The 144179-nt window shown below is 45.1% G+C and overlaps 1 protein-coding gene and 5 pseudogenes across 1 annotated transcript; 1 reads left to right on the top strand and 5 right to left on the bottom strand.

Annotated features, from left to right (window-relative positions):
• Positions 1–27097: 27097 nt before the first annotated feature.
• On the bottom strand, positions 27098–27212 carry LOC136657690 (5S ribosomal RNA; annotated as a pseudogene).
• Positions 27213–39726: 12514 nt separating this feature from the next.
• POT1 (protection of telomeres 1) lies at positions 39727–107724 on the bottom strand. Its single transcript, XM_066633548.1, has 19 exons — positions 107480–107724; positions 103123–103195; positions 102857–102948; positions 91262–91366; positions 89072–89122; positions 86879–86993; positions 76305–76435; positions 71186–71476; positions 66946–67101; positions 61514–61677; positions 60295–60371; positions 58207–58248; positions 55920–56076; positions 54969–55171; positions 51895–52030; positions 49943–50037; positions 46539–46630; positions 42751–42856; positions 39727–39979 (listed from the first exon to the last, which is right to left on the bottom strand). The coding sequence occupies exons 1-19, from the start codon at positions 107603–107605 to the stop codon at positions 39870–39872; spliced, it is 2322 nt and encodes a 773-aa protein (XP_066489645.1). The 5' UTR covers positions 107606–107724; the 3' UTR covers positions 39727–39869.
• Positions 48077–48195, bottom strand: LOC136657689 (5S ribosomal RNA; annotated as a pseudogene).
• Positions 48205–48321, bottom strand: LOC136658101 (5S ribosomal RNA; annotated as a pseudogene).
• On the top strand, positions 83049–83167 carry LOC136658245 (5S ribosomal RNA; annotated as a pseudogene).
• On the bottom strand, positions 84997–85113 carry LOC136657748 (5S ribosomal RNA; annotated as a pseudogene).
• Positions 107725–144179: the final 36455 nt, after the last annotated feature.

Raw genomic sequence — 144179 nt, 5'->3', positions numbered from 1 at the left:
GAACTCCACGGTGGGCGATCCAAGAGGCAGTCCAACTCCCCTGATCATCAGAATCTGATGGAACCCCATCACCCAGGGCTCTAGCTGAGGACTCTGAGCTGTCTAAATGACCTTTCTGCAAAGGAGTCCTTGCAGCCAGGAACCACCTGGTAGTCCAGACAACTTCTTGCCTGGGTGCCGCTGGGGGAGCCACCGGGCACCATGATCCACACGCCCTACTCTTTCCCCCCACGCTGGATGGCCACTCCAACCCATCTCCTTTCAGCAGTGCCTGGGGGAATACTGCTGGGGCAAAGGCGGACAGGATGCCCAGAAGCCAAGGCAAGGCAAGGGGTGTCTTGAGAGGCTGCATGGTTAGAAGGGGGTGCTGGGTGCCTTTCAGGGCTCTTTTAGAGGCAGCTGCTGCCCAGGCTGGAGGGACTGTCCGATCCACACATGTCACCCAGAAACAGACCCACACCAAGCTGGAGAATGCTAGGGAAAGATCCAGGGAAACGATGCTGGTTTATTTTCTCCCCTTTAAGTTGGAGTCATGTCCCTGTCAAATGTATCCCAAGATCTGAAAGAAATGCTTTCCAGAGAGAGAGAAAATCAAAGGAGAAACCTCCAGGCCAGAGATGCCACTCCAGCCTCCCGGGACAGACCTTGCAAAGTTGCATCAACTAGGTCTCCGATGATGAATGTAGCAAGTGCAACCAGAACAAAACACCCACCCAGCCACCCCCTTAGCCCAGCTGGTGCTCCGCCTTCAGGATGCCTGCTGGGCAGCCTCCGGAGATGCCCACTAGCCTGTTGCCGGCGTGCAAGCCACGATCGCCGGGCGAGGGGGAGGAAGAAGGTGGCAGCGCCCCATTCACCCTCCTTGGGCAAGCTGCAAATGGAGCAATGCAAACGTTGTCACTCCTCTGCTCAAGCTACCTCGCAGGGTCGTTGTTGCACAAAAGGAGCTTTGCAAACGCACGCATGGAAAGCTTGCACTGTCAGCAAAGAAAAGAACCTGGAGGAAAAAAAATACCAGATGCACCAATGAGATGGAGCAATACGAACGCCGCTCCTCTGCTCAGACTACCTTGCAGGGTTGTTGTTGTGGCATACCAGGAGCTTTGCAATTGCACGCATGAAAGACTCCCACTGTCAGCAAAGAAGAGAACCTGGAGGAAACAAAAATCCCAGATGTAAAAATGAGATGGAGCAATGCAAATGTCGCTCCTCTGTTCAGGCTACCTCGCAGGGTTGTTGTTGCATGCCAGGAGCTTTGCTAATGCACGCACGGAAGGCTCCCACTATCAGCAAAGAGAACCCGGAGGGGGGAGAACCCAAATGCAAAAAGGAGATGAAGCGATGCAAACGTCACTCCTTTGTTCAGGCTACCTCGCAGGGTTGTTGTTGCATGCACAAGCTTTGCAAATGCACGCACAGAAGGCTCCCACTGTCAGCAAAGAGAACCCGGAGGGGGGAATCCAAATGCAAAAATGAGAAGAAGCCACGCAAACGTGGTCGGTCCTCTGCTCGGGCTACCTCGCAGGGTTGTTGTTGCTGCTGCATGCAAAAGCTGGGCAAAGGCATGCACGGAAGGCTCCCGAGCTGCCAAGGAGCACCCGGCGAGTTGCAAAGTTGCTCCCCGTTGCAACTACGTGTTGCTCCCCTTGCAATCCAGACAGGCATGGAGGAGGAGGAAGAGGAGGAGAGCAGCCTCGGTGGGGGGAGGCAGCCAGACCAGCCGGGCGCTGCAAGAGGGGCGAGCGCGTGCAGAGAGAGCGATGCCAGAGCCCGGGCAGGGCTGCAGCCTCGCGGGCGGCGCGGGGAAGGTCCTGCTGCTGCTGCTCCAGCCGGGCTGCGAGGTGCACGCAGCTTGCAAAAGCGCTCCTCGCGCTTTGTGCCTGCTGCTGCTAGGGAGGGAGCTCTCCAGTGCGCACGCGCCGCTCCCTCCCGGGGCTCGCGGAGGAGGCAGCGCCCCGGCTCGCGCCGTGCAATGCTTTGCAACGCGCCTTGGGTGCCCCGGGCTGCTGCGCGAGCGGGGAGTCTCCTACTGCTCACAGTCGGGGGGAGGCCGCAAGCAGCCGGGGGCAGAAAACCCCGGGGTGGTGCGACTGATTTGCACGCAGCCTTTGCAAGGGAGCTGGAGGACGCAGCCCTGGGGTGCAGGAGGAGCCTTGCGCAGAGCAATGGTTGCACCCAAAGCCCTGCTGCAGAGCTTCAGGACAAAGGATGGGAGGGACCTGAAAGGTCATCTAGTCCAACCCTTCTGCCAGTGCCAGGCAGTCCTCCTTGAATCCTCCTCCCAGCAATCCTAGAGCATGTTTCTCAGCCAGTGGTACGGCTGCCCCCAGAGCTGGAAGGGACCTAAAAGGTCATCTAGTCCAACGCCTGTAGCAGGAAATCCTTCTAGAACAGAGTTTCTCAGCCAGTGGTATGGCTGCCCTCAGAGCTGGAAGGGACCTGAAAGGTCATCTAGTCCAACCCCTTGCCTGCAGCAGGAAATCCTTCTAGAGCAGAGTTTCTCAGCCAGTGCTACGGCTGTCCCCAGAGCTGGAAGGGACCTAAAAGGTCATCTAGTCCAACGCCTGTAGCAGGAAATCCTTCTAGAACAGAGTTTCTCAGCCAGTGGTATGGCTGCCCTCAGAGCTGGAAGGGACCTGAAAGGTCATCTAGTCCAACCCCTTGCCTGCAGCAGGAAATCCTTCTAGAGCAGAGTTTCTCAGCCAGTGCTACGGCTGTCCCCAGAGCTGGAAGGGACCTAAAAGGTCATCTAGTCCAACGCCTGTAGCAGGATATCCTTCTAGAACAGAGTTTCTCAGCCAGTGGTATGGCTGCCCTCAGAGCTGGAAGGGACCTAAAAGGTCATCTAGTCCAACCCCTTGCCTGCAGCAGGAAATCCTCCTACAGCAGTGTTTCTCAACCAATGGTTTACGGGTACCATCAGTGGTACTTGAGGTAGAGTCTGGTGGTACTCACTGGCCCCTGGACCCCTTCCACCCGGCAGCAAGACCAGGAGCATGATACCAATAGGAGATTCAGCAGGCAAAGCTCCAAAGCATGCTTTTATGCCCTTCCTCCAAGGAACACAGGATGGTGTACATAGTTCCTTCCCTCCTTTTGGTCTTCACAACCACCCTGTGAGGTAGGCAAGGCTGTAGTGACTGGCCCAAGGCCACCTAGGAAGATTCATGAGCAGAGATTTGGACCTGCATCTTCCAGATCTAAGGGCCCAGTCCTAACCAGTTCCCAGCACCAATGCAGCCTCATGGTATGGGAACAAATGTTCTCTTACCTTGATGAGTTCTCTGTGACTGCCCCCTCCCCACCTCAGGACACAGCACATGCCCCACTGGCACAACAGTATCTGTTCTGGAAAACTGGATACATTTGGACCCTAAGCCCTGTTCCAGAAGCATTACGCCATCCTGGCTTAGAAGTAGATCCTCCTGCATTCTATGGGAGTTCTTTCCAAGTAACTGAAAGACTGTCATCCTGGGCACATTGACAGTTAGTCTCATTTAACTGAGTGGTACTCAATGTCACAGTAGAACCACAAAGGATGAGGCACACATGCTAACAGCGCAATCCTATGCATCTTTCCTCAAAAGCAAATCCCACTGTGTTCAGTGAGGCTCCTTGCTAGTAACTGTGTTTAGGGTTACATTTTCAATGTCCTAACCATATTCAATTCAAGGATCTTTCAAACTCTTCCATTAGCAGCTGTCCCTTTTTGAAAATACACTGAAAAGGCTTGCTCTGCAAATCATCGAACCCACTTTTCTTTCCTCTTGTTAGAGCCAAATTATGTTGTCGTCGTCGTCCCGTCCCCCGTCCCCCCGCAAACTACTGGACGTGAAATGCCCCTAGGCGTGACATTCATCCGGCCAATTCCCTGAGCGATGCCAATGCCGTGTCAAATGCTCTGCTAGCAGAGCATGACTCATAGACCATCACATCACCCCTGGTGCCACATGGCCCAGAAGTGCTATTTCCAGTTCCTGTCAGGCCCATGTTTTGTCTGTTCGAGCAGCGCATGGCTAGGCTGTGGCAGAGGACCTTGTAAAACAGCTTTGGTCACCTTTCTATCAGAGGCAGATCGCCACCAGATGGCAAGGCGACCAGTGATTAAAATTAATTACATTTTGCCAGCACTCCTGTGACGATGTGATGCCAACTTGACTCTCTGGCTGCCATCTTTTATGTAGAAGGAACTTGCATTGAAATTGATGAGATTTCCTTGGATCACAAAATGCATCTGGATGAATTTGGCTTTCATCTTTGCAGATGAATGTCCTAATCTGAAGGTGCCCACATGATTCTGGTTTTTGTTAGTATAAGCCGGGGGGTAGCCAAACCATGGTTCACGAGCCACGTGCAGCTCTTTGACATATAATGTGTGGCTCTCTGAAATATGTTGGCTGAGCTCCTTTTAGCATCACATTTGATATCAAAGGTAGATAAGAAATAATCAAGCTTTATAATTATTTACCAGGTATAAACTGAGAGTCCACTGGATTAAAATGCAAGTTAATGTTCATGGTGAGTAAATGTATTTAAGACTTTAAATGCTTCTTAAATATTGCGGCTCTCAAACATCTATTGTATGTGGCTCTTACACTAAGCAGGTGTGACCACCCCTGGTTTAAGCTAACATCTGTTACCATATTCTCAGCTCAGTGATCGAGGTGGGTAAAATATTTTGTTGGCAGTCCATTGTGTTACTGATACTCTGCTGTCAGCTTCTGTCCACTTCTGTATGCTTGCTAACTGGGAAAAGAGGCACCATTTAAAGTGACGCTTCTCTTATGTTTAACAAGGGAGAGAGCAACTTTGGGCCCAATCCCATCCTACTTTTCTGATGCCTACATGGCATCTTTTCTGGTGGCTGTTGCGGGTGACTCTTCAGCACTTCTGTTTAGACTATGAGCCAGAAATTTTCAATCTTTTTCATCTCAAGGCACACCGACAAGGCACTAAAATTGTCAAGGCACACCATCAGGTTTTTGACAATTGACAAGGCACACCATGCTGCCAGTGGGGTGCTCACATCCCCCATTGGCCCTACTAATAAATGACCTTCTCCCAAATTCCTGTGGCACACCTGTGAACCACTCACGGCACACCAATGTGCCACAGCACAGTGGTTGAAAATGGCTGATATAAGCCTTTGGGGGCAGGGAACCATTTCTGCATTTATTTTACTATGTCAACCGCTTTGTGAACTACTCAAGTTGAAAAGCAATATATAAATATTCATCATCATCATCATCATCATCTCTGGAAATGGCAATCCTTTTTGTGTCTGTGTACCCACCCACACCTTGGGATTTGCTTTCTCCCATTGCTAGCTTTCATGTGTACCTCTGCTATGTTCTGATGCAGAGTGCCAGTTGACGTGTGACACAAATAGGGGATTTGGCAGTGAGTTAACAGGCAGTAGCTCCAAGCCTACAAATATTTCTTGCCCTGCAGCCATGTCTGTGTATCTTGCACAATTTTTTCCCCCCCTGGTTTAAATCTGTTTGCAGGAAAAGGGAGAGGGAAATGTATAATGATGTGTGTTACCCCTGATTTCTCGGTGCTCAGCTGGTATGAAAGGAGGTAATGATTATAATGAGCTTACACATGATGTGGCGTTTTCTCCCATCTCCCAGGGGGCCCTTCTAAACAGGCATGATGGATGTATGGTTCTTTCCTAAAGGATGCTTGCCTAACCCAGCAAGAGACATTTTGCACACACTGCGGCCTTCCACATATCTGGAGAGATTTTGCACATATGAGCAGTCTCTCAGGTGTGTGACCGATATGGGTACACACCTGGACACACAATCCCATCTGCACTGTAATGCTTGCCATAGCCCCATTATATTGTTTGCATGCACTGTTTTGATGCAGACGGATGCACGTCTGTGGGGTAACTGTTTTTTATGTGTGAGACTACAGTGAGGGGAAGGCCATCAATGTGAAATTTATTTATTTTTCACCTTTTTATACTGCCCTTCCTCCAAGGAACTCAGAGTGGTTTACATAGTTCCTTCTCTCCTTTTTTGTCCTCACAACGACCCTGTGGGGTAGGTTAGGCTGAGAAATAGGCTGAGAGAGTTGTAGCACTAGCCCAGTTATGGCCTAATCCTGTTCTTGGCTAGCACCAGTGCAGTAGCCTAGGGTGTCGCAAATGTACCATAAAGCATGTTTGCTGCACTCTGGGAGTAAAGCAGTGCCAGTGGGAAGAGCTGTGCTGTCCCACTGGTGCTGGATCTGGAACTGTGCCTGAGCAGGTAGGAGCTGCTCCAAGAGGTGCAGGGGTGGAGGAGGACAAGCAGGGCAAGCAGGGGCAAGCAGGGGGAGGAGGGAGGACAGGGGAGAGGAAATGGAGAATCAGGTCTGAGAGGTGGGGAGATCTCCACCATATCTTCTTCCCCCTCCCAAGTCCTTTCCCCCAAAACTGAGCTTCTTGAACTCGTACCAGTGATTTAGCAGGTACAGATCCAAATAGCCCCATTGGGCAGGCTGGGGCTTGACATGGTGTAAGGGAACAAATGATCCTGTATCCCGAGGAGACATCCAACCTGCTCCATCCCAACAATGAAATGTGCCCTTCTTGGCCTGTAGACCTGCAACCTCTTGCCAGCAGACCTTCTGATATTTGCCTTATTGGTCTGGCCTTAACTCTTCTTGCAGGTGCTCAGAACTAAGTTCAGTATATGTGTTTAAATTCACATCTCCTGCATGCCTTGAATGAAGCAGAAGTTTCTTTCTTTCTTTCTTTCTTCCTTTCGAGAAGCAATGGACTTGAGTTAAAGTCATCCGGTATCTTCTCTGTACTTTGGTTACAAAATCAGACAAGCTGAACTCACAGACTCTGTTTACTGGATCCTTTCTTGTTATTGTCTCTCTTTTACCTGGGCATCATCTTCTCCTGTGTGAGATAAATCAGACTGTCCTAGAGATTCTTTTCATCTCTCTCCAGACCTGACATATGAAGCCCGCAGTCAAGCTGCTTGGAGAAATTTCACTGGTTTCTATAAGGTTGTTTCAAACAATATGGATTGACAATAGCAGTTAATGTCATCTACAGTGTGATTAGATCATTGACATTGATCAAACTCATTAGTTTAACCACAGCTGCAAGTCTGCTTTAACAAAATAGTTAGTCATTGGCAGTAGAATTTTAGGCACTTCTACTCAGAAGTCCCCTTGAGTGACTTCCACTGTCCTGGCTTCAGGACAGAGATAGCCTTGGTGAATGACTTGTTGGTCCCGCTGGACCTTTCAGCAGATTTGGGTACAATCAAACATGGAATTCTTCTGGGGCAGTTGGCCAAACAGGCTGAGATGCACCATATTGCTGTGGTTCCACTCCTTTGGCTAACAAATCTCAGATGGTGGTGCTGGGGGACTTCTGTTATGGCACCATTGAAGATGACATGCTTGGTGTGTCACAGTTCCACTCTGTCGCCCCATGCTTCTTTACATCTTCATGCAGTGGTGGTTCTGGCCATTGTGCTGCCCCAGTGCCAGCCTGGCAGTGCCCCCCCCATAACTGGCAAGGCACACCATGCTGCCAGTGTGGAGGTCACATCTCCCATTGGCTCTACTAATAAATGATCTTACCCTAACTATCTGTGGCACACCTGTGGTCCACTCACAGCACATCAATGTGCCATGGCACAGTGGTTGAAAATGACTGCCATAGAAGGTCCTCTGAGGCCTGGGGAGACCATGCGCAGCCTCTCCAGCCCTCAGAAGGCCTCCAGACAGGGAAGCAGTGGGCTCAGGCAACCCTCAGGGTGGCACAGATGGGGTGGCACTGCCACCCAGCTGTGCAGCCCAGGAGTACTTGCACCTGCTGACCCCCCCTTAGGTACGCCAGTGTCTACATGAAACTGTTGGGGGAGATCATCCAGTTATTTGGCTTTGAGTGTTGTCAATATGCAGATGACACTGAGCTCTGTCTGTTTCATCAGGAGAGGTGGAAGAAAACAGTTTTATTTTTTCACGGATTTTGGTGTTTTCCAAAGGTTAGTTGGCAACCTTCAGTCTCGAAAGACTATGGTATCGCGCTCTGAAAGGTGGTTCTGGAACAGCGTCTAGTGTGGCTGAAAAGGCCGATTCGGGAGTGACAATCCCTTCCACACTGGGAGCAAGTGCAGTCTGTCCCTGGTCTGTCTCCCTGGCTATGGGCCTTCCTTCTTTGCCTCTTAGCCTCAGACTGTTGGCAAAGTGTCTCTTCAAACTGGGAAAGGCCATGTTGCACAGCCTGCCTCCAAGCGGGCCGCTCAGAGGCCAGGGTTTCCCACTTGTTGAGGTCCACTCCTAAGGCCTTCAGATCCCTCTTGCAGATGTCCTTGTATCGCAGCTGTGGTCTGTGTTTCCAAAAGTAGAAGTGCAGAAAGTGGTGTTATGTGTTTTTATTCAAAACTTTCATTATAACTATAAATTATAATAACTTTAAGTGTTGTAGGTAGGTGATGTTGGTGGTATAATGTCAAAAGATCCAGCCAGTCATTACCCATGCACCCCCATTAAATAATAAATGGTTGGCAACCTTCAGTCTCAAAAGACTATTATTATTAACAGTATTTATTATTAACAGTATTTATATACCGCTTTTCAACTAGAAGTTCACAAAGTGGTTTACAGAGAAAAATCAAATAACTAAATGGCTCCCTGTCCCAAAAGGGCTCACAATTTAAAAAGATGCAAATGAATACCAGCAGACAGCCACTAGAACAGACAGTGCTGGGGTGAGGTGGGCCAGTTACTCTCCCCCTGCTAAAAAAAGGAGCACCCACTTGAAAAAGTGCCTCTTACCCAATTAGCAGCGGTAGTGGTATGGTATAAGCCTATACTATGGTATAAGCCTACAGCACCCAGTATTCCCCCATCCAAGTACTAACCAGGCCTGACCCTGCTTAGCTTCTGAGATCAGATGAGATCGCGCATGTGCAGGGTAACAGTTGCTGCAGAAATAATAAATAAAAACCATAAAAACCTAAAAACAGTTGTATTTTTTGTAAAAAAAAAAATTTTTTTACACCAATGAGAAGTGCAGAAAGTGGTGTTAAGTGTTTTTATTTGGTTATCAACATTTTCTCCCATCTCTGTTCATCAGATTTTAGGGTCCTGGAGCTTTGCCTAGAGGCAATAAGGAGCTGAATGGGGGTGAACCAGCTGAAATTAAATCCAGACAAAATATCCTATGGACAAGAAACCCACAACACAGGTATTAGATCATTTACCTGTTCTGGATGGGGTTGCATTCCCTCTGTGTGAACAGGTTCTCAGCCTGGGTGTTCTTCTGGATTCATAGTTGTTCCTGAATCAGCACATGACCACTATAAGCCAGGGGAACTTTTGCTTAGCTTCGGCAGGCTGTGCCTGTGCATGACCTAGCCATACTTGTCATCCCTTAGTGACATCTAGATTAGATTACGGTAATGTGCTGTATGCAGGGCTGCCATTGATGATGGTTCAGAAACTGCAGTTGGGCTAGAATGCAGCAACACTGGCTGCCCATTCATTTCTGTGCCCACTTTGAAGTAGTAGCAAAGTAGCCTTTGAAACCTTTAATGGCTTGAGACCAGTTTATCTTAGGGTTTACCTGCTTCCATGCCATCGGGGCCGGCCTTTAAGATCATCTGAGGGGACCTTGCTTTGGGTTGCTACCTCTGAAGGAGGTGTCAGGGATGGCAGCCAGAGAGCTGAGGTTTGTCAGTGGTGGTGCCACTTTTCTAGAACTTTCTCCCTTATGCATTTAGAATCTGTTCCCTGTTGTTGGGATTTTGAGGGTATTAAAGATGTTTTTGTTTGAGTTAGCTTTTCAGTTTGTTGCCGCAAATGGTTAGACTAGCACGTCATTGTATGAAGTACTTTACGCTGTACCTCTCCCTTCCATGTTGTTTATTAATTTTTAAAAATAATTGTTTGGTTTTGATTTTATCTAGTCATCAGCTGCCTTGTTATTTTTGTAGAAAGGTGGGATACAACTTTTTAAAAATACAGGGTGGCCCTTGTTATCCATGAGGGTTCCGTTCCCAGGGGTCCCCATTCCCAGAACCCCCGTGGATACATCAAAAGGGCCTCTGGGGTTTGGAGGGCTACAGATGGCCCACCCGTGGGCTTGGAACCCACGGATACTCAAATCCGCAGGTACCAAACTTCTTCGTGCTACAGTGCAGTGATTTTCAACCAGCGTGCCACAAATGGTCCGCTGGTGTGCCATGGGAGTTTGAGGGAGAGTCATTTATTAGTTGGGCCGTTGGGGGAATGTGATCTCCCCACCAGCTACATGGTGTGCCTTGCCAAATATCCAAAAACTGATGGTGTGCCTTGACAATTTTAGCACCTTCTCAGCGGGCTGTGAGATGAAAAAGGTTGAAAATCGCTGCTGTAGCATTCATTCACGCATTCCATACTGCATTGTCTTTATATGTTAAAATATAAATCTGCTCTGGCCCTGTTCTCAGGTGTAGATTATTCATCCCCAACTGTCTTATGTTTTGTCAATCTAAAAGGAATTTGTCGTTGCTGGCCTACGTCAGTAATCTGTTGCTAGCTGATACTGGCGCATGGCTTAATTTTCTCTTCTGAGTTTTTACCTTTCAATTCCAATGGATTTTCCCACTGCCCTACTTTCTCCCCATTGTCCTCTTCCTTCCCTTACAGACTGAGGTCGGGGATATTGCAACAACAAGCCATCACGTTTTCCCAAAACGGCATTCAACGGCGCCCTCATTTATCAACACTTGCGATATTCTTATCCATCTCCATGATGCCTCTCCTGTGCAATTGGAATTCATTTTGTGCAACTCGGCAATAAATGCTTTATTAAAACCATACTGTGCTTCTCTCGTTGGTTGTTTCTGGGATTCTGTGAGGAAGAAGCCAAAAAGCAATCATGCTCGTCTAGCACGACGCATCCTTGATAAATCCCTGCCGTCTCCCACTCACTGTACCATTGTCTTTTAGATGCATAGAGGCAGTTGGACTCTATTCTAGCCTTCCACGATTAATTCCACAGAGTCTGAAATTAGGCCCGGTGATTGGTTCGAGAAGAAGCGCTGCTCTTCTGCCTCGGAAGCTACTCTGATTTCTTCAGGGTCATGATTGTTCATCGGCTTGTCATAAACAATTTGTCGCTCGTTTCTGTGTTTTCAGGGGACACCCTGCAATTTGTGCGATCAAGCCTTGCTGACAACGAGGTGTCCATTTTCTTACTGTTTCCTCAATATGTGCTTTTAAAAAGGTCACCAGTCCCATCCCATCCCATTCCCCCTTGAAAAGATCCTATTTCCCCAGTGTTCTCAGATCGGGAAAACAGTCGCAGTTAATCTCAAGTCATTTTTGGACCACATTAGGCTGATAACAGATCCCCCCCCCCTTTTCCAAGAGTTGGCAATCTTGTGACTTTCTCAGGCCCTGCTTTTTTCTCACCCCCCCCCCAGCAACACTACTGCCTTAGAGCAGTGTTTCTCAAACTTTTCTGCCCTGCGACCCACTTTCTGTGCAGAGTTCACACCTGGAAGCGGTGATGTCACAACACCGCTAACATGTCTCCTCGCCCACCCATGACCTAAGTACGGGTGCATCCCACACTCTGCCATACCTTTGGTCCCTTCAGGAACCTCTCCAGCTGGGATGCAACTAATCCTTTGCACCCTCTTGGAAGAACATAGTTAATGCAAGCCCAGGAAATCATTGACTACACACCCAAGAGATGCTCCAGTTACCATTATTCACTTAGGAATGTCTTTGTGGTCTTTGTCCAAATTTGTATAATTACCCTTGTTCTGAAAGCAGTATTTTGGCATTTTTATCCCCCATTGAAGGCATCCATGGTGTCCATTTTGGTAGTCTCTCCAATAGAGACTTCCACTCTGTCCATTTATGGTGAAGTTTTTCCAACATAGAGAGCCTCTTGCTTCAGAACCTGTCCACACCTCAGGAGAAACTGCACTGCTCACCAAGGGGCACCTTTTTGGCTACGTTTTCCCTTTTTCTCCAGAAACTGAAGCCATGTAGTCCAGTCTCACTTTGCAGAATGACATTATACCGCAGTCTACCCACCTGCGGAGCATGTTTTCAGCACTCTGCTCCGTGGCCTTCAGCCCACTCCAGGCCAAGTTGCATCATGTTCCCACTGATATGAGAACAGCAAGAATTCCGGAAGCAGCCTTTTCACCTAAAAAATATGCAAAAGATCAGCAACCCGAATGTGTCCTGGTTCTGGGTGGTGTTTGCAGCCCACCAGAAATTGGGTTGTGACCCACTTGTGGGTCATGATCCACAGTTTGAGAAACACTGCCTTAGAAGTCTCAGGTTTTTGATAGTATCCTGCCTGCCAACCCTATGCAAAGGGCAAGAAAGGAACAACACCCCCCCCCCTAATCTTTTTGGAAGAGGAAGTACAAAGGGAATGAATTGCTCCTTTAATGGTTTAGTAACTTTGTTTAGAGAGTCTGCAAAGCTCCCAGCTGTCTTCCATCCTCATGGTTGTTTTTTTTTTAAGAGGAGCAATGTATATGGCAAGCACAATGTGTACTTCTGCAGCAACAAATGACATTAACCAGAAGAACATTATTTCCTGTGGGACATCAGAGGGGGTTAACAAGGGAAAGAAAATTTAAAAAAAATTAGATGTATACGTTTAATTTGTTGGTAGAAAAGCCCTGACTTTGCTAAAGGTCTTCTGATTAATTAATAACTTCCGACAGGCATATGCTAAGTACCCAGACCATGTCTTGGGGAAAGGATTCCTTATCTGGAGGGCTGTGTCACTGAAGGACTGTTCTTCCTTGAAAAACAACAGGGTGTAGCCAGAGAAAATAAAAGTAAATACGCTTAACATTCCCAGTTAGCACTTTCCCATTCTATCCTATCAAATCGATTTTTTTAAAGTCACAATTGTTCCTAAATTAAAAATTCTGCATATTCACAAATGTCACCATTGCACAGTTGCTAATGGCAATGATCTCAGCATCCCATAAGCCATCGCTGCTGGAGAGCCGATTTCTTGGAGATAGGAAATTTTATACAATGTCTAATCTGTCAGAGCAAATCCATCAAGATTATCCCCTGCATACCAGCTATTCTTTCACCCTGATATTAAAAAAAAAAAATGTAAACATTTCCATCAGATGTTGGTAAATTATAAAATGCCTTCAGAAATTGTCTATGCAGGCACCCAAGGCATGTTGCCCACCCCCAACTCACAAAAATTGTGCCTTGGTAGGTTATGTAGTACAATGAATGTGAAATACAATATATGCATAGTTAAGCAGAATATGTTGCATGTAGTACAATGGCCATAGATTTTCCTTTGTTTCTCCCATGTGCTCATATGTTTATCACAATTACTTGGGTTGTGATTCCTTAGGGACCACGATGACTGATGAGATTGCTGTATACCATTCTGAACAACATGGGATAAGGATGCATTATCAGTGTGATAAATAAAATATAGCAGAAGCATCTCAGATGCTGAGGGGTAGTTGTGTGAGTCCATTGCAGCTAAAGAGTCCTTAAATACAGTGGGCCCACCATATCCGTGAGGGGTTTGGTTCTGGAACCCCATGTGAATGCCGAAATCCTCGGATGTTCCAGACCGCAGGTGAAAAAAATTGTGTAAATTGATACATTTGCATAAATTGTGTAAATTTGCACAAATTGCCTGAACTTGATTAATGGTCTATATGTTGGCAACCTTCAGTCTCGAAAGACTCTGGTATCGCGCTCTGAATGGTGGTTCTGGAACAGCGTCTAGTGTGGCTGAAAAGGCCGATTCGGGAGTGACAATCCCTTCCACGCCGGAAGCAAGTGCAGTCTGTCCCTGGTCTGTCTCCTTGGCTATGGGCCTTCCTTCTTTGCCTCTTAGCCTCAGTCTGTTGGCCAAGTGTCTCTTCAAACTGGGAAAGGCCATGCTGCACAGCCTGCCTCCAAGCGGGCCGCTCAGAGGCCAGGGTTTCCCACCTGTTTAGGTCCACTCCTAAGGCCTTCAGATCCCTCTTGCAGATGTCCTTGTATCACAGCTGTGGTCTACCTGTAGGGCGCTTTCCTTGTACGAGTTCTCCATAGAGGAGATCCTTTGCGATCCGGCCATCATCCATTCTCACAACATGACCGAGCCAACGCAGGCGTCTCTGTTTCAGCAGTGAATACATGCTAGGGATTCCAGCACGTTCCAGGACTGTGTTGTTTGGAACTCTGTCCTGCCAGGTGATGCTGAGGATGCGTTGGAGGCAGCGCATGTGAAAAGCGCTCAGTTTCCTCTCCTGTTGTGAGCGAAGAGTCCATGACTCGCTGCAGTACAGAAGTGTACTCAGGACACAAGCTCTGTAGACCTGGATCTTGGTATGTTCCGTCAGCTTCTTGTTGGACCAGACTCTCTTTGTGAGTCTGGAAAATGTGGTAGCTGCTTTACCGATGCACTTGTTTAGCTCGGTATCGAGAGAAAGAGTGTCGGAGATCATTGAGCCAAGGTACACAAATTGCCCCTCTGAAGTCTGCCACAGGCGAGGTCATCCAGGATCGGGCGCAGCAGATGGAACGCTGGGTGCAGCACTACTCTGAGCTATATTCCAGAGAAAATGTAGTCACCGAAGAAGCACTGAACAACATTGAGTGCCTGCCTGTGCTGGAAGAGCTTGACAGTGAACCAACCCTAGAAGAACTTCACGTGGCCCTGGACTCCCTTGCCTTTGGCAAGGCACCTGGAAAAGACAGCATCCCTGCTGAAGTCCTAAAATGCTGCAAAGTGCTCATCGTCACTGAGCTGCATGAAATCCTCTGTCTCTGCTGGAGAGAAGGTGGAGTACCTCAAGACATGAGGGATTAATGGTCTAAACTTGCATTAATTGCCTGCACCTACGTAAACTGCCTAAATAGGCCTGTGCTGCCTAAATAAGGTGAGTGCTGCAGCTAGAGAGCTGTGAAATGGCGGAAGGCTACAGCAGAATAGATGGGGGAAAAATTAAATACATTTTCAATCCACGGACTGTTAAATCTATGGATGCAGAGCCCATGGATACAGCAGTATCCACTTTACCACTCATGCTTTTGCCTGAGACTTGCAGGCTGTTGTTGTCGAAACTGATGCTGCAATGCCCCCCCCCCCAAACAATTAGCAGAAAAATTCATCCTGCACTGAAAACACCTTGGAGTCCTGTATGTTGGCATGTGTGTGAAAAGTCTTCTGCCTCAGAAACAGACCCCCAGACACTATTGTTGAAAAGTAGGCTGGGGGGCACAAAGCCCTGGGTATCATACCCTGATGGGGTGTCTAGCCAAGGGTACCTTAAGAAAAGTCGCACCCTCACTGGGCATCAGAAGGCCTTACAGAGGCCTCCAAAAGGCACTTCAAATTTTCAGTAAAAATTGGAAGTGCCTTTTGGAGACCTGTACAAGGACTTCTGGTGCCTGGTGGGAGTCATATACGGCAACAATGTTGTATACGTCAACTGGCATCCTTCAGTCTCGGAAGACTATGGTATTGCGCTCTGAACAGTGGTTCCGGAACAGTGTCCTCTCCAGTGCACGAAGCCTGGGTAAGGTATAGATGGAGGACAGACTGTTACCCATGCAGCAAATCCCCCCTCTCCACGTCGCTGAAATGGTCCAATGGAAAGGCAGAGGCCAATACGGTTGGTTCCAGCGGCGTCGCAGGAGTTGCCAGAACGTGACTGTGTTCAGCCATGAACTGCCTCAGGGACTCCGGCTCCTGATTTTGCCTCGAGGTTGACTCCTGAAGCCTTTTCCATAACTGGATGTAGCCACAAGGCAGTGGAGGTTTGGGATCAGAGTTTTCCTTCTCTCAGATGAGCTGCCTTCCCAGGCTGACGAGTCCCATCTACCCGGTGGCTGTTTAGTCGCCACTTACGACAAGTACAGCCAAACTGAGGGTCTATTCTTATCCCCAGCCCCTAGGGGAAATGTCATATAGGGGTGTTAAAATTTTGTGCTCCCAGATGCCATGGCTACACCATTGATATATTCTCATATATGTCCAGAAGCATTTTTTTTTAATTTGCCTGTCTAATAATACTGGGGGCATTTTCCGTACTTTCCAGTCAAGCTCTGCAGAACTGAGCTTGAATCAGTCTTCTCTTTGGGGGACGTGCCCCTAGAATCCTGTTTAGCGAAGAGCCATTGCAAATCTCACCCGCACCGACCTACTCACACTCTTCCAAACTGATTTCCTGTGAAAGGACCCTGGCTCTTCAACTGTGCTACACGGTTGCATTAAAGTGTGTGCTAACTGGAGCACGAGTTCATAATGAGGCTCAGAATGGCCATCATTTCATGCACCGCTGTTGCAAAATCATCAGTAGATAAAATCTTATCTGTCAATCAGGAATATTATCCATGCTTAGATTGGATTGTGGGTGGCTTTGCATTTTAAGTGCGTTTTGAAATTCTGTGACTGCATGATGAAGCAGGACAATAGATTTGGGTCGCTGCAGGCGAGACTGCTGGCGTGGGAAAGATAAACCATTATGCAAGTCCTGCTGAGTTCTAGTACGCTGAACCTGGAAATACATCCAGAGATTACGGGGAGGTTTGGGATGAATGAACTTATGGTTATATTCAGGGAATGGAAATCGTTGTTTAGGGTTAAGAGAGCCCATACGGTGTTGAGAAAACTCAAATTCTGCTGGTGGGCTCAGTTATGCAAATTACAGATCCAATCCAGTGGTCTAATCCAGTGGTCCTCAAATTTTTTTAGAATGACACTCTGTCAGGACCCATTAGAAGTGATGTCATTATCCTGGAAGTGATGTCATGGCTGTTAGTGGCATCATCAGTTTAGGTTTCAAACCTAAGCCACCATCAGTCAAAGGTCCCATTACACAGCATGCTCGTGCTGTTATTTTGCATAGCTCAGAATTCAAACATTCCAGCTCAGAAGCCAAAGCAGACTTGGATCCTTCTCCAACCACACAGCCCTCCCCCTTTCCAGTGTCCCATATTCCCACCTCTTTGGGGAAAGCACCTTGTCTCTTTCCCACTGGCAGTCCGTCCTGTCCAGTAGCTCTATACCCTGTATTTTCATCTCTCTGTTTTTAGCGGCAGCTGGAACTCCATGCTTTGCAGCCCACCTGAAATTGGTTGATGAGCCACCTGGTGGGTCCCAACCCACAGTTTGAGAAACACTGGTCTGATCTGTATACTTTAGTTTAGCTGCATAACTTCCTGTCTTTGAGTAGCTGCACAAGTGAGAAGTCAATGAGTAAACAAGGGACTAAGAAGGCGGCCACCGCTTTGAGAAGCTGGTCAACGTGGGCAGGAGGATCCTGGGAATCTTCAACCAAATGCCTTTGCAGGTCTCCTTGGTGGGGGAGGAGGGGGGCAGAGCAGGTGCACTGGCACCCACCACCTTAAAGGTATAATAATGGAATGCCTCTAGTGTCACTGCACCGGATGCAATGGTGGGTGTGTAGCATTATCAGTGAATGGAGGCTACCAGCATGGCTGCCAAAGAGTGCTTTGAGCCACTGTGATAAGCCCCCGTAAGCAGGCCTACCTTAGCAATAGCAGCAGCTTGGAGGAACTATGTTAGCACCTTTTATCCTTTTTCACCAGGGTGTCCGGGGTCAGCCATGAACATTCTGATGGCCCAACCCACAGCTAGTGCCCAAGTTGGCTGACTCCTGGCAAGCCAGGACAGGCAAGTGCTACCCAGAGCAGTGGGGGGGGGGGGTTTGCAACAGAAGAAGGGAGGAGGAGTTTCATGGTGGGGGAGGGTGGGGAGGGACATTTCAGGCTTGGGCAGAAACAGCAGAGAACATAAGAACAACCCCACTGGATCAGGCCACAGGCCCATCTAGTCCAGCTTCCTGTATCTCACAGCGGCCCACCAAATGCCCCAGGGAGCACACCAGACAACAAGAAGACCTGCAAGGCTTCCTGGGAATTGTAGTTAAGAACATAAGAACAGCCCCACTGGATCAGGCCATAGGCCCATCTAGTCCAGCTTCCTGTATCTCACAGCAGCCCACCAAATGCCCCAGGGAGCACACCAGATAACAAGAAGACCTGCAAGGCCTCCTGGGAATTGTAGTTAAGAACATAAGAACAGCCCCACTGGATCAGGCCATAGGCCCATCTAGTCCAGCTTCCTGTATCTCACAGCGGCCCACCAAATGCTCCACCACGTCCTAACCCCCATCCCAGGCCTGTCAGCCCTTCATGGGGCTACTTGGTTCATCGCCAACGATTTAACTGGCATAGAACCGAGTAGCCCCATTGAGCAGGCTGGGGCTCCACACAGGGTACGGAAATAAATGTTAACCCGAGGAGACTTCCCACCTGCTCAATTGCAGTGCTGGGTACAGACCAGCCCTTTTCCACCGTGTGGTACCAGCAGCCCTGGGTACCGCGTGGACCTGGCGGACTCGCTGCACAGTGTTGGATAGGATTGGGCTGTAGGTGAATAAATAGAAGAAAGTTCTCTCTACACCCTCCCCACCACAGCACAGACAGATGGGCTTCACAGTGCTTTCAGTCAGGTTTGGCACAGGTATTTTGTCATCTCCCCTCTAACTATCTTTCTTACTGCTTTCCGCACTGCATCAATCACCGAAGCCGCTCTGTCAAAACTCTCATTGATCTTAATAGATCTTGATTTCCCACTGTCAGCCCATTGATCATGTCAGCTGATAGCAGGAGCAGCATCCATGTTTGGTGCACATGACACGAGATCCCGTCATTGATTCCTTTTACCTATGCACACATCTACTAATAAGGACGATCGGATCCTGCACTTACAAGCGGTGGCTTGTTATAGGTGATCTAAACATTAGAGACAACTGGTTCATCTTGTTTATTGCATTTCTTTAACTCCATAGGGTGGTTGCTCAAGGTCTTTCTGCTGGGTACCTGGCTAGCAACTTGTTTCTATGGAGACCGGCACACCCTGCTATTCTTATTTCCATGGCTGAATAGTTCAACAATATGTAACCTTGGATATTTCATTACAACAGGAAAAAAGAAAAAACCCTACTCTCTCCAGGAAAGATATTCCTGTGCTGTCCTAACTGCTGTTGCTTAAAGCAGTGGTTCCCAACCTGGGGTACGTGTACCCCCGGGGTACTTCTTAGGATCTTTAGGGGTGCTTGAAAAAGAATTGAATAATGGTGGAAAAGGGCAGGTCTGTATTAGAATGCCTTGCAGAGCTGGCAAGGCAGGAAGAAAGGCAGCTAGCTGGCTACAAAAGCCCTACCAACCGCTAGTTTTTGGTCACCAAAATTGTGTACTATCAGGTATGGATCAGTAGTTGAAAATCTGAAATAAGAGCAGATAATAAATCTGAAATAAGAGCAGATGTTATTTATCTATGTTTATTATCTATGTTTATTAATTATCTATGTTGATTAAAAACCTCTTGCTAATATGAGGGGTACAATTTATGGAAATGAGCTGCCATAGGTATTGTACATAGGCATGCAAGTGCCTCACATTGTACATAGGCATGCAAGTGAAATAACAAGTGGCTTAGACCAGGGGTGCCCAAACCCCGGCCCTGGGGCCACTTGCAGCCCTCGAGGCCTCTCAATGCTGCCCTCAGGGAGCCCCCTGTCTCCAATGAGCCTCTGGCCCTCCGGAGATTTGTTGAAGCCCGCACTGGCCCAACGCAACTGCTCTCAGCGTGAGGGCGACTGTTTGACCTCTTGTGTGAGCTGTGGGACGAGAGCTCCCTCCGTTGCTTGCTCTTTCACATCTGTGATGCAGCAGCGACACCAAAGGAAAGGCCAGCCTTGCTTTGTGCAAGGCCTTTTATAGGCATTCAGCTATTGCAAGACCTTCATTCGTTCATATAAGTTCATCTTTAATATAGTCATTTATGTAAACTTATGTAAATTTATTCAAATTTTAAATGTAAATTAATTCTTTTTTCCCCCCGGCCCCCAACACATTGTCAGAGAGCTGATGTGGCCCTCCTGCCAAAAACTTTGGACACCCCTGGCTTAGACCATCACCCCACCCGCCCCAATGATGTCATCTTTTGGACTATTTTTAACATTTATGTAGCATCAACAAATTCCTAGGCTATACAGAATGAAAGCATGATCCAGTGCTGGTCTCTGTAGTCGGTAGCAAAAATGCGAGGGAGTCCTATTCTATGGAGAATATGTGAATTTACTTAAGCTGTATCCTACCTCTGGTGTCAGATTTGAATATCAAAATGCAGACGGGCATTGGCTTTTCTTGGCCAATGAAACCATCTTTCCTTTCAAGCTTGGCCAGGGAGGAGATGGGCTCAGCAAAGGTGTCCTCCACCGTATCCTAACCCACTTCCCGGGTCTGGCGGCCTTCTACGGACCTTCTTAGACTTGAGCTAGCTATATCGCTAATGCAGATTCAAGAAGCACCATGGGACAAGCTGGGACCGAACAGACGTCTGGCCTCCTCTTAACCAACACTGGATACAGCGTAGGCCATGAGGCCCTCTGTGCCAGCATTGGATAGGATTGGGGTGTGAATTTTGTAAGGAGGTGAATAAATAATAATCTATTATTAGATATTTGCACAGTCTGGTATTTTGGCTGGTTTGTTTTATCCAGACATCAGGACCTTCCCAAGGATGTGGGAGACCTGGTTTTCATCCTATAAATACTGTCACACAATGCAAGCTGCTCCTAGTAATTCTGCTTTTTGCAGTTAATTGATGGTAATTTCTGTGGCCCCTATGTTGTTCAGGTGCTCTTCAAGGTGTTTTGGAATTATTATTCATAATAATAATAATAATATTTATATACTGTGTTTCAACAACAACAAAAAAAGGTTCACAATGGTTTACATAGCAAAAATGTCTCCCTTTTTAAAAAGTGAGCTGAAGCATTGTGGGCTTACAATATAACAGCCCTTCAACTTGCTTTTCAAAATAGGTTAAATATTAGTGGCTGTTGCAATGGAGAAGGGAAGACTGACATTAGCAGGAGTCAACCACAGCCCTGGGCAAGGTAACAAGCTCAGGGGACCACAAGCAAAACAACAGAACAGTGAAACTTTGTGAATGATGGACAAGATGCTGTTGAAAGTATTCAACATTAAACAGCTGGCAGGAGGTCTAAGATGACTTGGGGGGGAAGCAGGAACAACACAGGTGAGAATCTGGGGTATGGAAAGAATTCAGAAATGTCTGTTAATATCTGCCGGGCCGTCATGCCAGAGCCTTCAGTTAGAACTTGGTCTTCACTATCTTGAAAACAAATTCTCGTGTTTAATGAATACTCAATGCATAGCATTTTCAGGCAAGACACAACAGGTGGGCTATAGATATAGCTGAGTCCCAAGGGAAGGGGGGGGGGAAGCCATAATAAGAAAAATTAAGAAATGATGTTTATCCCTCTTTTATTTCCTTCACAGAGAAAGGCTGTGTAAACCCGCGAAGACAAGGAAGGTTGTCATTCAGTTGTAAGTGGGTATATGATTTGCAATCACAGTTGGCTTTGCTATCCCCCACAGCATTTTTTGCCCTTGTTCTTTTTGCGGGGGAGTTTCTCCTTGAGCCTCCAAAGGAGAGGGACTGGGGAAGGCAGATCGAAGAGTAGGTAGAGAAGCACCTCCTACAGCCACCAGCACCTCGAGCTCAGAATAGGAACCCAGAAGTGATGTCATGACGTTGCGACCAGTGGAGTCACTAGGGTTGTGGGAGACCAGTGTGGGAGACTGGTGCATCACCCCATGATGGCCTCCTCCACGCAGTGGACTTGGCAACGTCCTGGGCGGTGGGCGTGGTGACGGACCACTGCCTGGCTCCCTCTGGTCTTTCGGCTATAACTTTTGATAGAGTCGAGACATTTCAATGTGGCTCTTTTCACTGCATTCTGCATGACATTAGACATTGATTGATATACAACATGATGGTATTAATCAAAAATACCAAGATTTTGCAAAAATTTTGGCCAGTATTGGTGTTAACCCTTCCCCTCCCCCCATGCGTGTCACCTGGTGTGGCCTGCACCCCTCAAGCGATACCACTGGTTGTGACATCATAGCTCTGGTTAAGATGACTGCCAGGCACAGGCTGACCTGGTGGTTAAAATAGTTCAATAAGTTCAGAGTATAAACGGAATATTGATGTGCTGGAAGGGAAATGGGCACAAATTGTTTTTAACATCAATTAGTGTTCACGCAGTACAAAAATTCTATGTATTTGAAAACAGAAAGCAAGCCATTCCTTTCTTCTTTGGTTCAGTCTTGTCTGCTATTGTTAAGCAATTCTGAATCCACTTCCCATTCAAGACTGTCAATCTTCCCTTTGGGTCACTCCCAAACTACTTGCTTCATCTGTGGGGCTCCCTGGGCTGGCTTTCCCAGATAAATCAACGTTCAGGTTGTCAATATAATCTTAAGATGGTTTTCGCTTCAGACTAGTTCCTATAAATATTACATCGGCATTATTTCCCTGATCTTGTCTGATCTTGGAAGCTAAGCAGGGTCAGGCCTGGTTAGTACTTGGATGGGAGACCGCCTGGGAATACCGGGTGCTGTAGGCTTCTACCATAGTCTTTCGAGACTGAAGGTTGCTAACCATTATTCTGGGTAGCCTATCCAAAACAGAAAGCCATAGATGCATGCAAAAATAATTGTGCGGTGTTTTTAAAATATTTTACTGGTCTATGATAGCTTTTTTCAGTTAATTGGAGGCTTGGAGAGGCATCCTCGGGGCTCCCCACACACCCCCTGGAGGCTGGTGCTGTTGCCACGTAAAGCAGAAAACCCCCCTTTGTCCTTGGCAGTGGCAGAATCCTCAGGATTGCTGCCATCCCTGCCCATAAGGGGGAATGTCTTGCTTCTCCACCACTTTAGGGAATCGCTGTTATAGCCCATAGGTCTGCAGCTTCACTTTGGATGGAGAACTGGCTGTTAGCAAGAGTGGTGGCAGCATACTGGAAGGGGTATTTGCCCTAAGGACTTGCACACCCATCTGTTAGCATGTGTCTTCGCTAATCCGGTGGATATGTGCTAGAAACTTGTATTCTATATTTGGTTTATTCATCTAAGAACGCCGCCCTGTGTGCTCATGATGTATTCAGGCCTTGAGACTGTCCTGGGTCTTGTGGATCGCTCTTACAAACTCCTGTCCACACTCTGAACGCTCACAGTTAAGTCAGGAACAGAGGCGCAACATATTGCCCCAGAGCCAGGGGTGGTGACACTGTCTTGTGAAGTCACTTCTAGGTTCTCCCCGGAGGAGAGGTGCTTGCTACATTGCTTTTGTGCCCTCCATTCCTTCTCCTGTGGAGGTTCCCCATGAACAAGGAGGAGAAGGAACGGGGGCATGAAGTTGCCAGTGTCTCCTCCATAACTAGAACAGATTCTGAGAGACAGTCATGTACCCCCTTTGACATAGCGCCCAGGGCAGGTGCACCTCAGGTTCCACCCTAGTTATGCCTCTGGTCAGGAATGCATGTTCCCAATTAGGTAACCTTCCCTCTCAACCATCAACTTGCGAGACTAGGGTACTGTTCTGAATTTGTCCTTATGTACCCATCAATCTCAATGGTCTTATTACTCAGTGAGAGTGCATGGCAGTTCTTAGCCCAATAAACCAAATGTTGAGTACGGGTTTCTAGCGCACGTGCGCCTGATTAGCTCAAACCCATGCTAACTAGATGAGCATACATTTCCTCACATTCCTGGAAGTAAATCCCCTTGAATTCAGCTGGGTTTACTTTTGAGTAGACAGGGACGTGAATGCTATCCAAAGATGGATAAACAAAATGAAATGTTTAAAGCCATTCTTATATGATAGTTATAAAACTTGAGTGGTTTTCCACATCTGAGAATGCTTGGCAGCAGATTTCATTCCAAGTGATTACCCAAAGGGAAATTAGGTGGCAAAGTTCCTGTGGGATGATTTTTTATACTCAGAACATGTGAATCTGTCCTTCACGGGTAGTGGTGTTCCCAGGTTATCGGTTTGGAATCCAAGTCAGAATCACCAGCATCTCAGCTTCTGTTCTGAACTCTTGTATGTGAAAGTGGGGAGAGAAACCAGAGTCTACACCTGTTCCCTTTCCTCAGAGAAGTTCCATCATAAGTCACTTTACTCAGAAAAGTACCAGGTGCAGCACGGCTGTAATTGCCTCATTCCTTAGACCTTTCCCAACATATCAGTTGCCTGTCACGCTTGGCCTAATTTAAAGAGATACAGAATTCTCCCCTTTCCTGTTCGCTGTTCGCCCGCCTACGCCAAAGCAAGAAACATCAGATTTTTTTTAACTCTCCATTTCCCCAGTGGCACTGTCAGAGGAAAGATTCACTGCTCCCCTACCCCACAATACTGCTATGGGTGTTGCTACTGGCTGAGATTTTGCAACCAGAACTCTCCTTTGCTCAGAATGTTATCCTCGGTTGCAGTGGTTTGCGTCACCCAGCATGGAAGGCCACCACTTCAACGCCATGATGGATCTCCTCCCAGGCAACGCCCTGGGCAGTGGGCATGGTTATATACCATTGCACCGCCCCCACACTGGTTTTTTGGCTATCACATTTGACAGACTAGAGATAGTTCAGTGTGGTTTGTTTCATTGCATTCTGCATGAAATTACGCATTGGATGATATATAACATGATGGTATTATTAAAAAATAACAAAGTTTTGACTTGTAGTGGTATCACCCCCCCATGCGTGTCAACCAATGTGACCTGCACCCCCCTAGTGACACCACTGCTTGGTTGGAACGGTAGCAGCAGGAAAAGTGAGAAGACCTGCCTTCTTTATGTCCCCACTCTCAAGATAACACCCAGCACGATACAAATATTGTATTACCTGTTGGCAAACTTCAGTCTCGAAAGACTCTGGTATCGCGCTCTGAATGGTGGTTCTGGAACAGTGTCTAGTGTGGCTGAAAAGGCCGATTCGGGGGTGACAATCCCTTCCACACTGGGAGCAAGTGCAGTCTGTCCCTGGTCTGTCTCCCTGGCTTTGGGCCTTCCTTCTTTGCCTCTTAGCCTCAGACTGTTGGCCAAGTGTCTCTTCAAACTGGGAAAGGCCATGCTGCACAGCCTGCCTCCAAGTGGGCCGCTCAGAGGCCAGGGTTTCCCACTTGTTGAGGTCCACTCCTAAGGCCTTCAGATCCCTCTTGCAGATGTCCTTGTATCGCAGCTGTGGTCTACCTATAGGGCGCTTTCCTTGCACGAGTTCTCCATAGAGGAGATCCTTTGGGATCCAGCCATCATCCATTCTCACAACATGACTGAGCCAACGCAGGCGTCTCTGTTTCAGCAGTGCATACATGCTAGGGATTCCAGCTCGTTCCAGGACTGTGTTGTTTGGAACTTTGTCCTGCCAGGTGATGCCGAGGATGCGTCAGAGGCAGTGCAGGTGGAAAGCATTCAGTTTCCTCTCCTGTTGTGAGCGAAGAGTCCATGACTCGCTGCAGTACAGAAATGTACTCAGGACAAATATCGTATAAACTAAACAAAACCACATCGAGTTATTGTTGCTATTAATATTAATGCTTCTATACCTCTTTCCAACAAGAGTGGTTCACAAAACGGTTTACACAGGAAAATAAACCAATCAGTGATTCCCTGTCCCCCAAGGGTGTGTAATCGAAAAAAAAAAAAAAAATACAGAAGAGTCACCAGCAACAACCATTGGAAAAGACACCATGCTGGGGTGAAAAGGGGCAGTTAGACCCAAATCCTAACTGGGCTACTGCCCCTCAGTACAGTGATGGTGAAACGGCCACTGCTGTATCCTGTGTGGTCACAGAAGCAGTTGGAAGTCTTCTCAGGGTAAGGGAACTATTTAGCTGGTATAGAACCAAGGAGACCTATGTCAAGCTCTGAAGCCCTGGGGGGGGGGGATAGGATACTACAGCAGTTGAAGCTGCTATCCCTGTCTCCCCCCCAGGCTTAAACTGTCCCATCTCACCCTGTTTTACTCCTGCCCACCTTCCCGCCACCAACCCCCTACCCTGGAATGCCTCCCTGCTAGTTGGCAGCGAACTTTCCACTGGTGGACCTCTGACCACCACCAGTGCCTCCCCACCAGTGCTTTTCCCCTCCTGGCTGCCATAATGTGCCTCATAGCACATTTGTGATAGCCATTGCTGGGGCTGTGCACCGATCATCAGCACTATCCAGCATTATGATTGGGCTGCCCAAGAGTTAAATCATTTGCCTCCATCTCCAAGCACAGGATTCTTTTGAATCAAACGATCAAGAAGACCACACTGAGTAGGAGTCAGTCAGGGCTTCCTTCTGAGCAGGCATACCTAGGAGTGTGCTGTAAGGCATGTGTAAATCCTAAAAGTAAACATAATAAAATATCATCTCTAAGTGAATATTGAGTTTGCTGGAGCTTCATCTCCCCCGGGAGTCTCTCCACATGCTTAAGTAATACAAACCATAATTCTAAAAAGTCGTCTGACTTTTGTCTACCTGTAGTTGCTCTCAATAAGTGATACAACTTCTCCATTAAGGCAGTCCTAACTTCACGGTACAGGCTGTGGGTGGACATTTCTGTTCCCGGATATCGGCAATGGTCATTCTAGTTCAGCATTTCCCAACCTGAAGGTTGCAACATGCGCTCCTCCCTGGACAGCTGGAAACAACTTTCCCCCTTAAGGGGAGTGGCAGCTCGGTAGTAATGGCAAGATGGTGGCGATGGAACTTCTGGGTTCGCACTGCTGTTGCCACCAACTAGGGAAAAAAAGGGGATTTTGGGATGTACCGGACTGAAGTGGCAGCTGGAGATGCTGCAAAACCCTGGTTCTTGCCACTGCTGAACATGGGTATATTCAAACCCCTATTTGTTACTTAGGCAGTGGTAGGGCAGACTAGAGCTGCTGTCACTGCTGAGCTGCCACCCCCCTTATTGGATCTTGTGACCACTTACAGCGGTGGTTCCCAAACTGTGAGCAGCGGCTCCCTGGGGAGCTGTGGAAACCAGCCAGGGGAGCCATGGAATCCTCTTGGAAAACCCATTGCCCTATACAATGTATAGGAGTGTAGCCCTAATGGGGAGCTGTGGCCAATGGCCCAGTAGGTCAAGGGGGCTGCCAGTCGAAAATGTTTGACTTATGGGTTCCTTTACCTTTAGGTAACACTTGGGAACACCTTGAATTGGTTGGCAACCTTCAGTCTCAAAAGACTATGGTATAAGCCTACAGCACCCGGTATTCCCAGGCGGTCTCCCATCCAAGTACTAACCAGGCCTGAACCTGCTTAGCTTCCAAGATCAGACGAGATCGGGCATGGAAAGACTATGGTATAAGCCTACAGCACCCGGTATTCCCAGGCGGTCTCCATCCAAGTACTAACCAGGCCTGACTCTGCTTAGCTTCCAAGATCAACTGTTCTCGTTGCAAGTGCCAAATATGTGACCAGTTTTTTTTATAGTGACAAGAGTGCCTTTGTGGCAGTCAAATTCAATAGGACATGTCTCCAGCCGATAACCTGTGATCAAGTGTATTTCTGAAACCATTGCTGCAGTAGCATCTAGCAGAAGAATCCTAAACTCTTGTATATTTGGCGTTGCAAATGGTCTTGCAACTCATTCAGGGTCAGTTTGGATAACAGCATCCACCAGCCTTACCCAGCAGACGAGGCTGGGCATGAGTGCAACCCTCCCAGCGTGCCATTTATGTAACCATAAGGGAAGCGTAGCAACCATATGAACTGCCCCGCCCATGCATTATTTCAATACTACTTTAAGTAGAATTTGATCATGTACGTGGGTGTGTTGCTCCATGGTGTGTTGACAGGGGGTGGCATGGGTGCATTCATGCCCTTCTTCGTGTAGTGGGTGGGGTTGGAGAAAATTATTGTCCAAGCTGGCCACAGATACACTCTATTCTCAAGCTTTTAAGAAAATGTGGCAACCCTGGGTGGCAGACTGAGGTCATCAGATCCTGGATCTTACCACTTCAGCCTCCAGGTGAGTGAGCGGGCTGCATTTTTGACTGTGCGCCTTACATTAAAACAACCATACATGTTGTAAACGAGTACATTGGGAAGATGGCTATATAATGACACAGCTTACTGCAGTGGTTCCCTAACTGTATTGCAGTACCTGAGGGCACCATGCAAACTCACAGGGGTGCCATGGGATGTCCTTGGTGGCCTCTTCTTCCCAACTCTCCTGGGCGCTACCATCTTGGACCTTGCATGATCCAAGAGGGTGGCACCCAGGATAGCCAGGAAGAAGAGGCAACCATGAAAGATGGGTGTTGTGACCATGGTAAACTGCTGGTTTACTGTGTAATGGGAAACCTCTTATGTAGGAGGAGAATTCAAACTCAGAACCCTGACCCAACAACCTGCAACTTGAAGTTGTCAAGTCCAGAATTGTGGTACCTCACTTCATCCTCTGCAGGGTGTAAATTAGTTTTCATATTTTAGCATCACCATGCCATTCAAGAGCTGATAGAAAATTCAATGTAAAACAGTTAGGGAAAAAAAACAAAACAGCAATTTTATCCATCCTGTTCTCCAACAGGACTATTTCAGAGACACATATTTTATCATTGAGACTGGACTGAAGGGCTACAAAGTCAATGCTATTGGCAGAAACATCCCCCTCCCCATTTTATGACTATCGCTGATTTCAACACAATAGGACAAAGTATATTGGTTTACATGCAGGCTTTTGAATAAAGGCCAGGTAGTCACTTATGGGGGGGGGGGAATCAAAACATAGTTAAAGTACATTTCATCAAACTCGGTGAATTACAGCAACACTTGCAAGAAAATAACCCATCAAGAGTAGTTCATAAATATTATTTTGCAATGGGGAATAGTGAGTGTGAATCAATTCCACAGGGCCCTAGCAGACTTTTCTCAGTCACAAATGCTTTACATTTGTAAAGCGATATCAAACTTATTTGTACATAGATAATAAATAGTATTTGCTGGCACAGAACATTTGTCACCCTGGGAAAAGCAGAGAGGGGGAAATCGAGTCTTGTTTCGAGCTCGAGTAACCTTTTCACACCAACACTTTGCTGATGTTTTTCCATGACATTCAGTGTGCTCAATAGAGAAGCAAATTGAGCTTTAAAGAGGTTTTTGAAGACAATTCAGACAGGTTCTCCAATGTCATTGCCAGAAAAACTAAATTGCCCTGAAATAAAACATCTATTTGCATCGCTCTGTGCAAGAAGCCAGTGGCAGGAAAATGTCTGCTAGATAGACTGAGTCGTCGCTTGTCAAAAAGATTGGCGGCAAGAACATCCCTGTTGCCCATAACAACCACCAAGCAACACGAATATGACCCATGAACTTGGTTCTGACGTTTTCTCCCATGCGTTCCAGCATGAGCACATTGAGAAGTCCTGCCGTTTCTTGGCTTCTAAAGACCTGCCCCTTGCCCTTCCTGTGATCAGCACTTGTCTACAACACTGGCTCCCAACCTGTGGACCATCCCAACAGATGGTCTGCTAGACCAGGGGTCTCCAAACTTTTCGGCCAGTGGGCCACATCAAATATCTGGCATAGTGTCGAGGGCCGGAAAAAAAAAATTAATATAAAGTTCAAATAAATACATTAGAGATGGAACTTAGATGAATGAATAAATGAATGAATGGGATTCAATTTCCAGGATTTCTTCAAGCACCAACACACACCACAGAAATAAAGCACACACTTAAATAGACCCCCCCCCCCCAACCCACAAGTACAGCTCTGGTTGTGTTTGGTCAACTGGGCCAGAGGCTCTCAGGGGACCAGAGGCTGGCTGTGGGCCAGATAGAGGCTTGACACGGGCCGCATCTGGCCCCTGGGCTGGGGTTTGGAGACCCCTGCACTAGACCCTGAGAAGTGGTCCACAAGGTTTCAGGGGGGAAAAAATGCCTTTGATCACTCCAATGTCTTGCTGAGCAAGCACTCCCCCGTGGACCACCAGAGAATGGAAAATGGTCCACCCGTAGCAGGCACTGAAGTGTCAGCTACAGCAGTGGGTGGTCTGTTCTCTACCCTCTCTGATAGTCCATGTGGGAGCACTAGTTCAGGAGATGCTTGCCCACGGACCACCAGAGAGGGTGGCACTGCATGTGGTCCACAGCGTTTCCAATTTTTGCTTCGGTGGTCTCCTAAAGGTTGGGAACCACTCTACAAATGCTGAACGCAGGGAGGAACCTTCCCCATAACTGACACCCTTGAACATTCCAAGGCGGTAATCATGGGGTGAATCCTTTCCTATATTCCATATTTGTCCCTGCAGAGAAACATGGATGACAGGGAAGCAGTGGTGGGTCAGAGCTTGCTGGTGCATTCTACCACCCCACCCCCCAACACACACAAATACAAGAATGCACATGGAGACACACAAGCTATACTTTTCTGTTGAAATTAACTTTCTCTGTTTCCCTTTGCTTTTTTTTTTTTTTTGGCATGTAATTGTGTGTGTGTGTGTGCTGGGTCATGGTCATTGATATCTGTTGGAAATGCAACAAAGAAAATCCCCAAACAGGCCATTTGTAAAACAAGAAAGGAACAGATGTGAGAAAAATAAGAAGCAGCTCCGGTTTTTGGATATCAACTACTTAGTGTTCATTTGCATGCCAAATGATGATTTGTGTCAATATTGTACATTTTCATTCATCCTGGATGCATCAGTACATACGCTGAATTTTAAATTCTAAGGATGGCTAATGGATGAATTCTTAGGAAATACCAGCACCCTTGACAAGGTACCCAGCTATTGCGTACTTCTCAAAGGTTTTGGACCACTGGGGTTTTCAACTCAGACTTGGTGGACTCAGTGGACAAAAGTTACAGTTACATAACCTCAGCTAGCCCCAGATTTGCCATTATTTATAATCTTGACCGAGATTACCACCTCCATCTTTGTGACCACCAGCCCCTTGGGAGTGTCTGCCACCTCTGCCTGGGAATACCCATAAAACCCTGCCTGTGCTGGGAACACCATGATAATTGAGCGACCCACTGTGACAAAGCCAGGCACTAACCCTACAGTGAGCACTGCAGCTAGAGGTGGGCCACAGAAGGTCCCTGCAACTACTTATGCCTCTCCCAGGCTTCCTGGTTGCTGGGATGACAGGGACACAAGGGAAGTAGTTTTTGGGCAGGGGCGCACATGCCAATAAAGATGGCCCCAGTCTAAAAGGGGTTAGTCAATGAGGCAGCGGTAACAGGATGCAAGGCTGAAGCCTCTGTCTTCACAGCCACTGGAGGAGGCAGTCCTGAGAAGAGGGAGGAGGAAGTCAACCTCCCAATCCTATTGAGTGCCTGTGCCAACTGAATGCTCATTCTATGAGTGTGCAGCGCACCACCCCCAAAATGGAACGCAGAAGCAAACTAGTGTCACGATTACTCATGATAGACTCGTTCCATGATTTTATCATGTTCCCTTTTAAAGTCTTAGAACATAAGAACAGCCCCACTGGATCAGGCCATAGGCCCATCTAGCCCAGCTTCCTGTATCTCACAACAGCCCACCAAATGCCCCAGGGAGCACACAAGACAACAAGAGACCTCATCCTGGTGCCCTCCCTTGCATCTGGCATTCTGACATAGCCCATTTCTAAACTCAGGAGGTTGCACATATGCATCATGGCTTGTAACCCATGATGGATTTTTCCTCCAGAAACTTGTCCAGTCCCCTTTTAAAGGAGTCCAGGCCAGACGCCATCACCACATCCTGTGGCAAGGAGTTCCACAGACCAACCACATGCTGAGTAAAGAAATATTTTCTTTTGTCTGTTCTAACTCTCCCAACACTCAATTTTAGTGGATGTCCACCACCCTAAGAACTCTCTCCTGATCTGTCACAGACAGCTCAGAACCCATCAGCCTATATGTAAAGTCTTCTAACTAGTGGCCATCACCACATCCAGTGACAGCAAATCCCACAGATTGATCATGCACTGTGTGAAGGAGTACTTTTTGTATGTCCAAAATAGCCTGCCAAACAGTTTGGGGGATAGATTTTATGAGGATAAAGAAGGATTAGTTATTTCGTTAAAAAAAACAAAACTATATACATTTGGTGCTGGGGAAGGGAGGTGCAAATCACACCATATTAAGTCTTGGTTCCTAATCTGCCTTCTCTCCTTGTCCTCTCGTAACCCTTAAGATCAACTTTGAATGCAACCCCTGCTTCTATTTTATTTACAGGTGAACTCTCCTTGGCTCGGTTCAGACCTGGCTCAGTTTTTTACATGCTTTCTCAGTAAGCATATCTTGTGATCTTGGGCAGACAATCTACCAACCACCATCCAGACTGAAGGAACTTTCAGTACTCATAAGCAGTTTTTAACTGATGGTATTTGCTTCACCACTTAGCTTCCGCAACTACTTTATATTCTAGTGCACTTATAACATCAAACCATCTATTTGGTATATTTTGGCATTAATCTAGCCAAGCGCTTAACAAAGAATGACCCTCCCAGCAAAGCAAACAAACCCCTTATTAAAAAAAAAATACAAATTAGAATTCTGAAGGACAACTGGTTTTCACCACAAAAATCGATCAATTGCCTAAAGTCATTTTCCTGTGGCTTTTGATCTTTCATTCATTTAGCTGAAATGTATCAAACGGATCAAAAGCCTAACCCATCAAGTAAACCTCAGAGGCTCAAATGTAGCAGCAAGCTGTCCAGAAAAAAATGGTTACCAAAAAGGATTAACTCAGTCACCATGCAGTTTTGATACACAGTACAGTACAGTTTTGATACACAGTACGAAAGATCATTGAGAAAGAGATTTACAGGAAGATCAGGCATTACTTTTATGCATACAAGATACATGGGTCCTCCATTTATTTACTGAATTTATGCCTTGCTTTTTCTCCCCAAAGTGCATTCAAAGCAACTCACAAGCATATCACATTAAAAATTAAAATTAAATTCTAAAAAATTAAAATTAAACATTAAAATTAAAATCTAAAAAAATAAGAAGTCAGACTTAAAAATGTCACATTAAAAACCAAAAAACGAAGAAAAATAAAGCTCCAGCAGCAATCAATACTTAAGAAAAGGGCAGTCCTGTAAGATCTAACCAGCATAGAAGCCCAAATATCTAATATTTTAAAAACCTGGACTCAGAAGGCAAATCTAAACAAAAACATCTTTAGGACCTGCTGGAAAGCCTCTAAGGAGGAAATGGGATTGTAAATGGAGAGGGAGGGCGGTCCATAAGGTTGGTGCCACTACTGAGAAGGTCCTTCTTACCACCACCACTCCCATCTCCATAAGTAATGGCACCTGTAAAAGGGCCTTCTTTACTTTATAATTAAGAACATAAGAACAAACCCACTGGATCAGCCATAGGCCCATCTAGTCCAGCTTCCTGTATCTCACAGCAGCCCACCAAATGCCCCAGGGAGCACACCTGATAACAAGGGACCTCATCCTGGTGCCCTCCCTTGCATCTGGCATTCTGACATAGCCCATTTCTAAAATCAGGAGGTTGCACATACACATCATGGCTTGTAACCCATAATGGATTTTTCCTCCAGAAACTTGTCCAATCCCCTTTTAAAGGCGTCCAGACCAGATGCCATCACCACATTCTGTGGTAAGGAGTTCCACCGACCAACCACACGCCGAGTAAAGAAATATTTTCTTTTGTCTGTTCTAACTCTCCCAACACTCAATTTTAGTGGATGTCCCCTGGTTCTGGTGTTACGTGAGAGTGTAAAGAGCATCTCTCTATCCACTCTGTCCATCCCCTGCATAATTTTGTGTGTCTCAATCATGTCCCCCCTCAGGCGCCTCTTTTCTACGCGGAAGAGGCCCAAACGCCATAGCCTTTCCTCATAAGGAAGGTGCCCAGCCCAGTAATCATCTTAGTCGCTCTCTTTTGCACCTTTTCCATTTCCACTATGTCTTTTTTGAGATGCAGCAACCAGAACTGGATGCAATACTCCATGTGTGGCCTTACCATCGATTTGTACAATGGCATTATAATATTACTCACTGGGTATAAACTGAGAGTCCTCTGGTTTAAAAAAGTTTAATATTCATGGTGAGTAAATATACTTAATACTTTAAATGCTTCTTAAATATTGTGGCTCTCAAACATCTCTCTTGTAACTTTCAAACATCTGAAATTTATTGTATGTGGTTCTAACCATGTTAAGCAAGTTTTGGCCATCCCCGGGTTGTAGGAGCCTGAGCAAACCTGAATGCTTATGCAGTAAAAATATTTCTTTCGGAGAACACGTGTCCATCCTGCCTCCATCAGAATTATAAGTGGGAGACTGAGTGACAAGACCAGGTGCGCTAGAAAATGGTGAACAGACATAGCAGTGGACCGGCAGCAAACTTATCCATTTTTTTTAAAAAGGTGAATGATTTGCAAAGCACCAGCAGAAAAGGGAATAAAGAATTGCAATAAATCCTGTTTTACAGTTGCAGTGAGATTAAAATAAGACAAACCATAATGAAACACAACTAAGAGAACTTGGCTCCAGCCTTCGTCTCACAAGCATCACTGCACAATAGTGGCAGTAGGTTTTTCCAATTTCTGGAAGCTTGATTTAGTATTCAAATTCTTTCCTTTGGCCTTGCGTGGGGATTATTTGTGGGATTAGGCCTAAATGGCAAATTTCTCTTCCTGATGAAAATGTCTAAATCCCATTAAAGCCAACTACTGCAGGTGGAATTATCTGTGGACTTTATTAAAAGTCTATGCTCTTTACGCTTGTAGTAATGCATCTTAAAGGGGTGTGTGAAAGCCCATCCCACGTAAAATGCTTTTGCATTTTTGCTAGTCCCTATTCACAATATTTATTATCATAATAGCCACAAATTCCCCCGAGTTCTTTGGATTGTTTTGTAGCATTCGGAGGGTCATTTTCATCCCCCTGATGTTTTCAGAGTGCTGCAACCTGAATCCCAAGGTGCCATCCTTTTGGTATTAACTATTTGGGTATCTTGAAACTGACCAATGCTTGTATATTTCTGCCACTGATTTGCAATGCCACCAAAGAATCGGAACCATGTCAGAGAGATTGCCACATGGACTCTGGGGTTATGCAGCTTCAACACATGTTCAGGTGGAAGTATCAAAGCTTCCCCAATATTGCTGGATGTCCATATTCCCTCCAGAACACATCCTGAAGCATATGGTCGATTGTCACAGCTACAATGCTCACCTTGGTTTAATCACTAGGGCCCAGCTGAAAGAGTTCCTGGCCTTTCAACCCAGAAGTCTGGCCTGGCTGGATCTGATGCCTGCTCTAAATCTGGATGCCCTAAGCTAGGCAGCTCCAAACCGTGGCCCAGATCTGGCATTAAAATGTCCCCACGTGGCACAGTGCTTACCAGTCCCTGCGGCAGCCTCTTATCTTTCCAGCTGAACATCATGGCACCTGCCAGAGAAGGTAAGGCAGCAGTGGGGTTGGGCAGGTAAGGGGCAAAACTGGGCAGGGAGGAAGGAGGAACAGAGGGCAGGGAGATTGCAGGAGGGGCTGGATCCAGCAGTGATGGTATCCTATCCCCTCTTCTAGCATCCTCCCCAGCACATTTTTTTCCTTAAGCTTGGATCAAAGTGCTGGTCCAAGAAGACATGTTGGTGAGCCTACGGAGGGGTTCTTGTTGGCATCCTTCAGTCTCTGCAGACTATGGTATCGTGCTCTGAATGGTGGCTCTGGAACAGAGTGTCCTCTCCAGTGTGCGAAGCCTGGGTAAAGTAGGTATGGAAGATAGGCTGATACCCATGCAGCAAATCCCCCCTCTCCACGTCGCTGAAATGGTCCAATGGAAAGGCAGAGGCCAATACGGTTGGTTCCAGCGGCATCGCAGGAGTTGCCAGAACGTGACTGTGTTCAGCCATGAACTGCCCCAGGGACTCCAGCTCCGGATTCTGCCTCGAGGGTGACTCCTGAAGCCTTTTCCATAACTGGATGTAGCCACAAGGCAGTGGAGGTTTGGGATCAGAGTTTTCCTTCTCTCAGATGAGCTGCCTTCCCAGGCTAACGAGTCCCATCTACCCGGTGGCTGTTCAGTCGCCTCTGAACCTCTGAAGCCCCCTGATCACCCCCTCCCCCCACTGGATACAGCATACTCCTTTTTGGGAAGGCTGCAGCCGTGGGGGGGGGGGGTGTGAGGATCGGATTGAGCTCACAGTGACGTAAAGATTAACTAAGTGCAAATTGCTTTTCCACCAAAGTGAAAACTGTCAGGAAGAACCAAATGCCTGTTTGAGCAGAAATGTTTTTGCCAAATGGTGACAAACAGTGAGACGGCCTCATGGGCCTCTGGGGAGATGCCACTAATAAAAAGACTGTGTTCTAGGTCCTGTCAAATACGCTTTGGAAGGAGGTGGAACATGAAGCCGATTCATTATTTGAGCAGGTTCATACTGGAACAAGCAAGTCTTGAGCAATGAAATGGATCTCACAAATGAGTCTAGAAATATTGCTAGCTAACCCACCTACACACACTTATGAATACTCAGGAGTATGCCACTGGCATGTAAAACACAAACAGCTTAAATTACACAGAGACATCCCCCCTACCCCAAAAGGCCATTCTAACACGCCATGAGCAACGAGATTACAAGCCTGAGATAAACATCCAAATGAACACCGAGAAGGGTCCAAGAATATATCGAGAGATTATACAATATTGAACATCCTAACATATCCAAGCCTTTCAAGGCACAATCACAATGTGAGCTGTTCCATCAGGCATCAAATAAATACTGTACGTAGGTTCGAGCTCACTGCCACGTGTACATTCTAAAGTGATACAGCATTATGATGCAGGCGTCCCCCCCTGGTATCCGAAGATCTGGTATCCACTTATCCACAGTTACCTTTGTCCAGGTGGATTACATTTATGTGAAGTGTTAAGGCATCTTGCTTGTATGAACACTATAAGCAAACAGTGTATGGTCAGACAAGTAGCCTGCAGCCTCGAAGGGAGGCTAAGAGCAATAGGAAGCAGGAAACAGGATGCTAACATTTGCTCTTAGTCTTCCTCCTAGGCTGCAGGCTGCTTGCCTGCTCGTCAGGCTATAAGCTTTTTGCTTATAGCGTTTGTACAAGATACCTTATTGCTTTGCGGTAATGTAACCCACCTAAACAAAGTCAAAGGGCTGCAGAGATACTGTTCCCCTGATCCACGGTTTCCAGTATCTGCAGGGGGTGGGGTGGCAGAAAAATATCCCATGCAGATAACAGGGGATGCCTATATTTCATCTTGATTTCTGAGAGATGCTCAAGTTGCATGCTCAAATAATACCATGTAAACACTCCTGAAGTCTTATAGTTGAGGGGTTTAGTCTGGATCTCATACAACAGAACAAATGTTTGGAAAGGAGGCTGAAGTTCAGCCCCACTATTTGTGTATTACAACTCTAGTCCTGATCTCATTGACAAGTTCCATGGAGCTGCAGGCAAACAGGGACTAGCCCATTTTCTTCAACTTTCAGCCAAGTTCCATGTTAGCTTGAGAAACATGTATGGAGATTTCTTACAAATGGGAAGGGCAATCTGTAAAGCTGGAACTTCAGAGAGTAGCCTTTCAGCAGTGTAGCTGGGCAGGCCGGTGCCCAGGGTGCGGGAGGATGCGATGATGCTGCCAAATCAGCCCCCACATCATCGCATCACTGCCCCCCCCCCCACGTTCAGAATGACTCTGATTTGGACCCAAAAGGACAAGCGTGGGTGGGAGGGCCCATCTGTTCCCCACTTGCTGCTCTGAGCACTTGGGTGGCAAGCACTACTCATCACCCTGGGGGACAGTGCAACAAACCCATGGAGTGCCATGTGGGGGGTGGTGGCCCCCCACACAAGGCTTACTATTCCACTGTAGCCCTTGGCAGCTTGATTAAGTTTCAGTGAAATCAGTGGGATTAAATGCTTGCAATAGGACCAAAATACCACCATACTTTGTTCCATTTTTAAATTTTAGTATTTTATCCATCAGTATAGCTCACCAAGCTGGAACTAGCTATCTTCAAAATGACTGCTGGAGTCCTATGTTTCTTGACAAACAACTAGGTTAGCTAAATTACAGAAAACCGTCTCTTAACTTTGCAGTTGAATGATCAGACTGTATTCGGCACGTGAAATGGTTAAGAATGCACTTTTAACCTGTAGGGTTTCCAGGTGAAAGCTCCTCTAGCTCAGTGTAATTGTTCAACTACAGAACAAAGAAATCCACATCAGAGTTGCAGGAGGCTATAATAAGAATAATTCATTCTTATTATCTTCCAGAAACTATATGTTTTGCATCAAGACAAATTTAGCTATGAGCACATTAAACATTTTGACATGGCTTGGAATACATTGTTGTTGCTGCAAGCATACAATGAATTTTAATGCGATACGGTCCCTGCCCATTGGATGAAGAATTCTGCATTTGTAGTCCAGCATGAAAATGTGGGTGACACAAAAATGCTATGGGATTATCTGGGACAAAAACAACACAAACCCTGAGTAATCTGTTTCACTCTGCAAGTCAATTAGTAATAGTGACTCACTGGCCTAAAAGTCCCCTACCTCTAAAACTGGCCACCAAATGAGATTAGACAATACAGAAAAGCAGATCAGTGAGAGCGTAATCTGGGACCAAATTTAGTTGCCTAGATCACGTGAAGCATGATCTGGTAAGCAGGCACCTAGAAGAAGCATTAGACACTCCATTTAGCCAAAGGTATTTGGTAGAAGTTCTTTTGTAAATTAACCACCGCATCATTCTATATGGCATGAATAGACAAGATTCCAAAAGCCCATTAGATGCAAATACCATTATTCTAGCATGTGTGTCTATGGGCATGATCAGGATTATTCTGACAAGCAGAAGGTCTCAGGCTTAACTCCTGAATCTTCTCCTATCTGTGTAAAAGAAAAAAGGAAGTGGTTTTTTTTCCTTTCCTTTTTTACAGGAGTTTGAAGCTGCAAAGAGGGCTGCACTAGGGATCACAGGCTCTCCAAACCTTCTGGAGAGCCACAGCGACCCCCAGGTAAGTTGCAAAAGTCTCCTCCCTCCCCGGCAGAAGTACGATTGTCCTGAATGTGTTGATGACCCCCTTCCCCTGCAAATACTTACAAGGTTCTCAAAGTCCGAGAAGGACTTTGGGAAACACTGAACTAAGCAATTATGTGTAACCCCTGGGGGCTGGGGGATAAGAATAGGCCCTCAGTTTGGCTGTACTTGTCATAAGAGGCGACTAAACAGCCACCGGGTAGATGGGACTCGTCAGCCTGGGAAGGCAGCTCATCTGAGAGAAGGAAAACTCTGATCCCAAACCTCCACTGCCTTGTGGCTACATCCAGTTATGGAAAAGGCTTCAGGAGTCACCCTGGAGGCAAAATCCAGAGCCGGAGTCCCTGAGGCAGTTCATGGCTGAACACAGTCACGTTCTGGCAACTCCTGCGACGCCGCTGGAACCAACTGTATTGGCCTCTGCCTTTCCATTGGACCATTTCAGCGACATGGAGAGGGGGGATTTGCTGCATGGGTAACAGCCTATCCTCCATACCTACTTTACCCAGGCTTCATGCACTGGAGAGGACACTCTGTTCCAGAACCACCATTCAGAGTGCAATACCATAGACTTCCAAGACTGAAGGATGCCAAAAACAGTTACATGTTCAATAGTAAGAAAGAAGGTTTTACTGCAGCTTCTTCAAAGGCTTTTGTTTTCCTTCGTGATCTGCACTAGGATGTATTAAATGTACTGGTGCTAGTTTGTAGGCTTAGGGGTTGGGATCTGGATACTGAACTAGTAGCTGACTGCATGCTGTTGAACTCTGAAACAATGAAGAATTTGCAGTGAAGACACGAGTTTGCCAGCAAAAAGCAATACGTATCAATTTAATGTTAATGTCTTATTAAACAGCTTTATTAAAGAACTTTAAATCCACATCCAATCTAAAAAATAGACTATAAAGCTTTCTGCATTCAAATGTAAACCACAGCCATTATAGGCTTTGAATCTTACAAGTTGACAGACACATCAGATGTCCTCTGCAATCGTTGTGTCAAAAATCTGATAGCAAAGTCGTTCTTCTGTTCCGTCCTTGATGTAATAAGATTTGATGAAGCATTCCAACCAGGGAAAGTCATCTACAAACCACAAGCAAATAAGCAGTTGTAATGTACACTTCTGCATATTGTACTGGGTATTTCTTTGCCCAGCCTGTAATTAATTTGTGGAACCCCTTCCCATTCTGCATCTCTCATATCTTTTCAGTTTTCAAATCCTCCTCCTCTCTTCGTGTGCCATGCTTTCCTTTACAGCTGGATCCAATCTAAGTCCCACTGACTTCAATGGAAAATAATTAACCTGTGGAACTCCTTGCCACAGGATGTGGCGATGGCTCCTGACCTAGAGGCTTTAAAAGGGGACTGGACAAATTTCTGGTGGAAAATTCCAACACAGTTTACAAGCCATGATGGGTAAATGCAACGTCCTGGTTCTAGAAGTAGGCTATATCTGAAAGCCCGATGTAAGGAAGTGGGAACAGGTATCTTGTTGTTTTGTGTGCTCCCTGAGGCTTCTGAGAGGCCCCTGTGAGACAGGGGAAGCTGGACTAGATGGGCCTTTGGCCTGACCTAGCAGGGTGGTTCTTATGGGTCAATGGACCAGTTTAAGGCAGCTTCTTACACTCTTATGCATATTCTCAGTGCTTATATTTATCCTCCTTTTACATGAGGAAGAGCAGCATTAAATGCATGCATACATACATCTTTGATGCGACAAAGGAAAGCACTCATCCTACTTAATGTCAAGTCAAAACTTGTGTTTAGGGGTTTTAAAAGAAAGTGGTTTCTGTCTGGAGCAATGTCTATCTAAGAAATGTCTAAAAACGCCACGGATACACAAACCACTGCCAACTGGAATCAATGATCCTATGTTTACCATAATACAAGATATGACTTCCCCTCTATTTTTGCAAACTCAGCCATTCATCTGAACGGATGCCGCTGATTCTATCAGACATTTACACAAAGTGCAGTTAACTTCTGAAGGGCAAAACCTATTAGGAGGCATCATCTCGACCATTCTCCTTATGTCTCACACAGCTAATCTGGGTCAGCAGCATTAGTTGAGAACATAGAAGTCGGCTTTTGCCAGCCCAGAAACATTCTCAATTAAGGGACACACAAATACAGACAAGTTCTCTTTTCATATTGCAAAGGCTCCTTTAAACTCTTTGGGCAACAAATTAGACCAACTGCAGCTGGTGAATTTGCAAGTATTTAAGCTTTATAGCAGTGGTTCTCAACCTGGTGGGTTGTGACCCACCAGTTCGTGTGGTGGGTTAGGGAGGTGCTGCCTGGGGGAGACAAGGGGGTGCTTTTACTCACACAGGGTTGCAGGACATTGCAGGAGGTGCGGGGAGCCCCACACAGCCCTCCGCAGGACTCCCCGATGCTTGGGACATTCAAAAAAAGCAAGAGCAAAGTACTTCCAGTTTCCAGGAGGTGCTTTAGATTGCTTGTTCTGAACGCTCCAAACATTGGGGAGACCTGCAGAGGGCTGCACAGGGCTCCCCACACCTCCTGCAACATCCTGAAGCCCTATGTGAGTAAAAGCGACTCTCTCGCCCCTCCCCCAGTGACACAATTCTGGGGATCATGTCGCTGCCCTGTCCCTTCCTCCGCTAAAACTTACTTAGGGAGTAAAAGTCTGAGAAACACTGCTTTATAGATACTTTTGTGAAGTCATGGGAAAGTTAGGGCTTTTAAGAAATTAAAGTCGCAGTCCTAGAATAGACTCGGGCCAATGCAAGTCCCCTGTGCCGTCCTAGGACTGTCACAAAAGTGCCATAAAGCACTTTTGTGCCACTCTTCTGGGAGGTAGTTTGTGCACTGGCCTCCACGCGCCATGGGGGGCCCTGAGCAGAGGGTGAGTTGGCCAACTTTAGGATGGGGAGAGGGAGAGCAGCGGGCGGGCGGGCAGGGAGCAGGAGGAAGGTCTGGGACCCAACCGTTATGCTGGATCCTGACCCCGTTCCTGGGTTGCTGGGATTTGTGCCACCTTCTCAGGTGGCGCCTATCGGAGTAGACCCACTGGAGCTGCTGCAGCGCGACACGGGGTAAGGGGAAATGTCTCCCTTTGCCCCGGGCTGGCCTGCAGTCAGCCCCAAACATGCGCTAGATACGACACAGGCACACTGGCCGGCCTGTTTCCAGCGCAAGTTAGGACTGCGCTCTAAAAGAGACAATAAACCAAACTACCTGCAACAATCCTTTTGTATTTCCAAAATGCTGGGTTCCTATCATAATACAGTGCAGCTCACTGACTGAACAGCAAAGTGCCAAATTTCAGTACATGGCTAACACAACAGTTGGAGGACAATTGCAACCCTGTTTCTAAACTTCTACTCTTGGACAAGATGCTGGTTGGAGCAGACAGCAGGGCAGAGAAGAGTTAGGTCTTGAGTGTTCAGGGTGGTAGAACAGGGGAAAGCAGCAAGGAGTTGGCAGGCACTTCTAGTTTTCACTAAACCAGTTCCTTTGTGGGCTCTCCCAACGTGGGTTCAGAACCCTCATTGGGTGAAATCCATGGGTTCTGAACCCGCAAATCAGGAGAGCCCAGGAGAAAAGAGAAACTTCTCCTGTGGGCTGCGATTAGCCAGTGGGAAAAAAACAGGCATAAAGAAGAGGTTCTCTGTACCAAATTTCTCTCATTTGACACTTAGGATGCTATTTTAGAGAGACTGATCTCAGTGTAGGGCTTTGTGGTACAGCAGGGGAATATGTAAATTAACCCATTTCTTATACCTGGATGCTTAGGACAGTTTAACATGTTAAAAAGACAAAACATATGAAAAATACTGATATAAGAACACTGGAGTCCTGACATATCCACCTCGATCAAAGCCTCTTACCAAGATTACTTCCTGGAGGACAAAGTCTATTCATGTTCTCCTCCATGCTTTCTTGAAACATACTGTTGGTCAAGACTTCAGAAGCTGGAATTTGGAAGAAATCTTTCTGAAGGAGGTGATAGGAAAAAGTAACATATAGATCACTAAAAAATTGCCCAGTAGACATTTTCTAGAAGTTTTCATCTTAAAACTAAGGACTTAAAAACAAAACAGAAATATGTTTACATAGCACTGATTTAAGACCATGCACATGAAGAAAAATGCAAAAATATTATTTGTTTAGAGAATAAACTTCTGCTGCTTTGAGGCATATATTTAAAAACACTTGTTTTATGCAAACTATGTAGCATGATACAAAAGAGGCTCATTTTTCAAAACCGTCTTCACTTTAATCCAATGCATCAGTGGACCTGAACTACATAAAGGCTGCAATCCGATACAAACTTCCCCGAGATTTACCTGGGATCTAGTCCCCTCAAACTCAGTAGGACTTACTTCTGAATAGACATGCATAGGAGGCAGACAAAACCTTGATAACACTTTTGATGAATGCTAACTTTGGCCCTCTGTATGAAATGGGTTGGGACAACCCTGCTCTAGTTCAGTGTTTTTCCACCAGTGGTACCACAGGTTGGTACTTGAAATGGTACTTGTGGAACCCCTAGAACACTTGCCACCCAGCAGCAAGGCCAGCAACACAATGCAACAAACAGTGGTCGAAGGCCCGGTTCGGCAGGCAGAGCTCCAAAGCATGCTTTTCACAGCCTTCCCTTCCACCCTGAGCCTCTTTACTGGTGTTTGTCGCTTCTCATCTGGCCTCCCAATCTGGAAGTAACTGGTGATGGCATCATCAACGTTTTCTTCGGGTGGAACTTTAAATAGGTGGACCAAGCAAAGTGGTTCGGCGGGGAAGAAATGCTGCTCTAGTCCAATATGACAGCACTGCAAGTCAGCATGCTAAGTCTTAAAATAACCAGTCACAGCTGCAATACAAGGACATCTGCAAGAGGGATCTGAAGGCCGTAGGAGTGGACCTCAACAGGTGGGAAACCCTGGCCTCTGAGCGGCCCGCTTGGAGGCAGGCTGTGCAGCATGGCCTTTCCCAGTTTGAAGAGATACTTGCCCAACAGACTGAGGCTAAGAGGCAAAGAAGGAAGGCCCATAGCCAGGGAGACAGACCAGGGACAGACTGCACTTGCTCCCAGTGTGGAAGGGATTGTCACTCCCAAATTGGCCTTTTCAGCCACACTAGACGCTGTTCCAGAACCACCATTCAGAGCGCGATACCATAGTCTTTCGAGACTGAAGGTTGCCAACTGATGATACTTGTGCTACTTAATCTGAGCAGAGAAAATCATTACTTGCGTTCTACAGGTTCTATGTAACAGAAGAGCTTTGATGCTTGATTTTAGATCTTCTTTGCAAGTGAGGTTGCAGTACAGCACTCTAGTATGTAAAGATCTAATTAAGGAGGGGATACTTTTCACTTCAATTTTCATATCCATCTATTTGTTATGACATGGCAAACAGATTACTTTTGTGTTCAGATCAGATTACTTGCAGATTAATGTTTTTTTTTCAGTGCGTGAGGTTTACTTTCATTCTGATGGCAAGCCAAGCTACATCAAGCACTTCAGTGGCCCTGGTGCACACCAGGGATAGTTTTTTTGGTTAAAAATAAGCTACAGGGGTGAGAAGACCTGATCTGGATTAGGGAGGGGGGCTATAACCCTTTATTCCCCCCATTGTAGTCCCAGTCTAAGTCATCCTACCCTGGAGCGATTACTTGCCCCAGAAGGGAAGCTGCCATTGGTTCCTTCATCCCTGCTTATAACTAGTACTGAAATACAGGGTTAAAGAAGAACAAATTTATGGTTCTTGTTCTTAGTTCCATATTTTTTAATACTAACATGTTAACTATAAATGCCAAGAATATACAAATAAGAGGGGAAGTATGTAAGTGAATTTTATATGGGGGTGGTGGTGGTCCCGTATCCGCTGATCCTGAATCCATAGATTTAGGCAGCAATCCTATCCACACTTTCCTGGGAGTAAGCCCCATTGATTGTAATGGTATTTACTTTCTGAACAGACATGCATAAGACTGCGCTCTCAGTTATTAACAGATTAGGTTCACAGCCTCCCTGCGCATGTACACCCCCCCCCCAAGAGGGAGACCTGGAAATTGCTACAACTAGCAGAAAACAGGTGAATGGATATTATGGAATACACTTTCCTTGGGAAAAACTGAAATTGGCTTACATTGCCCAATATTTATCAATTTGCTTTTCTATCCAAAAGTGTTCTTCCCGCCCCAGGGATTTTAAAAAGGATAAAACAAAGGTCAAACATTGTGGGGTGCATAATCTTTCTTTCAGCTGATTGGTTTCATTTTCTTTAAGCTACGAACTACTTTAATTTACTATACAATTCTAGGTATGTCTACTCAGAAGTAAGTCTTACTGAACTTAATGAGACCTGTGCCCAGGTAAGAACTGCAGCTTTATCAGCCGCTCCAGGAAAAATGAATGGAGATTTACCTTGGTTAAGTAAACTGGTTAAATTTGTACCAAGCTACAAAGAGATACAGGGGGGACCTTTTTCAGCATGTTCAGAATTAAACTCAACTGTGGGTCCTGAAACTGTGGTGGAGGGCCCCATCTGACCTCTAAGACGCAACCAGAAAAATGTTCTGGTTTTGTCCAGGAATCTTTCTGAGGTCCAGAGAAGCCGTGGGCTGCTTCTCCATGCCTCAGAACACCTCTGGACATGATCAGAAGGCACAGGTAAGTGCCAAAACCCACAGATTTGGTTATCTGTGAGTTTCGGCATCCGTGGGACTTCTGGTGATGGAATTAGCAGACGTAGAGGGCGGACTGCATAAAGCTTCTTTTGTGACTGCTTTCCAGTTCACACTTTTATTCTGTAGTTTTTTCCCCCCTCTTGCATTAAGCATAATTTCACAGTTACTGACATTCCATTTATTTAAAAGCAAGAACATGTGTTCACCATTTCTTCTTACTGCACCACCTATTATAATGAATGCACATAACAAATATTTATAATGAATAACCAACATTCATTTAAATTTCTATTATCACAAGGTAGTCAATTAAATTTTGAGCTTGGCGTGATTCTCATACCCAATCACATTGTATCTTACTTTAAAATATGATCATCGCCTCTTCTTGAGCACCTAGAAAAGAGTTTTGCAGCAATTTGTGGGCTTGGAATATTGATTGTAGCCTTGAACACAAAAAGCAAATGCAATCCGCAGTTGTTTCAGAAACAAAAAAAGGAGAATCTCGCTAAGCAGTACATACAACTAGCAAAAAATGGAAAATGAAGGAGAGAGGTTCATTACAATTATGATTACAGGTGTGCGGGTTCAGAACCTGCATATGCTTCCATGTTGCTCCCACCACCTGGAATGGCTCCAAAGGGGAGAAGAAGGGGCTCCCTGCAAGACTTAGTGCTTTACACCCCCTCTAGCTACACCCACCCCACGCAACCTCCATGGGCCTCAGATGGCCTCAGAAAGGCACGTACAGTTTTTGGTGAAAAACACCCCCTTGACACCACCTCAAGGCCCTGCCCAGCCCCTTTAGCTACACCAATGGGTTGGGGCTATTTTTATTCAGTTTTCTATGCAGCTAACCAATACATTTTAAAATAGCACACAATGTTTACTATTTCTGCATTGTGTTTGAGAGAAGAGTCACAAGCACAAGCACACACGTTTAAATTCAAGCTACATATCTTAAGAGTACAACAGCATCTTCCCTTACACTGTCCATGAGATACACATCCAGGGTTCCTGTTCCATCATCCAAGATAAACTTCATCACAAAGACATATCGGAGAGGTGCAATTCCTAAAGCTATGGAGAAAACAGTATTTTGAGGCGACTTAATATGAGAGCGATGGAAGTTAAAACTTCTTAAAAAACCTCACACAAAATAAACACATTTTAGTTTGAAACACATCCGGGATAGAGTACCCCAATATAGGGGATTTGTTGCAGTTGTAAGGGATTCCAATGTGCATATAGAACTCCAACTAAACAGTTGCAAGAGCTGGTATACTGTTACCCTGCACATCCCTGATCTTGCCTGATCTTGGAAGCTCAGCAGGGTCAGGCCTGGTTAGTACTTGGATGGGAGACCACTTGGGAATACCAGGTGCTGTAGGCTTATACCATAGTCTTTCGAGACTGAAGGTTGCCAACCATGTTTTATACTGTAGTGGCTCAGCTATAACTCAAGATTTCCCAGTGTTTGAATCTCACCCCAGCCACAAACACACAAGGTGACCTTAAGCTGTTCCCTCTCACCCTCAACTTCCAGGGTGCAACGTGGGAACAATAATACTTTACAGAAGCATATCCCAAACTGTGGGTTGCAACCCATTGGATGTGCGACGGGTTGTGACCCAATGCTCACGGTTGTGCCGCAAAGCATTACTGGGGGCCACCAGAAGGCACTTCTGGGTTGTGCTAGGCCCATGATCCACTCCACTGGCTTCTGCAGACCCAGAATACCTTGCAGGAGTGACTTCCTGTTTGTGCCCGAAACTTCTCGTTTGCTTCTGCAAGGCACTCTGGGGCCCAGGTAGGCCAGTGGAATTGGTTGCGGACCCGATGCAACTCGGAAACTGCCTCCGGTGGCTCAGTAATGCTTTGTGGAGTGACAGCAGGCACTGGATCACAATCCAGAGTGGAGGATGAGGTGGGTTGTGGTGGCACAAAGTTTGGGAACCACTGCCTTAAAGGATTACTGCAAGATAGTACATGTGAAGTGGTTTTGCAGATTCTAAAAGTACTATGCAAACACTGAAGTATTGTTATTGGGGAGCATCTTAAGTTTACGCTTGTGCAACTTGCTTGAGCACTTGATTGAGAGTCTACTCCCTCGAGTGACTCTCAGCAGCATCTTGGGATGTCAAGCATAGGGGTGAATAATGAGAGCATTAACATTCTGCGTGGCTCCCTCTAGCATGCAGACCGATTGCCTGCATGTCATTCTTCAGATGAGAAAGAGTTTCACTTGGTTTACGGAAGAAACACCAGGGATAGCAGCGCTATTTCACAAACATGAAGGTCATGGAACGGGCACGAGTGGGGGTCCCAATCCACAGATAGCTGAATCTGTGGATACAGGTCCATGGATTCAGGGGCCTGTCTGTACATGCAGAATGGCATCCGACATCATAATTTTAGTTTAATAGAGGATGTAGTAGATGTTCCCCAATAGCTAGTTATTAGCCAGTTGGAAATCTTTCCATCCTTAGTTGTTGTTGGTTGGCAGTCTCGAAAGACTATGGTGTAAGCCTACAGCACCCGGTATTCCCAGGTGGTCTCCCATCCAAGTACTAACCAGGCCTGACCCTGCTTAGCTTCCGGGATCAGACGAGATCAGGCATGTGCAGGGTAACAGTTGCTAAGACTATGGTATAAGCCTACAGCACCTGGTTTTCCTAAGCGGTCTCCCATCCAAGTACTAACCAGGCCTGACCCTGCTTAGCTTCCGAGATCAGACAAGATCGGGCATGTGCAGGGTAACAGTTGCATCCTTAGTGTGGATTGACTTTGCTACGTCCACCTCTATTCCTAATGAAGTCAGTGGGGGAAACAGCTATTGATTCATTGGTTAAAAAGAAAAGGTTTCCCTATAAAGGAGTTCCCTGTAGCATACATCCTTTTAAAAACACACCACTCAAATCATTTTGCACAAGTTAGTCCAATATGGTTATGAACATTGCCAAACTTTTTTTCCCCCTTAGTGTTAGACTCTGAATTGGTTTTGCTAGTGCCAGCTTAAGCCTTCACACACGTCTGCTTTCAATTTTTCTTGTTTGCAGAGGTTATGGGGCACGGAAAGCTCCAGGAGGGCCATCTCAGAAATCTCTGCTACGACAAGGCGCTTTCAACCCCATGCAAAGGTAAAGAAAGGTTTCTCTCGCTTGTTCAGCTGCAAATCCCCTTTGAAGGGTGAACACTGCGCAACAGAGGAAAGCTAGTATGTGAGCTCATTATCTTGAGCTCATCAAAATAATCTCAAAGGATAGAAGTAATTCTGAACAGAACGTATGAAGATTTTCAAACACACGAATCAACCATCTTGCATTAACTGTACAAAACTGACAAGGCTTTATTTCACTTCTGGAAACGAGAGCGTGACATTATCTAACACAAATCCAAGGGGGTGCACAGTAGATAGAGCACAAAAATCACAGCACCTACTGGAAAAGAATGCTCCCAGGAAGCCTTGTTCCAAAAAAGAAAAGGCTAGTGCTTACTCTTTATGATCCTCCAGCAAATGGGCCTGTAGAAGGACATTTTCCTGCTCTTCTCTGTGAATGTTTGGCGTGCTCAGCTCAAGCTACCTGTTGCACACGATGGGCTCTCCTAAGTACGGAGATCTCCAATCCGATCTCGGCATCCACTGGGGATCCATTCCCAGAACCCCTGTGGATGCTGAATCTGCAGATAATGGAATTAGTGGTGGGATTTAGAGGACCTCAGGAAGTGACCTGAGACAGAGGGAGGCCATGAGCTTCTTAGAGTGCCTTGGGCAGGCCCTCCAAATTGCTTAGAGGCCCAAGGGCTCTAAGACACACTTCTGGTTTTCAGAAAAACCAGAAATGCATCTCAGAAAGCCTTCCAGGAAAATGCTTCCCGTTTCATTTAGGAGGTCAGGATGGTCTTACACCACAGGTTCGTAACCCACAGTAAGTCAAATCCACAGGTTCCGAATCCATGGATAAAGGACTGACCTGGATAAATCCATGGATAAAGGAATCCTGAATCCATAATCCTGAATCCATAATGAATAAAGGATCCTGAATCCATGGATAAAGGATCGGATTCTGAAAGGAACAAACAGCTCCTGCACACAAGGTACAATTCCCAACATGCTACTGTGCATCCATTTTTGGGTGCGAAGCTAGTTTGTTTCTATACCCGGCTGGGTACGTGCCTAGTATGTTTTTCACAAGACAGAAAGCATGCTGAAAAACAGATTAGCAGCATGTATCTTATTAACAGTATTTAACATGTATGCCCAAAAACACATACTCCAAAACCATGTTCTTAGTACTCTCTGTGGTAGGAAACCTTTTTCATAAGGAGCGTATGCTATCACATAAAATGAGATCATTTACTAGGTATTTTTGCCCATAAAGATGGGATTACCTTGTGCCACTATGGTGGGTTCCCATGATGGCTCTTGTTCTGCAGCAAGGGAACTCAGACTTGCCAGGGTCTTTGGAGCTGAGCAGTGTTTACACCTAATGTTTAGAACAAAATAAGAGTATAAACTATTACACAAATTTAGCCGGCGGAAGAGGCCGTTGTTTGCAGCTGCCTTAAAGAAAGATGTTTTGTACGGCACGGAAAGCAGTAATGCCTTTCATTAATCACAGTCAATAAAAGCAAGTCACAGCCATATGTTATTTAGTAGGTATTTGCTCAACAATACTTTGGGTTGCTTAACAATGCATACAAGGACTGTTTTGTAACAGAAGTAATAAATTGGCACTGCAATGCATTACATTTGACAGAATAAATGCAGGCTTGCAGCTTCACCTGTGTGCAGCTTCACTCATTACGAGGGGGGAATGTTTCTGAAGGCAGGAAAACCATCAACGTAAAGTTGAATTTGCAGGTTCTAAAGGGGGAAAACTGCAAGGCAGCTCTTTTTCTTGTTAAAACATACGCAAATCCTTGCATGTCTTAGTTAAAGCACAAAAACAAATATCTACTGAGGTTTTTATGGCTGCAGAAAAAGTCAGTCAATGCTGCAGAAGGCGATTAGTACTGTCCAATACAGTTGGGTTGCAGAGCTGAGATCTGCTAAGACTTGATTTTGAAAGCGCTTTTTCATTCATTCCCTTGATCCCCATGATAGGCAGTTACACCTGGGATCTTGCGCTCAGCGACCAGATTTGTCAGTTGCTTTACTGAGAATTGCAAAACAAGCCATTCGTGCAATTTGATTTCTGCTGTGCAATTTTTATAATCAGAGTCTGAAAGAGTAAAAAAGCATTATTAGCAGCCCAATCGTAACTCCTCCCCTCCCCTGCCAAAGTAGCCACACCACTAGAGCACACGTTGCACCGTGCAAGGACGAGGGGAGTCCTGGTGGTCTCCTCTAGGTGAGGGAACATTTGTTCCTTTGCTGAGGGTAAGCTTCAGCTGCTGCCACAATGGCTCTACTCAGATTTGTGCCAGTGACTTTGCAGGCATAAGTCTGAGGGGGTCCGGGAAGGTAGATTGAGGCCAGGAAGGAAGGCAGGATATTGGCAGAGCTGCCAATGCTAAGTTGCCCCCTTAACGGCCTCAACATTCCCCCACCCTAGTCAGCCAAGGTGCCTTTTATCCTTAAGAGAGAAGTGGCTCAAGATGTTTGGCTGATCAGCCCAAAAATATATGGTACGCCTTCCGCAACATATATATTCATTGTTCTGTCATTGTCTGGAGAATTCAGATAATGACAGAGATTACAATTCATCAGTGGAACAGCAATGTAAAGAACACAAAATTAAGTTCTAAAATTTATTTACGAGCATACGATTCTTACAAGGCTAGAATTTAACTCAAATTTTGATCAAGGTCTCCTCCTCTGGTCCTGCTACTGTTTGCTGTAAGGACCAACACACAGGCCAACACACATTTTGCTTCCTCAAATATTACACCAATTCCTGGGTATATTTGGGGTGCTGATTCCAAAAATGACTTTTGTTTTGCCCTAACATCTAGTTTTGGAGACACGGCATAGCCTCTTCAGTGAATTCAAGCAGCTTCCTCATGAGGAAGTCTACACCATAGCTTCCTCATAAGGAAGCTGCTTGAACCATTCCCTAATGAGGCTATACTATATCTCCAAAACAAGACGTGATAGGGCAAAACGGATGACATTTTTGGAATTGGCACCCCAAATTCATATCAAACCACCATAAAGTTTGGGGAAAAAACTTTTCTGACCCTCAATTTTGTAGGCCTGTGTAACATAATGTTTCAAAGATAACTACTGATCAAAGTTTTCAGCATTTGAAATACTGAAATAAGCTGCATATATGAGTCATAGGTACTGTATTGACTGCAATCAATTCAAAAATTGTTTTGTTTTTTTTAAAAAGAATTACCCATAGTACTGTATATTTCCTTGCCAAAAAAATGGAGCTGAAAGGTCCAGCAATGCAAAGTTATCCCCTGTCGGTCTGACTGGTATGATTCCTTTAAATTTCTTGGAAAGTCTCAGGATTTCATTTAAAGTTGCTCCTATTGAAAAGAAAAGATCTTTAAAGGTCTTTCAGTATTTTGTATACTTAGCTCACCACCATTATCCATGCACTTGTAAAAGGTGGAAAACAGGCACATATTTCATACTATACGTACAAGAACAGACACATGTGAGGACAGATGCTATGAACCAGGGGTGCCCAAACCCCGGCCCTGTGTCCACTTGCGGCCCTTGAGGACTCCCAATGCAACCCTCAGGGAGACCCCAGCCTCCAATGAGCCTCTGGCCCTCCGGAAACTTGCTGGAGTCTGCACTGGCCCGATGCAACTGCTCTCAGCATGTTTGACCTCTCTCGTTAGCTGTGAGATGAGGGCTCCCTCCACCGCTTGCTGTTTCATGTCTGTGACGCAGTAGTGGCAGCGAAGAAAAGGTCAGCCTTGCTTTGTGCAAGGCCTTTTATAGGCCTTGAGCTATTGCAAGACCTTCATTCATTCATGTAAGTTCCACCTCTAGTATATTCATTTATGTAAACTTGTGTAAATTTATTCAAATTTTCAATGTAAAATTAATTATTTCTTTCCTCGGCCCCCAACACAGTGTCAGAGAGATGATGTGGCCTTCCTGCTGAAAACTTTGGACACCCCTGCTATGGACAATGTTGGAAAGCCACTTCCGCTTTGCTCGTCAAACCAGAAGCGGCCGCAGATTCATGTATCCGCAGGGGGTCCTAGAACGGATCCCCCATGGAGAGAAAGGACTGTATTCCATCGAAGATACCAATAGCCATTACGGGAAATGAGGGTTTCAGATCCCCGTCCCATTGGACCCGTAGAGCCAATTGGCAAGCCCTTGAAAATGATATCATTCAAAATACCAATAGCTGCAAGCAGCTTCCCTGTATTTTGGCGGGGGGGGGGGCAAATAACTGGTGTTCCATATCTAACTACAGCAATCATAATTTAACTTTCATTTTCCACATGTTTATGCAGCTTCTGGATTTTCATGTGTTCTAAAAGGATGTACACAAACACATTTTCTATTTGGAAACTCTAATAAAGCTAAGCAGACAAACTGGACACATGAAGTTCTCCTACAGAAAGGCCCCCCCCTCCCAAATCCCAATGGAAGGACTGCAACCTGGCTTGTTAGGCAGCAGAGTTCGTGCCCCGAAACAGACATACGATGTCTAGCTCTATTGGGGGAAGAGGAAAAATAAGACAAAGAAGAAAAGATTCTGTCTTGGCTTTGCAAAAAAATGTTGGAGGAACAAATCATAGATGAGAACTCCAAAGTCCGCCAAGTCATAGGCTTAACTGGAGAGGGATGTAATAATTCTCAGGTTCTCCAGCATTTATGACAAGTTACTGCTTTTCACACTGACTGCAGTTTCATCTATGTGAAAACAGTGACATCCAGAGGACGGCTAAGATGAAAGTACCTGTGCAAGAGAATAACGCGAAAAGTTGTAGGAAAAGAAAGGGATTTCTAACACCATTGAAACTCAGGGACGTGCGGTCAGGGAAGGCAGAAAATAGCGGTTACAAAAAGTAAAATGAATGAACGAACGAACACCCACTGATGTGTGTTATAAGTGTCAGTTCTGTATTATCCCAGTCATTTTTTAATTGTTAAAATTGTCAAATTTGTTAACCTCAGATGTAAATATAGGCAGGGACAAGAGGTGCGGCAGTAATGAGCTCCGTCTCCCCTATGATTAAAGGCACCCTAGAATGCCTTGCAGCACCACAGCAAGTGTCTCCTCAGCCCCTGACCTCATTAAAAGTCACTGCTGGAATTAATGGGGGCAAAAGTTAAGTCATGACTAACTCATCTCTATTGATTTCCACGTGCTTAGTCACAATTCTCTTTCTTTGGATACAACCCTATTCTTTAGCGAGCGAGGAGAACTGCAGATGTTTTAGAAGGCAGGCAAATGGTTTCAAAACAAAAAGGCTCTCAAAGCTAGATTGCGCAAGCTGGTAAAAAGAGAGTCGGCTTCTCACTCACATCTATCACAACAATTCTTTACGCAAATCTCACCCACAACGCCCACTTCAATGTTTAAATTTACATTGACTTCAGAGAATCCAATCAAAGACATCCACCTTGGAATGAAAGTTGCCTACCTGGTTACAGGGCTAGGTCCTTTCTATAAACTGCTGCTGCTTGCTCTTTTACACTTTTTATCTGACGGCTGTTTTTAATAATAATAATAATAATAATAATAATAATAATAATAATAATAATAATAATAATAATAATAATACAGGTATTTATATACCACCTTTCTTGGTCTTTATTCAAGACTTTATTCAAGGCGGTTTACATAGGCAGGCTGATTAAATCCCCGTAGGGATTTTTACAATTGAAAGAAGGTTCTTTCTTTCAAGAACCACAACATTCAGGTGTTTCTCTCTGATCTGGTTTCACATTCTGGCCTTCATCCTCCCACACTCAGAGCAGATGGAACAGCTCAGCTTCAGCTTGTCAGCTGCTTCAAGGTTGCACAGTGCCGGTGGCCTCGAACCGGCGACCTTGTGGATGTTATCTTCAGGCAAATGGAGGCTCTACCCTCTAGACCAGACCTCCTGTTTTTAAGAAGTCTGTTTTTAAGACGGGGCAGTTTTTAAGATGGGGCAGTTAATAACAATAATATATTATGTGGGTTTTCATGGACACATGCACCATCACCATACCAAGCCTTCTTCATTTCTTACTAATCAACGATGCATGAAGTTAGTTTAACATTACACATAAACTGAAGACAAGGGGCACCCCTTTGTGAAGAACATGAATTTCAACATAAAATGTGTGTGTGCTGTAACTGTTTTTTCTAGGGAAGTTTTGCTGACTTAATGGAATCACCTGAGGGTGTAGGTACAGGGTAACAGCTGGAGGTGGATAAAGGCCCTCAGGATTATAGCATATTACTGAAGCACTTCATCAAAAATATTAGCTGCAATTTAATTTGCTTACCTTCGATCAGAATCAAACTGCCTTCTGGCTCTTGAAGCAGTTCATTGTGTTTTGCAAAATGAACGGTGACGCAGCGCTGTTCAAGGTTTTCAGCATCCCACACAACGGACTCACAGAAGGACAAGCGTACACCCGGATTCGCAGGTGCAGCGGAAGCCTCTCGTAAAATTGAATCCAGCTCAGCAGAACCTGGAACTTCTTGCCTGAAAAGCAAACGATTGCCGGAGGTGAACACTACCAGCCTGCTGAAAACAATCCTGTGGGCTGAGAATGTGACACTTTAATATATGAGACAACAAAGTACTGAGACTATGACAGTTACACTTATCTTGCATGCATGTTTGACACAAAGTAACTGGCAAAAGCACGCCACAGCAGTTTGCATACCGTTTAACGGTACCAAAACATATGGGGCATATTACACTGAAGGGGGGAAACAGACTCAACAGGGCACATTTCCATAAGGGACATGAGGCAGTGGTGTCAAACTTAAGGCCCGCAGGTCAGATGCGGCCCGCGGAAGATCTTTCTCCAGTCCTCAGGCTCCAGAATCACCATCAGCATACCTCACAGCGCCGTCACACTCTTCAGTCAGAAGTTACAAGGGGACAATTACATGGTGGTTACTAATGCACAGGTCTACATACATCTAACAGGGCATCTGCAAGGTGCTGACACTGTACCCGGAAGACACTTCAGCACCTTTTAAGGATGCGATATAAAACAACAAGAGGGAACGAGAGCCAGGACAGTGTTGTGGTTTGGAAGTTGCACTTCGACCTAGAAGACCCAGGTTCAAGTCGCCACTCAGTCATAAAGCTCCCTGGGTGACCTTGGGCAGGCACTCTCAGCCTCACCTACCTCAAAGGGCTGTTGAGAGGACAAAAAAGGAGCTATGCGCACCACCCTGAGCTCCCATATATATATATATATATATATCTGAACACTTACAACAAATGGCACTGAGGACAATGGAGTTTAACAGACTGATGGAGCTTCTTGGGTTCAAATCTTCGCAGCTTCGCTCGGACGCGATACTGCTGTGGGATTGTGCTATTCAAAATAGTGCCCAGAGCCGTCACATCAAAATGCTGGTGGTCTGTGAGCACTGCAAAGAAGTGGAAAGACAAGAAATATTTAGGACAACGTGAACAAATGGGAAGGCGAGAGGGGAGATTAGAGGAGTACGTTTCCTATTAACGTAACCTTTGCTATTGAGTCCACATTTCGTAATTTATCTTACAGTTTTGAAAACACAATCCTGTACACGTCCACTCGGAAGTAAGCCATACCGAGACGCACCCAGAGAAGTATGTATAGGATTGCAGCTAGAGCAGCTATCACCAAAACCCGCGAGCACTGTGTAACAAAAATGCGATCCTGTCCTCCGAAAGAGGTGAAAGCCATGCGGTGACCTGGCGGAATGGTAAGGTCCACTCACAGGGCAGATGGGTTAGTCCAAACCCCGGATCCAGCCCTGGGCCAGGGTTTGGAAGGCCCTGAGCTAGAAGATCATCTGGAATATATATATATACTTCATGTTCGTAAGGTACATTTTTAAAATGTGTCCATGTGTGTCTTGCTCTTTGGCAGTCAGGTAAATTAATGATGGAAATCATACAAGCACTTTCCCTCTCCTATTGCTGGTCCACTTGACAAGCTGTGACAACAACAGTTCATCCCTATCCGGCATGCCTGGAAAACTGCAAAGATTTAATTTTTTTTTAAAAGAAAAACATCTTTGAGGAGCATTTACTTATGCATTATTTATTTTAAACATGCGTAGCCTGCTTTTCTCCTAAGTTCCAAGGCATCCTATGATACACAAGATTAAAAACAAAAACACATCAATTAATAAGTATGTTTACAGCAGCAAGGCAACAAATACTGAGGGAGAAGGAAGGGCTTAAAAAAAAATACAGGTTAAGTTTCCCTTACGCAGAACTCTGAAATCCTCAGTATTCCAAAATCCAAAACTTCTTCTGAGAGCCAAGAAACTTTTTCTCTCTCAATAAGAATGACATTTCCCATGCGCAACCATGCGCTGCGAGGGTCAGACAGGAATGAATTGGATGGGGGGGCATTTCTAATCCTCCTCATCCTCTCCCCCTTGCCGTCTGCCGTGCAGCTGCTTATGTGTCAGGAGAGGGAGTGCCAGAGAACGAGCTGTGCGGGCCAACAGAGCGGCCTTCCCTGGGCAGCATGAGGCTGCAGCGAAAGGTGGAAGGAAGGTGTACTGGAAGGTAGAGTTGGCCAACCCTCAGGAGGCAGCTGATGGGCCAGGCGAGGGCCAGGGTTGAGGGGAAGGGGGGGATAGAAATGAGGGTGTCATCGTGTGGGGGGGGGGAGTCAAGGCTGCCACTGAATGCAGGGGTGCGGAGGCAGAGAGGGGCAGAAAATTAAACCTGGGAAGGAAGACTTTCAATTTACACTGACAAACAAGCAAAGAAGATGCCAACCACATGACAGGAGTTCCACAAAGTAAGGGCCACCACTAAGAAGGCCTTCTTCACACAGGTTGCTACACAACAAATTTCTGAAGGTGGCAGACTTTGGAAGAGGGTGTCCCTAAAAGTTCTTATACAACGAGCAGAGATTCACATTGAAGAAGATGGTTCTTAAGATACCTTAGACAGGGGTCCCAAAGTGTGTGTCGCAGTGCCTGCCATGGGATGTCCCCAACGGCTCCTCTACCTGTTCAGAGATTTTCAACCTTTTTCATCTCACGGCACACTAACAAGGCATTAAAATTTATCAAGGCACAACATGAGGTTTTTGACAATTGACAAGGCACACTGTGCTGTCAGTGGGAGGGTGCATATTCCCAATCAGCCGTACTAATGACCTTCCCCCAATTTTCTGTGGCACACCTGTGAACCATTCGTGGCACACTAATGTGTCACGGCGCAGTGGCTGAAAATGGCTACCCTAGATGCTGTCATCTTGGATCTTGCAAGATTCTGTGAGATCCAAGATGGCATCAGGCTAATCTCACATGATCTCACAAAATCTCGCAAGATTTGGGTGCCACTATCTTAGATCTCACAAGATGCGATGAGATTTTGTGAGGTCCAAGATGCCAGTGCTCTGCTGAGCTGGGAAGAAGAGGCTGTCACAACCCACATAGGTTTGGGAACCACTGCCTTAGATCAAAGCTCTTTAGGGCTTTAAAGATCATTAGAACAGTTGCATGCATTTTACAAATTAAAGTCCACACATTTCCAGCCTAGCTTCCTACCTGTAACAGATAACTGTTGGCATCTCTCTAAACAGGATCCTACTTAGGAAAAGAAAAAGGGAATTAATTTTGCATCACTTATCACATTTTCACATGAACAAAAGCATATAGCAGAAATAGGTATCAACATGCCATTGTGACTGCCAAAACAAAGATTGAAATATTATGTCTCAAGTTGACACGTTGTAAAAACAGATGAACAAAATCTAAAAGGGCTCATAGATTTGAGTAACCAATATCCAGTTATTTTGATAGTTTATGGCATATCTGCTTCTTTCTTTTTAGATCTGAGAGGTTGCACTTCATATGTAGGTGGCCCAGTTCTTTAAAAAGAAGCTATGTGGCCTCCAAGAACCTGAGATTAGGTTTTAAAGCTTTTATTTTCAGCTTAAATTTCAGTTCAGCAGCTTACATTCTTAGGGTGCTTTTCTTACTTGGAGATGGCAGAAAGTTTAGAAAGCAAAATTCGCTTATGTTTGGCTCCTCTTACCAGTAATTTTTTTTGTGCTGCAAGGTCTAACAAAACTAAAAACTTGTAGAATGGGATATATGCCTCAACGTTTCTAAAATTTCCTGAATGGGGTGGCACCAGGGTGAGCTAGATTGGGCACTGACCAAGGCCTCATGCCTATTGTGGATCCACCTGCTTACTGAATCCCCCAGTACCAGTGACATGGATTGGCCAAGAGACTGGCCATCAACAAATGAGAGTGCTCTCCAGAGGCCTCTGTGTCAGCAATTTTCAAGGTTTTTCATCCCATGGCTAAAGTGACTATCTCTATGGTTGTCGCCTCTGGTGATGTCACTTGCGTCTTCTGGAAGACTCTTTCGGGTTCTGTGGCTCTGTTTCTAGGGCAACTGTCTAGAGTAAGGCAATGCCTGTCCCTCTTCCTCTGATGGGTCCTTAGATTCTAAGGAGCTGGTGGGGGGAAAAGGGACAGACAATTCATTGCTACAGATAGTTGTCCTAGAAACAGAGCCACAGAACCTGGGTTTACATCACAGGTTCAAGTCATGATAGGGATGTGCAAGCTCCTGATTTTAGAAGTGGAATGCCTCAGAATGCCAGATGTATGGAGGGCGCCAAGACACAGGTTGTGTCTTGCTGTCTTTTGTGCTTCCTAAAGCATTTGGTGGGCCGCTGTGAGATATAGGAAGCTGGACTAGATGGGCCTTTGGCCTGATCCGGCGGGGCTGTTCCTATGTTAACCTGGAAGAGTTTCCTCAAGCTATTTTCAACAGCTGTGCTCAAAACTCCCACTGCGCACCTGTGGACCTTTCATGGCACACCAGTGTTGAAAATCAATGCTCTAGGGAATACTCCCATTGGCTGGTGTGAAAGCAGAATCTGTCACCACCACGAGTTTTGCTCCGTTTGCCGATGAAGAGGGCGGAAGGAACTTTTGCTTGCCACCACCACTGCTGGCGAGTGTAGAATGTGTGTGCAAGGACCCCATAGGCTGGGAGAAGAGCACTGTTCTGTTTTGCCAAATTTATGCAGGGGATGAACAGAGTGGATAGGGAGATGCTCTTTACACTCTCACATAACACCAGAACCAGGGGACACCCACTCAAATTGAGTGTTGGGAGAGTTAGAACAGACAAAAGAAAATATTTCTTTACTCAGCATGTGGCTGGTCTGTGGAACTCTTTGCCACAGGATGTGGTGATGGCGACTGGCCTGGACGCCTTTAAAAGGGGATTGGACAAGTTTCTGGAGGAAAAATCCATTACGGGGTACAAGCCATGATGTGTATGCGCAACCTCCTGATTTTAGAAATGGGTTATGTCAGAATGCCCGATGCAAGGAAGGGCACCCGGATGAGGTCTCTTGTTATCTGGTGTGCTCCCTGGGGCATTTGGTGGGCCGCTGTGAGATACAGGAAGCTGGACTAGATGGGCCTATGGCCTGATCCAGTGGGGCTGTTCTTATGTTCTTATGCCACAGGATTCCAAGAGCCAGCATGGCTCTTTAAATACTTTTAGTTAGCTTTATGACAGAGAGAGAAAAGTAAGCAACTCTAAAAAAAACAACATGGAGAATTATATACCTGCAAGGAAAAGAGGATTTTTAAAAAGCATTCTTACATGTAAGGTAAGCGCTTTCTTCTTCAGGAGGAGGAAAGTTGTCAGAACACTCTGCCAAATCTACAGAGTCCAGAAATCTGAAAGTGAAAAATCTTTTTTAAAGAAATAAGCAAACAAACTCTGAAGTGCAGTCACAGTTCTCTTTATAAGCTAAACCAGGGGTGCTCAATAGGTGGATCGCAATCTACCGGTAGATCGCGAGGCAAAATGAGTAGATCGCGGAGTGCCGACCCCCCCCTTCAGGTGCCTCTGGGAGGAAACGCCGGGAGTAAGGCCCATTGTACTCAATGGGGCTTACTCCCAGGTAAGTGTGGCTAGGATTGCAGCCTCACAGCCTAATCCTAGGCATGTCTAGTCAGGAGTAAGTCCTGTTATACTCAGTGGGGCTCAAGGTACACCAACATACATTGTACATATAAATGTTATATGTTATGATGGCGCGAACATTGTAAAAAAAACTCTGGTAGATCTCTGGGCCTTGCTGGGTTTCAAAGTAGCTCTAGAGCCAAAAAAGTGTGAGCACCCCTGCGCTAAACCATGATCTGCGAATCTGCGAGGGGAAGTACTTTTTACCTGTAACACACTTGTTACCTGCAACCCGATCTCGCTTTCTGCCAATACTGTGCTGGTGCACTCAGGGAGGGGCTCAGTGCAGCTATGAGCATGCAGGTGGGTGACAGAGGTTGCAGAAGGAGGAGGAGAAGAGAAAATGGCTTCTTCCCAAGTAGAAGGCAGCACCAGGGCCATGTAGGGGAGGGGGGAGAGGAGGAGATGCCTATGTAGTATACAGCTAAAGGGGTAGTGGTTGGGGTCAGTGGTGTAGCTGGAGGGGGGGACAGAGCACTCAGGCTGGCAGCGAGGTGGGCAAGCGGCCCCTCCCTTTGGAGCCATTCCCGGCAGGGGGAGCAAAACGGAGCCATACGGCTCCGTTTTGCTCCCCCTGCCGGGAATGGCTCCAAAGGGAGGGGCCGCTTGCCTGCCTCGTTGAGGCTCCCTGCCAGCCTGAGTGCTCCACCCCCCTCCAGCTATGCCACCAGTTGCGGTAAACACATCCAGCCACTTAACACTCCTCGTTTTTTAGAAAGTTGTCTGGACAATTTTTTTACTGACGCTGCAACTGCCCTTGAGACAACTACATTTTCGCTCACACCACCCTGAGCTCCTTGGAGGAAGGGTAGTATAAAAACGTGAAAAATAAAAACAAACACTATTTACTCACGCTTTCAATTGTTTGACGTCTGTGTTACTTTCTGGGAGGACTGAAATCCCGCGGCCGTACCCGGTGCCACCATGAAGATGGAACTGTACATATGAAACATCAGGCTTCCCTTCAGGGCTCTGGGTTTTTGCATGTAAACTGTATATTCTAATAAAGCTTCCAACCTTAAAAACAGAAAATTAATAGGAGAACTGTTATGTTTGTCTAGAACAGGGATGGGCAAACATACGGGCAGGTGGGACACATCATCTCTCTGACACTGTGTCGGAGCAGGGAAAGAAAATCAATTCAGATGTCAAATTTGAATTAATTTATCAATCAATCAAACCTTTATTAGGCATAAAAATTAACACATAATATCTCTAAACAATCCAATATATAGATATATGTTAAAAAAGCAAATAAAGATAAAGGTTAAAACACAACAATTTACTTGCGCGGTAACTCCAGGTTGCTTAGGACCAACAGATTAGCCCTCTTCAAGTTACTCGGGTGTAAAAATTTCGCAACTGGAAGGGTCACGAGTTTAGAATCTCCCGCCAACAAAAATTGTAGGCAAACATTCTCAGAAAGACCTTTTTTAGTTCTTAATAATGGGAGAAGGTACTGATCTCTAGGCACTTGATTGCCAACACAGTGCAAAACAATGTATAAAAGAGAGTCTACCTCTCTAAGGCCACAGTTACAGATTCGTTCTTCCTTTGGGGCATTCCTAAACCTGCCAAGTAGGTCTTTAGAAGGCAACACATTGCAGCGAGCTAATTTTTTTTTTATACTAAAATTGAATAAATTTACATAAATGAGTGGACAGCTGGCAACCTTCAGTCTCGAAAGACTATGGTATAAGCCTACAGCACCCGGTATTCCCAGGCGGTCTCCCATCCAAGTACTAACCAGGTCTGACCCTGCTTAGCTTCCAAGATCAGATGAGATCAGGCATCTGCAGGGTAAGCCTTACCTTCAAATGAGTAGAGATGGAACTTATATGAATGAATGAATTTTACTGAGCTTATTTATAATACACATGAGAACTATAATACAGGCATATAATACAGGCACGCAGGCATGAATTGATGCACTTGGGACAATTATGGATGTGCTTTTTTGCCAGGCATGCAGCCAGAAAAGTGAAGGGGGGGGGTTATAAATAATTACTAGGAACACACCTCCAGTCTGGGCACACAATTCCTGAGCACACACCTTCAACACAAAACTTAGTCGCAGGCCAGTGCGGGCTCCAACTGCTCAGACAGGCCAGAGACTCACTGGAGACTGGGGGCTCCTTGTGGACTGAACTGGGAGTCCCTGAAAGCTGCAAATAGCCCCCAGAGTGGGGTTTGCCCACTCCTCATCTAGAAGAATCCTGCCTACTCTAGATTACTGATGGATGCCTCCCTCCCATCACTCATCTTATTTCCAAGTCAAACTGAATGCAGCTACTTCTATAGCTTTTACAACACAGAAAAAGGAAGTGTAAGTGTTACATGGTGCACTGAGATTTCTGATAACTGGCCTTATGAAATGATCCAATTGGCTAAGGGGCTAAGTAATTGTTCTTAATTAGAACTGGATCTAATGTGTAAAAACTGCAAGAGAGGGAGTTCCGGCTGGACATCAGGGAGAAATGCTTGATGGTCAGGGCGATTCAGCAGTGGAACAGATTGCCAAGGGAGGTAGTAGATTCTCCCTTATTGGAGACTTTCAATCAGAGGCTTAACAGACACTTAAGAGGATTTCCTTCTACCTTTGGGGGGTGGGGGGTTGGACTGGAAGACTGGATGAAACTCTGGGATAATGGTGAAGTTTTATAAAATTAAAGTTGCAAACTTAAAAACACACTTTCTAGGGAGTTAGCTCCACCAAACACAACATAATTTACTTCTGAGTAAACATGTGTATGATCAGGCTATCAAAGAATTTACAAGCATTGGCAGGAAATCAATGTGAATGATATAAAATATTATTAGCAATAGCAATAATATATTATTGCAACAAAGGAAAAAAAATTACTCACATTTTACTCTTGTTAAACTAACAATTTTATGCATATTTCTAAACAGGCAAAAGATAATGTAATCAGATTTTAAAAAAAAATGTTAATATTCACAACCTCATAGCATAGCTGCTCAATGAGGGCAAAGTCAGCCACAAAAACAAAATGTGCAATTAACAATATTTTCCTCTGGATGGCAGCACTGTATGCCATTATCTTGCTGACTTGTGTCTAGCCAGTTCCAATCATGAGTATGCACAAATATCATTTTTTAAAAAGGGGGAGGATCATGACACTTTAATGGTTTAAAAATTTGTCATGTTGCTGGATCCAAAGAATTATGAACAGAAAGAAAACGGCCACTAGCACAAAAAATGCTTGCACAAGGACCAGCAAGAGACTGGTATAAAGCACAGAAGTTTTAGAATTTAACAGGTCTTGTGGATGAGCATCTTTGGACTTAGTTTCACTAAGGGGAAATGCTTCCTGGAGCATTTGTTGAGCTCCATATTCAACCCATCATGACATTTATGGTGGTCCAACGTTCCCCTTTGCCTGGCTGAGACATGGGCACCTACTTGCGAGTAAATGCTCGTGCATGGCTTAGTTTCACTTTCCATAGGGCTCAATGCATTTCCCCTGTCAGTTTCGCAACCCACCAAAAATCAGGCCACAACTCACAGTTTGGGAACCACCGGACTAAGCGCTACATCACTGTAATGATGTCAAGTGCAGGGAGGCAAAGTGGGAGAGGAACTTACCTGCTTGTACATATGACAATAAACCATGTGCGCTGGTTTCCAACCTGTTGTCTGTGGACCACTTTTCAGGGTCTCATGGACCATGAGACCCTGAAAAGTGGTCCATGAGGTCTCAGGAAAAAGAATCACCTTTGATCACTTCCAGTGTCTTGCCAAGCAAGCAATCTCTTGCAGACCACAAAAGAGAGCAGGGAACAAACTGCCCACAGTCACTGAAGTGTCAGCTGTGGCTGTGGGCGGTCCATTCTCCGTCCTTTTTGATAGTCCGTGGGGGAACACTTGGGAGACGCTCCACCAGAGAGGGTGAAGACCAGACTACCCACAGCCACATGTTTTGTTGTTGGCAACCTTCAGTCTCGAAAGACTATGGTATCGCGCTCTGAATGGTGGTTCTGGAACTGCAACAGCGTCTAGTGTGGCTGAAAAGGCCGATTCGGGAGTGACAATCCCTTCCACACCGGGAGCAAGTGCAGTCTGTCCCTGGTCTGTCTCCCTGGCTATGGGCCTTCCTTCTTTGCCTCAGACTGTTGGCCAAGTGTCTCTTCAAACTGGGAAAGGCCATGCTGCACAGCCTGCCTCCAAGCGGGCCGCTCAGAGGCCAAGGTTTCCCACTTGTTGAGGCCCACTCCTAAGGCCTTCAGATCCCTCTTGCAGATGTCCTTGTATCGCAGCTGTGGTCTACCTGTAGGGTGCTTTCCTTGCACGAGTTCTCCATAGAGGAGATCCTTTGGGATCATGACAATTCCAATTTTGCCTCAGTGGTCTGCAAGCTCCTAAAGGTTGGGAACTACTGGTTTAGCACTACATCTGAACTGGTCAAAGGGTCACACCTTTTAACAATGCTATAGACTTAAAAAATAAAATAAAATCCAATACTTGTGCTAAAGCTGGTTTGAAATATGCACTTGATTTCTCATCCTACATGGTAGACCCCTCCCTTTTTTTTAGTTTGGCAGTATTTCTTGTCAGTCAATTTTTAATAACTATACCGTTGAAACAAACAAACAAAAAATCACACTCCTATTCATAAAACGTAATTACAGTGTCTGGATTCTGGGAAGCAAACAGATTTTAAAAAAATATTGCTTCATAAATGATCCCACTGAGAAACGCTACAATTGCCATGGGAATGTTCCTCACCTCACTTCTGTGTGGCGGCATAGCTATGGGGGGGTAGGAGGTGCCACACAGGAGTGAGGTACCACAATGCGCTGTGTAAGTGGCCTCTGCTAGTTGCTACTGGAGCCATTCCAGGTGGCTCCATCCCTGTCCGGAATGGCTCCATCCCTGCGTGTTGCCATCCCTGTCCGGAATGGCTCCAATGGCAAGTGAGAGGGGCCACTTACATGGCGCACTGTGGAACCTGCAGTACTTATTATGCCACCCCCCCATAGTTATGCCACTATTCCTGTGTCCAAAGGCTTCTGAATTTGACCCTGGAGTCTCTTGCAAAACATTGGTGTGAACATGCTACCAGGAACACTTACAGCCAAATCCTAAGCTACCTGACGCCCAGAGGAGCTATGGCACCAAAACAGCTATTGCTGCATCCTATGTGCACCTCAGGGTAAGGGGACATTCTTCCTCTTTCCCCGGGTAAGGGCACAGGCCCCACAATGGGGTTACTTGTCTGTACTTGCTACTTTGTGGGGCAGACAACTAACTGCCTCAAGCCCTGAGGCTTGAGATACAGTAGCTGCTAATTACCCTGCAAAGAGCTCAGCTCCTGCAGTTTGCAAGGATGTGTAAATATAGGGAGATAACTGTTTCAGGGTACAATCCTAACCCACTTTTCAGCACTGACCTAAGGACAAGGCAGCTCATAAGTAAGGAAACAAACATTCCCTTACCTTGAGGAGGCCTCCGTGAGTGCCCCCCAACTGTAGGATGCAGCACATGTCCCATTGGCACCGCTATGCCAGTGCTGGAAAGTGGATTAGGATTTGGGCTTCAGTGTCTTTTTTTTTTCCTGATTATTACTTATGAATAAATAAAATATTTCTTTCTAGATCTCCCTTTTTAAAAGTCTGGTAAATCTACGTGGGTTCCGACAGTGTCATTTTAAAAAGTGGGTCTCAGTGCTTACAAGTTTGTGAACCGCTGCTCTAATGTCTAGCATTTGTTAGAGCCCATTATGAGTGCAATACTTGGAATGTAACAAATGCATGACCCCAAAATATGTAATATGATCTGAAGTGAAAACACAGTTATTTGCGGGCATGCAGCGGGCTACCTAATTTTGTCAGTAGCAAATAAAAAGGCAGCTATAATTTATCATTCCGGTAGTACAGGGTGACCAAAAAAAAAAATAGAAACCACAAATCTTTGAATAAAACTGTTAATTTTAATTTTTCTTCTTTTTTATTTCAGGGTATACAAGTCGACTTTGTGCAAATATTGGAACAATAATCTTCCCCAATATGTCTTGGTCAACCAAGGAAAAGACATTTTGGACATTACTGGACCTTTGTAGGATTTAATAAAATTTTTATGCGTTCTGTTTTTTGGGGGGTCACCCTGTATGTAATTCCAGTAGTATGTAAGTAGGAATTAAAGTGTTGCATTACATCCAAGGGGAAAAAAAAATACTGCACATTAGGTAAACTGTGGCTGGAAACCAACTAAAGTGCACTAAAACCAGCCAAAAGACAAGACAGAATTGCGGAGGCTTCTGTTACCTTCAACGATCTTGCCAGCTGCACATGGTTATCGTAAACGGCGATGTCCACTGTCAGATTCCGCAGCTGACGGATGAGGACCCCATCTCCCTCAAGGTCATCTTCGTTCACTAGCACTCTCCCAGGTGGGAAGGGACATTTTGTGCCATCCCAGACCTGCCGTGAATCAACATTCATTAACTTGTTGGCACTGTTCATCTCAAGATTATACCATTTTCATATCCCAGATCAAAGCTATGATTTTAAGCTCATTGGCTTAGAAGTACACACATACATGACGCTTCCTTAAAGCCAGTCAAACTACTGGTCCATCTAACTCAGGATTACAGCGGGCCTTCCTGAGTGCTTGGAATCTGCAGATTTGAATATATGCAGGTGCCAGGCCCGTGGATAGAGTCTCAAAGACCCCCTTGTGGTCTTTGGCCTCAAAGACCCTTTCCAGCTGTGTCCGGGAGAGCCTTCTGGGGCATAGGGAGGTCGCACACAGTCTCCCCGTGCCTCAGAAGGCCTCCAGTTTGTCAGAGAGCCCCCACCCGTGGATTTCACTAGCCACAGGGGGGCTTGGATCAGATCCCCTGTGGATACCAAGGGCCCACTGTACCTGCATTACCTGCTAGTGACCCTGCAGGGCTTCAGACGGGTATCCTTTCCACCCAGGATATGTTAAGGATTGAACCCAAGACCTTTCGACATGTAAATTACTTATTTATTTCATATATTTGAATTCAGATTTATTTCATATCCAAGTCGAGTATCCCTTACTCGAAATGCTAAAGACCAAAAGTGCTTCAGACTTTGGAATATTTGCATATAAATGAGATACCTCAAAGATGGGAAAACATGAAATTCATCTATGTTTTATGTATACCTTATGGATGATGGCCGGATCCCAAAGGATCTCCTCTATGGAGAACTCGTGCAAGGAAAGCGCCCTACAGGTAGACCACAGCTGCGATACAAGGACATCTGCAAGAGGGATCTGAAGGCCTTAGGAGTGGACCTCATCAAGTGGGAAACCCTGGCCTCTGAGCAGCCCGCTTGGAGGCAGGCTGTGCAGCACAGCCTTTCCCGGTTTGAAGAGACACTTGGCCAACAGTCTGAGGCTAAGAGGCAAAGAAGGAAGGCCCATAGCCAGGGAGACAGGCCAGGGACAGACTGCACTTGCTCCCAGTGTGGAAGGGATTGTCACTCCCGAATCGGCCTTTTCAGCCACACTAGACGCTGTTCCAGAACCACCTTTCAGAGCGCGATACCATAGTCTTTCGAGACTGAAGGTTGCCAACATACATGCATGCACATAGCCTGAAGGCAGTTTTATTCAACTGTCTGTTGTATGCCTGCATTCTGACTGACTTGTCACAGGTGGTCAAGTGTGGGAATTTTCCACTTGTGCTGCCAGGTTAGTGCTAAAAAAATTTTGGAGCACCGTGGATTAGGGATGCTCAACCTGTATTTATATTCCAATGTTCCAAATTCAAATTGGCACAAAGCAGTGGGGTTTACTCCCAGGTAACTGAGCACAGGACTGCAGCCTTAAGTAGTCCCAATACACGCTTGGAAATAAACTACATGAGGCTTTAGATTTCACTCCGTACATGAATGAAATCCAGAAGAGAAAGCAATCAGACTTACGGTGGGTATGGGATATTAGACAGTCTAGTCTATGGCTAGAACATGCAGATTTTAAAAAACCCAAAAAGCTTTTAAACAGCTTTAATCTCTTGGCTTGCTGCGATAAGACCAGTTTTAATAGGCCTTGTTACAAAGGAAGAGAAAGGTTATCTGCAGAACTCAGCCGTACAATATTTCAATTTACCATTTCCAACAAACTAAGATAGGACAGTCCAGCACTGTGAATACCTGGGCTTAGATCAGCAAAGAAAAAAGAAAAAGAAAAGCTTTTAATCACACTACCTTCGGGGTTTTTGAAAACTAGTTAATTTTTCAATCACGTTTCCTGAGGTTTCTCCCTCCCCTCTTTTTCATTACCTCTTTGAGATAAATCTGGTATTTATTTACTTATCACTGTTTGTTTCTGCAGATTTTTTTTTTTTTTACACTCACAGCAGTAGGTAAACACCTGCCAGCTGGCTGTTTGCTCTCCTGTCTGTTTTCACATTTCCTTTCTCATGGTCATTAAGAGGAACATCTATCTGTGACATTAGAACAAATGGCATAAAAAACTCAACAGTACAGGAGCACCCCTGCATACATGGGGTTCCATTCTGGAAAACCCCCCCCCCAGTTACAGGAAACCGTGGATATGGGCAAATGCCTGTCTCCCCACCCTGTGCAGCCAAGGGGAGCTCTGTTCCCCTTGCCTCTGGAGGGGGCGCGTGTGTGGGGGCCCTGCATACCCGATTCACAGATAAGTGAATCTGCAGATACAAGATCCAAGGGTACGGGGCCCCCCTGTAATTTTGAACAGTCTTCGTCAGTAACAAAGTACTTTGTGAACTTCACCACTTTGCAAATAAATGGGTTGTCTCACGTTTACAGTGCAAGCCTATGCAAGTTTACACGGAAGCCCTACTGTGTTCAAGGGTGCTTACACCCAGGGTAAGCATGCACAGGACTGCAATATCAGTGATGACTAAGGTTCATCATGACTAACAGACCAATTCTACCGAACTCCCTGTGCACTGATGCAGCTGTGCCAACATCCCACAGGAAGAGGGTTGGGTCCCGGAGTTCTCTTCAAAGAAAGGGGACATTTGTTCCCTTGTCCTGGGGCAAGCAGCCACTGCTCTGATGAATCTACTCAGACCTGCGTCCATTACTTTGCTGGCACAGTAGGCAGACTGAGGTTGGGAAGGGTGATAGGAAATCAGCACTGACATGTACCAAAAAAAAATGGCGCTTACAGGAAGTAGTGCATATTCAGGTGGGCCCCTACATCTGCAGACCCAGTATCCGCAGATTCAGTCACTTAATGGACCCCCGCAGGTCCATTAAGTTTGCCATTTATTTTTGCAGATGCGCAGGTGAATCTTGCTCTACTTTCTTACTTAAACTGAACAACAGAGCCTGCAGTTAACCAGCATGGACACTAGACAACACTAACGGAATATTAACAGAATGCTCCTGTTTCCTGAACATTCCGTGTTCTTTCTGCAGTGTTCAGGCTCCTTGCCTGAAGTTTAAACAAAAAGCAAGTTTCACTAGTGCAACTGCAAAAAATAAAAGGTAGACTTAGGTGCACAGGAGGTGCCATTTTTGTAGCATTCCACGGTTTGGGGGGGGGTCTAGAACAGAACCCCTGTGGATACTCAGGTATGCCTGTACTTATCTTTCTCAGACGCACCCCAGAACGCTGCTGAGTTTTCACAGTGAGATGTTACCAAACTTCAGTCGCCAAATGGGTGATGGAAAGCATGCTTCTACTCTCAGCAGATCAGAATTTATAAGTTAATGAAGATGCTTGTCGATTCTATGAATTTTGTGCGCTTGCATAAAAACACGTATTTACATACTTAAATGCATACTTATAAATGCATACTCGTAAATGAATACTTTGCAAATGATGTTTAAAAAATATGTAGTTTTATTATGATGGTCAAGGAAAAAAAAACACCTTGTTGCTGTTATAGCAGAAGAAAACAGAATGGAAATCAAAGGAAACGGAGCAGAATTTGGAGAGAATGGAACCTGAGAGATCGATTCAGCTCTGTAGTGGTAAAATTCAAAATCCCAATGCACCAATGCCACCTTGCAGAGACCTTCTGGGGCTTGGCAATGCTTTGTGGTGTGGCAGGAAAACGCACAGTGAGCCTGCCAATGGACGGAGTGTTATTGAGCTTGCCTACAGCAAAAACTGGTTTCATTATACAAGTCGAATCTCATTATTCGCGAGGGTTCCGTTTCAGGAACTCACGAGGATGGCAAAAAACGCACTACAGCAAATCAATTTAAAAAACAAGGTTTCTTTGTTCTGGTGATTTAAAAACAGCCTTGATGATCGTTTTTAATGCACACGGAGGCCATCAGTCTCTCTCCAGGAGCTTAGGCTTCACTAGGAGGCAGCAATCCCTTCCTTCACCAGGAGCTCCAGCAAGGGGGAAAGAATGGAGAAGGTGATAAACCAGTGCTGGAAAGTTGGATAGAATTGGGCCCTTAGTTCTTTGCAATACTGATAAAGTAAAAAGAGGGGAATTCAAGGAAGGAGCTCTACTATAGATGGAAGATGACTTCCTGTCTTAGTGATAATGTATAAGAGCTATTGGATTACGAACAAGCAAACCTTGAGAAGGTAGGAGGATCCATCCACTTTGGCTTTCCCTACTAGCTGGCAGGTGAGTTCAAAAAACATTGGTGGTTGAACGTCAGACAATTTTGCTGCTGGTGCAGAGTCGGAAAGATTACTTGCTACCCAAACTCGCAAGTCTTCTACTGCTTTCTTATCTTCATCTGTAAACGTGAATGCTTTGCTAGATGTTCGGGGAACCACCGCTGTGCCTACAGATCCGTCAAACGCAAGAGCTGAAAATCCACTACTGGTGATCCCTTGCATTTGGCCACCAAACTCTCCAATCTAAACAAGATCAAAAGGGTAACGCCGCATGAAAATAGTGCACTTGCTGTTCTTTGTATTCAACTTTTAAAAGTCAATGTATACTACCCAGTTTCGTGTATATGAAAAGCCCGACTCTTAAATTTTCAACACATGGGATTGGCAAGGTGCTCCAACAGGTTAGAACTGCAACAGCTAGAATCAAATGCTCACCTAGCTGGAAGTTAAGCCATATCTTGAGCTGAACATCTGTGACCCTAATTAAAAGAATCTGATTGCAGTGGTTCCCAAACTATGAGCTGTGGCTCCCTGGGGAGCCGGGGAGACGCAGAATCCTGCACAGGAGGGGGGTGTCCTGGAACGGATCTCCCAAGGATACCAAGGGCCCACTGTACAATACTATGCATACGTACCCAGACGTCCCATTAAATTCAATGTGACTTATCCCAAGTGCAAAGTGCATAGAATTGCAGCCATGATTTCACACACATCTCTCAATATTTGGCCATGACACACCTGGATAAGGGTTTTCCTTTGTGAATGTGCTTCATTTTTAAAGGGAAAAAAGGTTCAAGCAGATCTAGAAGCCCTTCTCTTAATCCAGAAGCAGTGGAGGAGGACTGTTTAAAATGAAGACACGCTCCTTTATCTGGATTCTATTGAATGAATGGACCCCAAGGAGACTGGCAGCAAAGCACAGGGACTCGACAAATTTCACAAAAGGGCCATCACTAAATGGCAGCTTCGAAATTAGAAATTAAGAACATAAGACCAGCCCCACTGGATCAGGCCATAGGCCCATCTAGTCCAGCTTCCTGTATCTCACAGTGGCCCACCAAATGCCCCAGGGAGCACACCAGATAACAGGAGACCTCATCCTGGTGCCCTCCCTTGCATCTGGCATTCTGACATAGCCCATTTCTAAAATCAGGAGGTTGCACATACACGTCATGGCTTGTAACCCATAATGGATTTTTCCTCCAGAAACTTGTCCAGTCCCCTTTTAAAGGCGTCCAGGCCAGATGCCATCACCACATCCTGTGACAAGGAATTCCACAGACCAACCACATGCTGAGTAAAGAAATATTTTCTTTTGTCTGTCCTAACCCTCCCAACACTCAATTTTAGTGGATGTCCCCTGGTTCTGGTGTTATGTGAGAGTGTAAAGAGCATCTCTCTATCCACTCTGTTCATCCCCTGCATAATTTTGTATGTAACAATCGAGCTCAATTAAATTGTTAATTTCTGACCTTTGGCTGAACAAATAAAAACTGGGGTGTTACTTGGGGATACACAGCAATTAAAAAAGAAGGCTTTCCATGAACTCTCTTTCCCTCTCCCAATCTTGGATGAAGCAAGTAAACTTCAGTATCAGACAGTCTGAAGCTGTGATAAATGGGTAGCCTCTGGTTTTTCAGCTGACTTTGGCAATATATTCCCTTATGGCTCAAGAGTGTATACTAACAGAGAAGAAAGAGAGTCTCATTTCATCAGCTTTATGTACTCATTGGCAGCAATACAATTTCAAGTATATTGTCACATACTCTTGGTAGAATTTTAAACTTTTTCAACCCACAATTGTGCAGTTTCACATCTCTCTAGCCAAAAATCTAAGTTCAAGTTTCCATCTTTCCCAGGCAAAAAAAGGCATTTCCACCTTTTCCAACACTTGCCTTACTATTATGGTTTAGTTTACTATATCAATTTTATTAGCCTCAACATTAATTGCTTGTCATCTCAAACCTGTATAGAGTTGGCCCTTGGCATCTTCAGGAGGTTCTCAGAACCCTCACAGATGTCAAAACCCAGGGAAAACCACATCTGTGAGTCTGGTCACTCACCTCACCTCCGAACACGACCTGAACACGACCTGAAGCACTTCTGGTTGCATCTGAAGGTGTTGGAAGGGCATTTTTCTTCATCCAATTTTCAGAAAAACCAGAAGTGCCTTTCCGACACCTGGGGGGGGGGCTTTCTAAGGTCTGATACCACCCCAAGCCTCAGAAAGCATCCTGGATGTGACCGGAAGGTGGTTCCGGTCACATCGAGGAGGTCAGGTGGGACCCTACACCATGAGTTCAGAACTCACAGTGAGTCAAATCAATGGGGTCCAAACCCCTGGATAAGAAGGGCTGACCTGTATATGACACTCCAAGAGCACAATCCTAACCAAACTTTCCAGGAGCGAGGTAGGGACAATGCAGCTCTGAGGTAAGGGAACAAACTTTCCCTTACCTTGAAGATGCCTCCGTGACTGCCACCCAAATGCAGGATGATCCTTGGCACAGCTAGGTCAGTGCCGGAAAGCTGGTTAGGGTCTGGGCCCAATTTATACCCCTTTTTCCCTTTTATCCTGAAAGGCACAATATTTTAAACATGGCCATAATGTGATTCTTGTCAACAGTCCTTCTGATAATAGCAGAAGATGATATTCTATTATACAAAGATCTTTGCCTCGGTAGTACCTGAATTAATTGAAACAATGGGATGCATAATCTGAACGCACGTTTCAGGCGCTGATAAGCAGGAAAATTATAATTTACTTAGGCAGCTTAAAACTATAATGTTTTAAGTAGCTGAATTAAACTTTTACTATTCGAAATGCGCCTGCCAGTTGAACCCTGACCACAGCTAAATTGGATTCTCAGATAGATGGCTGTGAGCTACTTATCCAGCTGTAAGTTTCCTGAAGGGGCGAAACCCATGTGTTTTAAAACACTGCAGAGAGCTGACAAAGCTTCTTCTCCCTACATGCTCTTAATGGAACAAACAGATACCTCAAGGTAACACAGCAACCTTGTTTTAGAATTGCAAATATTTTGTTTCCAGATTTGGTGTTAACAGAACTTATCTCAGCAGTAATGGAACTAAAAAAAAAAGTACTAAGTAAACATTGTTACTTCTCCTAAATTAAAAGCTTGTAGAATTTTGAAACGTAACACCACTTGTAAAGCAGCTGCAAGAAGTTGAAATATTACACTGCGCCTTAAAGGGAACATTCACCGTTTCTGAAACTACCACCTGATGCGGTGCCCAGGGGGTTGCATCGTTCAGGAGCTGAATTGGGTTCAGATTCGGGTTCCTTAGTAATGCTTGTACTCTTTGATCCCGTTCTGGTTTAGACAGGAACCCTCAAAAGTGCTTTGGCTCCTGGTACAGACAGTCCGAACTGGTTCTTACTTAGGGTGCAATCCTAAAGCGCCCTTGGACTAGCACAAGTCTTTGTGCCAGGCCAGGAGGGTCACAAATGTGCTGTAAGGCATGTTTACACCTCCATTCAAGTCTAGGAGGCCGGTGGAAGGATGTGCGCCAGCCTCCCTGCGCCGCTGTGGGCATCAGGATGGGTGAGTTTTTGCCAGCCTTCCCAGGCAGGCGTAGGGGTCTGGGAAGGGTGGAGAGGAGGCATTTTGGGGCAGTGGAGGGTGGGTAGCAAGCGAGCCTGCGAGTCAGCAAGTGGGGAGCGAGAGGCGGGGCCAGGATCCAGCACTTATGCCAGATCCTAGCCTCATTCCTGGGGCTACTTGGATTTGTGCCACCTCTATAGGTGGCGTGGATCTGAGTAGCCCCATTTGGGCTGCTGTGGTGTTATCAGGGGTAAGGGGAATTATTTCCCCTTACCCCGGGTTGGCCCAAAGTCAGCTGCAAACTTCCGCTGGATACAAGCGCAGGCCCACTGGCCTGCGTGTTCCAGCACTAGTTAGGATTGCACTGTTAGATAAAGAATTATACAGAGCCCATACTTGATTTAAATTTGGAAATAAACTGAAATTAATGCTGTGATTTTTATGCCTCTTTCCTTCTGCCGAGTCTTGGTCCTGCTAAAAGGGTTAGGAGGTGTCTTTGAAATGGAAGTTCTCTTATATTTCACAAGGGAAAGCAACTGTTTCTTAATAGGCCCTGCATAGCCATCTCCCTAAAACCACTTGCTAGTGACTGTTTTGCATCTTTTTTGGGGGGGGGGGGTTGTATGTCTTTTTGCAACCGTAAACCTTCTTTTCATTATACAGGTGATCTTATCAAGAAGCTCTGCTTGTCGAGAATTTTGGTTCTGCTGTATCTCACAGAATTACAAGCGAAGGTCTGAATCGTACTGGACACCGACTTTTGTCCCACCCTGTATTTTATTAAAATAATAATAAACCAGTCAAGAGAAACACTGCCAAGTATTTACAATACAAGTTCACACCCACATGATTGATTACAGGACCCTGGCCATTGGCAAGATATTTAGAGACTATCCACAGAGCCATGAATGCTAAAACCACTGGTTGTAACTCTGCGCTCAATTACATCATCTATTCAATTTTCATTAAAGACCTTGGGTTGCATTGCAAGTAGTATAAGGGCAACAAGCTTGCACTAATTATCTTCCTAACCCCCTCCTTCCTAGAGTAGGTCCACAAGCGTCTAGAGGGGACCTGCAGAAATTGTAGTAGTAAGGGGCTGTGGCATGATGTGGAAACCGCCAAAACCATACAAAGGGGAAGGTTCAACTCGTTATTACAGTGGACTCTCCGCAATCCATGGGTTCCCTATCTGTGTATTTAACCATCTGCCTCTCCTGGGTTGCGCTGGGCTGGCAACCCACTCTATTGGCTCTGCGGGCCTCAGAAAGGCCTGCAGAAGCCTCCTGAGGTTCTCCTGGTGTTTGGAAGCAAACTGAAAGTAGGCTTCTGAAAACAAAAAGTCGCTTCCAGGGGCTTCTGCGGGCCATTCTGAGGCCCGCGGAGCCAATAGAGTGGGTTGCCAGCCCAGGTGGAAAGTGTAAAACTTTACACTTTACAGGGCAAGATCACATTTATGGGCACAGAGTCCTCCTCGAAATTAGCCATAATGTCATTACTCTTACCTTTATCCTGTGAAATCGAACAATGTCACCATTTTTATAGATTTTTGGAAGGGCATCTCTGTTTGCATTAAAAAGAGTGCATACCAACTTGGCATTGGATTGGTCCACGATGGTTACCACCGAACAATAGTCTGTAAAGGATTTAAAAGAAAAAAAAAACAGATGAGAAAAAGAAGGCAATGAATTTTTAACAAGGGTGTCCTTCACCATGCTTTCAAGTGGTCAGTATTAAAACAATAATTTAGAAGACTAGCCTGTAAAATTTTATATGCCTTTAGGAAAGGAAAGCCACCAGAACAGCTAGTTGAAAAATCTGCAATTTTGCTTCTACCTCTAATATAAAATTCACAAGTGCTCCATTATTTCAAAGATGTGTACTGGGCTGAAGCTGCTGTAAGCTTATGAACATGAGACCTAAGTAAAAAGCAAAGTCACCCCCTTTCCCCATCTCCCAAGTACTGAATCTAACTAAAGGTCAGCCCTTTCTATCCTTGGGCTTGGTACTCACTGACTTGAACATCAGTGAGTTCCAAATCCACAGGGTGGCCCAACCTGACCCACCAAACATGACTAGAGCACAGCTGTAATTCAGAGGGATTTTGGTGCTCTAATACGTAGATGTGATCATCTGTGAGGGTTCCAGTATCTGCGGGGGTTCCAGGAACCCCTGCAGATAACGAGGGCACACTGTACAGTAGGTTCTCAGTATCGGAGGGCGTTCCCCCCTTTGACTTACCAAAATCCACGGATAATGAAATCCATGGTTGGACCTCTGGATGTGACCTGAAGTGGGTGCAGTCTGGTTGCATCCAGAGGTGTTCTGAGGTGTGGGGAGAATGCTGGAAAGAACATTACTGGAGACTTCTGGCAGGCACTTCTGATTTTGCAAAATGATGCTGTGTCAGCCAATTCTGGAGAAAGCATGGCAGGTTCCAAGAGACACTCTCCTATTTGTGGTTGCAAGACAATACATTTTAAAAGGGAATTAAATACTGTCATGGATACTGCTAAGATAACCCCCCCCCCCAAAAAAAAATCCTGTAGGTATGTTTTATCACCCCTTAATTGCTCCTTTGGGGGGGGGGCAAATTTAATGATACCATTTCTCCAGTGGCAACTTTCAGTCTTATTTTCATAGGATTAACACATTTGCTTTTTAAAGTTGAAACAATATTTCAATATAATTCACCAAGTTTGCCCACCACTGTGGAAGTGATTTGCATTTTTTAGATTAAATAATCCTAGCCTAAATGTAAGAGATGAAAAATAAAACTCCCTGTTAGACAGTAAAGGCAATCTCGAACGATTCACCTAATTTCCTCACTGTGATTAAGTGCAAATTGCCTTGGGGGCTTATTGTAAGGCAAGAACCAATAGTACTTCCAAGCCAAACCTTTAATCAAAGAAGCCATGAATATAATAATTTATATTATCCATTCACACAGAAATCTTTTACCATTGTAGAATATATTTGCAGGGCGAGTTTTTAATTTAAGTTAGTTAACTTTTAAAACAACAAAAACTGACACATTTGTTATGTTCAAATAAAAAGCACAGTTTAATAGGGAAATATTCCAACTGAGTTGTTTGAGATAATGGCCGATACATAAAATAAATTCATTTAAGCAAAGCCCTGAGAAGAGTTGCAATGGACTCCTCCATGCTTATCACAATATCTACCTAGGGCAGTGGCTGGCCCAGAGAGGGGGGTGGGACGATGATCTGAATCGCACTTAGGCTGGGTCCTAACCCTTACATGGGCCGCTCAGATTGATGCCAGTCATTTTACTGATGCAAATCTGAATGGCCCCATGGGGTTGGCTGGGATGTTACCTAGGGTAAGGGGACATAAGTCCCCTTACTCCAAGTTGCCGCATTTTGCAGGGATAGGTCAGCCTGACTGTTCCAGCGCAGGCTAGGATAGCACTGTAAAACCACAATCAGATAGATTTAAAAAAAACCACTGTAAACTCAACCATTGAGTAACATTTAGCTCATCTGGGGGGAAAACTAACAGATTAGGACTGAGCCAACATTAACTCTAGATCTCTATCAGAAGCAAATTAACTGAAATTGAATCCTGTATGTAAGCTAATCAAGTCATTATTTTCCAGTAACAAGTGTTATTTTAAAAAGGATACTTTTCTAAAAGGAATAGTCCTGAAAAGCAGGTGTTTATTAGGCCAACACTGTGAATTAAAGGATAGTTTAACTTTGCAAAATTATTTTCAACAAACATCAAAGTACGGCAAGCATGTGAGTACGGATGGATAAGGACCAGATAGGAAGAACAAATTATACCAACATCACTAAAATTTGACAGCGGGTTTGAAACCTATGTACTGTATACCTCGCTTTAATGAAATACGGTCAAGAAATTGCATATTGTCAAGATATGCAGGTTCTAAGGAAACTCAAATTGAAATTTAATCTCCCGTTCAAAACCAAACATATTGCTTAAATGTACAGCTCTGTACCACCAGAAGGTCATCTCAGTCCAAACAAACGACAACACAACAGGCAACATCAAATATTTGTACTAAAAATGGACCTCACATTGCTTAAGAGGAAAAATGATCAGTTCAGCAGGGCAAGGCTAATACCAATGTCATGGATTACCAAAAATCCAGTACCGAAGTACAGCCAATACTTAAATAAATCCATTGTTCTATATTCTTTATAGCCTATTTCTCCAAAGTTATTTTCTATGGTATGAAACTCCTTCCTAGCACTCAAATCTCGATTTTTTTTTTGTTTGGCTGTTTCCAGCCCGTGTGATGGGACGATATAGATGGGAACATAAAACTGTACAATTCAGAGCATACCAATTAAAAGCATACCAAAAGCCCCACAGATTCAACACATTTTCATATCCTAACTGAAGGCTTAAAGACTGTATCCAAGTTTGGAATACCAGGAATTAACATTACAAGTCGGCCCTCCGTATCTGTGGGTTTGGGACCCACATATTTGATCCAAGGTGCGTCAGGAGGGCCTTATCTTACCTTCCAGATGTGACTGAAAGTCTCCCAGTTGCATCAAGAGGAAAGCCTTCTGAAGCACGGGGAAGGCCGCACATGACTCCCGCACTTCAGAATAGCAGCTGGAAACTTCTGAAAGGCCGTTCTGGTTTTTTTGCTAAAACCACCATGAGTGGTCTCCCTGCACCTTAGAACACTTATAGTAGCATCCAGAGGTCCTCTGATGACCCCAACCCATGCATTCAATTATCAGCAGGGTTTCAATATCTGCGAGGGATCTGGGAACAGATCCCCTGTGGATACTGAAGACCAACTGTACACAGAAACTTGATCACACCTATTGGCAGAATATTCAGATTGTACTCACTTCTAGGTTTCTTTCTCCTCCACTATTCAACAAATAGATGGGGTGAATAATGGAATCCAACTGAATGAAATTATAATTATTTAACAGCACGACACTAGGAAATTGATTTGGATGCTTTTTTCCTTGTTACAAGGCATTTAAAGGTGGACCTCAGAATCAGCAGTGAGTCAAATCAGTAGATACCAAGGTCCCACCCTGTATATGTCATGACATCCCAGGGCGTTGCAAGGCACTTGTTGGGGTACCGTGGGCAAAACAGTGCTGTGACCCTGCAAACAGCAGCAGGAGGCTTGGCACAGCAAGCAGTCGTTGAGTGCGGCTTTCATGTGCTCGAAAAGGCCTTTCCGCTTGCCCCGAGCTCCTTCCCGCTGTTTGGATGGTCTCTTCGAGCCTATGAACATGGATGTAAGTGGAGATGACATCACTGTGTAATCATGTCGCAAGTCATCACCACTTCCCTTCGGGTGATGGAGTTTTGCAGCAAAGGTAAGTTTGGGAGCACTAGCCTACTGCATATTTTTTTATATCCCTGACAGATTACTTCTTTATTTCTTTCCAGGCTTTAAAGGAAGCTCTTAGCTGTGAGTTTGCAGTGATTTTATGCTATATTACCTGCAGTTTTATTTTTATGATGCCTTTTTGTACTTCATCACATTTTCATTTTTGTTGCATAACCTGCTCTGACATCATTTTATGTGACGGGCAGGCTTCAAATATATAGATGGGTAAATTATAGACAAAGATTCTACACTAGGACTGCAATTCTATACATATTTTCCTGGGTGTAGGTCCCACTGAACTCAACAGGGCTGAGTAGACAAGCATAGATTGTGCTGCTAATTATCCAATGCCACTTCAAGAGGATTAAAAAAACTAAAAGTGACATTTTCCTAACCACGGGTTTTATCTTGAGAACAAGAATTTTGAACAACTCTTAAGATTTATAGGGGGAACGTTTTAATGCCATGGCTACTTTTAATCAGGAAAACCACTTCAGAAGAAGAAGTTCTGAAACACAAGGCAACTATCAGAAACATCTGGCTAGGCAGACGCTTTTTATGTTAAGTGTTCATAAATTGTGTGTCAAAACAACAGAACTGAGACTTGTTTCATTAAATATTCATTTCGCTTATTTAAGGGCTCACTGGTTTCATTTTGCTAGGCATTAATAGACCGAGAACAACTGGTGGCCTGCACAAGTAGTATTTGTATCGCAATGATGCAAGACAATAGCAAAACATTTTCATAGAAAGAGGTGCTCACTACAATTGTCTCTCTTCCTATCATCTGTTCCCCTAGGCAGGAATGCTGTTGTTTTAGCAGCCTGATGCAATGATGATCAATACTGCAGCATGCATCTCATGCAAGCATTACTTCATTCATTAAACAAAGCGAGTGCTTTCTCATCATTTCGCCATCTACACAGCATGGATAACATACCAATCACAAAAGAACTTTATTAGTTCTGCCGTAACCGTTTCAAAAGATGTTGCAGGTTTCACTATGCGTGTTCTGTTCTCCACTATATGTTCTATATGTCAGTGGCAGGTATCGCTAGTGCAGGTCCAAGGAGACACAATGCAAATGTAAAGTATTACATTTGTACAAGATGCCATTTTGCAGGTATGGGCAGTGACTCAAACCCGAGTTTTTCACAACTCGTACGGACTCGAGTTATGCGTGTCTTCTGAACCCAGAACTGACTCGTGCCTTTTCTCAGAAACAAGTCTGACTTGCAATTGCTTCCATCTCACAAGTTGCCATTTTGGGGCATGTTCTGCCTCTCCAAGCTGTCATTTTGGGCTGGTAGCACCACAGCTCTGGCAAAAAAAAAACCCAAAACATTAGCTCCACAAAGCCTATAGCTTGCTCACCCTTGCTTGTACCCAATGGGCACCTATGATCATTGTATGTACTCTCTTCTATCAGGTAACTTGATGATCAACACAAGATTTTTGCATGGGCACATTTATAACGTGACTCAGCCTTCGGTTTGGTTCATTGAATTTTGAGCTGAGCACTGGGTACAAATTAAGAACACCTCAATTTCAGTATACAGAATTCCAACGTTATGTGTTCGTGATTTAAGTATACTGGCGAGGCTGAACTGAGACAGATTAGCTGAATGGCTTAGCCAGAGTGGTTACCACCCTTTTTCAACTGGCGGTTCCTTTGACCTACTGGGCCACCCCATTAGTGCTACAGTCCTATACACTGTATAGCATGGCAGGTTTTTTGCAACGATTCCACAGCTCTCATGGCTGGTTTCTGTGGCTCCCCAGGAAGCCACGGCTCATAGCCTGGAAGCCACTGCTCTAGAGACTGCTGCCTGATTTATGAATGCTTATGGTGTGGTTATAATGGTGATTGGGCAGCAGTGCCCCCTTGCCCATAGCAGCTTATTTAACCCTTGATGCTCATAGCCTAACCTACCCTGTCAGTTTTGCAACTAAACAAAAACTGGGTCATGACCTACTGGTGGGTCCTGGACCCACAGTTTGGGAACCACTGCTCTGGCAACTTGGTAAATCTGAGAAACCAAGAAATTTTAAAAAACAGGACAATTCAATTAATTAATTGACAATGTACGACAAAAGCAGTGGATTGTAACACATCACATAATGATTCAAAGTCCGAACAGTCAATATTCATACTGATATTTTAAAAAGTACCCACTGAACAGCCACCATAAGCCTGCGTGTCTTCAGCAGTAAAAGATTAAAAAGAAACTGCTAACCCTTCGCAGTAGCAACTGAATACACAGCTACTAGCATGCCAGAGACCCCAGCCTGGATCCAATTGGCATTTCATGGGTTATGTCCTCAATCCTCAGTTGTGAAGTCTTCAGATCTCTTAACATGGGACTGCCAACCTTACAATTTCTGTATTCAGATAAGAAGTGCCCTTTCTCTGAGAGATGCATTGTCTGTGTGCCCTTTTTGCTGTGGCCATCTTTTTTTTTTTTAAAGCTACAAGCACTAAAGAAAGAGAAAGGAAAGGTTATCAATCTCTTTCTCTCTCAAAAAATAATATTTTCAACCTCAGTTACATACCACCTGCAATATCCCAGAAGATAGCAAAATCATAATCTTTTCCAGCTCGCTGCAGTTCTCCAGAAAGGGGGAAAAAAACCTCTATTACAATCTCAATTATACTATCTTAAAAAATCTCTATTAAAAATCTCTATAATTAAAGCTTGAGAATCTAATGGTAAATGCTGTTTTCTCAATCCTACAGCCCCAGCATAACTTAGCATGAAGACACAGAAGCAGAAGAATTCCACCTTAGCAACAAGAAAGCAATTCCATAAGCTATTATGAATGCTGGATACTAAAATTACACGTATCGACATTTCACGTACAGGAGTTCACCTATGCCACCTTTCCCATCTGTTAACTGTGCAGTATTGTTACCCTGCACATGCCTGATCTCGTCTGATCTCGGAAGCTAAGCAGGGTCAGGCCTGGTTAGTACTTGGATGGGAGACCGCCTGGGAATACCGGGTGCTGTAGGCTTATACCATGATCTTGGAAGCTAAGCAGGGTCAGGCCTGGTTAGTACTTGGATGGGAGACCGCCTGGGAATACTGGGTGCTGTAGGCTTATACCATAGTCTTTCGAGACTGAAGGTTGCCAACCAGCTCTGCTACAAACTCTAGAATTCAGTGGACCAAGAACAGGAGGAGCAGATATGGAGATCCGATCCATCACAGACTCATAGACAGCACTGCTTTTCTTAAATTCTCCCCTCCCTCCAAAATTTCAACGTTCTAATTGTGTAGTGCAATCCTATCATGCGCTGGAACAGGCAGGCCAGGAGGTCTGCATTGTACCCAGTGCAACATAGGGGCCCAAAGTGACTCAGTTGGAGGTAAGGGGAAACTCTTTCCCTTTACCCCTGGGTGAGCCACCACAGCCCCAATGTGTCTCTGCGAACTTATGTCACCTCTGGAGGTGGCCTAAGTCTGAAGAGAGCGGAGTGGCTTGCAGCCACTCTGCACCGCTCAAGAACGGGGCTAGGATCCGACATATGTGCCGGGTCCCAGCCTCGTCTCCCACACTCTGACCGTGCACCCCCGGGACCGCCCTCCCCCTGCCACGGAACACCTCCCTCCCATCTAGTCCCCGCCTTCCCCAGACCCTTGCGTTGGCTGAGCTCTGCTGGCTCAAGCCTCCCTGCACAAGTCAGCATGGAGGCTGGATTCAGCCTCTGCGGGCTGGCGCGCATCCCTGCACCAGCCCAGCCAACTCTAGAGGAGATACAAACCTGCTTTTTGGCACATTTGCAACCCTCCTGGGCGGGCGCAAGGGACTTGTGCCGGCCCGAGGCGCGTTTAGGATTTTGCCCTTAGTTTCTTTCTATTCATTCCACATCTTTTAGGGAAGACAACAAAAGCTGATGCATTGCGGGGGGTGCGACTGATCACCCACAGTTGTGTATTTCTTTACTAACATATCTATCATTAAGTACTATCAGATTGTGACAAAGAAGGACAGCTGCACTGCCAAAGTACACAGCACTTTGCGCAACTTGAGGCAGGTGACAGCTGATAAACATCAAAACAGAACAGAAAGGGAGTTTGTTTCATACCATTTGTTTTTTTCTGATCTAATGCAAGAAAAACTGTGGAATTGACACTTGGTAACCCATCAGAAAAGGAGAGAGACAATGGATTTATTTTTTCACAGATTTTGGTGTTTTCCAAAGTTAGATGTGCAGAAAGTAGTATTATGTGTTTTTATTAAAAGTTTACATTATAATGATAATTGCTTTAAAAGTGTAGTAGATAGGTCATATAGGTGGTATAGTGTCAGCTAATGAAGCCAGTCACTGTCCATGTACTCCCCCATTAAATAATAAATAAAAACCAAATAAAATGGTTTTTCGCAGATTTCAGGATTAAAAGAGAGAGAGAGACTCTGCATCCAAGCCAGCTAGAATCCCATTTTAAAAAATAATAATACAGTAGGCCCACAATAGCTGCAGATTTTGGACCTGCAGATTTCATTATGCATGGGTCCCTGAAAATGTGGGGTTGGACCCACATGGACCCTCCAGAGGCTACCAGAGCTGGGCCTCTGGGGGGGGGTGTTCTGGGGGCTGGGGAGGCCGCACGCACACAACCAGCTCTTCCTCTAGTAGCATTCATTAACTGTCAGTTAAGCCAGCGTAGCTACCCCTGTGCTGGCTCAGAGAGTCGTAAATGTGCCCTTAAGGCACATTTGTGACAACACATGAGCTAGCAGCACTGGCCCAACAGCCTGCACCGGCCTGTCGGCGCTGCAATCAGGAGTATCAATGGTTGGTTGGTTGGCAACCTTTAGTCTTGAAAGGCTATGGTACAAGCCTACAGCACTCGGTATTCCCAAGCGGTCTCCCATCCAAGTACTAACCAGGCCTGACCCTGCTTAGCTTCCGAGATCAGATGAGATCAGGCATGTGCAGGGTGACAATGGCAGGTGCATTGCAGGGTCATGGGGAAGGGTGGTGTAGGAGAATTGGATGGGGGAGGGTAAAACAAGGGGAGGATCACACCCAAAAGGAGGTGTCTTGGCAAAGCAAGCCTCCGCCGTATCCTAACCCCCCTCCTGCACCACCCAGCATTACACTGGGCTTCCCGGATCTGCACCGGCTAAATAGCTAGTGCGGATCGAAAGTCCCATAGGGTTCTGCAGCTTTATCCAGGGTAAAGGGAAATATATCCCCTTACTCTGAAGACCGGCAGCTACCTCCTAACCTGTGCAGAATATAACACAGACCATGCCGTCCAGCTGTGTGAGCTGCAGGTTAGGATTGAGCTGTAAGAAAAACGCTTTTTATGTTTTCCTGGAACTGCTGATTAAAATAATATTTATTTCCATTACAGTGTCTCTGACAGAACACAAGATTTAAGTATTATGAAAAAGCTAAACATTTTAGAAACTCCCTGCAGGACTTCTGTCAATGGCCTAACAACCTAAATTTAATTCTGTCGAACAATCTGCTTCATCCTAAATAAAGATAAAAAAATTATAGACTACAGATATTGTCCAGATTCATGCAAGCAATAATACTTTTAGTATATCAGTGAATACAAGATTAAGCTATATATATGATATTCATTTTAATTCCATTTTACTGAAAGCATATGGTATACTATTTAGTAATAGCAGATGGACCATTATACAAGCTCTTGATACTACATTTAATTACCAGATTTGTAAAGGAATGGTAGATATTACTGTACCCCATGGTGTTTCATTCATAACTTTCAATAAACGGAATCTGGAAAAACATTCATGGGTTTCAATACTTTAGCCGCGTTTTGCTTCGGAGCCGTTACCACAAGCTCTCTGGTTTGAGCATTCGCTTTTTAATAAAAGTCATTGGGAATTTTAAATAAAAATAATGGAAGAATGTTGATCCACAGTGGTAGAAAGACTTCTACCCGCAGCTGATGAAGTTCTTGTGCTGCCTGATCTTGTCAGTGTTTCTCAATGTTTATCCTCTGCTGTACCACTTCACATAGTCCTCCTATTTGAAATACCACCAGAAGTAACTGGTGATGACATCATTGCCAGTTCCTTCTGGGTTGGGAGGTCAGATGTGATGTAACAAACACCAGTAAGAGGTTGAGGGTGGATGGGAGATCTTTTTTTGAGCATGGAAAAAGCATGCTTTGGAGTCTTCTACTGCCGTTGTTGTGTCACGTTCCCCCTGGGCAGCAGGGGTTCCCATAAGTACCACCAGATACCACTTGTACCACTGGTGGTACCCCCACCATTGGTTGAGAAACACCGATCTAGTCATTCTGAGGAGAGCAAAAGCAGTCTGTGGGGTTATACACTTCTCTCTTTATCTCATCTTCTCATGTCTAAATTCCTTTCACCATTGAAGCTAACCAAGATTACGGTCCAATCCTACCAGCTGGCAGAAGTGCAAGGATGCTGGCAGGAGTGACGTTCCACAGGCAAGCGCAATGAGGTCACCGGGGCAACGGCTGACAGCTGTGCACACAAGCCAGCAGAGAGGCCACCATCCACAGGCACCAGTGAGTTGGCGGAAGGGGCAAGCGGTGGGAGGAACAGGGCATTTCTGGGCAGGGAGGGGGACGAACCTCCAAGTCCAACACTCTTTGGAAGAATTCCAGGGACCCTGCAGGCGCACGCTGCCTTCTACTCTAATGAACCTGGGCAGCTAACTACCCATCAATCAATTTCTGAATTTGCTGTGTTTATAATACATACCAGTTCCTTTGCTTACATACGGAGGCTTGAAGAATTTCACCGCACCATACAGGTTCACAACAGTACCATCTTTGAGACGATTCAATGGGGTATACGTGTACTTCGGGGCAACAGACTGGCAAAACAAAACACAAAGCGATCACGTAAAGATATAGGACCTGGGTATTTGATACACAATGAATAACAATTTTTCTTCTCTCTGGACAATATTCCTATTAAAATACATAATCATTTCCTCAGTGCTGGCACCAGGTTGCTGTAGACTCTGGGCAAAGCCCTGCACTGCTACTCATTGGGGCACTGCCACTGCCAATGGTACTGAGAGTTCAGAGGTCAGCCCAACCAGGAGATCCCTGTGACGGGTGCAGATCTCAGCCGGAGCTCAACCTGATGACTTTTAATGCCACTTTTCTGTATTTCTGGAAGGTGAATGCAACACTATTTTGCTGACTGGGTACAACTGTCACTGATCAAACACTTGATCATTGTACAAATACACTGGGTCTTCCTTATCTGCAGATCTGAATATCCACGGATGACCTTATGGATCTTGGCTCATTAGAATCTGAGCAACCCTTCTCACAATATTATAAGGGTTTGTATTGAGTTCGTGTTGTGAGAATGGATGATGGCCGGATCCCAAAGGATCTCCTCTATGGAGAACTCGTGCAAGGAAAGCGCCCTACAGGTAAGACCACAGCTGCGATACAAGGACATCTGCAAGAGGGATCTGAAGGCCTTAGGAGTGGACCTCAACAAGTGGGAAACCCTGGCCTCTGAGCGGCCCGCTTGGAGGCAGGCTGTGCAGCATGGCCTTTCCCAGTTTGAAGAGACACTTGGCCAACAGACTGAGGCAAAGAGGCAAAGAAGGAAGGCCCATAGCCAGGGAGACAGACCAGGGACAGACTGCACTTGCTCCCGGTGTGGAAGGGATTGTCACTCCCGGATTGGCCTTTTCAGCCACACTAGACGCTGTGCCAGAACCACCTTTCAGAGCGCGATACCATAGTCTTTTGAGACTGAAGGTTGCCAACAGTGATGCCCACAGCTAGAGGGTCTCAGAGGACCACTCTGATGCAACAAGAAATGTCTTCAAGGAGTGTCTGGGAGGCCTTCTGAGTTATGGGGAGGTCATGCGAGGCTTCTGAAAGGCATTTCTGGTTTGCCGGCACCACCCCCCCTCCACAGATTTCATTATTCACAGAATTCAGTATCAGTGGGAGGGAATCCTAGAACAGATCCCCCATGGATACTGAGGGCCCACTGTATCAACTTACTGCACAAGGTGTTAAAAACTCACAGGCAGGTCATTTTACAGGGAACATGAGTATAGCCTACTTGCAAAACCAGAGAAAAAACACATTTTCCAGCACATCCAATGAGAAAGACAGACCTGGGCAGGCTGATTTTTGAGATACTGAAAATTCCCCTATGGCTCTCGTCAGTGAACAACCTGGTCACCTGCTTGAATGCATGTCAGGAAATCTTTTCCCCTGAATTATTGCCTCTTGTGACACCGCAAATTTATTTTAATAAAGTTTTGGAAAGCCTGCTAGGCTGTAAATATTTGTTCACTTTCCAACAATGGGCAGAAGGTATTGCATGCATTTTAATTACTTCTCTCATCGCCTCGTTCCGCTGGCTAGCCTAATGAATAGCCGTAATACTTTCAGACCAGCTCCAACCATTTAGCGCAAGCAGAAAATTAGCAGGTTTGCCAATTAGCCTGCTCAGTTTGATTAGATGATGCTGCCTGAAGAGGAATGATTTATATAAGACAAGAAGTAAGAAATATCTTGTGGACATATTCTAGAATATGGGCCTCAATGAAGGAAAAAGAGAAGCAAACGTAGGGTGCATTTGGATCAGTTCATAATTTGGTATGCCTTATTTACTTGGTGAGGGGAATTTGTCTATTGAAGATGTTCATCAGAGAATTAAGAAACTGACACCCATCTCCGCTACCCATTTAAAGATGCAGCAAGCTTCCATTGCAAGCCTTGAACCTGCAATGTCACGCTTATTTTCAAAGTCAAAAAACACTAAAACACAAACGTCACCTCGCCTACATCGCAGGGCTGTTGTGAGGACAAAAGGAAGGAAAAAAGGAACCACATGCACTGCCCTAAGCTCCTTGGAGGAAGGGCGGTATAAAAATGAGAAAAATAAAATAAATAAATAATAAAATATTACCATTGCTACTGTTTCGGTAGCAGCTGCTGTACGTGACGACTTAGGACAAATCTGGGGAGAAAAGCAGAATTGAGGATCTCAAGCACTGCTAGACAACCAAGATTATTTCAAAAGCTTTTCCTGCCAATGTTCTAGCAAGGTTGGACACACAATGATTAAACAAACAATCTTGGATTCAAAGAGCTAGGTGGAAAAAAAGTCCAAGAGTTTGGGAATGTCCCACTGATTTTTGAAAACTCTTTTTCTTTTAACGGAAGACCCTCTTGTCCCCATACCACATCACTAAGAAGTTTGTTGTTCATCAGGGGACAGAACACAGCATACTACTGTTTGCGAGACAAAGTCATTTGGGAGCTATGCCACCACCGTACCTGAGGGGCTTTCCTTGTAACACTGCAGGCCAGAGTTTGAAGACTCATGTATTAAATGATATTGAACTTTCATTCAAGTTGGCATAAGATACGGGCAGCCCAATCCTAACCTGCGCTAGAACGGGGAGGCTGGCTGGCCTGCCCCGTATCCAACACAGGGTTGGGGCTGGTTGCAGATCAGCCTAGGGCAAGGGGATCCCTTTACCCAAGGCAATGCCACAGCAGACCCAATGGAGCTACTTGGATCTGCGCTACCTAAAGAGGTGGTGGTGCAGATCCAAGCGGCCCAGAGCTGCTCCAGGTCACCCAGGACTGGGGTTAGGATCCAGCACAAGTGCCAGATCCTGGCCCCATCCTACTGAATGTTTCCTTCCCCCAGGAGGGGGGCTGGCCATTTCGGCACCCCTGTAGCGCCAGGAAGCTTAGGATGGGGCTGCCCAAGTAATTGTTAACAGGAAACAGGAAGTTAACTTCCGCTCTTAGTCTCCCTTTGTGTGAATGTAATGAAGATAAATGAAGGTAATGGGCGTGGGGAACAGTGGATAACTGGATCCGCAGGTACCCGGAGATGCCCACATTCCCACTGTGAAGATGACACACTGGGGAAGCGTCACTGGTTGATGTTCGAGCCACTACATAGCTGAAAAACGCACAGAAGCCCTTCTAGGAAAAAAATGGGAGAGTCCTGTCACAAAAGCCAATACTCCATAATATACAGAGCAAGAGAGAAAGTGAAGAGTATAAGCTTTCAGGTCAAAATTCTGGATCTTGCCACATCTGGGCTATCTTCCAGGCTGGCAAACACTCTACAGAAATGACCCTCCCAGTCCTTCAAGTGCTAAGAACCAGGTTTATGCTAGCGGATATTTTCAAGCTCAGCACTGAAATCTCTTGACTATCAAAATGTTTGCTGTTAGATAATGTCCAAAATAAAGTAATCACTATGTAAACAGATTTATAGCCTAGTTACTAACCTGTAGAAATCACAGCAAACATTAACCAAAAAAATATGCTCTTGGCCACTTCAGCAAGATTGCTAATGTTCCAGGCCAAAGTCAATTCAATGCTAAATATTATTAGAAAAATTGGCAAGGGCCAATAGTTTTTTCTTAAACAAAGAAGCAGCACTCCGTGAAATGTACTTCACTTCAATTTTAATAGGCTTCAATTAAATTTAAGGGTCTAGAACATATGCTAGTTATGATTCAAAAGCAGTGTCCAATATGGTCTGTTCTGCGTTCCACTTATTCTTTACGATACCTAGATTTTATGATTCATTGGATACCTAAACAAATGAAAGACCTTGGAACTATTCCAAAAGAACCCAACGAACAATCCTGCAGAGACAGGGCTATGCACACTTCACTCTGAAAAATGTTAGTAACTCTACATTTAAAGGCATAGAGTAGTATAGACCACCCACCGTATCCTCAGAAGATCTGTTCCAGGGCCCCTTCAGATACAAAAACCACAGATATGGGGGAATCCTGTCACAACGTCCCTTGTGCACCCATTAACATAGTTTGGAACCAGGGCAAAAATTATCTTCCTTATACAGGTTGCTATAAGCATTCAAGCTTATAGGGATGCTAAGCTGCCGGTAGCCTGAATATTTAAAAAAAACTTGACTGATGTTAACAGGAAGCACCAGGCGTAAGGTGCTAGGAATCTTGAACCCATGTCCTTGGCACCAGTTCTCAAGCATCTTACTCTCTGCAGCACAGAGGCAACTCACAGTTCTGCCATGACATCAAATAATCACATTATAGATCATTTGTAGAACAAGGAAAAATAAAGAAAAGAAATTTGCACAACATACATAAATAGTTGACCCCGTTTCCTCCGAAACTTCCAGCTGACAGCCATGCCTGTCATCTCCACTGGTAGATTTAGCCAAACCGAATCCAGCTACCACCATGATGTCCTGTTGGAAGCAAACATCTTATTAATTGGCAGGTTATTCAAAGAGGTGTTTGAAAATGGTGGGTTTTATTTACTCAGAAGTAAGCCCATTGCGTTCAGTGAGATTTACAAGCCCAATCCTAACCTGCACTGGAATGGGCAGTCCAAGTGGTCTACTCTACACCATATCTAGCACAGGTGAGGAGGTGACAGCTGTGCAATTCAGAGTACCCTGCACTGTGTGCTGGCCACCCCTATGGGGTTACTTGGATCCAAGCCAGCGAAACTGCTGGCACACATTTGAGCAACCTGGTGTTAACGGTGGGCAGGCCAGGAGGGGAGTTAGGATCTGGCCTAAGTTCCAGAGGCTGGCCCCACCCCCTTTCATGAGGCTGGTCTGCCCACCGGTTCACTCTCCCCCCACCCAAAACTACCCTCATTCTGCCCTCCCACCACCCTCTCCAACCCCCCGTGCCACCCTCAGCCAGCACAAACGTACCCTCTCCAGTGGGGATCTGGCGTTAAGAGGCTAGCACACATCCTTGCGCCAGCCTCCCTGACTCTGAAGTAGACATGAGTGTGCTTTATGGCAAGTCTGCAACATTCCATATCAGCCCATCTGAAAGGGAGGGTCGCCCTTTTAGGGCACAATCTTAACCAACTTACCAGCAGCCAGGTAAGGACGACGCAGCTCCGAGGTAAGGGAACAAACGTTCTCTTACCCTGACTGCCACCCAACTGCAGGATGCAGCATATGACCCAATGGCACAGCTAGGTCAATGCTGGAAAATTGGTTAGGATTTCAGCCTTAGGCTGTAAACTTATCTTACTGGGGAAGAAAAAAACCCCTCTAGTTACTCGTTATAGGTCAGGATGATGCATGGAAAGAAAATTCTGAGGACTGCAGAACTCCATTCTCAAAGATGCTATTGCCCATACGGATGTATAAATCAAAAAGAAAAAGATATTGCCAACTGTCCACTTGCTCCTGTGCACAATGTTTGCTCAACAGTCAAACCAGCATAAAGTCAAGGAATCTCATTTTATGGAAACTGGCTTTTGCAATGGCACTTTCCATTATATGTCAATGATTTGAAAACTACACTGAAACCATAATGGAATAAAGCTTGAATGCAATGGTCCCATTTGAAAAAAAATCTTGCTGTACTTATCACTGCCTTGTCAGAAGACAAAATAAAGAATGTTATTAACCAAATGGATAAGAAAAGGGAAACTCATGTACCTTGCAATTTGTACAGGAAAGCGAGTGCATGACTATTTCTGAGGTTGTTATAAATTATGCTCAATTTTAGAGATTTACGTCAGCAAGGGATAAAATCCAGAGGAATCTAGGTACATGCAAAATTCAACTTAAGTCAGTATTTAACTGTACAGTTAAATTCTATTGGTCCCACTGATTTCGACATGTTTTAGGCCAACTTCTCTGGTCTGCACGCTGAAGCCCCACTGATTTCAATATGATTCAGGCCAACTTCTCTGGTCTGCACACTGAATAAGGAAGAAAATCGGGAAAATGATTTTCTCTTGATTCCAAAAACGAGAAGTGGGTTCGAACTGCATTCTGCAGCAGTTCTTAGGCGTGGGGAGATTCACAGAGGTGTCCACAGGCTCCTTGTACCCTTTGGAGGGTGATAGTAACTCCCAGTGAGTTGAAAAAAAATCCCAGTTTTGCAGCGGCAGTGGGATCATGGGAGCACTTTTGCAAGGTCACCACGCCCGTTGATGGGATAGCAACCTTTTCTCCCAGGCTAGGGTCATAACACCCCAGTCTGGGAACCACTAAGTTACGAGATCAAAGTACTGCATGAGCAGTGGCCTTAAGATCATTCTCCTGTCTCCCTCAAGCCCTAGCCAGACAAAAATATGAAAAAAACCCGAGTTCATGCCCTGGGGAGGAGGGAGGGGAGAAGCTCTACATCTCCAACCACTTCTCATTCATTCTCAAACACTCAAAAAAACCAAGGTATTCCATATTCTAGGCATTATCCATACTAGATATTCATAGCTATATTTAATTAGTTGAAAAGAATAACTTCCTAGGAAATCAAAATTCAAAGATTCATTCTATGAAGTGGGAAAATTTAGATTGCATTTATAAAAGCAAAGAGACTCATGTAAATGAAGCACACCCCCCAAAAAAACCATCAAAGTAAACTACAATAAAATGCAGATTAAATACACGAAGGATAGAAGTACATTTTTCCATAAGCATTACTATATAATTATTTTTCTGCTGCAGTACAAAAAGCCTTAAAAAAATCCCCTTGCTTAATAAGAGTAAAGAATAATTTAACTGAGAAGGCTAATCTAGACAGCAAAGAAATGCATTTCCCCAAAATCAGACTATAAGGGAGGGTTGGCCAAACTGGAGAGCAAGCCTTACCTGCAGATGGACCAGACCAAGTCCTTGCACCAGCCCAGGAGCGTCACAAACATGCCAGAAAGCACGTTTGCACCTCCTTGTGAGCAGGGTAGGCTAGTGTGAGGATGTTGTGCCTGATCCCACAGGGAGAGGGAAAGTTCGCACCGAATGAGTGCAGCTGGCATGGGGAGGGAGATGGTGTTGAGAGGATAGAATAGGAGCATTTTGGGACAAGGGCAGGCCAGTGGGTGGACTGGGCTTGGGCGAGTAGGACTGACCTCAGCAACTTAGGCCAGATCCTTACACCATCTCTAGCCTTGATCAGCCTTACACGGGCCACTCAAATTCACATCAGCGGATTTGCTGGCGCAGAACCAAGTAGCCCCATAGGGTTGGCTGTCATGCAACACAGGGTAAGGGGATAAATATCCCCTTACTCTAAGTTGCACCACCTCCTAACCAGTTGGTCTGCCTGTCCCAGTGCAGGTTAGGATAGGGCTGACCATGTAAAGAGCCACATGAGATAAACTTCAGCTGTTTGAGAATCACAGTATTTAAGGAGCATTTAAATCCTTAAATATATTATTTACTCTCCATGAACATTAAATGTTCCAAAGCAAAAAAAAGAAGAAAAAGCTGCCTTTTGCAAAGTGCTCGCAAACAAAGAGAGGCAAGTCATGAGCGCAACGGGGAATTTGAGAACCGCGGATATGGAACCCACGAATACAAGGAGGCTACTGTTTATGGCTCCAGCTACAGTGATAACACTTGCAGCACCTGATGCTTTTGTCCAAAGCGCACTGCCTTACTCATCCAGGTGGCCTCAAAAAGAGTCACAAGACCAGGGCTTTCTGTAGCTTAGCATGAAACAACTATGTGAAGAATCTTTCCAGTCGGTGGGGTAGATTTAAGCATGGGCGCCTTTCTCTTCCGATTCCATGAGACACTCAAGTCTCTTAACAGTTTTGGTGCTTCAAACCAACCAGCTGCTTATTCCAAGTGAGCAGCTGGATCTCAGACAGCACAAATATAAAGACACTGGAGCGCCTTGTGCACAAACCGTGCGGCAGCCTGCCCTCAACTATTATCCACACCTGCAGTTATTGAACTAAAAGAAGCTGAGCCAAAGAGAAAGAAAATGGGAAAATGGTAACTGCCTGTATTTCCTGGCCGGGGTGCCACCAAGGTTTGTCACCCGGTGTGGGAGGCCAGTGCATCACCCCTATGATGGACCTCCTCCCATGCAACAGATGGGGCAGTGCCCCAAAGCAGAGGACATGGTGATGTACCACCGACCCACTCCTGCTCGTTTTTTGGTTATAACTTTTGATAGACTAGAGATATTTCAATGTCGCTTGTTCTATTGCATTCCGCGTGAAAATACGCATTGGTTGATATATAACATGATGGTACTATTCAAGCACAGCAAGATTTTAAAAATTTTGGCCAGTAGTGGGTGTTATCCTCCTGCGGGGGCACCCCCCACCCCGCCCCCCTCTAGCACACCACTGTTCCCTGGCATCCCTCCTCATACCGGACTGGAGACTCATACTAGACTTCCAGAGAAGCAAATGGTAGGAGGGCGGGGGAGAAGAGCAGTTGATAGACTATATTACTGACAGGCAGGGAAATGAAGCGAGATATCCAAGAAAATAGAACTGAACAGAGGGAATTGCAGTGCAAGTTAAAGGCTCCTTTACTTTAGTTAATCCTGGCATGGCCCGTTTTCAAAGCGCCGTCTCAATTTTATCCTTGCCCTCTAAGTACCTTCAGATGGATGGGCCCTCGCCGGGAAGCACTTTTGCCTCCAAGTCTCTCCTTTTGCGTTCAATCTCGCGCCACCTGCACTCCCATTAGCTTTTACGGCGGGGCCTTTTGTTCGGGTGTTTATTTGATTACTGCAAATAAAAATGCTCGCTGATTAAAGCCGACAGCTTTGCGCAGAACACCGGGCAACACGCAGCCCTTTTGCTAACTCAGCAGTCTCCGACAATGCTCCTCTAAATGATTTAAACTCCCAAACCGTAATGTTTGCGTTGGAAAGAAAGAATGCTAACTTAAGTGATACAGACAGATTCAATTATTACCAAAAAAAAAGTACAAAAACAGAGGGAAACAAAGCTTGTTCTGCAAACAAATTACCAGGACATGATAAAGTATAGTCCATAACATAATTGAGGAAAGACGTATGTTTTGTTATTTATGCCACTGTCCTATCATACTTCATATTCAACACAAATTATCCCTACTACAGGCCTACTCTGCGGGTTCTGAAACCACAGATTTAACTCACGGATTTCATGGATGGCCAGACCTGACCAGAGGTGTTCTCCAGTCATGTCCCAGAGGCTTTCTGAGGCTGTGTGGCCTCTCCAGGCCTCAGAACACCTCCGGACACGACCAGAGAACATCTCAGATTGCATTTGGAAGTCATACAGTACAAGACCAATGGATTCACTTAGTCATGGGTTTCAGTCTAGGTATGAATACAGAGATCCAACTGTAGCTAGAAACAAAGATTTCTTTTAGAGGAATCACAAAATTCCTGTTGGGGCGAGGAAGAAGATAACATTCAATTTAACTGGAGTTTCCCCTTAAATCAGCGATTTTCAACCTTTTCCATCTCATGGCACACTGACAAGGCACTCAAATCGTCAAGGCACACCATCAGGTTTTTGACAAAGCACACCATGCTGCCAGTGAGAGGCTCACAACTCCCAATGGTCCTACTAACAAATAACCCTCCCCCAAATTCCTGTGGCACACCTGTGGACCACTTATGGCACACCAATGTGCCATGGCACAGTGGTTGAAAATGACTGCCTTAGGACACAATCCTAATGTGCCCTGGAGCAGGCAGGCTGGCAGGCCTGCGCTGCATCCAAGGCAAGATTGGGTCTGCAAGCAACTCAGCCCGGGGCAAGGGGAATCGTTTCCCTGTACTCCGGGTAAAGCCAGAGCAGCCCAAATGGGACTACTTGGATCTGCAACACCTCAAGAGGTAGCGCAAATCCAAGCAGTCCAGGACTGCCTGGCCCTGCCTTCCACTCACTGTCCACCCCCAGGAACATCTGCTGCCCTCCCATCCCCTATGCCCCTACAGACCTCTGCATCAGCTGAGCTTTGCCAACGCAACCTACCTGCCTCCTGGGGCCCACATCAGCATGGAAAGGACGGCGCACGTCCGTGTGCCGTCCTAACCCCACTTAGGTTGTCACGGAAGTGCTTTACAACACTTTCACGACAGCCTTGGGCCAGCGCAAGGGATATGCGTCGGCCCAAGGCCCAGTTTGGATCGGGACCTTAAGATTCTTAATATAAACTCACCTACAGTTTCTCCAACTGAGATATTTTGCAGAGAGTACTCTAACTTGCCCGTGTACATAAACGGCACTCCTACCACTGCAGATTAAATTCAGGTTGCTTCTAAAAATAGCAAAATAAGCCACAAACTAAAGAGCTATCCTCGAGGATGCTTACTTCCCGCATCAGCATCTTTTGAGATTACTGGGTGCCCAAGTTATTCTAGAACTTGGCTGCTGACTCAAGAGTTACACTTCCATACAGCTGACTTGACTATCTTATACTCCCAATTTACTGAGAACCCCTAGCCTCATGCAAACCCAAGTTAAGACTCATGAATTTCAAGGCTGGCTGTCGACAGTGCTATACGGCTGTTTATTTTCCTTACATATAACACACAAGAGATATGCGATACAAAACTCATTGGCTAATCTCTCCTAACTAGAACTCTCCTTGTATGCCACCAATATGCTGATCACAGCTTGAGTTAACTTTTCCTCCTACTTTAAGAAGTGGAAACCTTTAGAACTACAGCATGCGTGGCTCCGGTCACTTCCACAGCAGAAATTATTTTGAAAAGGAATATCTTATGCATATATCTGACAAGTACAGGGGATCCTCTGTATCTGCAGGGGTTTCGTTCTGGAACCCCAGGCGGCTACCAAAATCCGTGGATGTTCAAGTCCGCAGATGTCACACGGACAAAATGGCATAAACTGCATGCATTGCCTGGACTTGCATAAATTGCCCGAGTACCCAATCCTAACCAACTTTCCAGCACTGGCACGGCTATGCCAGTGGGGCACATGTTGCATCCTACAGTTGGGGGACAGTCATGGAGGCCTCCTCAAGGTAAGGCAATGTGTTCCCTTACCCTGGTGTTGGAAAGTTGGTTCGGATTGTGTCCTAAAAGTCTTCAAAAGACAAAATGGAGACCAAGGGCACAATCCTAACAGTGCCCTAGGCCAGCACAAGTCCCTTGAGCTGCCTCGGGGTGCCACAAAAGTGCCATAAAGGCACTTTTGCGCCACTCAGTGAGTCAGGAGGCTAACTTCAGGGACCTGTGCTGGCAGCAAGGTAGGTGAGCACCAGCAACGGGCCGCCAGCAGGGTGTTCCGTGGAGGCAGGGTGGGTGTTCTGTGGGCAGGGTAGGGTGTGCCGGGTGCAGGGGAAGAGTGGGTGGCAGGTGGACCATAGGCAAACTGGGCCCAGGCAGGGGAGCCAGGATCCAACACTTAGGCCAGATCCTAAACCCGCTCTCAGGTGGCCCGGCTCGGAGCCAGGCTGCTTAGATCTGCGCTAACTCTTTAGGGGCACGTGAAGAGTTACTTGGGGTAAGGGAAACTAACTCCCCTTGCCTTGAATTGCGCTGCAGGTGACCCCAACCCTGTGCTGGATACAACACAGGTCAGCTGGCTAACCTGCCTGCACCAGAGTGGGTTAGAATTGGGTTATGATTTCTTGTTGGCATCCTTCAGTCTCTGAAGACTATGGTATTGCGCTCTGAATAGTGTTCTGGAACAGAGTGTCCTCTCCAGAGCGCGAAGCCTGGGTAAAGTAGGTATGGAGGATAGGCTGTTACCCATGCAGCAAATCCCCCCTCTCCACGTCGCTGAAATGGTCCAACGGAAAGGCAGAGGCCAATACGGTTGGTTCCAGCGGCGTCACAGGAGTTGCCAGAACGTGACTGTGTTCAGCCATGAACTGCCTCAGGGACTCCGGCCCCGGATTTTGCCTCGAGGTTGACTCCTGAAGCCTTTTCCATAACTGGATGTAGCCACAAGGCAGTGGAGGTTTGGGATCAGTTTTCCTTCTCTCAGATGAGCTGCCCTCCCAGGCTGACGAGTCCCGTCTACCTGGTGGCTGTTTAGTCGCCTCTTACGACAAGTACAGCCAAACTGAGGGCCTATTCTTATCCCCAGCCCCCAGGGGATAGGGGTTATGATTTCTATCCCCCTATAAACTGGAGTCATACCAGCACATTGGCCTCCCTCTCCCGCATTCGTTGTCAACTTTTCAAAACCCATGCACACACGCATTTGAGAAGCATTGCAAGTATAATAAGGGCCAAGGTCACAAGGGAAGACTAAACACTATGATGCTGGTGCACTCCGGCTGTTTGAAGTTTCCAGCTCAAGGACTGTGGTCCGCCGCTCAGGCTCCTTAGCGCAGATTTCTGTGATCTCCTAATTGGTGCTTTGGGTCTTGTTTTACATTTTCTCTTTTTGCCAAGAAGGGCACAAGCCACTAATTAACTTTTAGACGCTTAACGGGTAAGGGAGAAAAGTTGATTTTGTAACGTGCATAATTTTTCAGTGCACCATCTAAAGTATATTATTGACATGCAGACCATCATGTGGGTGTTTTTTGGTTTGTTTGCTTTTTGCATATCTCCTGTTCCTGGGCTGGGAAAAAAGAGAGCAACGGAAGTTGATTTGCCCCCCCCCCTTGAATGATCCTTGATGCAGCAGTGTGTCAGGCTGATTCAACATAAGGTAATTGGGCAAATGTTTCTAGGAGGCTCTGAAGTTTAACTCCATCTATGAAGTCTAATCTGAACCACATCACCTTGTTAAGTGAACATCTAAAGCAGTGGTCTGTAACCTTTTGGGGGGGGGACAGAGTCACAGGCCCTTTTGAGAATCTGATGAAGGATACTGACCTCCTCACCAGAAACATACACGTAAACAGAACATCTCTTTTGCACCTGGTTCATAGCCCTCCTGAAGCACATTCATGGACACCAGGTTAAGAACTCCTAATCTAAAAGTTACAGTTACAGAAGAGTGTTACCTATCAACTTTTAACAAGTATAGAGGATGCAGGTTCAACATCTGTGGATTTCATGGGAAGGCCTGCAGCCCATTCCATGGACATAAACAGTCAATCCTTGCTATCCACTAAGGTTAGGTTCCTGGAAAACCTAATGGATAGTGGATACCAAATCACTGAGCCTATAGGAAATATGGGGTTAGGTTCCAGGGGACCCTCTTCACCATACGTTCTATAAACATTATGAACCTGAAACTTACACTGAAGTCTATGGGCTGAGTGAAAGCAAGGGCAGCATCCAGTATGCCACACTGACTCATTTTATGGAACAATTCCAAAATCTAGCAAATTATTCCTTCCTAATATACAGATATTGTCAACTCCAACTTACAAGATCACAAATAGTCAGTACACACAACAGCAGCACCCAGAGAAATTTGTACAAAACCTGATTCAAACAGCAGTTTCCATCTCACATACACACACACTAAAAAGTAACTACAGATGCTGAACTGTTACCAAGGCATGTTCTAAAATTAAAGGCCCAGCCAAATCAGACATTAAAGAGGTTAGCCGTTAAACTAACATCTAGCTTCAGTGAGCTTGCCAGTTTTATGCTGATTTTACTCGACAACCTACCCGGATGATGGCGCACGGAGCATAAATATATGATGGACCATGAAGTCAGCAATCCGTGCAAGTAGTAAGATGTGTGCAGTGAAATTCCATTTGAGTACACCGACTCTTCACTGATCAGAAGTCCCGCTATCCATATCAAACAAAATAAGTCACTGAAGTTTTCGAAACAGATTCAGTGACAGTAGTTTACATTAAACCAGGGGTCTCCAAACTTTTTGGCCAGAGGGCCACATCGTATATCTGTCGTGGTGTAGAGGGCCAGAAAAAAAATAAATATAAAATTTAAATCAATAAATTTGACATGGAACTTAGATGAGTGAATAAATGAATGAATGGGCTCATTCATTCAACCTCTCTGGCCCTTAGAACACTCTCCAGATGCAGCCAGAGCACAGCTCCAATCATGTTCGGCCAAGTGGGCCAGAGGCTTTCAGGAGACACGAGGCTGGCCACGGACCGGACAGAGGCTGGCCATGGGCCACATGGGCCGGGGTTCGGAGACCCCTGCATTAAACTAACGAGGAATCTGGTCTGAACACAAAACTCTAACCTAGCTGATGGTGTGCTCTCAGTGCAAAAACCAGACCAGTATAATCTATAACAGACCCTTTGGTTTAGGGAAGCGGGGAAAAAAATAGCGTGCAAAGCAAGAGATAAGATTTTCCTCATCCCAAGTTTTCTGTGCAAGGGAATTTTTGTTGCATTAAGGGGGCAGGCAGCAACTATCAGAATTAAATTAAGAGTCCCCATCTTCTACAACCCCTATTTGTCGTCTGCAGTGCCGTCTGTCTTGCACTGACTCTGTCCTCTGGCTGTTTCCATTTCAGTTTTCTAGATTGTGTGCCTCCCTATCCCATAGAATGCAAGAGAGCGATGCTGCTTCCAAGGGACTTTTCTTTACATTTTTTGCCATTGCTGTTGTCTCCCTTGTGTCAACTGTCTCCCTTGTGCCAGTATCTAGACCAGGGCAGGCCAATCTTCCAACTTTAGACCTCCTGGACCTCAACAATTGTGTAGAGGAGGGAATTTTGGCTGGTGCAGATGAGAAGCTGCACCTGCTGAAATTCCCTCTTCTAAACAATTGTTAAAGGTCCAGTAACCCTAAAGTTGAAAGGATGGCCACCTCTGATCTAGAGTTACAAGACCCTTTTTTATCAGCCCCCAAAAGCCCAGTCACAGCCCCACCCACCTCCTCTTGCTTCAGTAATTTTTCAGTCTCCATGCCACACCATTCCAGCTTCTTCTTCGGAAAAGGAGAAGACAGAATGGCGTAGCAGGGAGTTTGAAAAAACCCTGCTGCACTCACCGCTACTCGTGTTGTGAGCCTAATGAATTACTCCGGCAGCTCACATCACCGCTAAATACTTTCAGGTTGGCACAGTCTGTGATCACACAAAATTCATGCTGCCCCCCTGCTGCCAAAACGTGGACAGCCCTGATCTAGACCGTAAGCCCCTGAGGGCAGAGACCTGTCTTTTTCATTCTGTAGGAAGCACCATGTCATTATTGGCCTTACACAGAGTACAGAAGTTAAGATCAGGGTGAGGAGCAGGACAAAAAAAGAGGGTTGTTCAGGGTCAGGATCCAAACAGCAGCAGTACATGCCAAGAACCTAACCCCACTTTCCTACCCAAACCTGCCCCCGGGAGTCTCCATGGACTTCCACTAAGAGCCAGCATAGATCAGAGGAAACCTGCTGACATAGGTAGCTGGAAGGTGTACGGAGATCTAAGTAAAAAATATTTTTCTGGTTTCCCCACCACCACCACAGCTTGCTGCACACACCCCTGCAGCATGGATACATGACATAAACTGGTGGAGGGCAGGACTGGGTCAATGGTTGAGCATCATAACCCAGTTAACTAGTCAAAAAAAAAAAAGCTATAATGAATACAATGATCACATATGCTCGCTCTAGATCAGGGGTGCCCAAACCCCGGCCCTGGGGCCACTTGCGGCCCTCGAGACTTATCAAAGCGGCCCTCAGGGAACCCCCAGTCTCCAATGAGCCTCTGGCCCTTCGGAGATTTGATGGAGCCCGCACTGGCCCGACACACCTGCTCTCAGTGTGAGGGCGACTGTTTGACCTCTCACGTGAGCTGGGGGATGAGGGCTCCCTCCACTGCTTGCTTTTTCATGTCTGTGATGCAGTAGCGGCAGCAAAGAAAAGGCCAGCCCTTCATTCATTCATATAAGTTCATCTTTAATATATTCACTTATGTAAACATATGTAAATTTATTCAAATTTTAAATGTAAATTAAGTCTTTTTCCCCCCGGCCCCCGACATAGTGTCAGAGAGCTGATGTGACCCTCCTGCCAAAAACTTTGGACACTCCTGCCCTAGATCAATCAGAACATCAAAAAAACCTTCAAGGGAAAACATGTTCAGGAATAAGAGATATGAAAGCATTTACCCCTTGTTGTAACACTTTGGCACAATCCTCTGCCAACTTTCCAGACAGCAAGGTATTGATGGTGCCACTCTGGAAAAATGATTCTCCCAACTCTGTAAAGACAAGCATAAACAGAGCTTACTGTTAACATTTGTCTAAACACCACAAAGGACAACCATGTAGCAGTTATTCCAAGTAACGACTCCTGGGAAATCTTATGAGCCGAGAGGCCAGGAACACTGAACAGGTTCCCATAAGAACAAAACAGGGGACTCTGTGTTAAATACCTTGAAGTACAATCTTGAAGAACGCTGTTCCATTTCCAAGTCTAGTTAATGGGTGGGAAATAACAGCCGTTCCCTGAAACAAAGGAAAATAAATCTAATTAATGAGACAGAAACACACGCAACAGAAGTTATCCATCATAGACAGTGTTCAGCATGAATCTTCCGTGTATGTGCCAATGTCATTGGCCTGGGATGCTTTGGCAGCAATCTCTGCAACGCAGCATAACATCAGAGTTGGTGGCAGCATAAAAACTTATACAAGTGGGCTCTGAAAGCCTAGAGTCAAACTGTTTCTGCATACAACCAAACAGCAATCCTGAGGGTCACGTAAACGTCATACCCATTTTACAGACGAGGAAGCCAAGTACAAAACTGACACCCATCAGCATAGATTCACAGTCAACCACATTAGACTTTGATCTTTTTAGCAAGTAGCAAATGGAAGAAAATGGGTTACTCTACTGTAGCAATTGCAAGAACCCGGTAGCACCTCAAAGGCTACCAAATACACAGATTTGTCTAATCCAGTGGTTCCCAAGCTTTTTACACTGGGACCCACTTTTTAAAATGAAAATCTGTCAGGACCCACCAGAAGTGATGTCATTAACCTGGAAGTGATGTCATGGCCAGAAGTGACATCAACAATTTAGGCTTCAAACCTACCTGTCATCAGCCAAAAGTCCCACTACACAGCACACTCGTGCTGTTATTTTGCAAAGTGACTTAAAACTGCCCCCAAGTAAGAAAAATCATTCCTGCTTTACAGTTTAGCTCAGTGATTCCCAAACTTTTTAGCAACGGGATCCACTTTTCAAAATGACACTCTATCAGGACCCACCTAGATTTACCAGACATAAAAAAGGAGATCTAGAAAGAAATAACATTTATTTATAAGTAATAATAACCAGGAAAAAAAAGATCCTCAAACATTTATCTCCCTATATTTACACATGCTTGCAAACTGCAGGAGCTGAGCTCTTTGCAGGGTCATTAACAGCTACGAAGCTGATTTTTGAATCGTCTCAGGGCTTGAGGCAATTAGTTATCTGATCTTTCCATCACCCTTTGGCGACCCACCAAAAATCAGGTCCCGACCCACCAATGGGTCCCAAACCACAGTCTGGGAACCACTGAGCTGATCTGCTCTCCTCCTTCTGGCACAGACAGAGAAGCTGAATCACAGGAAGCTGCAAATGTAATGCGCAGCAGGAGACACCAGTCAGATGAAGTTGCAGCCTTTGGTGTTAAACCACCCCAATTACAACTGTACTATTCTCCTCTGGTTTCCCAGCTTGTAAGGCAAGGATGTTTTTTCTCTGTCTTGAGCTTGATGAATTTTAGCAATTACACCAGAACCGAAATAAATATGCAACCCCAGCACTGTCAGCGCCACAATAGGTGGAAAGTAGAGGTAGATCCTCCGCAGCCAACCTTAGCAGGTGCCCCAGTAAATGTGCTTCTCACATTAACAAGAGCTAGTTTCCTCAATAACAATATTTTTGTGCTAGTCATCTGCAGGAGGATTTTTCCCCTTTTCCAGCAGATTCTTGCAGTTGCATTAAATTCTCTCCTTACCAGCAGCAAGTTTTCTCTAAGGAAATGATCCCATCACAATCAAATGGCACACTGAGCATTTTTTTTTTTTACAATGACACCGCAACACAAAAAAATTCCTTTTTTTTTTTTTTTTTTGCATGAATAGATTATGGCAGTGATCTTTTTAACAGCTCAAACAGCACTCTTTCCCCCTCTGCTTCCCTATTTATTTAAGGGCAGAAAACCATGTCTGATCACATTCCTCCTAGACTGAAACGGCTTCAGTCACAGGGCAGGTACCTAGAGGAAATGTAAAGCCATAAAGCAAAGACAGGGCAAGATGGTTCTAATGCTCTTGATTAAACTACTGAAACACTTTCGCTTTCTGTGGATATTTTGCCTGCCTCTGGGAGTTTGAGAGGTTGTCCTTAACAGACTGGCAATGATCAGGCCAAATGGCCATCTGGTCCAGCTTCCTGTATCTGACAGCGGCCCACCAGATGCTTCAGGGAGCACCCAAGACCACAAGAGACCCGTGTTCTACTGCCACTTGCTTGCGCCTGGCATTCTGAGCTAGCCTACTTCTAGAACCAGGAGGTTGCACATACCCATCATGGCTTGTAACCTGTGATGGACCCATCTGCCTGATCTCCTTTCAAAGGCATCTAGGCCAGATGACACCATCACATCTTGTGGCAAGGAGTTCCATAGACTAATCACACAATGGGTAAAATAATTATTTTGTTTGTTCTAACTCTCCCAATGCTCAATTTTAATGGCTGCCCCCTGGTTCTGGTGTGTGTGTGTGTGGGGGGGGAATCCATCTATCCACCCCCTGCATTGTTTTGTACAGCTCATCATGCAGTTGACCTCAACTCCTACATCTACAGGTGGTGTTGGAAGAGACCCATGACCAGTTTGTGTAGAAAGTGTTGAGCTTGATGGATCCATAATCTGATTCTGCCAAGGTAACTCTGAATGTTTTGACGGGGGGGGGGGGGGGACGGGATGACGACACCCATCCAACTTAGCCAAACTATGATACATTGGACTTGCTCAAAAGTAAGCTCCACCGAGTTCAATGAGACTTATTGCCATGTAGGCAGTTACAGGATTGTAGTCCTAGTCACAGATGATACAACACATACCCCTTTTCCCCCAGAAAAACTATTAGACCACACAGAATTGCTTTTGGGAGACCGAGCATCAATTTTACTTGAGGAAATAAAAAGAAAAATTACATTGTGGTGTGGTTCCTCTCCAGTTAAATGGAAAAAAAAAAAATCATTTGTCCATAAAACCAGGCCACTATTGATTCATGAGAAAGGAAAGCAAAATCAATTAAGTCACCAATCTGGAAACTCTTTTTTACCACTATGCTTTTAAAATACTGTCTTAAATGAAAAGCTCTCAAGCTGTTAAGAAGTTTTCTAACTTACTAAAAAGTTGTTTTTTTTTAATCCTCTCTAAAGCAACATTCAAAAATTCTTCCACTATAATTTTATATGTGTAAAATCTTATACATGTAAAAAGATAATTCTAATTCAGGCTAATACAGGAAGGCTAATACATATATAAAATCTTATACATGTAAAAAGATAATTCTAATTCAGGCTAATACAGGAAGGCTAATACATATATAAAATCTTATATATGTAAAAAGATAATTCTAATTCAGGCTAATAATAATAATAATAATAATAATAATAATAATAATAATAAAACTTTATTTTTATCCCGCCCTTCTCCCAAAAAGGGACCCAGGGCGGCTAACAACATATAAAACAAATTAAAACATAATTTCACAGATAAAAACATATTAATACAGGAAGGTATTAAACAATAATAATAAGGATCATATTGACGTGTTTAGGGTCAGACTATAGGAGAAGAGTTGTCATTTGTCCATTAGGAAAATAAAGACAACGATTCTCATTTTGCAAGTAACAGATCTGAACAGGCAATTCTAAAATCCCTACAAAAATGACTTCCACTGTAAATATGCCCCCCTCCCAACTGAATGACATATACAAAGGGAATCTGCCCAAATAACTGCTCAACACAACTCCAAAACTTGCATGGCCCCACATCAAGTGCATGGAATAATATAACTAGAGATGTTTAGTTTCCAGTGAGTAAGATAGGATTACAACTCAAGCCTTTCTGAACACAATAGGCTTACTTCTAAGTAAAACAAACACCACTTTCCAACCTCTCTGATTAGATCTCTGCCAGTCAAAAGTAAGTTGAATTTACTTCTCCCAGATCATAAGATTACTTTCTTTCTTATTTTCTCCCAGATCATAAGATTGCAACTTTAGGCACCCACTGGGTGCAGAACTCCCATGCCAACAGCTAAGGAAAGGTGATCAGCTTCTGCACCCACTTTTCCTGCAGCTGCACTCATCATAACCAGGTTTGCTTGTTTGGCCTTCTCTACTCCAGCCCCTGTGCATGTTTTAACTGCATGCACGGGGGAGGGAAGAGACATAACTTAAAGAATGCAAATAAATATATTGCACTTGCAAATAAATGCAAATAAACACACTGCATTTGCAAATAAAATAATGCTAATAAATATGTTGCATTTGCAAATAAGTGCAAACAGATACATTGCATTTGCAAATAAAAATGTTGCATTTGCAAATAAATGGAAATAAAATAATGCGAATAAATGCACTGCATTTGCAAATAAAAATGCTAATAAATATATTGCATATGCAAATAAAATAATCCAAATTTTTAAATCATTTAAATTATTTACATTATTTAAATTTAAATTATTAAATCCTGCAAAAAGGGTTAAGGCAAGTCAGCTTACCTCCAGGTACTGGTGGGCAGAGTCACAGCCCAGTTGCAAGCACTGGAAATCTACTTTTTGCAGACTTTTTGCAGCCAGGGAGTTTCTGAGCACCCTGATGGATCCTCTGCACACTTCCAGGGGCATCAGTCCTGCTTCCTGCAAAAGAGGCTTTTAAGTAAAATAAAAATAAAAAGCAATGTTTACCCAGAGACCATTGCACTCTTAACTGCAGGGCTTGCAAAGGAGATCAGCAAGGTCTTGGAACGTTCAGCAACTTGCAAGAGACCAGCAGTTCCGGAGCGCGCATGCGCACCAAGCCGCTCCTCCTCTGCTCCCCCCTCCCTCCTCTTTCTGTATGGTCCTCACCCACTGAACAAAGCGGAAGCGCTCGCGCTGTGTTGGTGCGCACGCGCCCCTTGCAAGCTGGCTCGCGCGCAGTGCAATGCAGGCTGCTGCAGGCAGTGCAAGCAAAGGGTTGCATGGGATTGCTGGGCTGGGCTTCTGTGGTTGCAAATGCAGCACTGCAGAAGCTGGAGAGCACACCCTAAGGAGGCAGCCTGAGCAGGAACTGCTCTGCTTTAAGGGAAGGGACAAGAAGGAGGGAGAGAGAGAGAGAGCGGGAGAGCAGAGCAGAAACTGGGTGCATGGATTGGCCCTGGCATAGTAGGGCTTTGGCAGGAAAAGAGAGGATGATGAAGGCTGCAGTCTTTATGCATGCCTTGCCTGGGAGTGAGAGTCCACTCACTGGGACTTGATTCAGGTTGCAGGGGCGTTCAGTGTAAGTTGCAGAAGGGCAGGGTCCAAAGAAGATGGTTCTTCCTTTTTCTCAGAAGTAGAGGTGGGAGAAAGTGATGATGATGAAGGCTGCAGCCTTTAGGCCTGCCTGCCTGCCTGGGAGTGAAGGTCCTGGGAACTCACTGGGACTTGATTCAGAGTAAGGGTGCATAGGCTTTTAAGTTGTGGAAGGGCAGGGTCAAAAGAAGATCTTCCTTCTCAGACAAGACTGAGGCTACAATCCCACACACGTTTCCTCAGTTACATGCCATTGAACACAGTGGGACTTACTTTTGAGTAGACATGCCAAGGTTTACAGTTAGGCACATAGCTAGAGCTGTGTATCATATCTCTCTCTCTCTCTCTCAGTAGGTAGGGACTTTGTTCTTCTTGCAGTCTTATTAAGTTCAGTGGGATTTACTTCTAAGGAGATATGATCAGGATGCTGAAACTTCCTTGTTTAGTTTTAATAGTTTCACACAGCTAAAAAGTGTGTATAGGATTGAAGCCTCAGGCAATCACACTGGTCCAATGAATCATGTTCATCACACCTCCATATATGTCCTGGGGCTGTTTTCTTTTAATTTAGACTGGGGTGGCCAACCTTTCAGGCTCCTGGACTTTTAGCAGTGGTGTAGAAGAGGGAATTTCAGCAGCCCTTGGTTTGGCCCAACAGGATTCTCAACACACCCAAGCTGGTTAGTCCCATCAGGCTACACTAGGCCATAGGAGAATAGCCACAGAGTATGCTTGGATCAGGGCCAACTTTAAGCCAATTGGACCAATTGCTCCCAATTTGGCCCCATGCCTAAGGAAACCCCACACTAGGATAATCTCTAATCATGTATGCAATTTTATATTAAAATGCACTTAGATGCATTTGGTCTATTAACTCACATAAGAACAGCCCCACTGGATCAGGCCGTAGGCCCATCTAGTCCAGCTTCCTGTATCACAGCGGCCCACCAAATGCCCCAGGGAGCACACCAGATAACAAGAGACCTCATCCTGGTGTCCTCCCTTGCATCTGGCATTCTGACATAGCCCATTTCTAAAATCAGGAGGTTGCACATGCACAGCATGGCTTGTAACCTGTAATGGATTTTTCCTCCAGAAACTTGTCCAATCCCCTTTTAAAGGCATCCAGGCCAGATGCCATCACCACATCCTGTGGCAAGGAGTTCCACAGACCAACCACACGCTAAGTAAAGAAATATTTTCTTTTGTCTGTCCTAACTCTCCCAACACTCAATTTTAGTGGATGTCCCCTGGTTCTGGTGTTCTGTGAGCGTGTAAAGAGCATCTCTCTATCCATCCCCTGCATAATTTTGTATGTCTCAATCATGTCCCCCCTCAGGTGCCTCTTTTCTAGGCTGAAGAGGCCCAAACGCCATAGTCTTTCCTCATAAGGAAGGTGCCCCAGCCCCGTAATCATCTTAGTCGCTCTCTTTTGCACCTTTTCCATTTCCACTATGTCTTTTTTGAGATGCGGTGACCAGAACTGGACACAATACTCCAGGTGTGGCCTTACCATCAATTTGTACAACAGCATTATAATATTAGCCATTTTGTTCTCAATACCTTTTCTAATGATCCCAAGCATAGAATTGGCCTTCTTTATTGCCACCGCACATTGAGTCCACACTTTCATCGACCTGTCCACCACCCCCACCCCAAGATCTCTCTCCTGATCTGTCACAGACAGCTCAGAACCCATTAGCCTATATGTGAAGTTTTGATTTTTAAAATTTTTTAAATGCAATTTTTAAGCACACATTTTGATTGCTTTCCTTTTTACTATACAGATGCATACAATAAATTTTATGTATATCTCTTAAGATTCTACAGATCTTGGCTGTGAACCTGAGGCTCTTGCCCACCCCCACCTCCCCAAAAAAGTTTCTAATTGGGACCTGCAGCTCCTAAGGCAAGATCCGGCATGGATGTAATGGCTTAGGACACTCTTTTTCAAACACTGTGTGTCGGGACCCACTAGGTGGGTTGTGAGCCCATTTCAGGTGGGTCCCCATTCATTTCAATATTTTATTTTTAATATGCTACCATAGTATGTAACTACATTTGGGGAAATGTAACAGATTTTTACTTTTAACAGGCTACTATTTAGATGCTTTTAACAAAGATAGTAAATGGGCTTACTCCTGGGTAAGTGTGGGCAGGATTGCAGCCTAGGATTGGCCCATCCTAAAAATTTTCCTGCTTGATGATGTCACTTCCAGTGGTTCCTGATAGATTCACAATCTAAAAAGTGGGTCCTGGTGCTAAATGTTTGAGAACCTCTGCTTTATAAGACTCTCAGATTCATTGCAAGTTGAACACCATCTACACCTTAAAGTTGCAGTCTTATCCACACTTACCTGGGAGTAAACACCACTGACTACAATGGGGTTTTCTTCTGAGTAAACATGCATAGGCTTGGTCTGTATGTCCTGAGTAAACATGCATGGAAGCAGATAGCACTGATTACTACTCATCTGCCATTCATTGCATTAGAACATAAGAACAGCCCCACTGGATCAGGCCATAGGCCCATCTGGTCCAGATGGATGCAGGAAAAATACAGCAATAAATTCTGACTAAGCTGTTCAACACCAGGTATTAGTCTTGTCAACAGAACACAGGGCACCACAGGTTATGCTAAATCATACCTAATGTAATTCTTCTCTGTCTATATTTGCACTTTTCTTTCCAAGGATTTGAGCCTCACATGAATTTTTTTGCTTTGCAAAAGGTAAATAGCCACATCATCTTAAGCCTTTGGCAAAGGGAAATATATTCAAGTAGAAAGAGTTTGCTCTGCAAACCAAAGCTTAACTGTCTTTTTCAACCGTGGCAGGAATTTGTAGATCGAAATTGTCCTGAAAATATTTGACCCTTGATCCCACTTGAAAAGCTTAGCTCGGCAAGTCTTGCTTAAAGGAATTTCTGGGCAGATGTACTGCACTAAGTTTTGAAAGGTTTCCAAAGACTTGGCTAAATAAGAGAAGAGAATTATTTGGAAAAACACTGGAAGAAAGGTGCTGATGAATCAGAAATGCTTCATTTCAATCAAAGCAGCAGGGAAAATGTCCATGAAATGCATTTTAACTATGTAGGGTGGAATTAAAGTTTGCTCTTACCCTTTGGTTAGGTGTACAAAGACCTGCCTGGGTGAAGCATGTGAGCCACTGCAAAGCATCAACCAATAATTGGGGAGGGGGAAATGGAAGAAGGTAGAATAGCAGTGATTTACAGGCTTCCCCCGGTATCCGCAGATCTGCTTATCCATAGTTTCCTTGTGTGCATTACCTTTGTTTATCCTTGTGCAAAATGTCTCTTGCTTTGACCAAGCAAGGCAGCCTCTTGCATTTAATGTACCGTATGTCTCTTGCTTTAATAGACATACAAGCAGGCAGGCTACATGGGAGACTGACGGCCCAATCCTATCCACACTTTCCTGGGAGTAAGCCCCATTGACTACAGTGGGACTTACTTCTGAGTAGCCATGCATAGGATTGGGCTATAAGAGTGACCGTTATCTTCCTGCTTCCAGTTAACGGTCACTTTCTGCTCTAACATCTGCCTGCCTGCTTGTCTGTTAAGAGAAAGACACATATAGTCATTGCAAGAGGCTGTCTGCCTGCTTGTTTGGTTATAGGAAGAGACGTTTTGCATGACTGTAATGAAAGTAAGTAAGGGGGCCACAGAGATAGGAAGGATAGGAAACCCTTATCCACGGTTTATGGTACCCACGGGAGGAGGGCAAATACTTGAGGATGCCAGTATAAGGTAAATTTGGGCTGCAACTATATACACACTTTCCTGGGAGTAAGTCTCATTGAACACAATGAGACTACTGAGTAAACATTCCTTGATCTGTGCTGTAGGCCTACTAAGTGCCACTGAAAGCTTAATTCAGCCAGCACTGATGTCAGTAAGTGTAAAGTCATGCACATTGGGGCAAAAAAATCAAAACTTTAGATATAGGCTGATGGGTTCTTAGCTGTCTGTGACAGATCAGGAGAGAGATCTTGGGGTGGTGGTGGTGGACAGGTCGATGAAAGTGTGGACTCAATGTGCGGTGGCAATAAAGAAGGCCAATTCTATGCTTGGGATCATTAGAAAAGGTATTGAGAACAAAATGGCTAATATAATGCTGTTGTACAAATTGATGGTAAGGCCACAGCTGGAGTATTGTGTCCAGTTCTGGTCGCCGCATCTCAAAAAAGACATAGTGGAAATGGAAAAGGTGCAAAAGAGAGCAACTAAGATGATTACGGGGCTGGGGCACCTTCCTTATGAGGAAAGACTATGGTGTTTGGGCCTCTTCAGCCTAGAAAAGAGGCACCTGAGGGGGGACATGATTGAGACATACAAAATTATGCAGGGGATGGATAGAGAGATGCTCTTTACACTCTCACGGAACACCAGAACCAGGGGACATCCACTAAAATTGAGTGTTGGGAGAGTTAGGACAGACAAAAGAAAATGTCTTTCACATGCACTACCTGTGGTAGTGGACAGGTTGATGAAAGTGTCGACTCAATGTGTGGCAGCAGTGAAGAAGGCCAATTCTATGCTTGGGATCACTAGGAAAGGTATTGAGAACAAAATGGCTAATACTATAATGCCGTTGTACAAGTCTATGGTAAGGCCACACCTGGAGTATTGTGTCCAGTTCTGGTTAGGAGGGTTTAGCTTGATTTTTAAATAAATTTTTAAACTTATACTTACTGTAAACTATTAATTTACAGCACTTACTTTCTTAGATTTGATTTTCTTGCATGGGGCTTGTTAGAAATTTTCCTGCTTGACGATGTCACTACCAGAAGTGATATCACTTCCGGTGGGTTCTGACAATTTGTCATTCTAAAAAGTGAGTCCCGGTGCTCAAAGTTTGAAAACCACTGTTTTATAAGACTCTCAGATTCATTGCAAGTTGAACACCATCTACACCTTAAAGTTGCAATCTTATCCACACTTACCTGGGAGTAAACACCATTGACTATAATGGGGTTTTCTTCTGAGTAAATATGCATAGGCTTGGTCTGTATGTCCTGAGTAAACATGCATGGAAGCAGATAGCACTGATTACTACTCATCTGCCATTCATTGCATTAGAACATAAGAACAGCCCCACTGGATCAGGCCATAGGCCCATCTAGTCCAGCTTCCTGTATCTCACAGCGGCCCACCAAATGCCCCAGGGAGCACACCAGATAACAAGAGACCTACATGCTGGTGTTCTCCCTTGCATCTGACATAGCCCATTTCTAAAATCAGGAGGTTGAGCATACACATCATGGCTTGTAACCTGTAATGGATTTTCCCTCCAGAAACTTGTCCAATCCCCTTTTAAAGGCATCCAGGCCAGACACCGTCACCACATCCTGCGGCAAGGAGTTCCACAGACCAACCACACACTGAGTAAAGAAATATTTTCTTTTGTCTGTTCTAACTCTCCCAACACCATGAGAAAGGTTTCCAATTTCCTCCAAGCAGGAAGCCCTGTACGTCACATTCTCTCCTCCAACCCTGCCACAGCGGACAGGAAAAGGGCAATTAGCTAAATTTCACTGTTGTCATTCAGAATGGAGCCACAATAACTTTCCAATTTAATTCTGCTCCTTGTGCACCTCCAACATGACAGTAGATGGTGCTATTCATAAAGAAAGTAGCAAGTTAACGATGATCAGAAGAAGGCTAGATGGAGAATCAGAAGCCTGCCCCATGAGAGGTCACGGGAATCTTCTGTATTTTGAGTTGCGGGTCTTAGTCTTATCCAAATGCTATCCATTTCTGTAGCAAGTTTAATTTAGGTAGCATTACCTTGTAGATGTGTAGATTTCAGTGCAGTATTACCTCCTAGCCAAGTGGATCACATTCTAAAGTATAACAGATTTGCATAATAAAAAATAGTTCTTAAAAATTGAGTTTTGTGAAGTATAGTAGGCCCTGCTTTGTTATTTCCACCATAGCAGCAAGTGTCAGGCCAAACTATGAGACAGGCTGTGGCTGGGAGTATGACAGCCCAATCCGAACTTGCGCTGGAACAGGCAGGCCACAGTGGCCTGCACTATGTTCAAAGCAGGAGTGAGCCAGGATGCCAGGATGAATTAATTCCCCTTACCCCGAGTAACATGGCAGCCACCCCAATGAGGCTACTCAGATCTGCTCTGAGTCGTAGATCTGAGCAGTCTGGTGCAAGGCTGGGCTGCCCAGGTTAGCATCTGGCCTCAGCGCTGGACCCTGGTCCCACCTCCCTCCTAGATCTGGTCCGCCCACCTGCTGCCCGACCTCACACTCTGGAATGCCCCCATCCTGCCCACCCCCTGCCTTCCCCGCCTCACTTGGTCAGCACGGACTTACCTGAGGCAAGATTTCGCCTTCAGAGGCTGCCACGCATGTGTGCCAGCCTTCTGAGTCCCACAGTGGTGCCCAAGTGCCTTACGCAAGAGACTCTTTGCGCAAGAGACTTGTGCCAGCCTAACCAGGGGTTAGGATTGCGCAGTGAGTCTAGCACAGATGATTCAATCCTGTGCACTTTTCTGGGAGTAAGCCCCATTGAATACAGTGCAACTTCTGAGTAGGCATGCATAGGATTGCAGAGACAGACAAGGACCAAAGGGACCACAGCTCTATTGTATCTGTAAAATGATTGCCAAATTGCTTTGCTAGCAAGTCATTACTTGGGCTCCACTTCCTCTTCCTCTCTCCCTTCCTAGATGCCAGATATCACCCTTTTCCTCTCTACCCTAGTGGATATGCATGCATGCTGGTCTAGAGTTGGTTTATAGTTCTTCTGCAAAGGGGGAATTCATGGCATTGGATAGGGGAATTTGTAGGTTTCCCACAGAGATTGAGAGAGAGAGAGACATGTTTGCAGTTATTAAAAAATTGCAAGTCAGCTTTTAATTTCAAGTTTCAAACATTAAATTGCCAAATTACTGTTCCTGTTGGGGTGGATGAAGAATGAGAGAGAGAGAGAGAGAGAGAGAGAGAAAATAAATTGTGGGTATTTGTATGTATTATGAGACAAGAACCAGCTGAGACAAGAAGACAACCGTATAAATGCATCTGCTATACTTACATCACAATCCTTTGCATTCCTACTCAGAAGTCAGTTTCATTGTGTTCAGTGGGCCTTGCTTCTAGGAAAGTGTATGTAGAATTGCAGCCATAGTCTAATAATGGATAGCAGCTAGTATTCCTTGTGAGAAAAAGCCCATTGAATTAAGTCACTGCCTGTGACCATATTACTAGAACGATGAAACTGTGGTTTAATGGTGCATCAAAATACTGCAGTAAACATTAAGGCAAATGTCACATAATGTTTAAGGCAGGACTGTAAAAGGCCACAGTGTTTCTCCAGACATTGGTTAATCTTTTCTCAGGAATACTTCATCAGCATGATCAATGATGAAGCATGCTTCGTGGCTTGGACAAGTCACCGTTTTCAGTCATCAGAACATAGAAGAGGCCTGCTGGATCAGGCCAAATGCTCATCTCGCCCAACTTTCCGTATCGCACAGTGGCCCACCAGATGCCTCAAGACAACATGAGTCCTTTTGTCACTCCCTTGATTCGGGCACTCTGAGGCAGCCTATGACTAAAACCAAGAGATTGTGTTTATCTATCATGGCTTGTAACCTATAATGGACTTTTCTTCCAGAAATCTGTCCAATCCCCTTTTCAAGGCATCTAGGTCACTTCCTGTGGCAAGGGGTTCCACAGATTAATTAGACTCTGGGTAAAGAAGTATTTTCTTTTGTCTGTTCTAACTCCCACAACACTCAATTTTAGTGGGTGTCCCCTGGTTCTGGTGTTGTGTGAGAAGGAAAAGAGCATCCCTCTATTCACCTTATCCATCCCCTCCATAACTTTGTACATCTCAATCATGTCCGTTTTTCTAAGGTACCGTTTTTTTAAACAGAAGAGCCCCCCCCCCCCCACTGCTGTAATTCTTCTTTGTATGGGAGTTGGCCCAGTCATTTTGGTTACTCTCTTCTGACCTTTTCCAGTTCCACTATATCCTTTTGGAGATGTGGCAACCAAAACTGTATGCAGTACTCCAGTCAAACCTATTCCTCAGAGCTGTTGAAAGGCTAAGATGGAATTGGTTTTTGGAAGGTGTATTGGATCCAAAGATGTTAACTTAAGCCACTTCTGCCCAGCGTGGCATTATATGCAACAGGAATCAAATGTGTACACCTGTGGGCTGGACAGAATTGGGTTATAATGTCATACTAGTACTACAGGTACCTGTAGCAAAATCCTCATTTGTGTTTACTCAAGACACAAGACTCAATTCAGTAGCCTTTTCTTCTGCCTAAAAACATTTATGACTGGGCTGCAAAACAGCCCATGAAATCATTTGCTGACACTGTAATTTGGATTATACCTCCTGCTTATGGAAGTTTGTATGATTTGGTTGTTCCGACAATGGAATTGTCTTTGATTTTGGAGCACCACTCAAGGATGTTTGTGCTTTTAGCCCATATTAACATGCTGTTACGTCACAGCTCTTCCCCACTGGGCCTCGTGCCCGCTTAAGGCTGATTAGTTTCCCTTGTTTTACTCACCAGTGCAGCAAGCAAAAGTCAGAGTCAGTTCCCAGTCCAATCAATGAAAGTTGCCAAATCAGAGTCCAGATCCAATATGTCCAGCCACAATCCAAGGTCAGTTTCCAGGTAAGCCAGTCGAATCAGTCAAAGGTGCCAAGTCAGAGTCCAGAGCCAATAAGCCAGGTCACAGTCCAAGGTCATCCAACATACACTCCTTCTACAACCCACACCACTTCCTGCCTCAGGCGCTCCTTATATCCTGAGGGATCTTATAGTCTCTAGTGGCTGCACCCTCTGCAGAAAGGCCAGGCCTTAACACTTAAAGGGGCCACTGCAGATAACACATTCTACCTCCTCGCAAGATGGTTGCGTGGTTCCCATACACATGCACACATGGAGGAACTTTATCTCATGTGCTGGGCAACTGTATAGTGGCCATGGCACAGCTCAGTAGTTCAGCAGGAAATAATGAAGCAGGCTAGGGGGAAAAGTGTAGCAAACCCACATTTATGGTAAGGATAATTTCACAGTAATAGGGAAGGGAACTCAAAATAAAGCAATTAGCCTTTCACACAGCTAGGTCCTAAACGTAAGTGGTTGCTATATACAGAAGGAAGAGGACATCCTGAAAAGCATGCATCTGTGCATAAACATAAAGGGGCAAAAGAAGGGAAGAATTTAGGGCAATGTTCCCCAAACTGGGGCATCATGACATCCTAGCCAGGGAGAAAAAGTTGCTTCCCCTATAAGAGGTGTGGTGATGCTGCGACTATGGCAATGTCCTATTCAGGATTGCGCTGCCGCCGTGCAAAAAGGGGGGGTTCTCACCAGGGGTCACTATGGCCCTCCAGAGGTTGCGGGACCTCCCTGTGCCTCCGAATAGCTCCCTGCAGCTTCTCGTAATAAAAACGAAGTGGGTTGCGATCGCTGCAGGGAGCTGTTCTGAGGCACGGGGAGGCCCACAGAGGGGATCATGGACCCCCCCACACTCTCCAGAGGACCATAGCAACCTTTGAAAAGTGTAAGGAGGAAATTTCAGCAGGTGCAGCTTGTCATCTGTGAGATGAGAAGTGGCACTTGCTGAAATTCCTTCTTCAACACCATTCTTAAAGGTCTAGGACCATCATTTTCAACCTTTTTCATCTCATGGCACACCGACAAGGCACTAAAATTGTCAAGGCACACCATCAGGTTTTTGACAGTTAACAAGGCACACCATACTGTCAGTGGAGGCTCACATCTCCCATTGGCCCTACTAATAAATGACCTTCCCCCAAATTCCTGGGGCACACCTGTGGACCCCTCGTGGCACACCAATGTGCCACGGCACAGTGGTTGAAAATGGCTGGTCTAGGAGCCCTAAAGTTGAAAGATTGTCCACCCCTGATATAAAACATTCAAATAGAATCCTCAGCATGTCTACTCAGGCATAAGTCCCATTGCAGTCAACAGGGCTTAATTTCCAAGTAAGTGTAGCTAGGATTGCAACCTTAATAAAATTGACTGTGGATGACAAGCTCAGAGCTGTGTTAAGCTCCTCTCCTTACATCTGCAGTTAGTACCCAACATCAAAACTGAATTTATTTTTTAAAGCTTAGTGTCCATATGATATATGGTTCTTGCAGAGATGATCTAGTATGGAACCTTTAGGGAGCTGAACTCTTATCATTTACTTGGAATCGTAGTTCCTAAGAACCTAAATATTTAATATATCCGGTCCTCCTGTCTTTCAGTTAGGAATTAAATCCGCTCATTTTGACTCTGTACAGAAGCTTAGTTACATGATCTGTGACTAGGAGGGCTTGGAGGTAGAGAGCCTGGAGCCAATTGTCAAAGTTATATCTAGGCTGGTATTCCATTCTCTGCTCCTGCAAGACACAGGGATTGCCCAGGAAAGCTGGAAAAAATTATATTTTAAGTTTCATACTGGAACACAAGAGACTTCCTGTGGCATGGGCTTTTGAGTTGATTAGGAATCTTGATGTGGAAGTTTCCAGAAAGCCAACCATCAGAAATGGTGCTGCAAAATGGGTCGCTTTTACCTTCATTTAGTTAAAAGCAATCTCCATTGCTCACGCTTGTAAACAAAGACCATTCCAAAAACCATTAAAACCAGCATAGATACATTTCAACTGTCTCGGCCCAAATTAATTCAATTAAAATCAAGTCAGTTTTAGTGCAAGAGAGAATTTGTCTGAATAGTTTGGGGTGAGAAGCTAGAAAGTCTACATTGCCTCTAATAGTTCAGAATCTTCATTAACAATTAAAAAAAATAGCTCTTACGTAAGAAAAAAAAATCAAATGCGGTGAAATGGAGCTGAAAGGATGCAATCAAAGAGTGCGCACTCAGGATAACCCACTATTTTGCTCACCCCAATCAGTTGATTATGGGAAGGAGGCAAGTTAAGTGCCTCCTTCCCATAAGGAAGTTATCTTCTTATAACATGAACGAAGGAGGAGAGCATGAAAGAGCATCTTAATTTGTTGCCAAAGGTCTTTCCGGAAGCTGTTCTCCCATGAGGACCACAGAATAGAACACAGAGCAATCCAAATTCAACAAGCACTCCTTGTATAACTATTTAGCTGCAGTCATTCATCTATCCACTATTCTATGAATTGAATCCTGACCTCTAGTAGACTCGTTTTTGTAGGTCTTTTGGGAGGGAGGGATAGCATCATGACCAGTTTCGTGATGCTTGTGATGCCTGGAACAGGTGTATCACCACAAGTCCTTCCCTTTCCTAGCTACCCTTGCTACTATAGGTACGTTTGACAAATACAGGTGTGCCCCCATATCTACGGATCCAGTATCCGCTGTTTCAATTATCCACAGATCTGCCTCTTCCCCCCCATGCGCCCTTTAACATTCTGTAAAGAGAGCAGGTTGTCAGACAAAAATAAACTTCAGACTAAAAAAAGAGTAGTTAACTTCAGCTTCCTGTTTAGGTATAGTTTCATCAGTCATTCAGGCTGCTGGCAGCCTACTGTCTTAACGCTATAAGCTTGAATATGTATAGCACCCTATTTAAAGCAAGAAATACCGGTAAACCTTTAAAGATGTTAATGGGCGTGGGGGGTGCAATTAATACAGGCATTCCCTGTATATGTAGTTTCTGTATACAGGGATGGATCTCCTGCTGAAACGGGGACAAGTGACATCATTCCACCATTAAGCAGAGTCTCAGCTGTGTTCTGCAAGGGGAGTAGGAAAGGGGGGAGTGGAGACCTAAAAAGGCTGGGGCTGTATGGCCAGTATGGTGTGCCCTTCCTTGGGCAAACAGCTCTCTGTATTGTCCAAAAGGACTGGATCAGGGCAGAAGGGGACCCAAGAACTGTATTTCCATGCTTTGCGACAGGCTAGACAAGAGAAAAAACCCAAGGGCAAGGTCAGTAGGAGAAATGATTGGCTGTACTACACAGGACTGAAGTTGACTCCCAGGCGGTCTCCCATCCAAATACTAACCAGGCCTGACCCTGCTTAGCTTCCGAGATCAGACGAGTGCCTTTTTGGTTCTGCACCATTGCAGGGGGAAAGGATAAGATTGGGCTATAAAATGTGAACACAACATAAGAAAGCATATTTAGACTGCAATCTACTGAGTTAGACCATCTAGGAAGGATTGAAATTAGGTAGGAATTTGCTGGGATCCCTGATTGGCCTTGAAGTCCCAGACTTTTTTCATTCCTCACACTGACCAAGCAGGGATTTGTTATGATGTCCAGTTGATATCACTACTGCCTTAATAGGCACGTTCTACATCAAGCAGGAACTTCTACCTTTAAAGGTCGAACAGATAGACCGAGCTCTGCCATCTCTAGTTGCCCAACTGCTGAATGCTTGAAAATTCTAATGGGCTTTTGGTCTACCTGAATGCTGTGTGTTGGCGCTCTGTAGACACAACACCATTTGCCTGGGTTTGTTTTTTCCGTCTCCGGCACAAACATATGTTCTCATGCTATTTTCAGTATTGTTGAAAAATAAATGAATAAACAGGTGCAGAATTTTTTTTGGGGGGGGGGAGTTACAGAAGGCGCTACAGGTTCCTTTTGATCCTGGTATCAATTCGTCCTGTGATTTTGAGTGACACACATCAGAACAGCAGGTGCAGAAATTCAAATGCAGACACCTAGACAATAAAATCTACTTCTCTGAGATGAATATGTATCATTTATTTGTCAGCCTCACTCAAAGGTTTTTAGGTATACCATCCATAATATCATACGGTTTTAGCTGTTTAATTCTGGATCAGATTTTAATCCAGATTAGCTGTTTAATTCTGGATCAAAATAAGTAGGACTTATTGCAAACCACTGACTATAAAGGTGAGCATTTTAAAGAGAACTGCATTGTGTGGCTTCTCTGTAACCAAATGATAACCAGGGATTTATTGCGTGGAGACAAATACACTGGGTTGCAACTTTAATGCTTATTATTAAAAGCTGACATTTCACTTTTCAACAAAAAAAAGTCTGCCAAGCAGTCTGCACAGCAAACAGAATGAAAAGATTAGCGATGAGGGTAGAGGAGGAGGGCTGCCAGGTTGCTTGAAGACAGTGGTTGAATTTATAGTTTTGATCAACAGGATCCTAACAGGATCAGGCTGAAGGCCCCTCTTGTCCACCACCCATTTTCCCACAATGGCCCACCAGGTGCCCCTGGGAAATCCAGAAGTGCCTCTGGGAAGTCCAGAAAGCATGGGAAGTTCAGAAAGCACAGTCCTGGAAAGCACACACTGCCCAAGGCAATCTGATATCTGGGGCAACCCTCAGGGAATTGACACCACTAATGGCCAAAATTTTGGAAACATTTTGGAAAAGTCCTAAATTTGTATTTATGAATGATACCATCATGTTATATATGAATGGAAAGGTACTTTCATGCAGAATGAAATGGAACAAACCACATCGAATTCTCTGTCTTCTATCAAACGTCATGGCCAATTAACCAGAAAATGAAAACACAACTGCCTTATGTAATAGAAAGTGGATTTCCTTCCCTCAAAACTGACCAATAGGACTGGTTGTTTAGAGAGCCAATGAGGTGCTGTTCTGAAACAGCAGGGAAACAATAAGGTGTTAGTATGAGTCAGCTCTCATTTCTATATATCACAGCTCAACCAGTGGCATTGCTAGCTTGTGCAGGCAACACCGGGTAATGTGCACAGAAGGGGGGGATGTGACACCGCTACTGGCCAAAATTTATAAAATCTTGGTATTTTCAAATAACACCATCATGTTATATATCATTCAATGTGTAATTTCATGCAGAATGCAATGAAGCAAATCATGCTGAAGTATCTCTATCAAAAGTTCTAGCCAAAAAACCAGTGGGGAAATGGTGCATCACCACGCCCACCACCCCAGACATTGCCCCCCCCCACTTCATGGGAGGAGGCCCAATATGGGGGTGATGCACTGGCCTCCCATATTGAGTGACACCATTGACTAGAACACTTATTCAGCTGTATGAGTGTCATCAAGTTGGCCACTGGTTTTTTGTTGGTTACCGATTTGTTGGGTGACCTATACTGTTATATATTAAAATAAATCAAGTTAATGGGAGTTACACCCTAGTGATGCTTCTGCATTGAGGCTGTGTGTATGATATTGTAATTTATTCTGTATGATCTGGTACAGGAGGAGGTCCGTGATGGAGGTGACACAATGAGCTCTCACACTGGGCATTGCAAAGTGTGATACCTCTGGCCTGAGGCAAAGTAGTGATACCTCTGGCCTGAGGCAAGAGGTTCAACCGGCCTCACGGCTGGGCCAGTCCTGCTTAAAAGCAATTGATCTCCTCCTGTTGCATCCAGCAATTCAGTAACAGCAACTCAAACCGCTTTTGGACACTTCCAACAAATAAATTCCTTCTCATATGCTCCATTTGCAGGAAGCAGCGTATTACAGCATCTTTTTTGGAAATTCACAACAAAGCGTTTGAGCCGCAGTGCTTGGACGACAGAAATGAGCCCAGAATGAAAGGCAGTGGGAGTGGGCGGTAGACATGTCTATTTCCTGGGAACAGGCAGATTTGCCTATAAACTGACAGCCACATCTTAGACTAAATGATGGACTTGGAGATAGCATTGTAGCTTTAAGAGATATTTTTATCTGAACTTGGAATTGGGCCATAGTATCAGGCATGGGAATATATTCATTGTCTGTGGTGCTATGAGTGTTCATGATGTATGTTCCTATTTTTTTTAAGTTTCACGTCCCTTTAAAAAAAAAATCAGAACTAGCTGGAAACACAGAGCACTTTGGGGATGTCCATTGCACCCTGTGTTTGGAGTGATCACTTGCACCTCAGCCTTTATTGTACCTTTATTGTGGACTGCTTTTCTACATGGCATAGGCCAGCCAGCTGGACAGAATTTTCTTGGAAAATCATCCACCTTTTTTGAATTTAATAAATGAATGAGCAATGGCACACACTGAACTGCCAACTGTCTGAGTCTAGAGCAAGGGTGCCCAAACCCCGGCCCTGGGGCCACTTGCGGCCCTTGAGGACTTCCAATCTGGCCCTCAGGGAGCCCCCAGTCTCCAGTGAGCCTCTGGCCCTCTGGAGACTTGCTGAAGCCCACACTGGCCTGATGCAACTGCTCTCAGCGTGACGGCCTCTCGCGTGAGCTGTGGGATGAGGGGTCCCTCCACTGCTTGTTGTTTCACATCTGTGATGCAGCAGCAGCAAAGGAAAGGCTGGCCTTGCTTTGTGCATGGCCTTTTAGAGGCCTTGAGCTATTGCAAGACCTTCATTCATTCATACAAGATCCATCTCTAATATATTCATTTATGTAAATTTATTCAAATTTGAAATGTAAATTAATTCCTTTTTCCCCAGCCTCCAGCACAGTGTCAGAGAGATGACGTGGCCCTCCTGCCAAAAACTTTGAACACCCCCGGTCTAGAGTATATTTGTGTAGTAGAGAAAAATCCCATAGAATCTGAAAAAGGCACTACAAGGGTCTAGATTCAGAATCAATAACTAAGCGTGTTCTACTTGTGGGTGCTAAATTGAATCTTTTCCTTTATACATATTTAGTATTGAAGAAATAAAGTTGGATCAGTGAAGGATTGAGCAAAGTGGGCAGCCAATTGGGCTGCCCTGCTAGCAAATCGTACATTCTACCACCTATGGCTGCTCATAAAGTGTGCTCCGGTAGCGCACAGAGTAGCATGTTGCTAGAGCACCGTCAAGAAGGCTGGAGTCTTCCCATGCACATCGCTGGCTCGCTGGCTAGCACTGTAGCCAGTGGGGGAGGCGGAAGGGGGTTGAGGAAGGGTCGAACAGGAGGTGGGAAGGGGCAAAACTGGGTGGGGAAGGGGAGAAATAGGGGCGGAGAGGCTGCAGAAGGTGGTGGATCAGGTGGTGATGGAGCATGCCAGATCCTATCACCTCCAGCAGTAACCTCCCCACCTCCTTTCTCTCCTTGGCTAGCAAAATTGCTGGGGCAGGTCCAAGGAGACCCATTGTGGAGGGGGAGGCTTATGGAGGGGTAAATCCCCTTTCCCTTCAAAAGCCTCCCAATGTGTCCCCACCACTGAATTCAGCATGGTTGGTTGGCAACCTTCAGTCTCAAAAGACTGTGGTATAAGCCTACAGCACCTGGCGGTCTCCCATCCAAGTACTAACCAGGTCTGACCCTGCTTAGCTTTCGAGATCAGACGAGTGCTTTTTTGGTTCTGCACCATTGCAGGGGGAAAGGATAAGATTGGGCTATAAAATGTGAACACAACAAAGGAAAGCATATTTAGACTGCAGTCTACTGAGTTAGACCATCTAGCCTAGTATATATGGTCTGCAGCTCTTCAAGGCATCAGGCAGGTACTGTTTTTAGTGTTGCTGTCTGAGGTTCCATTGGCCAGAAATGGTAGAACATCATCCTGAGAATACATTTAGCTTTCAAAGCATGTGCTTCTCCAGTGAGCATGTGTAGAATTGGGTCGAATGTGTCAATTTAAATACTCCATCACAGATTACAGGCTGTGATGGGTACGTTCCACCACCTGGTTTTAGACGACCTCTGGATGCCAGATGCAAGGGAGTGGCTACAGGGTGTAGGTACCTTGTTGTCTTGTGTACTCCCTAATGCATCTGGTGGGCCACTGTGAGATACAGGAAGGTGGACTAGAAGGGCCCTTGGCCTGATCCAGCAGGGCATGCCCGATGTTCTTAGGTTCTCAGTCACCCTGAACTAGTGACCAGGGCATCTACAAGGAATTTTATCAGGGGGTAAAAAGTTTCTTTTGGGCCCCTTCCCAAAGGGAGAGGGGGTGAAAGAATGGGGGAAGATGATAGTGGGGCAGAACAGTGTGGGGAGTAGCAAAATAGGATGTGGGGTGTTGACAACCAGTATAGTCTTTGGAGCACAGGTCCTCCATGCTTCCTGATTTGGAGCCCAGGTCTACTTGCCCACATGGCGTCAATAGCTAGTTACAATAATATGGAAAACCAAACACACGCCTAAGTCTTCTAAAATATTTTAAATATAGAAAAGCATTGCAGAAAACCAGCATCATCATACTTAGGTTCACTTAGAATGTAAAGTGTCCTGTACATACCAAAGCATACTTCTGCGGTAGCTATAGTCCTGCAGCTGTGTCCCAGAGCTGCTATACACTCCTTCATGGCAAGTGGATCCACAAGCCAAGGAGCTATTATAGCAGGCCAGATTCCTCCCAGATTTGAGGCTGTGTAAAGGATTGTCTGGCACTATATGGCTTGCAGCCACCACTGGACACCCTTGGTAGTGCTGCCTGCATCCTATGCAGGTAGCAAGTCCATATGAGATAGGAAAAGGTAAGATCCTAGTAAATTTCTGCCCCCCTTCTTTAGCTCCTGTGCCCCCTTTTTGACCCGGGTACAAAGTACCCCTTTGCACCCCTTTCATGGATCCTGCTAGTGACTCCTTAACTTGCTTCCATGCATTTCCGCAAACTAAAGTGAAAGCCGGAGACCCTTGGGTAAATTGGAGCCCTTGATGCACCTATTTTTCATTTAACTGGAAGCACAGGGGTTTCTTGAAAGGGCAAAAGATTATGTGATTCCATTCCATTGTAAGCAAAGGTCAATCGTTCTCCTGAAACAACCTTTGCTTACAAAGGAATAGCGTCCCATTGCCTTTTACTCATTCAAGAAACCCTGTGTTTCCATTAAAATAGGGAGGAAAAAAATTAGTACCAGTCTGACATGTTGATTCTGAGTTGTTAACCAAAGGTTTGAAATACCTGCCCCAAGCTTTGTGATTTTGCTTTTACATTTTGCCCTAGTTTAGAGCCAAGTATCTTTCAACTAAGTAACAAAAAGACACAAACCTTTTAAAAAAACAGATTTCCAAGCACAGGATTGATTTGGCATGGTATACGTTTTGTTCCCCCAAGTAGAGTGAATCATTCTTTTAAAAGTTGGTAGAAATGTTTTTAGATTAAAACACTGCCTTACGTAACATTGCATTTCAAACACCATGGATTTCAATCAAGAGCTGCTCAAACAAAGAGGAAGTTGAATATGGTTTGATTTTGTACCAAACCTGGCTACAGCCAGGCCTTGTGGTCTACCCAAGTCCTGTTATTGATGGCAGCATTTGGCTCTCCAAATTGATGTGCATGGCCCAATTTTCTCCCATTATAGGAAGGCAAAAGATCAATTTCCCTCAATTTGACACGAATCTGTGGCTCATTTTTGATTCAGCATAAGCCAAAAAGCACATTTAGAAGAATGAAGGAAATGACTGCTGGGCAAGCGTTTAATTGTTCCTAGATGGTTCCCAAGCATGTCGTCCCATGAAAAAATTGCCAAATGATTGTGCTGCAAGCATAGTTAATAAGTACATAGGTGATTATATGGTGCTTGTGAACCATCAGAGGCAGTGCTGTGTGTCCTGTTCATTACAAATGGCAATACAAAGGGTGAATGCTTGTCCTGTCTTTTCAAAGATACAGTTTCACTTAGTTTATGCTTCAAAAATGCTTCCTTCCTTTCTTCATCTAGATCAGTGATCTTCAATCTTTTTTGTGCAACAACCCCAGTAAATAAATAATGAGACTGGGGACCCACCATCAATCCTGCCCCCATCCCTGGACCCTACACTCCCACCGCTACCCCCAACACTGTCCACTCTTTGCCCTGTTCTGCCCTCCCATAAGAACAGCCCCACTGGATCAGGCCATAGGCCCATCTAGTCCAGCTTCCTGTATCTCACAGTGGCCCACCAAATGCCCCAGGGAGCACACCAGATAACAAGAGACCTGCAAGGCTTCCTGGGAATTGTAGTTAAGAACATAAGAACAGCCCCACTGGATCAGGCCATAGGCCCATTTAGTCCAGCTTCCTGTATCTCACAGCGGCCCACCAAATGCCCCAGGGAGCACACCAGATAACAAGAGACCTGCATCCTGGTGCCCTCCCTTGCATCTGGCATTCTGGCATAGCCCATTTCTAAAAACAGGAGGTTGCACATACACATCATGGCTTGTAACCCATAATGGATTTTTCCTCCAGAAACTTGTCCAATCCCCTTTTAAAGGCATCCAGGCCAGATGCCGTCACCACATCCTGTGGCAAGGAGTTCCACAGACCGAGCACACACTGAGTAAAGAAATATTTTCTTTTGTCTGTCCTAACCCGCCCAACACTCAATTTTAGTGGCTGTCCCCTGGTTCTGGTGTTATGTGAGAGTGCAAAGAGCATCTCTCTATCCACTCTGTCCTTCCCGTGCATAATTTTGTATGTCTCAATCATGCCCCCCCCCTCAGATGTCTCTTTTCTAGGCTGAAGAGGCCCAGCACTGTTCACTGTAACCAAATATTCTTATTAGAGAGAGCAGAAAAAGTTGCCATGAAGCCTGGCACTCATGAAAACACCGTTTTTTGCAGATCATGGTGTTTTTATTATTATTATTATTTTATCTTGCATATCACAGCTGCCCATTCTTTGGCTGGACTTGGCATTAATTACTAGTCGGGCCTCACCCAGGGACCTAGGATGTCATTGTCATCATCTTCATCTTCATCATCATCACCCTAGCATAGGGCCCACTTGGCTTAAAACCGGCTCTGAACAATGTGCTGACTCTTTCTCTTGGGTTCCCGGGGGTGAGGATCAAATCATTGAGCTTGGGTGAGAAAACATTAATTTGAACTCTGAAAGTGGTTTGGCCATTATGCACTAAAGGCAGCACCGATGCCTTTGTTTAAAAATGAGATATCTCCTTTGCTAAATTAATACACTTGCTAATTATCCTCTGGTTGCTGTTCTGTACTTGGCTTATTAGTTTAGCTGTGTCATCCTATTGTCAAACTTGCAAATGATTCAATTAATCTTATCTTGTTCTCCCAATAGCCCTCTGCTGAAATGAACAATGGCCCAGTATTTGCTTGTATCCGTCTTTGGGTATAATAACGGCTCTGCATCCTGCTGTAATATTCTCTCCCTGTGAAGATTTTTCTGTATGGTTCTTTGTACACTTAAGTTGTCTCAATAGTGACGGTCGTTTTTGCTTTCTCCAGCAATGAAGCCGCCTGTGTCCTTAAATTGGTGACTGCAGCCGCTGCAAAAAACAAACAAACAAACAAAAAAATCACAAAACCGTATTGGATCATTTCCCATTGAGCAAATGTCCCGGCGTGACACATGTCCCGGGATCACGATAATGGAAGGAAAACAGTTTAGAAGCAATGAATTCTTTATTTCCTTGCAAACCCAGGAACAAATGTCGCACCAAGTATATACAAGCTAATTAAAATCAAAATGGTATCATGGAATATGTTTAATCTTTAAACTGCCTGTACAGAACAAGGGCGCATTCATTATTATGACAGATGCTTATGGTGTGAGATATTTTGCAAGTACATTCAGGTAGCAGAATGCAGTAAATTAAAGATCCAGAATATAACAAGAAAATTTACTCAAGTGCTATACACATGAATGGTCTTGTCTAGCAAGGACTATTTAAAGGTTACATATTTTTTTTCCTCTTTAAACTGGGTTTCTTTCTTTCTTTCTTTCTTTCTTTCTTTCTTTCTTTCTTTCTTTCTTTCTTTCTTTCTTTCTTTCTTTCTTTCTTTCTTTCTTTCTTTCTTTCTTTCTTTCTTTCTTTCTTTCTTTCTTTCTTTCTTTCTTTCTTTCTTTCTTTCTTTGGCAACTTGAAATGGTAGTGTGGAACACCACTCTCAGAGGGGTGATGAACAGTTGAGCCCCCTGCCTATCAATTCTCTGCACTGTCCAAGCTGCCATTCCACTTGTTCAGAGCAAATCAGAAGAGGATCTCAGTATCAGCAGATTCTTTCCCCCTCTCTTCATTACTACAGACAGTTGCTCTAGAAACCAAGCCGCAGAACTCGGAGGACTCTCTCAGAAGCTGAAAGTGACGTCACAAGAGGCAAAGACCATGGAGAAGATCATAGGGATCCGTGTGCCTTGAAGGAGAAAAAAAATGAAAATCGCTGTTCTGGAGACTTTCCAAAATCTGAGAACGAGCATCTTCTGGAAGGGCATTTAACTTGTAAAAACCTCTATTGGCTTTGGTCACTATGGATGGGATGGGACAGGACTGGAGTTTTATTATTGTATTGTTTACTTCTTGGTGTGCAAAATACTAGTGATGTGTTCAAGTCCCGACCACTAGTCTCAAGTGAAGTCTCAAGTCTCTACCCCCCAAGTCTCAAATTGAGTCTCAAGTCCTCCTTCAAATTCTTGAGTCGAATCTCAAGTCTGGGTCTCTTAAGTCTCAAGTCTTTGAGCTAAATTTGAAGCCATCCTGTGGCACTTTGGTTGGGGGCTGAGAGCAGGCACTTCTGGATGCCTGTTCCTTGCTGCTCAACTAAAAAGAAGTCATCAAGAACACACACGCACACAGTATACACATAGGAACTCCAACCTGAAAATGGCTTTGAGTCCCAAAGCAAGTCGCAAGTTTCTGCCTCTTGGTCCCAAATGAGTCTGAGTCTTTGATGGACAGGAGTTAAATGCTACTTAGGATTGTAGTGGGACTATAATCTACATCCCTGGTGAATGCATAAATATATGTGTGGATGTATATACAGAATATAGTATCAAAAAGTGAGGGGGAAAGGGTCTTTCACCTGTACAAAGGCATAAATTAGGATGATTAAATTCTTCAAAGACAGAAAGATTAGCAACCAGGAGTTAGGAGTATTGATCCCCTAAGAAGCAGGCTCCCCATAGCAGGTGTAAATATTTTATAAAGCTGGCATGAAAGCTAAAAGATGTTAACAGCTGGTGGGTCTTGTGAGACATCAGAGCTGGGCTAAAAGTCTGGCTGAGATAATACCTTTCCTTGAAATCAATGCAAAAGTAATTTTACTCTCCTTAAGTACAATTTGGAACACCACCACCAAGCTTTAGAGAAGGGAGAGCACATCTGAAGCAGGCAGCTGAGATAGACCTACGCTTGATTACATGGTTCTGCCCTTCTCCAGCAAGTTGCTGGGGTTGAACGAGAAGTTTAGTGTTGCACGATTACCAGTCGATCGTTGTGTGAACTTTTACTGTGCCCTTGAATGGCAAAGTTCTTTCCAGAATGCGTATGAAAATGCTGAATTGTTCCATGGTCAATTGTTTCCCTTGGACCTTCACGATTCAGGTTTGAATCCATGCTTAGCCATGGAGAAGATCAGCAGGCAATCACTACTACAAGGTCCTAAAATATTCTATGCAGAAGTCACTTCCATGTAGAAAACTGCGTGAATGCCGCATGTGCTCCCTCCATACCTGTACAACTATGGGCACATGCAGTGTACGCGTGCATCGCCCATGACTTTATACACACTAAATCAAATTCTGTTTATGCAAGATCTCAACTGGCCTGTCCCGTATCCAATGCAAGTGATGAGGTGGCTGCCATGCAACTCAGAGTATTCCCCTACCCCATGGGCTACTAGAAGTTATGCCAGCGACATCGATGTAATGCTGGGCTGGCCAGGAGCAGAGTTAGTATCCAGTCTAAGTTGCTGAGGCTAGTCCTGCTCCTTGCCCAGGCCTGGTCCATCCAACAGCCCACCCTCCCCTGTTTTCCACCCCACCCCAAAATGCTCCTGTTCCACCCTCCTGTCACTCTCTCCAAACCCCTGCACCGGCCGTGCTTGGCTGGCACAAACTGGTTTCAGCCTACAGGAACCTCAGTCGACTCCAGAGTAGTCATGAATGTGCTACGACTACGACACTCCTGGGCTGGCGCAAGGGACTCCTGGGCTGGTACTCCAAGGCTTCTCTGATTGCACCCTTAATTTCTACTTTGGTTTCTCTGTTGATTCAACTGGCGAGAAAAAGACTATAGCAAAGCCTTTTATCTTCAGACTCAGGCTGGATTCTTGGATAGTGTATACAGTGCGACCTTGTTATCCTTGAGGGATCTGTTCTAGGTCCCTCCTGGATAGGCAAATCGTCACCACTTCCGGTTTGATGAGCGAACCAAAAGTGACTTTCTGAGGCCTTTTGAGGCCTGTGGTGGCCTGCACTGGATGCCTCAGTTTGACAAGCAAACTGGGAAGTGGCTTTCTCCCAGTATCCATGACATCCGCAGTGAGTCAAATACCTGATCCATTGATACCAGGGATGCACTGTACAGCCTATTTTGGTCTCCCTGGTAGACCTCCCTTGCCCCAATGAGTCTTCTGCAAGACAGTGTCCTTTTCTGCTGATATACACGTCCATATATACTACACTTCTCAAAGACATCTCTCTATTATCCCCTGTGGCTGCAGCTCATCCACGTCAGGTCAGCCAGAAGGCATTGAGGTTCACTGTTGCCTGGAAGACTAATATGTTTGGATGGTGCTTTAAAACAGTTTCCCCTAGTGCCTTGGAACATGTGTTGTGTCTTAAGCCTTCGCTTTCCTTCAGTCCTTATTGCTGTCAGAGAGGGACAAGCGCAGGTGTGTTCATTGGCAATATGTCACTAAAATCTTTGCAGGGGTGGTCAGCGCCCCTTCCTTTGCTGACAGCAATCTGGTTACTGATCTCCCATGAGCAGTTGTTGATATTGTTTGTGGATTTTTCTTTGTTTGCAGTCCTGCCAAGATCAATGGCCCAATAAGAGGTTAAATCAAGAGACTGTCAAGTCCTGCAATCGAATTGAGTGGATCTATTGCACAGTAGCTTTTCCTTAAGGCAGTGGTTCCCAAACTCTTTTGACTGGTGACCTACTGGGCCATTGGTCATGGCTCCCCATTAGGGCTATAATCCTATACATTGTATAGGGTGGGGGGGGCATGGTCGCAAGGATACCGCAACTCCTCTAGCTGGTTTCCACAGCTTCCTAGGGAGCCACAACTCAAAGTTTGGGAACCACTGCCTTAAGGTTTAAACCACATAGTAGTACACCTAGGACCACAATCCTAACCCCTGACATAAGGGCAATGAAGCTCCAAGGTAAGAGAACAAACATTCCCTTACTTTGAGGTGGCCTCCATGAGTGACACCCAACTGCAGGATGCAGCACATGCCCCATTGGTACTGCTATGCCAGTGCTGGAAAGCACTGACATAAGGGGTTAGGATTTCGCCCTAGGTTACCTAGTAGTAGGTTGTTTTAGTACAGTGGGCCCTCCTTATCCACAAACTCAGCATTCACAGGGATGCCAAGCCCATGGTTGGAGGGCCTCAGAGACCTCCCGGATCTGACCAGATGTGCCGCATCTGAGAGGTCTTCTGAGGTGAGGGGAGATTGCACCTGGCATCTTGGTGCCTCAGAAGGCCAAACTCAGAGGTTTGCCAAAAACTTGAAGTGCTTTTCAGAAGTGTCTGGGAGACCTTCTGAGGCACGGGGAGGTCATGCGTGGCTTCTGAAAGGCATTTCTAGTTTGCCACCCCCATGTATTTCAGTATCTGTGGTGGTGGGGGGGGGGGGTCTGGGAATGGAAAGCAAATGGCTTTCACCGGACTTCTTTTGTCAAACAACCTGCCTTTATGTGCCAGTTCAAGCTTGACAAATTTGGCGGGTCCGCCAGTGTTTTCATAGTCCATCAAATCAATGGCATTCTGCAACGGCAGCCATTCCGAGGAAGCCCCGGAGGACAATCTCTGGCGGTGGTAGTGTTTGTAGCTTGTTGAGAAATACGGTGCTTCTATACCTTGAGACTGGAGAAGCATGTAGGTTAGAGGCCAGCTCGCTGGTCTTGACATGGACAACCACTAGAGGGCCTGATAGCCACAGGCAAATATACCCTTTAAGCCTTAAGAAGGTATCTCCTACCTTAAGAAGGTATCTCCTAAAGGAAGGATTGCGGCTTCAGGGAATTAGGGATGCAGTATACCAATGACAGAGCTGTATTTCTAAAAATACATTTCCCCTGGGGGCTGGGGATAAGAATAGGCCCTCAGTTTGGCTGTACTTGTCGTAAGAGGAAACTAAACAGCCACCGGGTAGATGGGACTCGTTAGCCTGGGAAGGCAGCTCATCGGAGAGAAGGAAAACTCTGATCCCAAACCTCCACTGCCTTGTGGCTACATCCAGTTAGGAAAAGGCTTCAGGAGTCAACCGCGAGGCAAAATCCGGAGCCGGAGTCCCTGAGGCAGTTCATGGCTGAACACAGTCACGCTCTGGCAACTCCTGCGACGCCGCTGGAACCAACCGTATTGGCCTCTGCCTTTCCATTGGACCATTTCAGCGACGTGGAGAGGGGGGATTTACTGCATGGGTAACAGCCTATCCTCCATATCCACTTTACCCAGGCTTCGCGCACTGGAGAGGACACTCTGTTCCAGAACCACCATTCAGAGCGTGACACCATAGTCTTCCGAGACTGAAGGATGCCAACAACGATTTCCAAAAACTTGAACTATAGCTATCAGACCAATGGTCCATTAAGCCCTAATGCTTTGTCTCTGGCAGTGACTAAATGTTTATGCTTGAAGACGTTCATAACATCCCAAGATATTAACAAATAGCACTGTTGGACTATTAAAAAATCTCACCTTGATTGTCAAGATTTACAGCATTTAATGAACTTACGCACATGAGCTTATCCATTCAAAACACTTATAATGTCTTTTTGAAGATCCTGAAAAGGACAGTGCATTTCTTCTTAAATGGGGTAATTTTCTTGATTGAAATCAAAATGGGGGGGGGGCACGATGCCTGCAAGAACCAACTTTCTGTTAGTCACCTTCTAGCATGCAGGGTGGTGGCTCTTCAGTTAAGCAAGACTATTAAACAAGAAGCACCCATGCATAGCGCTTCTACAATAAAACAAAGATTATGTCATGGGTGCACAAGGGTTTAGGGGTGGATATTTATTTATTTATTTATTTATTAGATTTGTATTAAGAACATAAGAACAGCCCCACTGGATCAGGCCATAGGCCCATCTAGTCCAGCTTCCTGTATCTCACAGCGGCCCACCAAATGCCCCAGGGAGCACACCAGATAACAAGAGACCTGCAAGGCTTCCTGGGAATTGTAGTTAAGAACATAAGAACAGCCCCACTGGCTCAGGCCATAGGCCCATCTAGTCCAGCTTCCTGTATCTCACAGCGGCCCACCAAATGCCCCAGGGAGCACACCAGATAACAAGAGACCTGCAAGGCTTCCTGGGAATTGTAGTTAAGAACATAAGAACAGCCCCACTGGATCAGGCCATAGGCCCATCTAGTCCAGCTTCCTGTATCGCACAGCGGCCCACCAAATGCCCCAGGGAGCACACCAGATAACAAGAGACCTGCAAGGCTTCCTGGGAATTGTAGTTAAGAACATAAGAACAGCCCCACTGGATCAGGCCATAGGCCCATCTAGTCCAGCTTCCGGTATCTCACAGCGGCCCACCAAATGCCCCAGGGAGCACACCAGATAACAAGAGACCTGCAAGGCTTCCTGGGAATTGTAGTTAAGAACATAAGAACAGCCCCACTGGATCAGGCCATAGGCCCATCTAGTCCAGCTTCCTGGATCGCACAGCGGCCCACCAAATGCCCCAGGGAGCACACCAAACAACAAGAAGACCTGCAAGGCCTCCTGGGAATTGTAGTTAAGAACATAAAAACAGCCCCACTGGATCAGGCCATAGGCCCATCTAGTCCAGCTTCCTGGATCTCACAGCGGCCCACCAAATGCCCCAGGGAGCACACCAGATAATAAGAGTCCTGCATCCTGGTGCCCTCCCTTGCAACTGGCATTCTGACATAGCCCATTTCTAAAATCAGAAGGTTGCACATACACATTATGGCTTGTAACCCGTAATGGATTTTTCCTCCAGAAACTTGTCCAATCCCCTTTTAAAGGCGTCCAGGCCAGACGCCATCACCACATCCTGTGGCAAGGAGTTCCACAGACCAACCACACACTGAGTCAAGAAATATTTTCTTTTGTCTGTTCTAACTCTCCCAACACTCAATTTTAGTGGATGTCCCCTGGTTCTGGTGTTACATATGGTATAATAATAATAATAATAATAATAATAATAATAATAATAATAATAATAATAATAATAATAATAATAATAATAAATGTGAGAGTGTAAAGAGCATCTCTTTTGCTCTTACAAAAGAGTATTCTTTTGTAAATACAAAAGAGCATTCCGCTTTTCTCCCTGAAGGGCACTCAAGGCGGCTAACAATCAAGTTAAAATACAAGGAAATAAGGAAACAGATAAACATTAAAATACAAAACACTTAAAAACAATTAAAACAAGATAAAATACATAGCAGCAGATTAAAAGCACGCAGTAAAAGACATAATTTATAAAAAACAGTCCTTATAGTGCCTCGAAGGCTTTCCTGAATAAAAAAAGTCTTCAGGCCCCACTGGAACGTTAATAATGAGGAAGCTGCTCTCAATTCAAAGGGGAGGGAATTCCACAGTGCAGGTGCCACCACCGAAAAGGCCCTGTTTCTGGCTGCCATTCCCTTCACCACTCTCAATGGCGGCAGAACCAACAGGGCCCCTTCTGATGACCTTAGGGAACGGACCAGATTATACGGAAGAAGGTGGTCTCTCAAGTATCCACAGATATTGGATCCACAGTGAGTTTGTCAGGACCAACATCATAAATGCGGTCATTCATATATCAGAATGGTGCTCTGCAGTGCATGTCTGTTCAAGCATAACACAATGTACACAGTGTGGTTTTTCCAGGGTATACTTCATCACTTGTATCATTCTTGTCCTAATGATAGGGCTTTTATTTTTTTTACTTGCTATTTACTTGCTATTTACTTGCATGTCTACTCAGAAGTAAGTCTCATTATAGTCAATGGGCCTTACTCCCAGGAAAGTGTGGTTAGGATTGCAGCTTTAATTGATTGAATTGGATTTTGTCCTGTGGGGGTGTTAAAAATTTCCTACTTGATGATGTTACTTCTGGTTATGACATCACTTTCAGATTAATGAAATCACTTCTGGTGAGTCCCACAAGTCATTCGAAATAGTGGATCCTGGTGCTAAAAAGTTTGAGAACCACTGATTTAGATTATAAGAGCACCTTTTAAAAAAATGCTGGATACCATGACTCCAACAAGGCACAGAATGTGATTAAAAAAAATGAAAACATTGTCTTTATGCAACTTCACTGTAACTGTCATTGCCTTTAGAAGTCATCCTCTAACTTTGTGCTTTTTGACGACTACCTCATTAATCTCCTTCAGGAGACGCGAAGAAGAGTCCTCAAGCTTCTTTCAAAGGATGCCATGACTTTTTGAGAATTAAGAGACCGAGTGGCGGAAGACAGATTTCACAGCCTTCTGTTTAAGGAACTATTGGGAAAGGCCCAGCAAGTTAAAAACCTGATATTTCAAAAGGAGATTTCTCGTGTCACTATATGAGGCCAAGGTTGATGGTCTCTTGTTAGAACAGGAAGTCAAATTGCCCGTTTGAGCAGATGCGTAGCTAGTTGAGAGAATGGGGGGGTCACCACATTTTCATGTTGACAACACCAGAGTGCTTCTACTAAATATCCCTCTATATAAAAATGTCATATGGGAAGGTTTGGCAATAGCGCTAAAACGAAATGCCACACAGGTTGCAAATCCAAGGTCTTTCACTTCTTCAAAATGAACATGTATAAAGGCATTCAAATCCCATGAAACATCGTGTGTTAAAAACAGGGTTTAGGGTTTCAATATGTGGATTTCCCCCCCCAATGGAGATTCCAAGATGGGTGCCAAAACTATGTTAAATTCATACTTAGAAATGGGCAGTACAGTCTTATGTGTATGAATTTGGAAGTAAGCACACTGAGTTCAGTAGGACTCATTCCCAGGTAAGGGCCCAATCCTATCCAACTTTCCAGCTCTAGTGTAGCAGCTCCATAGTATGGGAATACATGTTCCCATATCTTGAGAAGCTCCTAGTGACTGCCCCTCCACCACAGGATGCAGCGCACACCCCACTGACACATCAGCACCAGCACTGGAAAATTGGATAGGTTTGGGCCCATAGAATTGCAGCCTGAATTTGGGGTGAGTGGATATTAGCAGCATCGTATGTTAGGTTGCTCTTGAATGGGCCAACAAAGAAGTGTCGCTCGATAGCCATGAAATCAACGATGCCCTTGACGGATTTGTAGTGCCACAAGGACTGGAAATGTGACTCGCAATTTTGGACACAATTTCTTCTGCCCAAGTGCCAGAGCATTAACCAGCACGCTTGGCATGACTGTGTCAATTATGTGTCAAGAAGCCCAAATGTCACATGAAATCCTTTTTCTCCCCTCTCTTGTTACTGCTGTGCAAATGTTATTTAAGCCATTCGGGCTTGTGCCACCATCACTGACATTTCCCTTTTCAGCACGGAGCCGCCACTCCAGCTTGAATAAAATGCAGCCCATGCTTGTTCAAAAAAATTTGGCAGGAGGTTGGAAATCAATGCTGCTTGTTCGCCCAGCAGTTCTGTAAATACTAAAAAAACCCCACATCATTCTGCCCTTGCAATGAGAAACAGAATTCTTCTTGGTTCGTGGCGTGCCTTGCAGTTGAAAATGACTTGTTCACAAAGTCTTTGACCATTTCTGCTGAGATCTGAATGCCAGCATACTGTAGACCAGTGTTTCTCAAACAGATGGTGTCTGGTGGTACTCGTGGAACCCCTGGACTCCATCGCCTGGCAGTAGACCAGGAGCACATCACGACAAACAGAGGTAGGAGACTAAGTATGCTTTATCACACTCAGAAAAACCCTTCTGTCCACCCTGAGCCTCATACTGGTGTTTGTCACGTCACATCTTGCCTACCAACCCAGTAGTAACAGGCAAAGATGTCATCGCTAGTTTCTTCTGGTGGTACTTCAAATCGGTGGACCATGTGAAGTGGACAAACACTGAGAAACACAGCAGTAGACTGCTTCTCATTTGAGATTTTTTGTTAGCATGGGGTCACTCTTATAGGGGTCAGTTTTGAAACTGAAGTTGTTTTGGTTGCAGCAATAGATGATTTGCATCAGGAGATGGTAGTGAGAATATGACCCACTTAGTTTTTCTGAACTTTCAGCAGTGTTCATTATCATCACTTAGGATAACGTCCTGGAGGCCTAGCTGGCAGAGATTCAGAAGTATCATCTTGAGGAGGTCTTCCTGGTGGGAAGGTCCCAGAAAGCAGTGCTCGAAGACTGTGGTTTCACCCATGGTGCCATATGGGATGCTGCAAAGCTCCTTCTTGTCTCCCGTGCTAATTATCAACAAGATGTATATCCTGCTCTTTCTGCTCCCTTTAGGAAAGTGCTCAAGGCAGCTAACAATGCAATTTAAAACAACATTAAAATCGAAAATACAGGCTCCCCCTGTATCTGCAGTTCCCATATCCATGTTTTCACTTATCCAAGGTTCTCCATCACTGGAGGGCCTCAGAAGAACTCCTGGACATGTCTGGAAGTGACTTCCAGTTGCATCTGGGATGTGTTCTGAGGCCAGAGAGGCCGTGCACATCCTCCCCGTGCTTCAAAAGGTCTCCTGAATGCGACTGGAAGGCACTTTCGTTTTGCCGTTGCAAACTGGGAGTGCCTTCCAGTCACATACAGGAGGCTACTGGAGAGGCTGAGAGGCTGTGTGCAACCTCTGGAGGACGGTGCACAGCCCCTAGTAATTGCAACACCACTCACCCCCCCTGCTGATTTCATTATCCACGGAATTCAATAATCCACAGGGGGACCTGGAATGAATCCTCCACAGTACCAAGGAAAGAGCCCACCGTACCAAGGAAATCTCATTGAACTGAATGACATCTAAAGTGTGTTTTCCGAAGATCCTCATTTCAAATCATATTACGGAACGGCATTAGATCATAGACTTGCAACAAACCCCAATAATACTAGTGGTCGTGACACAGAACCCATGTCCAAGGGCCTTTACTGGTCCAGAAACTAGTCAAACAAGAGAAGCCTAAAATAGAATGCAAAACTGCAAAGTCCTTCATCATCCGAAATGAATAAACTTATAATCTAGGAAAGTTTTGAATTGAAAATCAGATATTACCAGAGGGATACGACTTGTATATTTGACTGTAATGAGAGACAGAGGGAGACAGTGACTTTTGGGTCTCATTTTAAGAAGAAACCGGCAGTCTGGTCTCCGTGTTTTTATATAAAGAAGACTACAGCTCCCTTCTGAAGTTTAATTCAGGTTTTTAAAATTTGATTTACAGCTATCTAGTCATTAAATTGAGATTTTTTTTTTTCCTGGGAGGGAAGAGATATGGTTTTTTATGAAACGGCAGAGGTGAGTTATAAGTGGCAAACCCTTCTAGCATACTTTGATGCTGTTTTCTTTGACTAGCCCAGATATCTTCAAGGAATAATAATTGAGAGAAATGCAAAAGTCTATTGATTCTTCTGGAAGGCACCCAGAATGACATTGACTGGCCAAAAGGACAAGGCCCTATAACTTTTCTTTGCCCTTGGTGGTTCAGTGATTTGAAAATAACCTCCTCTGGTGGTATTATATAATACTTGGATATTGGATGATACTTGGATGAGAGCAAAATAAGATTAAAATTGTTTCACCTTCTTATTACAGGGACAGAAGTGTCAGGTAAAACATAAGCTGTGTGTACAGGTTATACACAGTCATTGTGATACCACAGTTAGGTAAGGTACCATTTTGTTCGCTGGCATAACGGCTCACTTAAAATATATTCCCATCACAACCAAGTCCTTCCTAACAATTTGCAGATTGGGAAAACTCATACCTCTCTCCCCCCCCCCCCGGTTGAGTTCTGAAGTTCACACCTGAGCCATACAGCATTCCATGGCAACAAGGTGAATGGATGGAAGGACAAGAACGCACACAGCACAAGATGTACTTGTGACCAGTGTGGTACATTGTGGTACTTGAAGACCAGAGTAGTACATTGTTTGGGACCAGAGTTCCTGAAGGAACAGAGAAGTGGACCAAGGACAGGGGTGGAGACAGCAGCAGGCTCTGCCGCCATAAACTGATCCCCCTCCTGGGCCAGGAAACCCAACACAGGTCATTCTGTGCCTGCTCAATAGTAGGCACAGATCCGAGAAGATCCATTGGGGCTGCCTGAGTGCTACACAGTGTAAGGGAACAGTTGTTCCCCTTGCCTCTGGAGGGTCATCTGAGCCCAGCAGAGGCCATGTATATCTGCCCGCAGCCTCTGCCAGGCTCAGAAGGACTCTAAGAGCTAAAAAAAAGTGATCAGAAGTGACGTTTTCAATGCCTTTGAGAAAGTTTTTTTAAAAAACACTGGAAGTTGCATTTTTTTGGCTCTTAAGAGTCAGTCCAATTTTTTTTTTTTAAACCTTTTCGAAAGCATTAAAAACATCACTTCTGGTTGCTTTTAAAGAGTCTGTCTAAGCCTGGCAGAGGCCACGGGTGGATGTATGTGCCCTTTACTGGGCTCAGAAGACCCTCCGGAGGTGACATGCACGGGGGTGACGGACCCTGCAGACTCGATCTGTGGATGTGAATGCACAGATGCAGGATCTGCAGATAAGGCCCCCCCCCCGTACATTATGTTTCCTGACTTCCATAGCAGTGGTATTAGGTCTAGTACATTTTTGATAAATCAGTGCAAAACGGAGGCATAGCTGAGGGATCTGGCCACCAAAGTTACAAAATTTTTTAACACCTCCTCAGGTGTTAGCACCCTCTGGGGGCCAGATGCCCATAATACACCTCGAGCATCCAGGAGGTGGTCTCAGGTACTGGGAGACTTCCCTGGCCTTCCCTCAGAACAGCTCTGAAATGTACTGCCCCGACACTCCCCAGGCATGGCACCTGGGTCCATTGACCCCCTTGGCCCCCCCTTAGCTATGCCATTGGTGCAGAATGCAAAAGATGAAATATTTTGCTGGAAAACAACAGCAGTGAAGGAAGGTGCCATTTTAAGCAGCAGCAGTCACTCTTGCGTTAACAGAATAATGACTTTTGCCCAGGGAGTCGGGGGCTTTCATTTGGTTTTGGGGAGAACGATAAACCCATCCATGTAAACAGATCACTAGAGGCACATAAAGTACAATCTCGCAAAAGGAAATAAGGAAAGCAGGATAGAATAGGGGGGGAGAGAGGGAGAGAGAGAAACCCAAAGCATGTGCATAACCCCTGACAAGAATATTGTTTACATATCAAATTCAAACTTGGTGCAAAGTTAATGGAAGGAATAAACCAGCTTTTGAATGAGTTTGATTGCATTTATTTGTTCACAGGAAAATAGCTAATGCACAAATTTCATGGCGTATGCTTTTATGCGGCTAAGGCTCTCCCCTCATACATTTCTTAATGTTTACGTGACTGGCAACCCTGCGATGGATGTATCATGTCTATCGCTCATTGGTTTAAATATTCCCTTTGAACCCATCTAGGGAGGAGGGCTAATGTGAAGCATGCATTCCCTACCGTTGAAGCAGGAGGTAAGGGTTGATGATCATTACAAATGGCATTTCTTATGGGCACTTGAGAACAAGGCACTGCACGATGTTAAGATTGCTTTTTAAAAATTACTTTCTAGAAAAATAACAATTTAGAGAAGCGTTAGCAATTTACATCTGTCATATCTTTGTTCTTGCAAATCACAGAAAAGCTCAGCTTCCAACTCATAAGGAAAGTTCACACGAAACCATACTGGGTACAGTAATGCTTGGTTTCAAACTGTGGCGGACCTCCCCTCGAGGCACCTAGGAGCAAAGGTCTGCGATGGCGTCCCCCCTGCACGAAGCTGCCCCTCCCACTCACGTGGAGCAAAACAGAGCCTCATGCAGCTCTAGGACAAACCGGGGAAGCTGTCTGGGGCTTCCCGGCAGTCTTAAACTGTGCTTCTGGCAAACTGGACCAGACCATGTCAGGAGTCCAGACGGCTTCCCACGCGGTCCTAGAGGCGCACGAGTTTCCGTGCCCGAGGCATTTGACACATTTAGTGAATGGCAGGTCCACTGCTGGTTTCAAATCTGTATCTCCCATACAGCATCAAAATAGGATCATTTGAAAATAGGATCAAATACGATTTGCACCTTTTCTTGTCTGTCATTTGCAGCTAATAAGTTCCTAAGTGAGAACAGAGTGCTTATTTCTGGTCATTGTCTGCTTAATGATGTCACTTCCTGCTTAATGATGTCACTTCTGGTCCTCAGCAGGTGCCATGAACACTATCCAACCCACTGTGTGAAATGAGTTTGCCAGCCCTGGGCTAAGCTGAACAAGAGTGAAGTGTTGGTAGCAAGCCATCTTCCCAGCCAAGATACCTTATTCAAATATGCTACTTTTGATGAGCTGCTATCTTCTCATGGGACTTGTGAGTCACCATCCCAGCATGCACATCAGATGTTTGTTTGAAAGCATCAGACTTTTAAATGCTCAAGCTTCTTTTAAAATTTATATTTTAAATTTTGGGGCTTCCCCCAGCTTGCAGGGGGATGTCGATGTGCTTAAGCGAACTCCACCCAAATGTTTTTGGGGATGCTCTAGGAACAGACCTGTGCCTTGTCCTTCAGATCCGGCTCTGAAATTTGCCAACAGCTCCTCCGATGCCAGTTAGCAGTGCATGGATTTGAGACAAGACAAACTCATAGCGGCTATTCCTCATTTGTTTTCACTGTCGGACCTTGACAGCTGAATTCAGTCTCCATGCAGGTGCTGGTAGCTAATTTGGTTTATGAGTAAGGAGATGTGTGCAACTTCCTGGCAGCCGGACTGTTAATGTAGGCTGGCCCTGCGGTTTCTTGTAGCCCAAGTGAAGAGAGGGAATCTGGAGTCTGGGTTGTTCTTAAGGGGGCAGCACACACTTAATTTTCTGTGCTTGACTACACCACAAACAGTAGCAATATATTGAACGTTCAGGAGAAAACAAGAAGCTTTCAGGGGCTTGAGCTAAAGCAAAGGAGCTGTCAATTAAAAAAAAAAAAAACACACACACACCATTACCATGACACTGAGTGGAATGCAAAAGACCCTTTTCAGTTTCCTAAAAGAATTAGGAAGGGGGGGAAAAAAACTCTACCATGAATGTAGCAACATAATATCATTTCTCCCCCCCCATCTTCTTCATTTAGTCCTCTTCAGTAACTACTGCATTTCATCATTTAGCTGAGAAATTGGATGCCTCGGGGCTCTGCTTTTATCATGCACTAATAAAATGAAGAGAAACAGACCTTTAAAAAATAATTGCCCAAAGGAAGCCTGTCAGTAAGCGTTAGACTCAAACGTGGCATCAGCTCAAAAAGGTTATGTAGCATTAGACTACGTGAAGCCTTCATTTGCTCCGTCTCAGGAAAATTCCTTGTTGTTTACGTATTTGCAAATGTGGGCAGTCACACTTTAAATTATCCGTTTCTTTCTTTCTTTCTTTCTTTCTTTCTTTCTTTCTTTCTTTCTTTCTTTCTTTCTTTCTTTCTTTCTTTCTTTCTTTTTTAAAGAATGCTCACAGGTAGCCAGACTCTTAATTTAAGGTCTAAACATTTACATAAGTAATGTGTGAACCATAGATTTTCAGAGCTGTACAATGGCACATGAGAATGTCTCTCCTCAAGCTTGGTTTTTAAAGACACAATCCTGTACATAAATTGAATGCCTTTAAAATTCCACTAAAAACTGTGAGATAGTAAGTAAATAAAGTTCATTGGATTACAGTTTTAGGTTCAGGAGTTGGCGTCAAGTGTTGGTCAGATAGGTCAAGAGGGCGGTGGGACTGGTGGAGCCCTGCTCTGCTGGATCTTGAACACCATGTTTAGCCAGAAGGCCCAACACAAAGTCTTTCAAGTTTGCGCCGGCAAAATAGACAAAGACCTGAGAAGCCCCATTGCAGGGCTTGGGCTTTCCCCGGGGGAAGGGAATGAAAGTCCTCTTCCCTCCAGGAGAACTCGGCGGCTACAGCTTCACAGGATGCAGTGGTAGCCCTTTTCGTGCTACCATCCAGCCTTTAAGATTGGGCTGCAGGTTGGGCCAACATCTTTAATTCTCCAGTGAAACCAGAACTAGCAATTT

This window comes from Tiliqua scincoides, chromosome 7 (assembly GCF_035046505.1).
Source record: "Tiliqua scincoides isolate rTilSci1 chromosome 7, rTilSci1.hap2, whole genome shotgun sequence".
Taxonomy (NCBI): Eukaryota; Metazoa; Chordata; class Lepidosauria; order Squamata; family Scincidae; genus Tiliqua; species Tiliqua scincoides.
This window is presented reverse-complemented; position numbering and strand designations above follow the sequence as displayed.

Bases quoted from the DNA above. Each gene is read 5' to 3' on its own strand.
- POT1 (XM_066633548.1), bottom strand. From the start codon at position 107,605: ATGCCCCTGGAAGTGTGCAGAGGATCCATCAGGGTGCTCAGAAACTCC. The intron at 60,372-61,513 runs GTGAGTAAATAG...TTTCACTTTCAG, and splicing joins GACGTCAAACAATTGAAAGC to ATTTCTGGACTCTGTAGATT. The intron at 56,077-58,206 runs GTAGGAAGCTAG...ACTTCTTTGCAG, and splicing joins CCAACAGTTATCTGTTACAG to TGCTCACAGACCACCAGCAT.